General features: G+C 38.9%; 3 protein-coding genes across 4 annotated transcripts; 2 read left to right on the top strand and 1 right to left on the bottom strand.

Moving 5' to 3' along the window:
• The first annotated feature begins 3161 nt into the window (after positions 1–3161).
• Positions 3162–20843, top strand: LOC132092245 (tubulinyl-Tyr carboxypeptidase 2-like). The gene is made up of 7 exons (XM_059498408.1): positions 3162–3827; positions 8798–8886; positions 9689–9745; positions 10040–10114; positions 14868–15249; positions 16682–16806; positions 19948–20843. Exons 1-7 carry the CDS (start codon positions 3507–3509, stop codon positions 20015–20017), a joined length of 1119 nt encoding a protein of 372 aa, XP_059354391.1. The 5' UTR covers positions 3162–3506; the 3' UTR covers positions 20018–20843.
• Positions 20844–22963: 2120 nt separating this feature from the next.
• Positions 22964–31856, bottom strand: LOC132092865 (protein angel homolog 2-like). Its single transcript, XM_059499289.1, has 10 exons — positions 31844–31856; positions 31068–31137; positions 30104–30588; positions 29778–30007; positions 29578–29647; positions 28764–29185; positions 28566–28674; positions 24629–24668; positions 24126–24292; positions 22964–23613 (listed from the first exon to the last, which is right to left on the bottom strand). The coding sequence occupies exons 1-10, from the start codon at positions 31854–31856 to the stop codon at positions 23432–23434; spliced, it is 1788 nt and encodes a 595-aa protein (XP_059355272.1). The 3' UTR covers positions 22964–23431.
• A 41649-nt stretch (positions 31857–73505) lies between these two features.
• On the top strand, positions 73506–138199 carry LOC132092244 (polypeptide N-acetylgalactosaminyltransferase 14-like). Of its 2 annotated transcripts, XM_059498406.1 has the most exons (16): positions 73509–73979; positions 87062–87231; positions 103454–103552; positions 111410–111477; positions 111605–111670; positions 114090–114211; positions 121114–121201; positions 121451–121535; positions 125780–125883; positions 128827–128953; positions 129668–129760; positions 129867–129950; positions 130591–130735; positions 134564–134683; positions 135041–135356; positions 137966–138199. In XM_059498406.1, the coding sequence occupies exons 1-15, from the start codon at positions 73845–73847 to the stop codon at positions 135197–135199; spliced, it is 1665 nt and encodes a 554-aa protein (XP_059354389.1). In that variant the 5' UTR covers positions 73509–73844; the 3' UTR covers positions 135200–135356; positions 137966–138199. The 2 variants fall into 2 exon arrangements, with proteins under 2 accessions (XP_059354390.1, XP_059354389.1); XM_059498407.1 differs by lacking the exon at positions 137966–138199 and having other exon boundaries at positions 73506–73979; positions 134564–134930; positions 135041–135151.
• Positions 138200–144179: the final 5980 nt, after the last annotated feature.

Below are 144179 nucleotides of genomic sequence, written 5' to 3'. Positions count from 1 at the left end.
ACATGCAATTCCCTTATCAGCCACTTGGGGTAAAATCAAAGGATGTGAAAATATCAACTCTCTCCTTCTATTGATTGACACTGGTTTCATGTGGCTGTCTTCCTGCTGTAGAAAGTTATTACAAAAAGAAGTTTAATTTTGGACATGCAATTCCTTTTCCTAGCACTAGGGGTAAAAAGAAAGGTTGTGAAAAATGTCCACTCTCTCCCTCTATTGATTGAAACTGGTTTCATGTCTCTGTCTCACTGTTGCAGAAAGTTATTACAAAAAGAAGGTTAATTTTGGACATGCAATTCCCTAATCAGCCACTTGGGGTAAAATGATAGGATGTGAAAAATATCCACTCTTTCCTTCTATTGATTGACACTGGTTTAATGTGTCTATCTTCCTGCTGTAGAAAGTTATTGCAAAAAGGGTGTTAATTTTGGACATGCAATTCCCTTTCCTAGCAGTAGGGATAAAAAGAAAGGTTGTGAAAAATGTCCACTGTCCCCCTCTATAGATTGACACTGGTTTCATGTCTCTGTCTCCCTGCTGTAGAAAGTTATTACAAAAAGGAGGATAATTTTGGACATGCAATTCCCTTATCAGCCACCTGGGGTAAAATGAAAGGTTGTGAAAAATGTCAACTCTCCCCCTCTACTGATTGACACTTGTTTCATGTCTCTGTCTCCCTGCTGTAGAAAGTTATTACAAAAAGGATATTTTTAACATGCAATTCCCTAATCAGCTACTAGGGGTAAAATGAAAGGTTGTGAAAAATGTCCACTCTTTCCCTCTATTGATTGACACTGGTTTCATGTCTCTGTGTCCCTGCTGTAGAAAGTTATTACAAAAAGAAGGTTAATTTAGGACATGCATTTCCCTTTTCTACCAGTAGGGGTAAAATAAAGGTTGTGAAAAACGTCCACTGTCCCACTCTATTGATTGACACTGGTTTCAGGTCTCTGTCTCACTTCTTTAGAAAGTTATTACAAAACGAAGCTTAATTTTGGACATGCAATTCCCTAATCAGCCACTTGGGGTAAAATGAAAGGAAGTGAAAAATGTCCACTCTCTCCTTCTATTGATTCACACTGGTTTCATGTCTCTATCTTCCTGCTGTAGAAATTTATTACAAAAAGAATGTTAATTTTGGACATGCAATTCCCTTTTCTACCAGTAGGAGTAAAAAGAAAGGTTGTGAAAAATGTCCACTGTCCCCTTTATTGATTGCCACAGGTCTCATGTCTCTATCTTCCTGCTGAAGAAAGTTACTACAAAAATAAGTTTTTTCTACCAGTAGGGGTAAAAAGAAAGGTTTTGAAAAATATCCCCTCTCTCCCTCTATTGATTTGAACTGGTTTCATGTCTTTGTGTCACTGCTGTAGAAAGTAATTACAAAAAGAAGCTTCATTTTGGACATGCAATTCCCTTTTCTACCAATAGGGGTAAAAAAAAAGGTTGTGAAAAATGTCCACTGTCCCCCACTATTGATTGACGCTGGTTTCATGTATCTGTCTCACTGCCGTAGAAAGTTATTACAAAAAAGGTTAATTTTGGACATGCAATTCCCTAATCAACCACTTGGGGTAAAATAAAAGGATGTGAAAAATATCCACTCTCTCTCTCTATAGATTGACAGTGGTTTCATGTCTCTGTGTCCCTGCTGTAGAAAGTTATTACAAAGAGAAGGTTAATTTTGGACATACAATTCCCTTTTATACCAGTAGGGGTAAAAAGAATGGTTGTGAAAAATGTCCACTGTCCCCCTCTATAGATTGACACTGGTTTCATGTCTCTGTCTCCCTGCTTAAGAATGTTATTACAAAAAGAAGGTTAATTTTGGACATGCAATTCACTAATCAGCCACTTGGGGTAAAATGAAAGGATGTGAAAAATGTCCACTCTCTCCCTCTATTGAGTGATACTGGTTTCATCTCTATATCTTCCTGCCGAAGAAAGTTATTACAAAAATAATGTTATTTTTGGACATGCAATTCCTTATTCAGCCACTTGGGGTAAAGAAAGAAAATTGTGAAAAATGTCCACTCTCTCCCTCTATTGATTGACACTGGTTTCATGTTTCTGTGTCCCTGCTGTAGAAAGTTATTACAAAGAGAAGGTTAATTTTGGACATGCAATTCCCTAATCAGCCACTTGGGGTAAAATGAAAGTATGTGAAAAATATGCACTCTCTCCCTCTATTGATTGACACTGGTTTCATGTCTCTATCTTCCTGCTGTAGAAAGTTATTACAAAAAGAAGGTTAATTTTGGACATGCAATTCCCTTTTCTACCAGTAGTGGTAAAAAGAAAGGTTGTTAAAAATGTCCACTGTCCCCCACTATTGATTGACACTGGTTTCATGTCTTAATGCCCTTTAACTAAAAAGCTATTACAAAAACACATACTGAGCTATAGCAAAAAACGAAGAAAGTTTGCACTTTCCCCACGGTCCCTAACTGAAGACTCTGCTGAGAGCGTTTTCTCCCGGCTTTCTGCACATTGCGACGGCTTGTACGGGGCCGTGCTTATTATATCGAGGGAAAATATAGTAAAAGAAGGATGTGAAACATGATCAACTTTGCCCTTTTGGCGGTCACACTGCTCAGATTTTTTTTAGGGCAATTCGTTTTGGAGTTATTGGCGTTTACCGCTGAATGTGTTACGAATATCGAAAACAAAACCAACTTGACCCCGCTTCATTTTTAACGGAAAGAATGAAAAGGTGCAGTACATTTTTGTATTTATTAGAAAAAAACGTAGTGACAGCTAAATGGTTAATGCCCTCAACGTACTTTTTAAAAAAAAATATTGTATATATATAAAATATATTTTTATGGTTTGAAACTATGGTTAAAAACATGCTGGATACCCAACGAAGGTTCACGCCCATTTCCGCCACTTTGGCCAATCACGTGCGGATCTATTGCCCTTATATGTAATTGTACCTGCCTCACTTTATTGCTTCATCCAATGAAAAGCCAGTATAACGTGGTTGGCTGTAGTTTATGGTGATATAACAACAGTATCAAAAAACGCTAGAGTGACCATTTGTTGAGACCGTCAGTGAAAGCAGTTACACGTCTACTCAGGAAATCAGATAATTCATTAATACTCTACAGTCAGATGTCCACCGTGGATTATTTAGCCCGTGATCCCTCCGTGGGAGTCGGACGCCTCATCAGTGTTTTTAGCGAAATGAAGTCGTTTGTGTGGCACCCTGAGATCCGGAGCTGATGGCCAACTACAGTATGCGGTTTACTGGGAGCATATATGATCATTTCTGATCTGAAGCACACTCAGCCATAGTTTGCTCCAGATATGGTATCGCTGACCATTTTTTCTGCCTCTGGATCTTTGTCAAACCTCCTGAATTTTTACACTTGAGCAGGACCGAGTGGGTTTTGGCACATTAGTATGCGTGCTCGAGGCGCAACATGTCTTTGTGCATGAGTGCTGGGCAGTTATAACTGATCTGGGGAAAAATAAGGGGAAACTCCCCCTCTGAAGACTTCTGAACAATGACCGGACCAAGCGCCAGCAGCAGCGGCTCAACGTCCAAGATCAGCAGACACGGTCGGTCCAAGAGCACCAGTACTCACTGTCACAATAACGTTACCGGTCCGGCTGCTGAATCCTCCTCATCCACTGCCGCGAACAACACCGGTAGATCCTCCGGTGAGGAAGACGAGAAAGACGGCGGTGTCCCGTTTTTCGTGAACAGGACGGGCTTTCCCATAGACACCGTCACCTGGGAGAGAATGTGGTCACACGTCACTAGAGTTCATCCTGATGGAAAGGACATGGTGGATAGAATAAGAAATTCAACACACATCCCTAAAGTAAGTCGAAAGTAGTGGATTATTTATATCGACAGAGTCTGAGTCTCAAAACCCAATGATCTGCATGCCTAGACAAATTTTTTGGGTGTCATAAAGATGTCAAAAATGCTGTCTAGATAAATATGATAATGTTATCTTGTTAGGAAGCTCATATAAATAAAAAAAATACAGCTTATTTATATTTAATAAGTACCCCAAAATATCTAAAAATGCTGTCTAGCTATGGCAACTTTTTTATATATAATGTCCAAAAAAGCTGTTATGTTTGTAAAGTTACAAGTTTTTGAGTAACAGCCTCTGTGTGTGTGTTTGTACAGATGTACAGTTAAAAACATGGATGGAATGGATAAAAAAAGTACAATTGTCATACAATCGTTTTACATGTTTCTAGACATCTTTGAAATACAATGGTACATGAATAAAATATATATTTTTTAACTTGGTAACATTTGATACATTCAAAGTAATATTTCATATAGTAACGTCCAAAAGTTTGGGCTCAGTATTAACCTTTTTTTTTTTTTTTGGAAGCAAATTTAATACTTTTATTCAGCAAGGATGCGTATAATCGATTGTAAGTGTCAGTAATGGCATTTGGGATGAAAAAAGTATCACATTTACCACAAAATATTAATAATAAGAAGAAATGTTTCTGAAGGATCATCTGACGCTGAAGACTGAAGTAATGGCTGCTTAATATTTACCTTTGCCATCACAGGAATAAATGACATTTTAAAATATTCTGAAATAGAAAATTGATGTTTTAAATTGTTATAATATTTCAAAACATTACTGTATTTTCAAATAAATGCAGCTGTGTTGAAATGTGTCACTGTGTTTAAATAAATGCAGCATTGGTGGGCATAAGATATTGCTTTCAAAACCGTTTAAGCTCAAAACTGGCCTATATATGAAACCTTGGAATCATTTACCAGAACAGTGTTATTATATATAAATAGCATCTCACAAACTGCCATTTGTGTGACCCAGTTTCCACCAAGAGGAAGTGCAGACTATGTGACATGTGAGTGGATTTACTCATGCCTGTGTTGTCCAACACTGTGCCACATTGTCTCTTCTCATAATTACATTACAAACCAGGCAAATGAGAAATCTGATCCAACCAACGACATCTATTCAGAAGGATGCCTCTATTAATGTACATCAAATGAGGAATGATGCCATGTGACATAGGACTTTTACTAGGATTAAGGTTGCTGCCATGTCCCTTTGTCACAGTGTTGTTTTAACCCAAACATAAACCGATCGGACCTGATCAGGATTCATAGAGCATGCATATCAAGGACCTCGGAGGGGATAAAGTGAGTCTTAATCACAGACTAAGTAATGCTCATTGCTCAGACGAACAGCATTTACAGGGTCAAGCAGTGTTTTTATTCTAGCCCTTTTGTTTTAACTAACATTATTGTGCGTTCTTGCATGCCCTTATATGCTGATGTGTGCAGAGCAAAGGCATCTAATTGGTCAAAAGTGTTGAGTCAGATCCCTTGATGTTAATGTGATTTATTAAGGGACATTCCCCACCAGCAAGTGTTGAACAGGTGTGTGGAGTGAATCCATCAGATCAGCCAGATTAGGAGTCACTCGAACGGCTGTGACACTAGCCAGACATGTTCGAGCCATTTCACAGAGAGTGACAGTCCTTGGGAAAGAGGGAAAGAACTCACATGAACCTGTGAATGATCACACTGATGGAGAATCAGAGTCTCCAGGACCTTGGATCCAAGGACACTGCAGTTATTATGTAAACAAAACACATACTGGTACAGCGGTGTCCATGCTGGTGCAGTTTAACAATATTCAAAAGCTACATAGAGTATTAATTATTATTTATAGCACAGATGCATTCCTAAAATCATCTTTTGGGTTTGGTTTTTTATACAATCCATTTGCTAGAGTGGCATTACAGAAAATCCACACAATTTCTGTTGTTTTGTCTTGGTAAATATGTATCACATCTTTCACAGAATTATAAAACATGCGGCACAGCTGTTTTCAACATTGATATTAATAAGAAATGTTTCTTGAGCACCAAATCAGCAAATGAGAATAATTTATAATGGACTGTGTGACACTGAATGCTGGAGTAATTGCTGCTGTAAATCAAGCTTTGCTATCACATGAATATATTTAATTATAAAAGATATTAAAACTGTTATTTTACATTGTAATAATATTTCACAGTATTACAGTTCTTGATTGCATTCCTGGTGGGCATACGCAACTTCTTTCAAAAACATAAATCATTTTGGCTACCAAGACCTACCTATGATCCTATTTAAATGGTAGTGTATGCATGTCGAAATGTAGCCAGTCCTTTGGCTTTGGTTTTTGGATGCAATCCATTTGCTAGAGTGTTATTAGGGATAATCTGCATAATTCCTGTTGTTTTGTCTAGCAGTTGGGTCTTTATCACATTGTTTTTGGGTCCCCAGCTAAAAAATAGTTCTGTATAGTGAAAGAAATACATAAATGAAGAATAAAGCCAAAATATTAATACTTACTAATCCACTATTTCTAAGGCCCTATAGGATTCTGTCAAAAAGCATGTGTGGGTCACTTTGCATACAGCTGGTACATCTGTTAAAGAGAAATGTCTGAAGATCAAATAATGTTGAAACTAGAAAAATATCTTGTTTCCCTTTATCAACAAACCCCAAAATATTATTTTTCCAAAGTTTGCATGACTGTAACTCAGAATGAACCATTTGTTTTTCTGAAATGACTCCGTTACAGTAGCGACTGAAAATTGTGTTCTGAAATCTGTTCTCTTTTTTTGATGGGCGGCTTGTGTTGTCACCTACAGTATGTGAGTCTCAAGTTTCGCTACAGTCCCACGGGTGGGCAGAGGTCAGCTAACAGCCCTGTGAGTGTAAATTGTGGCCTATTTATTGCTGACCTCCTTTCAGGGTAGGGGAGACCCAGTTGAGCCGTTGGAGTAGAGCCTAGATGTAAACGAAACCTCTCTTGGAGAATTAAGACTGCCAGAATCAATATTCAGAGTGTCATTTGTATGCAGATACACTTTTTTGGAAATCTACTGAACTGAAAGCCTGAATATAAATTGAAATGATGACTGTGCTGTGATCATCTCAAGCAGTGGTTCTCAACTGCGGGGTTTATGTTCTACACGGACCAGGATGATAAATGTAAACTACCTGAGAAAGGTTTATTCGAAAGAAGTCTCTTATGTTCACCAAGGCTGCATTTATTTGATCAGAAATACAGTAAAAACAGTATATTGCTGACTTTTTTGTTTAGTATTGTTGGTACTATGTTCAATTGCCTTTTCAGTCTTGAAGCAAAACCTGTTGATGCACCGGGTTCAAAAACACCATTTTAATTAGGCTATAAGTTCTTGCGATGTTTGTTGCACCTCAGGTTTCTACAAACCTCTATTTAAGTGCTGAGAAAGTAGGTGTGTATTCGCACCTCTGCCTTTCAAAAGTTATTCTACTCAGAACAACAGCATTGTTATTCTGCCATCATAACATTGGCACAAAATTTTAGACCAAATGCTCAATGTATTTCTGTGCTTCTGTATAATGCATTCAACGGCTTGAGAAGTCAGCACAGACAGACAAGACTGTATTACACTGCCTTTCTACAGTCTCTCATTCTCTTGCACTGGGCAGAGAGAGATAAAGAGGAAACAGGAGATGATACCCTTTCTCATTTCCTCCTGTGACCCACTAGCTCTTGCACGCCTCCAACACACATGGTGCCCTTATTGAAAGTAAAAACCAATGGTTAATCCTGACTGCATTCATGTGACAAACTTTGGTCTAATGCTGTTAATGTGTTGTAATAAATAGATTGTTTCAGATAGAGCACAGCCTTTTTTCTATCTTTCATTAATTGCTTCTTTTCTTCTAATGAATGGAGGCTTGTGTGCGAGAGGATGCCCTTTGTTCATTGCTAATTCTCTTCACAGTTAAACGTGTCATTGCAGGGGTTGCAAATGATCAATGAAGCACTGTTTCTATAGATGTTAAGGACTTTTCATGCCATTGAGACATCAGAATCTAATTGATGGATCTCCTTGTGGTTACAAAAGTTACCTTGTGACTAGTTGCCAACTTCAGGATAAAAACAAGTGACAGCCTCCCTTTCTTAATGCTACATTTTCATTTAAGATTTAAAAGGATAGTTCAACCTAAAATATCATAATTTACTTGCTCTCAAATAGCTTCAGAAATCTTTGACTGCCTTTTTACTAGAGAATATGAAGGAATATAACTGTTCTTGTTCATATACAAGGAAAGTCACTGGTGTCCGAAACAACACGACTTCATTGACTTTCATTATACGGACAAAAACACTGAGACATGAACAGAAATAAAATGCTGCACGATCACAGTATATACCTGCAGCTGTGTACTTTGAATCTGTACCATCTTGTAATGTCATACTGAAGTATGAAGCATTATTACACAAATTAATTTAACTTTTGCCTAGGTGGATTTTAACACTGGAGAATTATAATTCAAAATTACACTTGTTCAATTTGATGTTTTTAATAAAGCAACAAATCCGGTGAAAATCTGAACCACTGAAACCCAGCAAATAAAAGTTAGCTAAAAGTATCTAACATCAATGACTTGACACTAGAATAAAGATATGCACTCAGAGATATTGAGCAAACCTGAATTTACTTCAGTCTTTAGTGTCACATGATCTTTCATAAGTCATTCTAATATACTGATTTGGTGATCTAGAAACATTTCTTATTATTATCAATGTCAAAAACAGTTGTGCTGATTAATATTTTTGTAGAAACCACGATACATTTATGCAGGATTCTTTGAAGATTAGAATGTTCAAAAGAGCAGTATTTATTTGAGATATACATCCTTTGTAAGATAATAAATGTCTGTCACTTTTGATCAATTTAATGTTGAATAAAAGTTTAAGGATATAGTTTTCTAATTCTCTCTCTGTTTTCACAGCATTCCGTGCCATCGGTTCCAAACTTTAAGCCATCAATGTCTGTGCCTGATTGGCTCCATGCCGTCCAGAACTACATGAGAAACTTGCAGTATCCTTTACCCTCCACAAACCGTTTGCTCTGGAAAAGTTTAACTTATATATTCTAAACCTCTGCTTTTTCTGGATGCATTATGGATTCATGGGCAATCGTTTCTTTGGAGTGTCAGTTAGGCTTTTTTCGCTCAGTGTAATTTATTCAGTCAACTTGAGTTACTCAAAGTGTCTTTTTGGTTGGAGTGTGTCACTTAAATGTAGAGACATTAGCATGGGTCTGCATTCTTCTGGTACTCTGATGTTTACAGTTTTCTGCCTCATGCTTTAAAGGCTGCCAGTGACAATGTGTGGCTTTGAGATAGACTGAAGGTATAGTTCACCCAAAATAAAAATTTGATAAAGGTTAACTCACCCTCAGGCTGTCCAATGTGTAGATGAGTTTGTTTCTTCATGTAAACATGAATCTTCAGCTGTTTGGACTCTCAGTCTGATGGCACCCATTCACTACAGAGCATCCACTGATGAGCAAGTGCTGAATTTTTCCAAATCTGTTTAATGAAAAACAGGGTGAGTAAATTTTCAGCAAATTTTCATCTTTGGCTGAACTATTCCTTAACGTTTGCTATTGCATTGTCTATGCTACTAGATGGTTATATGACTTATTTATCATTGTGTGCAGTTAATATATCAGCATCTGAATTTTCTTCCACAAATACAGCAATATCTGTAAGGGGAATGAGTATGTAGGGTTTAATAGCTGTGCATTTTGACACGCATGAGTCACAATGAAAATACAGGAAAACAAGGCTTCCTAAATGAGCCGTACAGACTTCACGTAGCTCCTTAACTGCTGACAGATACAACCATACGGGAACGCAGTTCTTTGAGGTTAAGAAAACCAGACCTCTGAGTGGGTAAGTGATACCACTACTGAGGCATTTCATCATCCTGTCTGTCTACCCCCTCTTTCCTGTTTTTAGTCTTTTTTCCCCTCCGTTCCTTCTTATTTTACACTTATTTTACACTCTTGGTGGAAAATCCTTTTTTAAAAAGATGTTTTGGAGGTGTGATATTAATTTAAAAAAGTGCCGAAATGCCCTTTTACAAAATACATGTCTTATAACTAGACATAAAAACAAGTTTTAGTTTCATTTTAGATTGAAAAGAAGCCACTGACCCTGTATTGCATCAATCTAATCTCTTTCCAGGTTGATGGAGACTGCCAGAGAGATGATACGAGAATCACTTCCCATCAAATGCCTTGAAGCAGTTATCCTTGGAATGTATCCTTTAGCTTTACAGACAACAGTGTTGATATTGTTAACAAAAACTATTTAAAATTGTTTTTATTAATTGATAAAAATAAAATAAAATGAAACATAAATATTATATGAGAAACTTTTTGAGATAAGTACGAAAATGAATGATGTGGGTTGCACTCACACTTTCTTCTGAAAATGTAGAAATCTAGTGTTTTTGTATTTTATTTTTTAGTCTGAACACACCTCAGTCCCTAACATATAAATCAGTTTTAATAAAACTAATTATCACCACTGGGAACATAGAGCACGGTTAATTTGTCTTGGGAAAGCCCAATTTCTCCCTTACTCTTATATTTAATGTTGATTTCTCAATTGCTGAAATTGGGATGGAGGACTAGGCAGAGATCTCAATCAAAGGCAATGTGCTTCAAATCACTGTCTTCCCTCATGATCCCCCACCCCTCAAACCAAGCCCGTAGCTTTTAGGCTCAGCTGTTGCTAGGAAAATGTCGTAGTAGATTCTCCTGAAGGGAGGCACAGCTTCCTGGCCATGCAGTCGATGCAGCTGTGCCATTCAGTGCCACTGGGAGGGTGAGTTCTTTCAGGAACTATCAGTGTCAGTTAGCTCATCAGATCCAGGCCAAGGGTAACACAAGGTGACAATCATTTCCATCCGTGCAAATGCCAAGTGCAGCAGAGAAATGTTGCGGCGATCTTCTTTGCAGATTACGGTATTCACAAGAGCCGCAGTGTGACTTTGAGTCAAACACCTCATGGGTCATTAGTTGCAAATAGATACTTTCGCTGCATGCAGATTTGACGTGGGGAGCGGGAGAATGAAGGGTTCCAGTTTACGTCACTTTTTGTATCTGAGATTTGTATCTTCGTATACAAAACCCGTCTTTTAATCTATAGACTCTCAAGGGTTTTTCCTACAGTCCCTTAGGACTCAAATATCAAAACAATGAGTATCAGAGAACACTGAATAACATTGTTGTTTTAAAGTTAAAGTTGCTGTAAGCCTTTATTTTTTAAATACTGCACTTAAAATGTTCGTACTGGACAAATATATAAATGAAAAAACAATCATTTTCAACCCTCATTCGGACTCCGTTTGAAATGATCAGTTTTTAGTCATATGCATATGTATTTATTTTCACTTGTAACATCACAAATCCCACAATATATGAATGAGCCATTTCTAGAGCTTGATATGTCGATGTCATGACCCCTTTTTAAAATATTTTTAAATTTAAAAGAATAGCAGAATACACACCACAATTATAACGAAAATGTAGCTGAAGAACAATATTGTTGGAATCACTTCCAAATAATTTTTCTTTTCAGCTTAGGAATGATAAAACCATTGGCAGCCAATCAGAATCCATTCTGCTAGAGAGTTTTTTGAGCATTTAAAGTGGCAGATGACAGAAATACAGCACGTGATTATAATAAACAATAATGCCCCCCCCCCCCCCCCCCAATTACTGTAGCTCACTAGGACAAACAAACAGAGTTGCTCACTGTCTCACAATGACAGCTGCCATTGAAAACCTTCTTCCGAGGTGTTTCTGATAATTTCTTTGGACTCATATAGACCTTTGTTTATGTGTTTTTGACTTTCACTGCATGGTACTGATACTCGACTAGTATTGGCTCATCTGTGTTTCGAGGAGAGTGGCTTACCGATAGGTCAATTGTGTGAGCTTGGGGGCAGGGCTATATCTAGTACAACTTTAATAACTTTTCAGTTGGGTCTGAACATCAAAAAGAAGAAATCCTAAAAAAATAGTTTTCTCAAATGTGTACATGATGGATTTACAACAAAAAATTGGATATAAAAATAGTTTAGCCCATATTCTTTTCACTTTTTGAAAATGCAAGGTCAGAATTTTTTTAGCTGTTATATCAAAACGACAACCAAAGGAGAAGTGTTTGGTCTTCACTTATGTTTCAGACAAAATTTTTAAATTGAAGTCTTCAAAAGACTGCCTTTATATTTAAATAATGACAAAATGAACAAATGAAAACACTGTGTGCTTGGAACCTATAGCAGAATCAATCCCCGCAAGTTTGGATATGCATTCATTGCAGATAAGAATATAGAAAGTCTCGGCACTGCTGCTGAGAGGATCATATGGCCCTGCTGATGGGTAATGTGATCCTCTGGTGTCTTCTCATTACAACACTTGGGGGGGAAAGGTTGTGGGTGTGTGTATTTGTGTACACACAGAGAGAAGGAAACTCAAAAGAGCTGCACACAATCAAAACTTACTGAATAAGCCTGTATTTACTTCGAATAACAACAGAGTTTTGTCTTCAAAATGCTACAAAAGAATAACAACTCCTGTTATTTAAAAAAAGAAAATCTAAATGAAACTTTGCTTTCTCACTGTCTTTTGTCGTATTGTGATAATTCGCTAGTATAAAAAATTTCTTAAGTAAAAAGTGTTTGCTTTACTTTTTAGATTTGATTCTCACTAATTTGTAACAACCTTGCTTCTGATGATACCAAGGCCTCAGTTAATATTATCCAATTTGCAGCCCACCCTATATATATATATATATATATATATATATAAATGCTGCATAAGCAGTTTTTAATCTAAATTAGATTGTATAATTTAGAAATTTTAAGCAAAACTTCTGGCTTTAGGTTTGTGAATCTATACTACATAAAACATCTCCACAAAACAGAAACAGCAGACAGGCTGAATGAGAACGCAGATTCACTCTCTGACAGCAGGTGGCGCTTATGGAACAGCAGCAATACAATGTTTCCTTGGTTACTGCTGTAAACAATGCAGCGATGCGCTTATGAACACTAATGTGTATTGTACACATATGTGGCGATTTGTTACAACAAATCACATATTTATGATGTCACATATTTGTGACAACTGGCAAGGGTACATCGTTACATCCCTACTGAGGAACAGCCTATCTGTTTGTGGACCAATGGAGTTTTTGATTTATAGATGACAGTGCTTGTGTTATGGAATACCAGCATATTGTGTTAGTGATTTTCTTTGAAAGGCAGATGGCAAAGCAGTGAAGCCATTCCAGGACTGCGTTGCGTTGTGTTGTTGGACACACATGGCTCAACAGATCTGTTTTATGTGATCTTGGCTGACTTGGCAGCTTGAGCAGTACCCAACAACAAAAAGGCACAGGCCCGCTGGTTACTGACAAGTGGAATGATAATGATTCATTTAAACGGTGGTTGCAAAGAATAAAGCATTACTTCCTCATTTTAGCAACCTCAAGGCAACATGAATTAAAATTTAACATCAGTAAGGAGAACACCAGTCATGATAATCTCGTTTTGTTTGGTTTGTACTGTACTTCTTAAATTACATCATGGGTACCCTAATAGAAGTTTACTGATTTGCAGATGGGTCCTGGTGTGAACCCTGCTGATACACTCACAGCTTGGTGACTCCTCAGCTCAGGCAGCAACTGCTGCATCATGTGTTGCCATGCCTCAGTGAGCACAGATTACTTACATAAGACTACAGAAGAGATCAGGCAGAGACAAGGACAAGCCCAAGGGGATGGCCAGTCTAGCCGAGTGTCTGTTGACCAACTTCAGATTCAGAATCAGAAAGAGCTTTAATGCCGGGTAAATACGAGGTACATATTTTGGTGACAGAAGCTTCCAAAGTACAAACAGATTGTAGTGACAATACACAGTGAAATATTGGGTGGTGTGTACAGCCGAATGTTCAGCAATTCATCCCTGGTGAAACTGACTGTGGGAAAATAGCTAAAAATGGGACAAACTAACCAAGTGAGGAGGGGTGGGACTAATACCGACCAACTGTCAATCCCTGATTGTACTACGACTGAACTGAACAACAATGGACAAGTTCATATTGCTTGTCTCCGAGTATTTATGTCTTTACCAAATGGAATTACCAGACTACCATATTATTATTATTATTATTATTATTATGAAAAATAAGGCTTGGAGAAACATTTCATTCACAATGTGTCTACCATATTACTTCAGCGGATGTTCCATTTCACAGCAACCACAGCGTCTCAACTGAAAGAAACGCTGCGCTCTCAAGCACTCACAGCTGGGTGTTTTCAGTAGAGCTCCTGGCATTTTCAGCTGGCTAAAAATGTTTTGGTGGACACGCTGCCCTAAAAGACTTTTTATGTGTGTGTCATGTGGTTGTTAGGGAGTTCTGGTAGCTTGTTAGGTTAATGCTTGTTTTTGTTTTTTTTGTGATGTTCCATGCAAGATTCTTAGTCCCTTTGATATTCTGGTCTCAAGTTCTTCTTTAGAAATCTTTGGAATTGTTTCTTATATTTCACCTAATTGCTTAGAGAGGAAAACCAAATACGTAAAGTGAGTGGTCATTTATTTAATTCATGTAGCACAAATTGTTACATGCTGATTTTTCAAAGTTGAGTAAGGAAGAACCGCTTAGTGTAGATTCTTTTTATTTTAAGAGAATAAAATTAAACAATTTAGCTTTCATTCAAAGTGTCAGTTCTGAGAATATACTCACATTATTTACTGTCATATATCTTAATAGAGTCGGAATTGAAAAGTGGTTGTTAAGGGCAGCTTCTTATTGACCTAATTATAAGTCATTAGCTGGAAGTAAGCAAAACTAAACTTACTGAAAACTGATTGGATTTGGAAAAATCAGTAGTACACACCTAGCTGCTTTCTTTTTTTTTTGACTGATTTCACCAAACCTGTCGTGTTTAAACCAATCACATATGAACATTAGCAAAATCCTTGACCCTGTGTTGCCAGCTACCTAACCAACGGTCTGACCTCCGTGGAACGGTTCCCCATCAGTTTTAAGACCCAGTTCTCTGGCCACCACTTCCATCACGTGGTGCTGGGCGTTTACTGTAATGGCCGATATGGCACCCTGGGTATGAGTCGACGTGCTGACCTCATGGACCGATCTCTGAGCTTCCGTACTCTCAGCGAGTTGGTGTTCGACTTTGAGGACTCATACCGCCGCTACCAGCACACCATGAAGAAGATCAAAATTGGCCTGTACGTGCCCCACAATCCGCACGTTTTCCAGCCTATTGAGTGGAACTATCTGGTGATCAATGCCTGCAAGCAGGGCTGTGAAGACATGCGCAAAGAGCTGGAGAAGCATGGCCGTGACATGAGGATGAAGGTGAGTCCATAGCCTTCTAAGAGACAGTCTTATAGTAAGTATCATTGAGATAATGTTTTTTTTGTCAATATTAAAAAAAAATATTTAGTAATTTTAGTACTGTGTGTGTGTGTGTGTGTGTGTGTTTGTGTATGTATGTGTATATATATATGTGTGTATATATATATAATTATTTCAGTTAATGTATATTTTACTTCCGGCAATAAGAATTGTTTTGTGGTTAACATCTGTTTTCTTAATACGTTATTGCATTTGCATTATTTATCGTATTGTGAGCAAACCTATTTTTATTAAATAAATTTTGGATTAAATAAAATTTTAATCAATATCATTACTATGTTAGTGATATCTTTTATTAATATATTATTGGTAAATTATAAATATTTTATTGATATTTTATATTTATATTTTTGTTGCCTTATAATATTACTAAAATTACAAATAAATTTGGAACAGATCTAATGTCCCTCTCAAAAACTAAGCTAGGTCAGTATGAACTAGATAAGGTCCTGTGGGCGGCGGAGCCACATTACAAGGATCACACTTTTTATACTCTGTGCTTTTTAAAGTAAACACTTATGTTTTTCCCTGGTTAAATTGTGAGGGGGAATCTTTATTTGTCCTTGGCCGTTTATGAAGAGCTAGACCAGCATACTAGCTTGACATCATCTGTATGACAGTAACATGTGACATGTTTATCATCTAGACTGTAAAAAGTAGGTTATGTGCTCCCAGTTTCTCAGATGCAGCCTTGACTTGTATGGATGACCGCAGTCAGCTGTGACATAGTTTCCATGAACTACATGAGCAGACAGTGGAAACTGTGCTCTGGATGTTTAAAAGTAATGTAGGCGTCTTTTTATGGATATTGAGGAATTTGGGACTCACTCTTCAAAACATTGCATTTGTAATCTTATTGTGAACGATTCATCCTTTACATGCTTTATTTTTATTATTTTATTTTTATTTTTTACTTTGTAATCAAAATGCCATAAATATATTGTTTTTATAAATATGAATATTTATTTAAATAAAGAGAATGTAATTCCAGAGAGTGAAAATTGCACTCTAGATATTTGAGTGGAATGTAGGAGTCTTTTTATGGATGCTGAGGAATTTGGGACTCGCTTTTCAAAACCTAAATGTTTTTGCAACTTGTCTTTTATGTTTTGGCTATATGAACATTTCAGAGCATGTGACTGGAACAAAGCCTTTTTGACTAACCAGTCATCTTTGAGTCAAGGACATTATATGAGTAATGAGTTTGCAGAAATAAAATCTAAATTTATTATTACAATCGACCTTGAAGAGGTTTCAGTCCACCCAGCATCTATATATATATGAAATAATAATCTATGAAATATATTATAAAAAAAAATCATAAAATATATGAAACGTATGAATGTTTTAAAACAACAGATTTTTATTGCAGATCCTCAAGTCATCCAGTGCTCAGTCTCCAATCAAAGAACGAACCCGAGGCAAGTCTCTATCACCGCGCCGCCGAGCAGGCAGCAGTCCCCAAAGACGCCAACATGTCCACAGAAGAGACAAATCGTAAGTATGGACACTTTGATGTTGGGGAAACTCAGTTCTGAGAAATAAGCACTTGTGTGCAAGTCACTTGGTAGAAAGGTTTCTGTCAAGAAAATAAGTATAAATGCAGCCTGAAGCTGTCAGTGGTTTATTGGCGGCTGTGATTCATCTTGTAGCAGGCCATGGAAGCTTAAAAAGTAATTACTAGGGGTACATTAATTTAATGTTGACATGTTTTAGTGATCTTCATATTTTGGGTGATTATGCTCTTGGAATGTAATTAAACAGCTTTTATTAATAATCCTCTGAAAATGAGCCATTCAAGAGTGTTTACAATGACAGCTTTTAAATCTGAGGTCACCAAGATGCTGTACTGCTACATTTAAATTTATATATATATATAGCATATGTATATATATATATATGTATATGTATATGTATATATATATATATGTATATGTATATGTATATATATATATATGTGTATATGTGTGTATATATATATATATATGTGTGTGTATATATATATATATATATATATATATATGTGTGTGTATGTATATATATATATGTATATTTGTATGTGTATATATATATGTGTTGTTCTGTAGCTTAGTATTTTGTGAATTTTTTGGTAATATTATAAATGAAAGTCTTTTCCATCACTTTTGATCAATTTAATGCATCCTTTCTGAATAAAATAATTACTGTTAAAAATAAAGCTTTTGAGTGGTAGTGTTTACATGTATTTATTTATAAATTAAGTTCTATTTTACTATACAATACACTACTGTTCAAAAGTATTTTCTTTGACAAAAAAATTGACAAATGCATTTTTAAAATAGAATCTAATTTAAAATATAAAAAAAATTTATATAAATTCTAAAAATTATAAATGATAACATACTGCTTATGAGGCAGAATATATATATATATAATTTTTTCTATATTTTAGGATTAACTCATTTGACTTTTCCCTTTTAGCGAATTGGTTCATCCTAATTATTCAATGGTTTTATGTAGTTTTCGAAAGGCCAGTTGATTCAAGTGAATCGATTTATTCAGATGGTTCATGTAAATGAACAGAAAAAGATTATTCACTAATTCAGATCCCTGTACTGTGTTTTTTGTTGTGTTTGGTATAAACTTCCCTTTACAGGTTTTATACTTTTACTCTAATTAAAATTGTCAATTAAATCAAAAACCCACATTTGACTTAAGTGCTTTTTAAGTAAGTCTTGGAAGTCTTGATATAACAATTCCCCATCACAACCGTCATACACACTCATCTAGAGTATGTTTGTGTCAAGCAAGTTAAAAATACCACAGCAATTGTGTGTTCAAGCTTGAGCCGTTGAGTTTCGTTTAATTACATGTTGTTATTTAGTGCTTCTTTTGACACATAAAAAAAATAAATAAACTCTTGATCGTTGTGTCTCACAATGCTGTAATTATTTAGTCAAACTAATGTACCTTTAAGATGATGAACCGCACAAGGCATGAAATGATACTAAAGTTTAGAATTCAAAGCTGTGGACCTCCTGCTTCCCAATCAGAGCTATTTTTTGCTGTATTCCATAGCACCTTCCTGTCACATGATCTGAGATGTTACTTACTGAGCAGCAGCTGAAACACACCACCCATTTAACATCAGCATCACTCTCAGTTACCCTGAAGAAATGCACAGCAAATGAATCTCTTGGCAGATGAGTTTGTTAATTCACTTAGAGTGGAAAGAATTATGAAGTTACAAAATGAAGTCACGCTAAATCTGCTCTCCAACTCCCCCACAGTTCTACAGCTGAAGGGGGAGTAACTATGACTACTTTTAAGTTTCCAAATATCTGAGTTACTTTGTTTTTCTAATTTATTCACTGACAGCTCTCCAGTCCCTGTGGCGAGAGAAATAAATATCACTTCTGGGTTTTTTGTTGTTAAAGATAAATATGCGAGCCCAGCTCAGGTGACAAAAAGTACTCCAAAAGTAACATAATGGATTACTTTCCATAAAAAGTAACTAGTTTGCTTGATATGAAAGTAATTTAATAAGAACTATAACTCATGTTTACAAAATAGATGAAAATGTTCACTTGAAGATCTGCAGTCCCATTCCCCGCTGTTTTTCTCACCACAATTTTCTGTCAATCGTTAAAGACCAGAAACACTCAGAAGATGCATCTGATTCTCTCCATTCTTTATGGATCAAAACTGATGCGTGAACAGGGGCAGAGAAAATGACATTTAGCTGTGGTACAACAAATCTGCTCCTGCCCTTTTCCCGAATCTCCTCCCTGTCAAAGTGCATTATCTCCACTGGGCTATTTCTAACACACAGGATGTTTGCTTGTCTACAGGCTCAAATTAGTGATAGACTAAAACAGCAGTTAGGTCTTTTCTACAGACTGTGTTTATCTAACAGCACTTGAAATTTTTAATGTTTGTATCAATCCACTTTTCTGTGTTAACTAAAAGTAAAAGAAATTAGCTTGCCATATTGTGTCTAAAATGTAATTTGCTCAAACTAGGTAGGTTTATCTGCCAGGGACTATATTGTCTAGTGGAAGGATGAATTTGCTTAAAATCATTTTAATGTAAGATTGTGTTCTTAATAATTTTATTTTTGTGTGTTTTTACACTACTGTTCAAAAGTTTTGGGCTCAGTGAGACCCTTTTTTTACTTTTATTTAGCAAGGATGCATTAAATTGATCAAAGGTTCTTAATTTATTTTTCAAATAAATGCTGCTTTTTTTTAACTTTATATTCATCAAAGAATCCTGAAAAAAAAGTCTTCCACAAAAATATTAAGCAGCTCAACTGTTTTAAACATCAATAATAATAAGACATGTTTCTCAGCATTTTGAGAAGAATTTCAGATTTTCTGAATTCCGCATTGCATCACAGGAATAAATTACATTTTAAATATATATCAAAATAGAAACCGCTATTTTAAACTATAATAATAATGTTAGTTTTTACTGTATTTTTGATCAAATTAAATCCAGCATTGGTGAAACTTTTTTTGGTCTTTTTATACTCCTACTGATGTGGTTAATTCTGCTCTAAATCATTTAATCTATGAATGACCCAAAAGGTTCAGCATATTTGTCGTTGTGCAACAGTAATCTCTAAAATGAATCTAACATAAACATGTGTCTTTGCAGGCCAGCAGCACTGGACAGAAAGCCAGCAGAGCTCAGCACCCTCAGTGATGGCTACCAGATCCGCATCTAAGACAGCTTTATCCTTCACACGTCCTCCCTCAGTCAGATCCACACAAGATGTTTTTAAACACTATTTAATGCACATTGTAAAATGTACAGCATATTGAACATATTTATAGTTGTACTTTCATGTCACTTCTTAAAATCAAAAGCAAAAGTTAAAAGTGATTTTTAAAAAAAAATGTTTTTAACAGAATATGATGTTCCTTTTCCAGCCATAACATTTTTTTTAATAGTGGAACTTTTAAGAGTGAAGGATATCAACTTTGCTTTAAAATAGTTTTTACTCTAGTAATTGTCAAGCATTTTAGAAGCCAAAAAAAGTTGTGAACTGACTGGAATATTCAGGCAGATATGGAAAATGCGGGGAAAAGGCTCTATTTTTGGACAGAATCTCTTCAAGCAGTGAGAGCTGGAGTGTGAATGGATTGTGCTTGGCAGAGAGATGTTAACCTCAGTGCCTCGTGCTGTGCTGCTGGTAGTTTTAGAGGCTGACTGGCCTGAAGGAGAGAAAACGTACACTTTTTCGCCAGAGGTGCAAGGACACAAGGGACCTAAGCTTCAGAGAGCTACTCATTCTGCCCACAAGAACTGTATTCAATCCACTTTACTTCTTTTTTTGTTACCTGCATACATATCCTGTGAAAGGCAAGGAATGGACATGATTTATTGATTAAGGTTTGACGTCAACTTACATTGAAGGCTTTGTACTGTTTTTATTGGAGATTGAGCATCTCTGTCCTAAAAGGACATGGTGATGGGAGGGGGGCGACCTTGAATTCTCCTGAGAAACTAAAGTTTTGCGAGGGAATGCAATAGCAAATATCATTTTTTTCTTTAAAACTGTTGCAGTGACGTTGTTACCAATTCTTAATGGGTTGTAAGTCCGGTTCCTCTCTGAATGATGTTTATTGGGTGCTATCGACTAAACTACCACATTATAGCTAGCTCATTCTGCCTTGTAATTGGTACCAGCTTTCTATCAAAAGCTACTGAACCACACAAGTGCCAGAACATTGAATATGTCCAAATCATCCATAGGACTGAAGGTTTCATCCCAGTCACATGAAGATGAAAGCTCATGAGTTTCAGTGACATATCTAATGTACCGTGTTGAATTGCTCAGACCCTTTCTGGGAGAGAAGGCGTCTGCTGCTGAGGAACACCACATTGTTACTGATTTCTATCATTTATAACTTGGTTTGTTTAACTATTCAGATGTGTGAAATTGTGTGAAACTTATTGGCAGACAAAAAAGTTTTAGTTTGAAAATGGCTTTCTGGTTTAAGGTAATGCAGTGATCTCCCCTCAAAGGTGCTAAGATGAGACATTTTACCCATCATTATAAAATTAAATTATTTTAGCACTGACTGTTTTTTTTATGATTAAAGAGCACATTAAATTTATTTTTCTGTAGCACAATGATTAGAAACTGAGTTTATCTCAGTTACAAGATACTTTTAATGGTATGCATTACCAAAAAGCAATTCATAAGTGAAATTAATATTCATGAGATTATAGATGGAAATTAGGTTTCCATGTCTTAAATGGGGTCTTGCCTGAAAATACAATCAGTTTTGATAAATGACAAATAATCACAATTTTAAAGGAAATGTTGTAAGAATGTTAATGATGTGACTTTCTCAATATGAAGATCTCATCTTGTCCTCGGTTTTCTGTTCATATTTTTCGTATTATAAATGTATTCGCCTAAATAAGGACTTTACAAAATTCATTTAACCCTCAACTGTCTTGCACTTTTACACATTTTTCGTAAGCCTTACCACTACTTGTCATCAGTCCTCTTTTCTGTCAAAAAAATGTAATTTGTTTTTGGGTCACCTCAGTTCCCCTATGATGAAGCATTAATGCAATTTGTTCATTCCTCTGTAGCATGTTTTAATAAAAACTATTGTTTTTCTGTAAGTCTCTGGAATACTTGATTCTGATCTGGACAATCCGCTGTAAGGCAACCGATGCCATTTTGCGTCTATTTTAATGAAACTTGTTTGCAGACTTAAGAGTATAAGTATTAATACTTTTCATAGCGAAAATGTATGTTTACGTATTAATTTATTTGCCATTTAATAAACTCGCTTATGTTGCTGACTGTATTTTACCTCATAACGTTACCTTAGCGGTGAAGACTGGTTTTAAAACTCAACAAAAGCACTCCTCTCTGTGGGCCAAAGAGCTGCTCTTGCAAAAGAGAAGCTCTGAGATTTAACCAGGTAAATCTCACAGCCACAGTTACAGAATGCAGCCTGAGTGAAGTCTCTCTGAGGGAATATCCCCGCATTATAATCTTTTTACAAAGACAGCGTCACACACACGAACACAGCCCCGGCGGATTTAACAAAAAAATCCTTCATTTTTCATCTCTACTCCCAAGATAAAAGGCCTCTTAGAACATCCACTATTGTCTCGCGCCTAGAGAAAATATCCCGGGTCGGTCAAAGAACACCCTATAATTTCAGCGTCTTATCTGGATTTTAATAATCCAGAAATACCGCTGAATTCTTTAAAAATACTTAGGAAACAACCTCAGAAAGTAACTGTCGACGTCAGCAAGTTTTCCCTTCACTTTCAGATTATATTCGAGCTGCAATGTACATGTCAGTTGCAAAGTCTAGTTGTGGGAAAAGGCTAGAAACTAAATGAATTAATGAATTCAATTTATTTCAACTAGCTGTCAAAATTTCAAATTTTTCTTGGTTGAACTTGATGTAGTACAATAACTAAAACGGAAATAAATATTCATAAAAACATCAATAAAAATGACAAAAAAAAACGAAATTACTAAAGCTTTAAAATAAAAAATGAAAACAGATAAAATAAAAATTACTTTAAAATGATAAAAAGATAAAATCAGATACTAAAATAACACTGCATTACCATTAGTAAAATGCTCCTATCTTACTTTTCAAACTTGCATAAGAATTTGGAAAGACATGAATTTCAGAATTTCGCTGTATTCAGCATGTTGCCCTTTTGCTTTAATGACCTCACTGTACATTTTTTGCTAAATAAAGAGCAATACAATAAAATACTACACAAATAACTGCTTGAAGATAAAATAATTTATTTTTTTCACCTTACTAAAATAATCTTTAAAATGATAAAAAATAAAAAAAAAAATAAAAAAAAAGCCTGGAAGGAAAATTAACATCTTCAAATTACATGCCATTTTTCTTAATAAAACACCCCTAATTTATTGATTACAGTTTGCATGTCTGGTACATAAGTTATAACTTTTGGACAAGTTATTCCACTTCTGCTTCAAGTGTGTTATAGACTGTCTCAAAAGAATCTGTGAGTCATGTCATTTTTTGCTGGTGTGAAACAAACATGAGAATTTTTTTTTTTTTTTTTATGAGTTTGTTAGAAAAATATTCCATCTCTGGCTACAAACATATAAAAGGTTTTATGATACTCGCAAATGCTTTTGTTCTGTTTGAGGGTGCAGACGGAAACGTGTCAAAAGTGGCAGGTGGTCAGAAGAGTTGTGCTGGTTGGGAAGACCATTAACCTTATGAAGTTCATCTTCCCCTACCAACGATAACCTGCCCAGGAGCTGCAGACCTTTCTCTGGTGGCACACTGCATTCTGGGTAAACGAAGGAAAAAACAGTGCCATGGTAACCAGCAGCAGCAGCAGTAATTTTGGTGTTGAATGTACTGCACTGCAGCAAACTGCAGAATCACAAGTCACATTTTTACAGGAGCAGTGATGTAACATACATTGATAGTCTAGTGGCATCGACTTCTACTTTGAAGGTACTTAAAGGAATAGTTCACCCAAAAAATTAAATCTGCAGAAAATGTACTCACCCTCAGACCATCAAAGATGTAGAGGAGTTTACCATATCTGAACAAATGAAGTAATGCTACATTTCTGATGATGAAACAAACTCATATACATCTTGGATGGGCTGCAGGTGAAGTACTTTTTCATAAAATTTCCATTTTTATGGAACTGTTTCTTTTACGCAAATACGTGTTTATGTGTTGACAGCAACCACAATAGCTTTTATCTGAAATGAAATGCTACATTACACAACAACTCTTTCAGAGTATTTTCAAGGAATTTAAAAGAGACTAGTAATGTAATGGTCGAACCTGCTCGAACCATCACATCCCCCAGAGCTGCGGAGTAGAAGATGTAATCGACTGTGATGGCTGTCCGCGAGTGACATGTGGTGATCTCAGGTTGACCGCTCTCTTTCAGGTAGTGGGAGTATGCAGAGGTCAGCTTCAAACAGTGCTCAATGCTGGCCTTGGTAAAACTACAAACAGATCACATGAGAGACGAATAACACTGTTAGAATTTAAAGGAAACCTGGGGTATTAAGATTTGTATGGCTCAATATAATGTCAGTGAATGAGTGTGTGAAGTGAGTGACCTGTGGCCAAGTATGGTAACCCACATTGAATTTGTTCTCTGCTTTGAACCCATCCCAGTGCACACACATACACCGTGAACACACACACACTTTTAAATAATGTAAAAACAAGGAACACAAAAGATCTACAGAAACTTTACTTAATACTTTTATCAATGTGGCGTTGTTATACAAAAATGAAGACACTATAGAGACATGGATTATTTATTATATATTTACCCATCTGGTTTTGCCTGCTCCAAATCCCTCAAATCAGAATCTGTGGAAAGATTTCAAATCAAATGTTAGTAGTTGCATATAATTTACAAATTTGTTCCAGAATTACATTAAAACTGGGACTGTCCCTGTTGAAATTAATATTACTGTTAACTACATTATAAGATGAAATTTCGTAAAATGACTAAATACAAAAAAAATTGAGAAAAGGACTTTATTTTCAGATGCCACTTGGTTTGATATTTTAAATCTAATGGCATTCATAAATTTCTAAGTTGCTGTAACTGTTTATAGCAGAGGAGCAAAAAAAAAAAAAAAAAATTCCATAATGGTTAACATACACAACTATTCAAAAGTTTGAGCCACTAAGATTTTTTTTTTTTATTCAGCAAGGATGCATTAAATTGATCAAAAGTGAGCATTAATAAACATTTATAAAATGACATAATGTTACATTCATTTGAATCAAAATACTGAGCAGCACAACGGTTTACAACATATATAATAATAAGAAATGTTTCTTGAGCACCAAATCAGCTTAAGCATATTAGAATGATTTCTGAAGGATCATGTGACACTGAAGACTGGAATAATGGTTGCTGAAAATTCAGCTTTACCATTACAGAAATAAATTACACTTTTAAATTACAAGACAGAAAACAATTATTTTAAATATTAATAATTTTACACAGTATTACTGCTTTGTCTGTATTTTTGATCAAATAAATTCAGCCTTGGTAAGAATAAGAGACTTCTTTCAAAAACATTCAAAATTCTTACAGACCCCAAAAATTTGAACAGTTCATATAGTGATCATTAGAAATAATATTTCAACATAGTTAAAGGGTTAGTTCAACCAGATAGCAAAATTATGTAATTAATAACTTACCCTCATGTTGTCCCAAACCTGTAAGACCTCCGTTTATCTTCGGAACACAGTTTAAGATATTTTAGATTTAGTCTGAGAGCTCTCAGTCCCTCCATTGAAGCTGTGTGTACGGTGTACGGTCCATGTCCAGAAATGTAAGAAAAACATCATCAAAGTAGTCCATGTGACATCAGATGGTCAGTTAGAATTTTTTTGAAGTATCGAAAATACATTTTGGTCCAAAAATAGCAAAAACAACGACTTTATTCAGCATTGTCTTCTCTTCCGTGTCTGTTGTGAGAGAGAGTTCAAAAAGCAGCTGGATATCCGGTTCGCGAACGAATCATTCAATTTACCAAATCGAACTGAATCGTTTTAAACGGTTCGCATCTCTAATACGCATTAATCCACAAATGACTTAAGCTGTTAACTTTTTTAATGTGACTGACACTCCCTCTGAGTTCAAACAAACCAATATCCCGGAGTAATGCATTTACTCAAAACAGTACACTGACTGAACTGCTGTGAAGAGAGAACTGAAGATGAACACCGAGCCGAGCAAGATAACGAACAAAAGACTGACTCGTTCACGAGTGAAGAACCGGTTGCATCGGTTTTCGGATCACCAGTAGTTCTTTCGGACAGTTCAATTCAATAAACCGGTTGAAGAAAACGGTTCACCGGTTCTTTTGCGCTCGACGTAATGGCGTCATTTGCGATGATTGCCCTTGACTCAAGCCTTCGGTTTACGCTCATAACACTAGCACAGAATCAGTTCAGAATCAATCACCAAAAGAATCAGTTCGGTTCATGCACTCTGTGTGTCAGTCTGCTTCACGCTGAATCACACATGCAGTATCATCAGCTCCTCGATTCTTCTTATCTGGCTCGGCTCTGTGTTCATCTTCAGTTCTCTCTTCACAGCAGTTCAGTCAGTGTACTGTTTGAGTGCATGCATTACTCCGGGATATTGGTTTGTTTGAACTCAGAGGGAGTGTCAGCCACATTAAAAAAGTTAACAGCTCAAGTCATTTGTGGATTAATGCGTATTAGAGATGCGAACCGTTTAAAACGATTCAGTTCGATTTGGTGAACTGAATGATTCGTTCGCGAACCGGATATCCAGCGGCTTTGTTTTGAACTCTCTCACACAACAGACACGGAAGAGAAGACAATGCTGAATAAAGTCGTAGTTTTCGCTATTTTTGGACCAAAATGTATTTTTGATGCTTCAAAAAATTCTAACTGACCCTCTGATGTCACATGGACTACTTTGATGATGTTTTTCTTACCTTTCTGGACATGGACAGTAGACCGTACACACAGCTTCAATGGAGGGACTGAGAGCTCTCGGACTAAATTACATAATTTTGCTATCTGGATGAATGAACCCTTTAAAGTTTATAGATGTTCTTGTCAATTTATTATCCAATTAATATCTGTTACATTACACAGTGGTTATAGAAAATACCCCCCCACTAAAATAAACACATTTTGTTTCCTTGCTGCCTGAAATGAAGATGGACAAAGTTTTTGTTTTATCCAGCTGTATTTACTCTGCGGAATTTAAAACATTTAGGTGAAAGATATAACACCAACATATAAGAGAGAAAAAAAACTGAAAGACAGAGTTGGAAAAAGGACCACCTTTTATTCTAATTGTAGCCTTTAGTCTGTTGGGATTTGTCTCTACTAACTTTGCACCTCTAGACTTTGCAATATTTGCCCACTCTTCTTTGCAGAACTGCTCAAGTTCATTTACATTTGATGGTGATCATTTGTGGACTGCAGTCTTCAAGTCATTCCACAGATTTTCAGTGGGGTTTAAGTCTGGGCTATGACTATAGGACATGCAATAACATGTAACAATAACTTTTTCTCCTTTAACCACTGTGTGGTCAGTTTTGCTGTTTGCTTTGGGTCATTGCAATGTTGGAAGGTAAACCTTCTTCCCACTGAAAACTTTCTGGCAGCAGATTTTCCTCAAATATTTGACAGTATTTTGCCATCCATTTTTCCTTATATCCTGACTAGTGCTCCAGTCACTGCTGCAGAGAAACATCCCATAACAGGTTATTACTACCTCCATGCTTTACTGTAGGAATACTGCTATTTGGATGGTGAGCTGTACTGAATTTCCGTCAGACATATCATTTGGTGTTGAGGCCAAATAATTAAATTTTAGTTTTATCTGCCTCAGAATCTTCAAAGTGGGTTTTGGCAAAGCTCAGTCATGACTGCATGTGGCCTTTCTTGAGGAGTGGCTTTTTACTTTGCAACCCTCCCATACAAGCCACATTTGAGGAGAATTTGTGATATTGTTTTCACATGCACACAATGACCACTCATTGTTGCGAATTTCTGCAACTACTTCAGAGTTACTATAGGCGCTTTCATCAAGTTTGGAGTGACGTCCTGATCCAGGGAGGGTCTGTGTTGTTCCCAGTACTTTCCACTTCTTAATAATGAAAGTGAAAAGTGAAAGTTGTGATATTTGCCAAGTATGGTAACTGGGGGTTCAGTGCCTTGCTCAAGGGCACTTCAGCCATGGGTATTGAGGGTGGAATAATAGACTTCACTGTGCTTCTAGGCATTGATAAAGTGTTTGAGGTTTTTTTTTTTTTTTAAATCCAAATCCTGACTTGTGCCTTTTCACTAATTTGTCCTGGAGATCATTTGATGGGGCGACCCATAACGGATTGTTTGCTTCAGTTGCACTACCAAGGACTGAAATGTTCCAGGAAAGCTTTTTTCATACTGAGATAATCAAAATCACCAAAGCCATTTAAGTCAAATGGCTTTGTGTGCTGCTAAGAAGGTGATTTGCTACACCTGATTGAGTTCACAAATAATTTTTAGGAGGGGGTGATCCTTTTGCCAACTTACTTCTAACATGATGGTGTTATATCTTTTATAGACTGTTTTATATGACTGTTGTAAGCACTGATTAAAACAGCTGGATAAAACAAAAACGGTCTTCATTTCAGGCTGCAGAGCAACAACATGTGATTATTTTAAATGAGGGTGATTCTTTTCTATACCCACTGTATGTAATTAGGGCTGAAAAGTGACCTGTTGTTTGACTTTCATACTGGCACTGCTGTGAGATGCCCAGACTTCTGGGCCAAACTGGCACACTTAGAATGCGCTGCCCCCTTGGGTTCTCCTCTTGTCCTGACACCTGCAAAGTCAACAAGCCGGACAATTTAAAAAAGGCCAAAACTGTGTCAGAAAAAAAATTGAGTGAGGAAATGTTGCAAAATTCTCTACCTTCCCAATAGTTAAGCCATCATATTCCAGTCTGCTGTCCCTAATAAACTGATACAGGGGTGACCAAGGAACAGAGTTAAAATCCCCACAGAGCAGAACAGGACAAACTTTGCTGTCAGGTAACTGGGCCACCCGGCTAATCTCTGCCAGCAGCATAGCTAGCTGGGCCAGTTTAATGTCCCCTCGTCTAGGGTTGTACAGTAAATGTGTGTTGGCCACACAGATGTTGGTGAGGAAGCTATGGGGGTCAATGGGTTGCAGCAGCACAATCAGGCCCACATTATCACGGTCCAGTAGAGGGATGCCACGCTGGAAATACTCTACAGGGTGACAGGAGACTAAAGAAAAGCGCTCACGTCTGAAGACCACAGCACATCCATCAGGCTTCAGTCCCGTTCTCCGTTTGTATTCACAATGGTAGCCTGTTTTAAGGGCAAAAGATCACCGCATTAAAAATTAAGTGCTATTTATTGTTTCATAAATACAGTATGTTTTAAATGTCCAACAGTGAAAATGCTTTTATATAGAATTTTATTTTACAATCTAATGATTTTTTTCCCATTACAATAATGTCATATTTATTTTTTAATTGATAAATTATTTTATTCAGCAAGGAAGCATTACATTTCTAAAAAAATCTGCTTCACCATCATTGGCATAAATTACATTTTAAATTTCAGTTTTACTGTTTTTTTTATCAAATAAAAAAAACTTTTGTACAGTAGTGTATATTTAAAAAAATATATTCTGAATAATATATATAACATCTGACAAAACTTAAGACACCTAAAGAGACATCAAGGAAGTAAAGTACCTAAAGATTCTAGTGAGGGTTTGATTTGTTGTTTATAGTGGTCCTCTTGTACCTCCTGCAGGCACATTATCTATAGACAAAATGATACTGCAGATATTTAAGGAAATCATCCATTCCTGTCCACTGAACATAACCTATAAATAACAAACCTAAAATGAATGCTGTTATGCAATTCATTCACAAATGGTTCATTCACTTACATCAGCACTGTGCTGTTCCAGCTCTCTGAGGATGTTTGGATACCTATGGCGCCAATCCAGAATTGGAGGATGACAATGTCTGTAAAGGTATGTGTTATCACAGAGCAGATCTTGTGATAGGATATTGTAGGACATCACGGAAAAATCAAATGGCCATTTTTGTCTCCCTCCATTCACAGATGGTGCAGCAGTACAAAGGTGAGAAAGATCCTCCCAATGTCTCTTTAACTCTGTGGAAGTAAAAGATTTGGCTTTTTATGGAGAACTACATTAGCAACAATAACAATACATCAAAATAAATTCAAATTAGAGTTTAATTCATTCACCTGGCGTAGATGGATACTCCTTTGGGCTCGATGGAAATTTTCCTGGAGGAACTGGAGTGCAGGTTTCATTGTGTAGCCATTGAGGACTTCCTTTTGGAATCCTGCTGCCTTTTGGAGGTGAACGCTCGGGTGAGTACTGATATTCTTCCCCTGCCTGCCTCCTGTCTGAGCTCCTCTTTCTTTTTTTTGGTGGCTCGCTATTAGAGTGGTCCATCCGACCTGCAGAATGTTGAAGGCCTCGTCTGGGTTGAGTGTGTGCCAGTATTCCAGTTTGCCTCCAAAAGCTCCAGCTGTATGGATCCGGAGGTCGCGGGGTCCTACTGGAGAGATGTCTGACAGTGCTGAAGGAGGACAAGCGATGCTGCAGGTGTGATGGTTGTGGCCACCTTAAATGACCAGGCTGATAACAGTGTCTCCAGTTGTAGTAAACGGTCTGAGCTGGCGGAAAGCCCACTGTGCTCAGGTAACGGCCGAACATGGGATGACTGAAAGAGGAAGAATAAATCTCAGTTATTACACCACAGAACAAAATCTCAGTCATTACACCACAGAGCAAAATCTCAGTAATCACGAACTATAGTGAACTGAAATACTGTACAATCATTGGAAATATCCATTTAGACTTTTTAATGTTTAAATCGCAGTTAGGGTTTATAAATGTATATGCAACTATTTTTCCCCAATATGCCACCGTTATTTAGAAACTGCGCGTGGAAATGATGAGTAATTAATGCGTTTATCAGTGGTTACTATAGTAATATTATTAAATGTAAAAAAAAAATATAGAAATGATTAAATACATCAGAACGTTTCAATAAAATAAGTACATTTTTTTGTATTAAAATCCTCCTTAATTGTGTTGCAGGATAATATACAAATATTAAAACAGATAATATTATCACGTTGTTTTCTTTTAATACAGTCAGCAGCACAAGCAAATATCACAATTCAAAGGTGAACTTACTTTGGAGAAACTCCTGATCTGACATTGTTACCATTCGTGTGTCGAGTCTGTCGACACTTTCTAGCACCATCTCAGCTGAGTGAAACGCAAAACTATTGTGAAAACACGTCTACTCTTAGCTGTTACTGTTAAATGCTAGCAAAACAGACTCATATGTGAGGGCGTTTGAATATGACGTCACTAGACGTGCCCGATTCCAATTCTTCTTCTTGTACGATTTAATGACGGTTGACAAGCCAATTTATGGTGTAGTACCGCCACCAACTGGACTGGAGTGTGAAGCAGAATTTTGAACGAAACGTTACATAGTGGTTTTAGTCACGCACGTTTGACCAATTCAAAAATATATTTATTCATTAAATTTTTTATTCATAAAGTATGTCAAATAAAATATTATTTTATCATATATAGACAAAATATAACTATTAAAGGGACAAATGTCAATTGTTATGTATCGTGTAAACATATGATGTAACCACTAGAGGTCACTCTTGTATTGTGGATTTTCTTTACTCAATATACACAGGGCCTGTTCACAAGTTTATTCTTTAATCTACAGGATCTTGGGTTATCATGTTTGGTTTGTGTCTTGTCGCACTGTTCATATTTAACTCGTGATCATGTTATCCACTAGATGTTACATGATATTGTTGTCTATGTGAACTTCTGAATTTGCCATAAACAGTGGTCCAGTTGCACAAATCCAAACTTTTTGTTATTTTTGATAAGGCGGCTGATCAGCGCTGTCTAGCCCTCTGTCTGCCAGCTTGACCCACCGACACGGTCCATTAGCTCATAATGCTGTGCATTTGCTGCATAAATACCAGTTTTAGAGAACATTTTTGTAATCATTATTTGGAGAGGCTGTGAAACCGATAATTAAATAAACATATAAATATGCTGAAATGTCCTCATTTACTAAATATAATTTGGTTGGATGATGGGTGTAATTTGGTGTAAAAATTGTTTAGATCAGGTTGAGAGTGACACAGCAAGGGACATTAGAAGAGGAGATGTCATGCTATAATTGGAGGTAACACTGAGAGAAAGACTATAATTAGGAGACAGTGAACTGCAATATTTTGTTATTTTGTTATTTTTTTAATTATGTTTTTATGAAAAAGACATCTCATAAAGGATTCATTATTTGTAGTTCTGCTTTACAATTTCCATGCAGACCCCTTCAAAAATTATCATGCATAAAACACAGGGATGAACCATTAACCACTTCTTTTATAACACTTGTTCACCTCAGCAGTTCTGTGTCACGATCGGTGTTACAAAGAACCACGGGAGAGATCCAAGTGCAGGTATGTGACTTTATTAAAGGGCAAATCCAAAGGGTAAACAGTCCAGGCAGGGTCAAAACCAGAGAATCCAAACATAAACCAATACAGATAAGAACACACAGCAAGGGCAAGACAACGGGTTAACATGAACATTAAACAAGGACTCCGTCACACAGACTCAGACAGACCGGGTATAAATACACAAAAGGATAAATGGGGAAACAGGAGACAGGTGGGGAACAATCAATTAACTCAAACAAGGAGGAAGGTGACCAAATAAGGGAACAGGAAGTGGTAAGGTGACAGACACCGTGGAAAAGGAGGACACCTAGTGGAAACCCAGGGAACACAACCCAGACACTGTGACAGTACCCCCCCTCTACGGAGCGGCTCCCAGACGCTCCAAGACAGAAACAAAACAGAGACCAGGAGGGAGGCGGACAGGTGGAGGCTCATGGGGGGGGGTGGTGGGTGCAGAAAAGAAAAACATGGGGAACAGGCACCAGAATGTAAACACAAAACAGGAAGACCAGGAGGGAGGAGGACCGGAGGAGGTTCAGGGGGAGGGACGGAGGGCCAGACTAACAGAAAGGAACAGGGACAGAAATTAACACAAAAACCACAGGAAAAGAAAACATGAAGCCCCCCAGGGCGGAGCAGAAGACCACCACACCCTTGTGGTCAACGCCAGAGTCCTCCAGGGCGGAGCGGAAGACCACCACAACCGGGTAGTCATAGCAAGCGCCCCCCAGGGTGGAGCAGAAGACCTCCACGTCCTCGTGGTCGACGCCAGAGTCCCCCAGGGCGGAGCAGAAGACCACCATGTCCGCGTGGTCAGAGCAGAAGCCCCCCAGGGCGGAGCAGAGGACCACCACGTCCTCGTGGTCGATGCCAGAGTCCCCCAGGGCGGAGCAGATGACCACCACGCCCCTGTGGTCGATGCCGGAGTCCAACAGGGCGGAGCAGAAGGCCACCCAGTGACTTGACCTGACTCAGAAAGGTCCATGATGACTAGCCTTGTCTCTGGAAAGTCCATGGTACCTAGCCCTGGCTCTGGAAGGTCATCGGTGACTAGCCCTGACTCCGGAGGATCAGCGGTGACTAGCCCTGACCCTGGAGGATCAGCGGTGACTAGCCCTGACTCTGGAGAGGTCACTGGCACCTGACTCGACTCTGGAGAGTTCACTGGCACCTGACTCGCCTCTGGAGGGTCAACTGGAACCTGACTTGATTCAAGAGGAACAACTGGAACATGACTCGACTCTGGATGATCAACAGGAGCTAGCCCTAACTCTAGAGGGTCAACGGTAACTAACCCTGACTCTGGAGGGTCCACAAACATCTGACTCGACTCTGGAGGGTCAACTGGAACCTGACTCGACTCTGGACTGCCTGTGGAGACGTGAGACACCTCGGCTTCGGGCACCGCCTCTGGAACGGACTCGGGCACTGCCTCGGTCACGGCCTCGGGAGCGGTCTCGGGCACCGCATCGGGAGCGGCCTCGGGCACCGCATCGGGAACGGCCTCGGGCACCGCCTCGGCCTCCAGAACAGCAACGGACACCGCCTCGGCATCGGGCACCGCCTCGGCCTCCGGAACAGCATCGGGTACCGCCTCGGCATCGGGCACCGCCTCGGCCTCCGGAGGCCGAGCATCGGGCACCGCCTCGGCCTCCGGAAGAGCATCGGGCACCGCCTCGGCCTCCGGAAGAGCATCGAGCACCGCCTCGGCCTCCAGGAAGAGCATCGGGCACCGCCTCGGCCTCCGGAACAGCATCGGGCACCGCCTCGGCATCGGTCACCGCCTCGGCCTCCGGAACAGCATCGGTCACCGCCTCGGCCTCCGGAACGGCATCGGTCACCGCCTCGGCATCGGGCACCGCCTCGGCCTCCGGAACAGCCTCGGGCACCGCCTCGGCATCGGGCACCGCCTCGGCCTCCGGAACAGCATCGGGCACCGCCTCGGCCTCCGGAACAGCCTCGGGCACCGCCTCGGGAATGTCCTCCTGGACGGCAGCGGTCCGCTCGGGAACATTCTCCGGGCTTTGAGGAACGGTAGATGCCTGTCTCCTCCTCCGCCCTCTATGATGGCGAGTCGGTGGCACCTTGTCTGGAGACTCAGGCGTTGAGTCGGCCATCTTGTGCTGTGGCGCTGGGCTGGCGGCCATCTTGTGCTGTGGCTCTAAGCTGGCGGCCATCCTGTGCTGTGGCGCTGGGCTGGCGGCCATCTTGGGCCAAGAATCTGGATCGGTGACAGACTTGGGCATTGACGCTGGGATAGCGGCCATCTTGGCGGAAGAGACAGGAGTGGCTGGGGCATCCCACGGAAGCCTATGCTGCAAGAAGTACACGAATTCCCAGAATTCCAGTGTCTCTAAATGCCCCATCTCCTCCTGAGAAACTGGATCATCCAGCCCATCAGATTATGTTGAAATAATCCTTCAGGGCCGCATCGTTGTATCCCATACCCTCGGCCAGGGACCAGAACACCTGTGCCAGGGCACCCACCTCATTGCCCTCTTGGCGGAGGGCGATCAGCCGGAGATACTTAGCTCTCCGCTCCGCCATTTTGGCTGGGGAACGGGAAAAAGACATACCGCTGGATCTCAGTGTGACGGAGTCCTTCTGTCATGATCGGTGTTACAAAGAACCACGGGAGAGATCCAAGTGCAGGTATGTGACTTTATTAAAGGGCAAATCCAAAGGGTAAACAGTCCAGGCAGGGTCAAAACCAGAGAATCCAAACATAAACCATTACAGATAAGAACACACAGCTAAGGATGGCTGAAGCGAAACAGTCGTTCCGAAGCTTTGCGAGATCCCGAAGCGCATATGTGTCGAAACACTGATCCGAAGCGTGATTCGAAACACCCATGTCACGTGACTATGACCAAACGAAGCCTCAAAGTGTTTCACTAATTGTTTCATCAGGTGTGGTCCGCCGAACCAGCGTTTGATTGGAACGTTCGGGAACAGACCACACAATCGCACATCTGTATAAAAGTGAAATAAACGCATTTTGACCTTGTGGGTTTTTGTGAGAGGAGTTTGACTTTGAGATAGCGGATTTTTGGTGATATAGTGACATTTGCGATTTGATTAGTTATAGGCAATTTAGACTTACATTTAAATTTACACAACACATTGACTGAGAGGCTAGAGACAGACAGAGTATACATATAGTGACATTAATAGATACATAGATATAAATATATATAGACAGCTAGATTAATAGATAGAAACATATATAGATAGATTACAGATACATATATAAATACATATATTATAGATAGATACATATATAGATACATAGATTATAGATACATATCTAGATACATAGATCGATTCATATATAGATAGATAGATTTGGATAGATAGATAAAATGGAAGCTCCCCAGAAGAGATGCCGTACATCTGTGGTGTGGGAGCATTTCCATTTAGAAACCCCAAATAAAGTGAGATGTGTGTATTGTGATCGGCAGCTAGCCTACTGCAACAATACATCATCCATGATGCGCCATTTGAGGAGCACTCATCCTGCCATTTTGCAGGGTGCAGAGGATGGCATTCCCCCTGTACCTAGGCCTGCTACTGACACTGCTGGGTCATCTAAGCAAGGTATGCATTGTTTGGGATATAATTATAATTGAAATATAATTACAACCTTTTGGGACACTGTTTATAAAGTTTATAAGTTATATAAAGCACTGATTATAAACACTGGAAGGTTTCCAAATAATGAACCAGTAGGCTATACTTTTAATAGATGTGCACTAATTGAAGCTGTATTTTTCCAATGTATTTGTCTGAAAGTATGTTTTGTCTTCTCTTTTAAAAGTCAGACAGAGGGAATTGGATGAGGCTCTTATAAACATGGTGGTGAAGGATCTGCAGCCCTTCACCATCGTGTACGATGAGGGATTCAGGGCATTTGTGAACAAGCTTGATCCAAGCTATGTCCTCCCATCCCGGAAGGTGCTTAAAATAATGGTCAGCGAAAAGTACAACAAAGCCAAGGAGAAGACAATGGAGGACCTACAAAAGGCCGAATTTGTTAGCCTTACAGCTGACATGTGGTCCTCCATTAATATGGATGGATATCTTGGTGTGACTTGCCATTACATAACACCAGAGGCAAAAATGGCAACTGTTGTACTGGGTGTAAGGAGGTTTTACCAAACCCACACAGCCCAGCATCTCATGGAGGCTAAAGCCTTGCTAATGGCTGAGTGGGGAATAACCTCCAAAGTTCAGTGCATGGTGACTGACAATGCATCTAACATGATCCTAAGTGACCAGCTACTCCACCTTCGCCATGTCCCATGTTTTGCTCATACTTTAAATTTGATTGTGAAAAAGGCACTAGATCAAACCCCAGTCATCAATGAAATACGCCAGAAAGCCAGAAAGATAGTGGGGTTGTTCAGATTCAGCTGCAAAGCAAAGGACAAGCTTGTGGAGATGCAGAGCTTGATGGGAAGACCAACTCTGAAACTGATACAGGAGGTTGACACGAGATGGAACAGCACATTTGACATGCTACAGCGCTTGTATGACCAACGTGAACCAGTGGCTGCTGCACTTTCCAACTTAAACAATGATACTGCTCCCCTGACAAGTATTGATTATGACATTATTGAACAATCATTGTCAATACTGCAACCATTCAAACTCGCAACAACAGAGATGTCAGAGGAAAAGAGAGTGTCTGCTTCAAAGCTTATACCACTGTACAGGATGTTGCAGCACAAGCTTGCACAGAAAAAAGGAAATGCAACGCAGGAATCAACTGTTCAATTAGGTAGGCCACAATGACCATACTACCCATGTGATTGGCCATAACTGTCATATTATTGTCATTATTATAAATATGTGTTTCTCCTGTTTTGGCTCATAGGCTCACATCTGCAAGAAGGTCTGCACTCCAGATGTGGAGGTTATGAGAGTTTTAGAGCCTTGGCACTGGCTACACTGCTGGACCCAAGGTTCACAAATGTGGCATTTGGAAATGCTGCCAAAGCCCAGGAAGCTGAAAAGCATATCACACTGGAGTGTGCTTCACTGATGCGTTCAAACACAAATCCTGGTGAGCAGTTTCAGTCTGTGTTATGTTATGTAATCTGAATCATGTAATATAATATATCCTTCATATATGCCGTCAGTTTAGGATTTGTTACTAATTGCTGTTTTCATTTTTATTCAGACCCAGAAATGTCAACATCACACCCATCATCATCATCATCACCATCACCATCAACATCAACACCAGTAGAAACACAGGACAGTTTATGGGAACTTTTTGATACTCGCATCCATCAAACCAAGATGATACACAATGCTACAGCTGATGCCACAGTGGAAGTGAAAAATTACATCCACGATGCGTATTTCCCAGAACTCATGATCCACTAACTTACTGGAAAGAGAGAGCAGTAATCTTTCCTCATTTGTATGTCCTTGCAAAAAAATATCTTTGTATGCCAGCAACAAGTGTCCCTTGTGAGAGGATTTTTTCAAAGGCTGGAGAAATTATCTGTAAAAAAAGAAGTAGGCTAAGTCCTTCCACAGCAGATACATTAATATTTTTGAATAAAAATCTCTAAAAAAGTGAGACATTGTGGCTTGATTTCTTTTATTAATATTCATTTTTCATGACCAAAATAACATTATGCACAGTGAGGAGCCTATAGGTTACAAGCTTCACATATTAGAACATTATAATAATAAAAAAACAACACATTTTTTTAATGGCTCGTCAAGGTTGTTTCAGATCAACACCTGCAAGTGACCACTAGGTGTCACCGTTGAGACGGGTGTCGGATTGATTCGAAGCCTCGAAACAATATGGCACATTTGGTTCAACTGTTTCATTGGTTCACGAGGCCTCGATTTTGCCATCACTACACACAGCAAGGGCAAGACAACGGGTTAACATGAACATTAAACAAGGACTCCGTCACACAGACTCAGACAGACCGGGTATAAATACACAAAAGGATAATGGGGAAACAGGAGACAGGTGGGGAACAATCAATTAACTCAAACAAGGAGGAAGGTGACCAAATAAGGGAACAGGAAGTGGTAAGGTGACAGACACCGTGGAAAAGGAGGACACAGTGGAAACCCAGGGAACACAACCCAGACACTGTGACATTCTGAGGTTCACTAGATATTAACATCTAGAGATAACCATGAGGCAGGCCAGGTTAAAAAAGCGTCACGGCAAAAGGGTCAAATTAGACGAAGGTCTTGCATTTAGTTTGATGTGTGAGATGTATTTTTCAATCGTTTCCTTCCCCAAGGACTGTATGAGGAAAAGGTCATTGAGAAATGAGACATTATGAAAAAGTGATTCTCAATACAGATACTGCAGAACTGTTTAGGAACAGTTTTTAATATTTTAAAAACCCATAAACCCAATCATCTAATTTTCAACCAATAAATGCAAAAGTCACAAATGATGTGATTGACAGCCAGTTTATTTAATAGTGCTTACTCATCATTCTCCTTTTTTGATTTATACTCTCATTATAGAGTTGTTATGATGAAATTAATTTCAGCTTGTCATGTGTAAAGTAATAGAAACACTGGTTGGTGTTACTCTCTGTTGTTGTGTGGCGTTGAAGACCCATAGTTTTCTCACAAGTCAGCCTTTACATGAAACATCAGGTGGCAGGCGTAGAAGTAGATTAGTAGTTTAGCGAGCAAAGGCCATTCCCACACTGTAAAACCCGATTAGTAAACTTAACTCAAACCATTTGAGTAAACAGATTGCCTTGATTTAAACCATGTAAGTTTTTAAACTTTGCAATTAATAATTAAGTGATTAACTAATTGCTGATTGAGCATTAGTGATGAACAGCAGCTGTTAACAAACAGAATCACTGAAGAAAAGAGAAACACTACTGTACAACTGACTTCAGACACAGCCTTAGATGAAATCAACTGAAATAAAATACATGAAATCTCTCAAGATCTGATTAAATAACCCCACAAACAGTATCACCAGCTCCACTTATTAATTACAGCAAAGACAGGCCACCAGCGGCTCAGATCTATTGATTTAATAGTGATTCAAGCGTGACTCTTGACGACAATTCAGAGAGAACTCTAAAATGACATAATCTGAGACATAATGAGACTGTTGCCTTTGAAATGTATTTTCCATATATAAGTGTAGTATTTAATTTAGAAAATGCTGTTGATTACATGAACATTAGATACATTAGATACATTAGATACAAATTAGATGCATGAACAGTGCTAATTCCAAGGAAAACAGGCAACTTCAATTTGTAATTTTTTCTTCAAACTGTATTTTTCAGGCCTATTAGCTTTAAGTAATTTTGTAAGTTATTTCTTTCCCTTGATATAAAAATATCTGAAAATTGTAGGATAAATCTATAACAAGAATATATTAAACATCCCCGGGTACCGGATTTCGTAACCATTTGCAAAGGATAGACTTTATTTTTCTTCTGTGGAACCAAAAATGAGTTATTTTAAAGAATGTTGGTGACCGTTAACTTCTATTGTTGAAATCTAATTTTATGTTCCACAGAAGAAAGAAATTCTTACAGTTTTGGAAAGATGAGGGTAAGTAAATAATAAAAAAATGTCCTTTTTGGGTGAATTATCCTTTTAACACCGGGCAAATGTGTTATCTAATTAAAAGTTCTTTCTTTGTGATGTTAGCTGTTTGTTTTGAAGAGATGCTTGTTTGAAGGATGTTGGCAGTCATGCTACAGGAACTTTCTAGGTTGGGAAACAACCTAGATTTGAGGCCATTTATTGCGGTTTTATGTTGGCTCTGGAAACACGCTAGGAAGCAGAGCCCTCTGTGTTGCAGGTTCAGAAAAGTGTGAAGTGTGACCCTTTGTTAACCATCAGTGTGAAAAGACAGTCACTCCAGAGGGCTGTTCTGTTGTATTCTCTGTATGAAATGTTAATGAACTGAGTTTGAGGCAGTGGAAGTTCTACATTATATTTGACTCTGTGACAGCCATGGTGCGTTCACCCGCTGTCTCAATTTCCAGTTGATTAATGTACCAAGACATGGGAATGCATATTTCCCTGTAGGGAGGGAAAACACATGCCAATTTAAAGTGTAGTTTCATGCACTTCTACTGAGGCTTTCAATTGTGTAAAAAAAGACCGTTTTAGCCTTGTATTCCTTGTGGGATCAAGCGGTGGGGTAAATGGATTTGCTTGATCTGATAGCTGTAGGCTGTTGCAAGACTTTTATGAAGGTGTTTTACTAGTGTCTGTGATGCTATAATGCACATTCTCAGCATATATATTTCTGCTTTGGTTTTTATGTGCTGCATCAGACAGGCGTCTTGTTCTCTAAAAATTTTAATTTTGAGCTCCGCAAATACTCTTCTGATACAATGCAATTCAAGGCAAATGCTTTGCAGATGGAACAGTCAATAATGTGAGGTGCATTTAAAATGTTTTAATTTCCTTTTCCCTTTTTATCACATCCCCAACTCAATCAGACTCAAATCTAACAGTCAATCTTCCACCACGCTACTCAGACGTTTTTTTTGTAGTCTTTCTCCTGAGCTGCAACATAGAAAGCAATACAATATGAATGTAAGGCAATTGTGATTTATTATCCCCCCACACAATTCTGTTTATATCTCACCATTTCTATTTCATCTCTCAATTCTGTTTTTTCCCCTCATAATTGGGAGTTATATGCGAAAATTCTAAATGAGAATTATAAACACAGAATTGCAAGATAAAAGCTTAGATTTAAAGTCAGAATTGCAAGATTTTAAAATCGCAAGTGCAAGATATAAATGAAATTCTGATATAAAGTCAGACTGTGAGATAAAAAGTCTCAATTACCTTTGTGATGAGTGGGGCGGGGCCGAGAGCTGTGGGAACAGAGCGAGGCCGGTGGAGTGATTGGGAAATGAGCGACACCTGCTCCACTCACCGGTCTCGAGTCCCACGGAGGAGGTTCCACTCATTTCCCGCCCCACTCGTCACAACCTTATTATTAGGGTAAGTCATGGCATAATGGTTACTAAAGAGTCGGACTAGTAACCCAAAGGTTGTGGGTTCAAGTCTCGATATCGGCAGGGATTGTAGGTGGGTGGAGTGAATGACCAGCGATATCTTCAACCCTCAATTCCACGACTGAGGTGAGACCCCTTGAGCCAGGCACCGAACCTCCAACTTCTCCCTGGGCACTGCAGCAAAAAAAAAAAAAAAAAAAAAGAAGATGCTCCAGGTGTGTGTGTTACTTACTACTGTGTGCATTTTAATAGGTTAATGGCAGAGCAGGAATTCTGTGTATGGGTCACCATACTAAGCCACACATCAATTTCATATTTTTTTATTTATTATAATTATTATTTTTTTATTTTATCCGGTCAAGCCTCCATAAATTTTGTATGTCTGCAAACATTTACAGCAATATATATTGTGCCACAAAATGTCAAAATCTGTGAGTACACATGAAATCAGATGATGCCAAGAGTAGGAAGTTTATTTTATGACTAAGCTTCTCACGTTTAGAATCCTGCTGTTATGCTAGCCCTGACTACACTGTGTGTCAGAGATGTGAGAGGAGGATATCAACACATCCGCTACAATCCAGTCTCTGCATAATTTACAGCTCTGAGAACTTAAACTAGAGCAGAGTGCAATTGCAAGACATGCTCCTGCATAACATTTGTCATACATCCTAAAGAGGCTGTGGATATAATGTATAAAGGAAATATAACATTTAATTAAGCAGGGGCTAGATTATAGCTCCTGCGTTTGCTGCCATTACTTTTCCTAAGATTTTAAAATGATTGCTTTAGATGTTGCTATGGATAAAACGGTCTGCTAAATGAATAAATGTAAGCCTGCATGATTACTTGACTGATAGATTTATTCAAATTAAAGACTAGCAGATTTGTTGCTCATTGAGGATGGAATAGAATTGCAAGTCTGACTCTCTAACCATTAGGCCACAACTGCCCAGGATCAATTGTCAAAAGACAAACAGCCTCGTACAACATCGTAATGCATCTTGATAATTGTGCATTTGCTTTGTATCTTGGTTTACTTGGGGTCGATAAGCAATATGCTTACAGATGGATGTATTTATTTTGGAGACACTGATGGATGAGAGCAGAGGAGATATCAATCTCTCTTTCCTTTCAGGTATTGATCACTTGTTCAGGAGAGTTCCGTGTATTGGGACATGCATTAGAGGCCAGGATGTGAGGAAGTGTAAAGATGTTTAAATCAGTGTTGTTAAACGTCTGGGTTTTATTAGCCATGTGTGGCTTCAGCGGAGAACACATGAATGCACAGATAATAGAGTTAGTAATGTATAAAAAAAGCACAATGTGTGTGACTTTGTTTAAAGCCTTTAAATTTCATTATAAAATGACCTATACATTTTTATTAGGAGTTATTATTTTACAAAGTTAAATATGGAGCCATAGAAATGTAAAAAAAAAAAAAAAAAAAAACTTTAACATTTATTAAACATATTAAGCTTTCAAAAACAACTAATTTATGAAATTAAAAACAATAGTGTAGTCATTCTGAAACAATGTATTTAAAAAAAAAGCAAAAACAAATCATCTGTATTCAATGGTTTTATTTATTGACATTTTCTTGGAAACACACTATAAAACTTTCCCAAGATGTTTAAATCTCTACCCCTATCCCTACTTGGTTTAGCACAGAAGTGGACTCTGCCTCACTAGTATTTTCTCATCAGTGGTCTTGGAGCATTTCTGAGCACTCAATTCTGTTCTAAGAGTTTGAACCTCAAGTAGAAGCCCAGAGGACTGCCAGCATGTAGTGGTGGTTTCAGTCGGTGCACCATAATCATCTTCACAGCCTGTTGTTATCTCCACAAAACAAAATCCAACCTGCTGTTAAAATACTCACCATTGAACAGCTGCTCCTGAGAGCCACAATGGCATTACAGCCAGGCATGTTGCCAGCCTCTGACCAAATCACAGATTTTTAAGAGAGCGCACATGCTTTGGTCTTCTTTTAAATACACTCCAATAGAACCCGCTTGTTATTTCATTGACATGGATGGAGTTGTAATTAATGCTTGGTCCCTGAACTACTATGAATAAATTTTATAGACTCTCTCACTTAGTTTGTATTCTGTTTAGATTTGATCAGTGCTTTTAGCACTCTGACTTTAAAGCCCGCATCCACAACATAGAGAAACAGTTGTATTCTGACATCCTAACCGGTTTCTCCTTGCACAATCCGATCAGCCCTTTATCTACGAGGAATTCATTAAGAAGAGTTGACCTGAAATTCTCTACATAGTAAGCCTTGTAGCCTTCTGCAATGTCTGAATCCCAATTCACACAGCTCCATGACTGCATTTACACTGCAAGTCCGAATGCACGGATCCAGTATTCTGACACGTATTCGATTTTTTTAAAATCTTGTCTGTTTAAGGTTTTTATTGTTTATTTGCCAAAATGAGTATTTGTTCACACGTCAAGCTTTGCTATTGTTAGCTCTCAAAGCATGCATGCACATATAAATGTGAGATTACAGTCTCAGGGATTGGATGCTCCATCATGGCCGTTAAAAATGTGTTGTTTTGGACCCCACTTTCTTTCATTGTTTGGGAAAAAGAGTCTTTAAATTATATTATTTTGTATCCCGCAGAAGAAAGAAAATCATACTGGTTAGGCATGACATTATTTTTTGGGGTGAACTATCCCTTTAAGGAATGTGCATTAGAAAAGGTCATCCAAGGACAACTAGTTATCCAAGTGCCGCTACATTGTCATGGGGATTTATATCCAAATGTTACTTTGACTAACTCACCTTGCTTTGTTTATTCGCTGTCAGCTTATTCTCGGAGTCAGTTCTGAACCACTTTACTCCATCACACAATAGTCTAAAGAAAAGCGATAAGGCCGGATCACAAATGCGCTGCTGCTGCAGCTTCAAATACCTTGAATCTCTTATACCTTTTCACAGAGGTCAGCTTTACTCAGCCAGCTGGAACAGCTGTCCCAGCATTTGTTTCACCAGAGAAACACTGATCGCCTCAGATGTATCTTGCAGGTCCTGTCCGCTCTGTGGTGAATCCCGGTGAGAAACATGCTGAGTGAGTGCATGCACAGGGAGGTTGTTTTACATTCCCAATACTGCACTGCAGCACCTAATATTTATACTTAGCCAATTTCTGCAATATTTTCTTATTGTTGAGGGCTAGTTTTGTTACATGTCTCTAGATTTTGTACGCATCATATATTCATCTCAGATGTTAATTTGTTGTCAGATTGTAGCTGCATTATAATATGTAGCATTATCATATGATGTAGCATTATTATATGTATTTACTGTGTCTTTTGATCAGTTTAATGCATCCTTGCTGAATATAAGTATTAAAATCTTTAAAAAAAAAATAAAAAAAAATATGTGTAAATGACCTTAAAAACAGTATAAGAAAAATTATGAAAACATAAGACAAAAATAAATAAATAAATAAAACAAAGCCTACAGGGACTCATTTTTGGTTCTGCCTGAGAGCATCTATTAACACTTGATAACCTTGAATTATAAGTTTGTGGCATTCTGTTTCTTCACACTGAGCTACTGTACACAGTTTTGCGTAAAACCACTAAAGAAAATTTGTGATGAAATGTTGATTTTAGTATTAGAAATGTTTAGAATTACATGCGAGATCCAAAATTAACAATCACTAAATGGAAAATGCTTGTAAAAATTGTCTTTAGCGACCAAATAATACTGTTTGGTCAGTAACTTTATTAGGAATTGCAATATAATACATGATTAAATTTGAATTGTACAGTTAGACCGATAGTCTGCACTCTGCACTTTACTGTTGACATGACTTTTTAAATCAAGACATAGAATTCACACACTAAATGCTTACACATCTTCTACTTTATGTTTTTTGTTCAGTTCAGAAGGCCAAGAATGACAGATTAGGAATATTGCTAATGTTAAACAACCAAAGTGAAAATATGAGAAATTAAATCATGTTTCTTTAAACGGTGCAGTTTCATAGATTGTAGACTGGCTAAAGTTGTTTATGATGCTGCTAGTGACATAATGATCTGCGATGTCTTCTATAAAATCACATTGACTTAAAATATATATAAATTGCAGGTTATTGTGCCATACAGTTTTTTGGCCCTTAGGGGACATTTATGGCTGGTACATTTTCTCAATTCACCTATTGGCAGGTGTGGCAGAAAGTTAATTTAAGACTCTCAAATTAACATCTTGAATAAACAGCCAGGAATCAAACTGAATGGCCACTATCCTGCTGTCAATGATTGTCAGTGTGAAGGCGTCTGTTGAAAAATGGATACTGACAGCTATTAGAAATCACTTCTGCACATCTGTAAGCTTTAATCAATGTTATATTTGGCTTCCAGTCAGCTCGTATACTCAGACAGATGTCTGTAGGCCAGTATGTTCTGGACGAAAGGAAGTCAATGCAATTCACTCGCTTGCATAAAAAAAAACACTTGAGTGCTGTAATTAATTAACACTGTTACACTAAAGTTAAGGGTCACATTAAAGACGGCACAAGTTCATTAGAATCTAATCAATTGTCTCTAAGGGATCATTAAGAGCCTCTTATTTAATTCTGTAAATCTGTTTTGCAATTTCTTATATATACTGAGCGTCATTGTTATCTGTTCTTTATTCATTATTATTAAATGGCTCTTTGCAGTACTGGATTCTAATTGGTCAATCTACAGGCATTTTCATATTTTAGATGATATACAGAAAAGATAATAAAATAATATCTATTCGACTATGGAATTACATTTTTTTCAATAATAATGAACGAAACTTTATAAAACTGAAACTATCAAAAATATGCCATTACAAAAGAAGAAAAACACTATGAAAATGAAAAAAAAAAAAAAAAAAAAATTAACTCAGTCGCACAAATTTAACATGCTCTTTTTTTCGTTTGGTGTTTTGACACAAACCTCTCGTGGGGGCGGGCTTAACAGTGATCTACTCTGATTGGATAGTGAGCTTTTGATGGACAGGTGCTCTCTGACCGGGAAGTACAGACGCCACCCAGTGGCGCGCATATTGAAAGCTCTCGCGGTGATTAAATCTGGTCTCTACCGCAAAAAATTATTTTTCACAGACAAAGTGAAAGACATTTATTTTAAGCTCATACACAGGTTCTACCCTGTAAAGAAGTTTATACAAAGACTTTGGGATGATATTGGTGTGTAAGATTTTGCCAGGCTTCTCAGTACATATGAAAAACATTATATTTGGGTATTATGACTATGACCCCAAAAACGAAAATAACAGTTTTGTTATTAATTAAAACATTTTCCTGAACAAATTTCACGTTCACAAATGCAATTCTCCAACTGTAAACCTGTCTTCTCTGTTTTCCTAAAATAAATGGAAAACTATTAGAATGTAATCTCAGTGTCTAATAAGAAAGTTATAAGGACTGTTAGATTTGCTCTGCCTTTTATCTCCTTGTTTAATTTTGCTTAGATTTTGGCCCTCTTTTTATTTATTTATTTATTTTTTTTGTGGTGGATATTGTGATGTATGTTTATACCTTTTGTATGTTTTTGTTCTCTGCATTAATAAAAATAGAAAAAGAAAAAAAAGCTCTCGTGGTGATTTGTATGCAATACGTCGTGCCTTGTGTTACTAAATATATAAATAATATTTGACCTTTGATCGTCTCAGTAAAGATGAGCTTTCAGGAGACAGAGACACGGAGCGGCATCATCTTCCTCCTTCGCTTGTCCTTCAAGGCAGCTTGAAGTAAGCTTGTGTTACTGAAGTAACCAATAACATCGATACAAGTTTTTCATGTTACAGTGTGCTACAGTTTGTTGCGGGTTATTATTGTCATTCAGTAACACAAGCTTACTTCAGGCTGCCTTGAAGGACAAGATCGAGCTCATCTTTACAGACTGAGACGATCGAAGGTCAAATATTATTTACATATTTAGTAATACAAATCACAACCACGAGAGCTTTCCAATATGTGCGCCACTGGGTGGCGTCTGTACTTCCCGGTCAGAGAGCACCTGTCCATCAAAAGCTCACTATCCAATCAGAGTAGATCACTGTTAAGCCCGCCCCCATGAGAGGTTTGTGTCAAAACACCAAACAAAAAACTGAGAAACGTAAGCGAAATCTGTGGCAATGAATTCAGAATCCATGATTAGCGAAAACGAATCTTTGAAAAACATTAAGCATATTTGAAAAGCCTGTTAAATTTGTGCTACGGAGTAATTTTTTTTTCGTTTTCATTGTTTTATTCTTCTTTTGTAATGGCATATTTTTGATAGTTTCTGAAAAAGTTACATTCAGTTTTATAAAGTTTCGTTCATTATTATTGAAACAAATGTAATTCCATATTCAACTCAGTATTTCATATTTATTGTTATTTATTTCATGTTTTTTTGGTGTGTAGCCATGTAAAAAGTGGGGTCATTGTACTGGACTATTTTTTTTATCATTATTCATTTATGATAAAACGGGTAACAAAATCTAATCAGTCCTTCATATTTTTTTGTTATACATTTCATGTTTTTTGTTGAGTATAGCCACATAGAAAGTGGGATCATTTACAGTCATTACTGCGAAATAAACCCTGACAGGATGATCTTGTATCACACTGAATTTTTTTATATTTTTTTAACAATAGATATGCAAAACACGATATGTATATACACTCACCTAAAGTATTATTAGGAACACCATACTAATACTGTGTTTGACCCCCTTTCGCCTTCAGAACTGCCTTAATTCTACGTGGCATTGATTTAACAAGGTGCTGAAAGCATTCTTTAGAAATGTTGGCCCATATTTATAGGATAGCATCTTGCAGTTGATGGAGATTTATGGGATGCACATCCAAGGCACGAAGCTCCCGTTCCACCACATCCCAAAGATGCTCTATTGGTTTGAGATCTGGTGACTGTGGGGGCCATTTTAGTACAGTGAACTCATTGTCATGTTCAAGAAACCAATTTGAAATGATTCGAGCTTTGTGACATGGTGTATTATCCTGCTGGAAGTAGACATCAGAGGATGGGTATGGTGGTCATAAAGGGATGGACATGGTCAGAAACAATGCTCAGGTAGGTCGTGGAATTTAAACGATGCCCAACTGGCACTAAGGGGCATAAAGTGTGCCAAGAAAACATCCCCCAAATCATTACACCACCAGCAGCAGCCTGCACAGTGGTAACAAGGCATGATGGATCCATGTTCTCATTCGGTTTACGATAAAATTCTGACTCTCTCTGAATGACTCAACAGAAATCGAGACTCCTCAGACCAGGCAACATTTTTCCATTCTTCAACTGTGCAATTTTGGTGAGCTCGTGCAAATTGTAGCCTCTTTTTCCTATTTGTAGTGGAGATGAGTGGTACCCGGAGGGGTCTTCTGCTGTTGTAGCCCATCCGCCTCAAGGTTGTGCGTGTTGTGGCTTCACAAATGCTTTGCTGGATACCTCGGTTGTAACGAGTGGTTATTTCAGTCAAAGTTGCTCTTCTATCAGCTTGAATCAGTCGGCCCATTCACCTCTGACCTCTAGCATCAATAAGGCATTTTCGCCCAAAGGACTGCCGCATACTGGATGTTTTTCCCTTTTCACACCATTCTTTGTAAACCCTAGAAATGGTTGTGCGTGAAAATCCCAGTAACTGAGCAGATTGTGAAATAGTCAGACCGGCCCGTCTGGCACCAACAACCATGCCACGCTCAAAACTTAAATCACCTTTCTTTACCATTCTGACATTCAGTTTGGAGTTCAGGAGATTGTCTTGACCATAGAGATTTCTTTTATATAAGTGGATTCCACCCAATAGAGCGGACATATCTTTAAAACCAGGATTTTTCTGGATCTTTTGAAATATAAAAGTTTGAGCCATGTAGACATGCTCTGACATTCATAAAGCAAAGCTTTCTCCTAGTCCATGAGACTGTTTATGGAGATTTATGCAGCAAATATGGATATTGATGTCATGAGCAGATTTACATACGACCACCTACGTTTACATATCAGCTCCAATTTGGTATTCAGAAGATTTTGTGGGAGTGTTGCTACTGTTTTCATATCCGAAAAAATTAGCCAATTATGGTTAATTTCTTTCACACTACCATAAGCAAGTTTGAGGTCAGTATATATGTTTTAATATTTGAAATCTCTTATGTTCACCCTGGCTGCATTTATTTGAGAAAAAATACATTATAAACAGTGATACTATGAGATATCATTACAATATAAAATATTTTAAGTTATGGATCTGGCGACCCATAAGTAACCAGTTTCCTTCTACACGTTTCATCAGAGAAGGGTATTAAAACTATATAAAAGTAATTTTAGGCTGACAGACACCCAAGTTACTGAAATGACACAGTGACCCAAACCGTGTTACAGTAATTCATCAGCACACTGAACCCAGCAAATAATGCAAAATGCCAGTAACAGACACTTAGACATATCTGGAGAAACTTAATAACAAGGCTTCACAGGAATAAGCTCTTAGGGCTGTCAGCGTAGGATCACAATAGGCTGATGAAATAGCTTAATCAGCCCCCCTTCTAACCATTCATCTGAGTCCTTCAGTATTACCCCACCTCGGCAGGAATTACGCTACGGATCCATGCAAAAGACAGATACAGAAAGAGAGAGATGATTAGTGTCTTATCCTGCCAGAACACTAGCTTTTACCCAGACTGCCTTGCTCTTCCTGTAGACACGTGTGCTGTAGTCATCCATCCACTTGATGGGAACGTTCAATGGATTCAGCACACTGCCATAACCAATATGACTCTGATCTCTTGTTATAAAACATATGTTTTTTGTTTCACTACAATTCTTGTTTTTATAATCATCCTGCATAACAGAAGAGGTGTTCTAAATGAAGAATCACCCGCATACATACATATACATTCGTATAAATGGATTATGATTGGAACAATTTCGGAAAACTGCAGGCGTACGCAGCCTATAAGCAGTGTGCTTTATCAGCTTGTCAAATGTGTGAAGCACAGGTAATGTTCCCTGCAATATCTTATTATCCTACTCTAAATTGAGGTTTCATTAAAAAAGGCCCAATGGGTACTCACTCCATTGGCCACAGATTTAGAAGCCTGCCCACCTACAACTAGGCATTTTAATCAAAGTAAAATGAAATTTTATCCGTGTACGCCGCCTCAGTTCTCTGTCTCCCCTACCTTAAGATCCCAGGGCATCATTACTTTTTTTCTACACTAAGTCTATTGTTTTATTTGTGCAAGTTTTAATTTAAGATTGTTTCCCCTTTATCCCATAGATCTTTTGATAGTGCCTTCCCACCCATAGTTGATTGTTTGCTTCATTTGCACTACCAAGAACTAAAATGCTCCAGGAAAGCTCTTTTCATACTGAGCTAATCTCAATTGAAAGTCAAATGGCTTTGTGTGCTATTAAAAAGGTGATTAGCTACACCTGATTGAGTTTACAAATCATTTTTAGGAGGAAGGTGGTCCTTTTTAAACTCCGTGATTCTGTTTTTTATTTATTTTTTATATCTTTCACTTGGATCTTTTAAGTTGCACTGAGTAAATACAGCTGGATAAAACAAAAACTGTGTCCATCTTCAGTTCAGGCTGCAAAGCAACAAAATGTGGTCGAGTTTTCATTTTTGGATGAACTATTCTTTTATGGTGCCAATTTAAAGTAAAGGTCTTCAGGGAAAAGGCAAAAAAGTGCCTCAAACAGCTACCTATTAAGATTCCGGATGGGAACACTGTCTACCACTCTCTCCAGAATATTGAAGAATTGTGTTCCCTGCTTTGGGTTTATTCCCTGTTTCTGATGTCTATAAAGCTATAAATAGCAGCATAATGGCCTCAGGCCCACATTAGACCTATCAGATCAAAACCAGAGCAGTATCTCCTTGATTTGAATGATGCTGAGACCAATACATGTGTCTATAAAGGGTTTTACAGTATTTATCAGTAGCTATATTTTGTATTTGTATATTATGTTTTAAAGATATTCAATTAGAAATGAGTATATTTAATATTTTATTAAATTATTACATTTATTATTGTTTATTTATTTATTTTTGTTATTTTGTTTTAAATATAGTGTTATTCATTTCACTCCAAAGTATACTTTATTTCATTCAGAACCTGTAGATTTATAATATGTTTATACATTTTAATATGCTCTATCATGTGTAATTATTTGCATAAATGCCATGTCAGTTGATATGACTGAAAAATTATAGACAGAATAGATATGATCAGTGTTTTTAGCACAGATATTGATATGCTAGCAAAAACTTAGCACTGTAGCCCATCTTCTTGTTAAATACTGTCATGAAAAAGATTAAGACACCACACAGGTAATCATTGTTTCCCGTTTCCAATTCACTAATGCAACAGAGTCAATTCAAACATCGGATTTCTTGACTCGTGTCCCCAGCCTCATCAGAACATCTTTCAAAGCCCTGTTGTCCCCAGAGGCTCTTGGTTATTTTGTGTCTCCTGCTTGCAATCTCAAATTTATAACCTCTTATTTCTCTCTACTCAGGTCTGACTAGGAAGAGGAAGGAAAGGCAAGAAGTCTCCTTTTATTTTCTCTTCCCATATTGCATTCTAAATGCATTTGATTGTTCTTCAGTATGGTCACCCAATACTGCAATAAATCTGCAATAAAGGCAGTGCAGTGGCAGAGAAATAACAGCTGTAGTTTGCATTACAACCTTTGCACCAGAATGATGAAACCTGTTATTGTCAAAACCTCTGCAGTGCAAAAGGTAATGAAAGACAGAATGTTATTTTTAAGCCAGGCATGCCAAGCATTTATGTAGCATAATATATTCAGTGCAGGAATTTAGGGAATTGTGGTTGAGGAAGGGGTGAATGGCTATGATTGAGTAAAGATGTGTGGCGTTTGTTAGATGCTAAGTCAGCATAAGAATAGATGAATTCTTATTTCTGATTCAGAATCAAGTTTTCAGGTGTCTGAGCCACCTGAATAAACCTTCAAGGAATAGTTCACTCAAAAATGAATGTTCTTACCCTCATGTTGCTCTAAACTTTTTATGGATGTCTTTTTTCTGTTGAAAGTGAACAGAGAAATTTTAAAGAAATCTTTTCAATGCGATTGGGACTGGAGTTTTTAATCTTCCAAAAAAAGATTAAAAAGCAGCATATAAGAATCATATAATACAACTCTGTGCCCAATATTCCAAGCCTTCTGAAGCCATAAAATATCTTTCTGTCAGGAAAATACATATTTTAAGATTATTCACAGGGATTAGATAGCAGTTTGAACAAAATCACTGAATCAGTCCAAAATCATGAACAAATTGTTTAGAATGGGTTTCTGAACCAGAACAGCCAAGAAGATTAATTTCAATATGAATGAGGCAGTTAAAATTTCTCTCACTTTTGTGTTCTGCTTTGTAGCTGAATCAAATTTGTCCATAATTGACTAATTTTGTGACAGTGACACTGTCGTTGAATTAAATCAACACTGAACTGACTCAAGTTGTATATCGACACTACTTTCTTCAGTATGGCAGCTTATAGCTGATTTTAATTTAAATGAAAAACTTTACGCTGTTATTGAACTGAACTGAATCAACAAACTGTATAGCTGAATAATGATGCCACTCTCTTTTTAGAGCTCCTAGATATATTTGAAGTTTGTTAGTTTCCTGTTTAATACTGTGAAGCTGCTTTAAACAATCTCTATTTTATAAAGTGCTATAAAAATAAAGGTGAGTTGACTTGACATTGGTTTGGCATTGAAGAAAGAAACTTATAAAGATTCAGATCAACACAATGGTTAGTAAATAATGACCGAATTTTCATTTTTGGGTGAACCGTGTCTCTAAGATGAATAAACACAATATTACTGGCTGACTATTGATTCTTTCATGGTTTATTTTCTTGGTGGTGATGCATTTTCAAAACACATCTCCCACTGAACTTGTAGGAAAAACAGAAAGTAAACTGCTTTACAGGAAAGAAATACAATGTATGCAAACCTTAAAATAAACATTTGAGTATACAAACATGTTGATTTGATTTTAATTAGCGTCCAATAGGAATGCACCAGCAAATGATTGTCTGTCAGTAGAACTGGACAGAAAGACTGATCATAAATTTTTAGACCAGACCATCATATCTCTCAACCACTCAATGGCGTCTGGCTTTGCCCAAATTCTGCTGTGATGCCAAATTCAGTTGCAGCATTCTTCTAAATATCTTGTATTCAGCAGTAGAAAGATATTACAGAGGAATTTGAACAACTTGAGGGTGAGTAAATGATGACAGAATTTTAATTTTTGGGTGAGCTGTCCCTTTAAGGCCAAGAACGGTAACTGCTGTACGATAACAGGGGGTGGTGTTGGTGTGGTAGATAAGACACATGCCTTTGGTGTGAGAGACCCGGGTTCGAATCCACTGGGAGACACCAATGTGTCCCTGAGCAAGACACTTCACCCCTGGTTGCTCCAGAGGTGTGCGACCTCTGACATATATAGCAATTGTAATTCGCTTTGGATAAAAGGGTCAGCTAAATGAATAAATGTAAATAACTATAATTAAACTATATTTGCATCCACACCAAAAAACTATAACATTATTTTTGTTCTAAATGCACACTTTAGTTATGTTCAGTTGCACAGTACGCCTTAAAGTAAGAGTTCTTTTTTAGGATGTCACCGTCTTAGTTCATCAGCTGGAAAAGAAATCACTGCAATTCCAGCAATATTTCTCCTATGTGTTGTGAATGGCTGTAGTCTGGACTCTCCTTTTCTTTCAGATTTACAGTAATTTTTATATTAATAGTTATTATATTTATAATTTTTTGTTTTTGTTGTACTTACAGTTGCAAGTTTTAGGCTATATGTGTTCATTCGAGTCAATAAAGTCATTCTTTTGGGATTTTGATTACATTGGTGGAGCAGTAGTATGTGTTTTGATTCATTAAAAAGAACCAATTCATTAAAGTTATTATTTTGTGAATCAAAGTGAAAGTATATAAGCTTGAAACACTAAAAAGATTCAAACGACTCTTTCATGAATCAGACTATATGCTGGTCTATATGTGTTTGATTCACTTAAAAGGACCAATTCATTAGAATCATTCCTTTAGGAATCATACTACACTGGTTGTGCCATATGCTATTCGTTCACATAAAAGAGCTGACTGATAAGATTAAATCCTTCAGGAGTTGGAGTGCATTGGTTTTGCTGTGGTTGTCTTTGGCTTACATTGTGCACTATAAATGATGTTTCAAATTAGCTTCCATTTCTGTTAAGGTAGCGAGGCAGCTCATTAGGGTTTGGAACATAGCTGATGTCTCTTTAGTATATAAAAAACAGCAACGAACATTCTGTTTTATACAAAAACATCAGCGTTTTCTAGCACAAGTTTCAAGGAAAACTGAAAAACTCCCTTGCTCAGCAGAGAAAAGGTTTCATTTGCTCTCCAAAGTGACAGCGACTATAGATTATCACTATCACACTCACCTTGCAGAGAATTGCATGTTTCCATTTTAGATTTTGATTTAATTCTAAAATCCTTGTTCCAAAATCTGTATTTTGCAAACTCAACAGTGAGGCTGTGAATTTTAATTAAGATCTTCAAGCAGAGCCAGATATGAAGATTGATGATACTATCAGCTATAGCATGTCTGTGAAGAATGAGATGTATTTCGAGTTACTAATACGCACACTACGGTGAATTAAGACTGTGTTTCTGCTCCTTGTGAATTCATAATAAAGCTCCGTCACACATCAGAGTCATCCAGCCTCATTCGATGCAAATTATTTTTGCTGAAATATATTAGCACAAATATCAAAAAAAAAATTTTTTTTTGACTTATTATTTGTGACCAAGCAGAGTAACGTACAGTTCCATTTCCTGTTGTGAGTGTGTTGAGCATCATATTAGATCAATTACACAAAGTCATATGTGAAAGCGGGAGACGAGAAAGACTCAACTGTCTCTGGCTCCACTACACTGTCGTCTGTATAAGGAATACTGTCATATGCCAGGATCAAATGGCATTCTGTCAGCAACCTGACATGCATTACTAGCTTCCCAAAAATGTGTATTCTCCACAGCAAGATTTGTGCAAATGGACCAGAAAGAACAGAAAAAGGCTGTTGCCAGGCTATCAATAAAGTGGAAAGTATCAGTTGTAATGGTGATAATTGCATTTTACACTTTCTATGGTCGGAACAATACATCAATTGTATTTTTTTTCTATTTATATTGTGAGAATTGTCTCTCGCGGAACAGTTATTTACTACAATGTCTTTCTGTGTTTTGTGTGCCAAACTCTGTAAGATCCTGTGATTTTGAACTCCCTCTTAAGAGTGTGAACTTAACGCACTCCCATTTTGCATTGTTTCTTTTATAAAGCACCGCATCACTGAATCTTTTGTTGGAGACGTGAACTGCATCCCTTGTATTAGGCCAAGCAATGCTGTATTTCTGCCTTTCCCTCACACCATTTCATGTTTTTGGCACAGATTGTATCAGAACAATGGTGAAAAATATATATATAACTAAGCCATCTCACAATAGATGAGCGCTAAAAGCAAGATTCATCCACCCACTTGGATTATGTCATGTTGAAACAGAAGGCTGGAGAAGGAAGCTTTGTTCCTAGGGGTTTTTCTGATTTGGGTATTAACGGATCTCAAGCAGCGGATCCCAGAGAGAGCAGGTTTGAGAGTGAAATCAGTTCTCTTTGTGGTGAAATATGGGAGAGGAATGAGTGGAAATACAAAAAAAGATTCGACTTCATTTAACAAATATAAGCTAAAAATCTAGGACTCTCACTTGTAAGTAGCATCTGAAACACAGTATAATAAGATATACATTATGTGTCACGTACGGGGATTCAAGAAACACGGAGAGATCCAAATGCAGGTATGCGGTTTATTTAGGGGCAATCCAAAAAGCATAAACAGTCCAGGCAGGGTCAAAACCAGAATATCCAAACAACATGAAAACAGACAATAACACACGGCAAGGGCAAGACTACGGAAAGCATGAAACATACACAAGGACTCCGTGACACAGACTCAGACAGACCGGGTATAAATACACAAAAGGATGATGGGGAAACAGGAGACAGGTGGGGAACAATCAATTACCTAAACAAGGAGGAAGGTGACCAAATAAGGAGACAGGAAGTGATAAGGTGACAGACACCGTGAGAAAGGAGGACATCTAGTGGAAACCCAGGGACACAACCCAGACACTGTGACAGAACCCCCCCTCTACGGAGCGGCTCCCAGACGCTCCACGACAGACACAAAACAGACCAGGAGGGAGGTGGACAGGTGGAGGCTCAGGGGGAGGGATGGAGGGCCAGAAAAGAAAGACATTGGAAACAGGCACCAGAAAGTAACCACAAAACAGGAAGACCAGGAGGGAGGAGGACTGGAGGAGGTTCAGGGGGAGGGATGGAGGGCCAGACTACAGAGAGGAACAGGGACAGGAGTAAATACAAAAACAACAAACAAAAAACAACATGAAGCCCCCCAGGGCGGGGCAGAAGACCACCACGTCCTTGTGGTCGAGGCCAGAGTCCTCCAGGGCGGGGCAGAAGACCACCACAACCGTGTAGTCAGGGCAAGCGCCCCCCAGGGCGGAGCAGAAGACCACCATGTCCGTGTGGTCAGAGCAGAAGCCCCCCAGGGCGGAGCAGAAGACCACCACGTCCTCGTGGTCAGAGCGGACGCCCCCCAGGGCGGAATGGAAGACCACCACGTCCGTGTGGTCAGAACGGAAGCCCCCCAGGGCGGAGCAGAGGACCACCATGTCCTCGTGGTCGACGCCAGAGTCCCCCAGGGCGGAGCGGATGACCACCACCCCCCTGTGGTCGATGCCGGAGTCCAACAGGCCCGAGCAGCAGCCCACCCAGTGACTTGACTTGACTCTGAACGTCCAACGGTGACCCGCCCTGACTCTGGAAGGTCATCAGTGACTGGCCCTGACTCTGGAGAGTCCACTGGGACCTGACTCGACTCTGGACGGTCAACAGGAACTAGCCCTGACTCTAGACCAGTCTTGGGCACCGAATCGGGAACGGCATCGGGCACCGCCTCGGCCTCCGGAACGGCATCGGGCACCGCCTCGGCCTCCGGAACGGCATCGGGCACCGCCTCGCCCTCCGGAACCGCATCGGGCACCGCCTCGCCCTCCGGAACCGCATCGGGCACCGCCTCGCCCTCCGGAACCGCATCGCCCTCCGGAACAGCATCGGCCTCGGGCACCGCATCGCCCTCCGGAACAGCATCGGCCTCGGGCACCGCCTCGGCCTCCGGAACAGCATCGGCATCGGGGCACCGCCTCGGCCTCCGGAACAGCATCGGCATCGGGGCACCGCCTCGGCCTCCGGAACAGCATCGGCATCGGGGCACCGCCTCGGCCTCCGGAACAGCATCGGCATCGGGGCACCGCCTCGGCCTCCGGAACAGCATCGGCATCGGGGCACCGCCTCGGCCTCCGGAACAGCATCGGCATCGGGGCACCGCCTCGGCCTCCGGAACAGCATCGGCATCGGGGCACCGCCTCGGCCTCCGGAACAGCATCGGCATCGGGGCACCGCCTCGGCCTCCGGAACAGCATCGGCATCGGGGCACCGCCTCGGCCTCCGGAACAGCATCGGCATCGGGCACCGCCTCGGCCTCCGGAACAGCATCGGCATCGGGCACCGCCTCGGCCTCCGGAACAGCCTCGGCATCGGGCACCGCCTCGGCCTCCGGAACAGTATCGGGCACCGCCTCGGCCTCGGGCACCGCCTCGGCATCGGGCACCGCCTCGGCATCGGGAACAGCATCGGGCACCGGAACAGCATCGGGCACCGGAACAGCATCGGGCACCGCCTCGGCCTCCGGAACGGCATCGGGCACCGCCTCGGCATCGGGCACCGCCTCGGCATCGGGCACCGCCTCGGCATCGGGCACCGCCTCGGCCTCCGGAACGGCATCGGGCACCGCCTCGGCCTCCGGAACGGCATCGGGCACCGCCTCGGCCTCCGGAACGGCATCGGGCACCGCCTCGGCATCGGGCACCGCCTCGGCATCGGGCACCGCCTCGGCCTCCGGAACAGCATCGGCCACCGCCTCGGCTTCGGGCACCGCCTCGGCTTCGGGCACCGCCTCGGCCTCCGGAACAGCATCGGGCACCGCCTCGGTCTCCGGAACAGCATCGGGCACCGCCTCAGCATCGGGCACCGCCTCGGCACCGGGCACCGCCTCGGCATCGGGCACCGCCTCGGCATCGGGCACCGCCTTGGCCTCCGGAACAGCATCGGCCTCCGGAACAGCATCGGGCACCGCCTCGGTCTCCGGAACAGCATCGGGCACCGCCTCGGTCTCCGGAACAGCATCGGGCACCGCCTCGGTCTCCGGAACAGCATCGGGCACCGCCTCGGTCTCCGGAACAGCATCGGGCACCGCCTCGGTCTCCGGAACAGCATCGGGCACCGCCTCGGGAACGTCCTCTGGGCCTTGAGGAACGGTAGACGCCTGTCTCCTCCTCCTCCGCCCTCTATGTTGGCGAACCGGTGATACCTTGTCTGGAGACTCAGGCGTTGAGTCGGCCATCTTGTGCTGTGGCGCTGGGCTGGCGGCCATCTTGTGCTGTGGCTCTGGGCTGGCGGCCATCTTGTGCTGTGGCTCTGGGCTGGCGGCCATCTTGTGCTGTGGCTCGGGGCTGGCGGCCATCTTGTGCTGTGGCTCGGGGCTGGCGGCCATTTTGTGCTGTGGTGCTGGCTCAGCAGCCATGACATGAACAGTCTTGGGAATCTCTAGGATCTTAGATAACATCTCGAAGTAATCGAGAAAGGTGTCAGCGGCCATCTTAGGCGTTCGTGTTGAGCTGGCAGCCATCTTGCACTGTGGTGTGAGGCCTTCCATCTGGCCTCGTGGTGCGGGGTTGGTGGCCATGCACCGCAGCGGCGCTGGGTTGGCGGCCATCTTGTGCTGTGGTGCTGGACCAGCGGCCATCATGGGCAGTGTCGCTGGCTTCTTTCTTCTGTCCTGGTGAAACGGCGGCTCTGGTCCCTCCCACGTGAGCCCCGAGTCGAAGGGGGGCCATGGTGGAGAGCGATGCTGAGCTTCCTCTCGCCCACCTCCTCCTCGGCAACCTCCCCTGGTCCCGCGAAACACGACCAGGCGGGTTCCCTCAAACCGATTGCTCCTCTCCCGCTCTGTGGCTGGGGAAGAAGCGTTAATCGACATACCGCTGGATCTCAAGGTGACGGAGTCCTTCTGTCACGTACGGGGATTCAAGAAACACGGAGAGATCCAAATGCAGGTATGCGGTTTATTTAGGGGCAATCCAAAAAGCATAAACAGTTAAAGGTAGTTTTAACTCAACTGTCATCCTAATTCCCACACAGAGTATAGTTCTGCTATGTTGGTTCCATTAACTTTAGCTGAAGATAATCGCTCTACCCAGCTGGCCAGCTCAGATAGAAGAACTCAAGCCTCATTTGAACAGTATGCACCTATTCCATAGACAATGTAAACCAGAGGAGGCTGAATTTGAATCCAGTTATTGAGGATGAAATGGGATTTTTAATTGGCTAGGGTTACAGTGCCATGTAAGGGCTCCAACAGGTTTGGTGTTGTCACAATGACACTGTCCTACAATACAAGGCTGTTGCATTCAGCACAAATGCATGTCTCTTCACATTAAATGGACTGATGGCATTTTGGGATGAAATATTTTGTGGAGCAGAACACAGGCCTTTCTGAAAAGAAACCCCCTCATGACACTGTATTTGCATTTAAGACAGGTTTAGATTACTAGCTCAGCAATATCTCATTTGTTTTTATTAAACACGGGAGACTAGATGTTTTGGAGTTTATTGTGATCTGTCTGTAGAAGGTTTTTTTTAAAGCTCTGCATTGCATTACTTCTGAATTTATGATTAATTCAGGACTCCGGGGCTCACCCATCATGCTCCAAAGCCTGTTGTTCTTGGGAAATCAACATCTGAAAGGTGCAAGGATTTCACCCAGAGCTTTATGCATCGCTGGCTACATGTGTATGTGTGTATTTCTTTTTTTTAATTTTTTTATTTAAGTTTATTTGAATAGGGACAAGTATGTCACATAAACACATGTTACCTACTACAACATTTTAGCCGAAGCTAATTCTCAATGTCCGTCCCTAGTGAGCCTTTACAAAAATTAAACAATACACAGTTAAAATAAACAAAATAATACAATATAAAACAATATCAACAAAGCTGACAATCAGTGGTCACATATTTGACTTCTGATTAAAGTGTCTTTGAGTTTGTGTTTAAAAATAACCCAGTTTGACTCTCCTTTAAGTTCAGTGGTCAAACAATTCCAGACCTTTGTGCCTTGTACAGAGAAAACTGATTGTCCAAACAAAGTATTGCGTCTAGGAATCTGACAGTTCCCGTTCTGAGCTCCTCTAGTCCTTGAACCCCCAACCCTGAGAGCAACTATGCAATCACTCAAGACCTGTGGGGCTTGATGATTTAAACATTTATGCATCAGCTTCAACAAAGAAAATTTGATAAAATTTTTGCAAAAGATAAAATATTTGACTAATACAATGATGTGACCTAATGGGTTTCCTATCTAAGATTTTAACAGCTCTGTTATAAATCATTTGAACTGGCTTAAGTGTAGTAACAGTAGCTTGTGACCATGTACAGATGCAGTAACTTATATGCGAGAAGATCATGGCATGCATGAAAGTGTGAGCAGCATGAAACGGTAGGCAGTCCCTGATTAGTCTGAATGTATAAAGATTTCAGACTCTACATATTTTTTTAATATGACTGTAAAATTTAAGTTGAGAGTCAAGTACAAGGCCCAGGTATTTGACCTCTGAGACCTGCTGGATTTTTTGCCCATTTATCCATAAATTTAGTTCATCTGGTATGGACTTGAATCTTGAGGCAAAGCAAATAGACATAGTCTTTTTAACATTCAATGTCAGACCTGCATTTTGTAACCACACCGCTACATTTTGCAGATGTTTTGTAAGTTCATCAGAAACTGCCTGCACACATCTCCCTCGCACATAAACCACTGCATCATCCGCGTACATTTGAAATCCTGCTGTGGGACATGAGTCTGGCAAATCATTAATATACAATGTAAAAAGCAAGGGCCCAAGAATGGAACCTTGCGGTACTCCTGTGTTCATTTTTAAAAATGTGGACATTTCATTATTAACCACCACACATTGATCTCTCTGTTCCAGATATGATTTGAAATTAAAATTAAAATTGGACAAATTGTGAATAAGAATTTCATGATTTAAGGTGTCAAACGCCTTGTTAAGATAAAAAAAAAAACAGCACCAACGATTTCGCCACTATCTATAGCAGATTTAAGTTGTTCCACAAAAAAGCAGTTTGCCGTTTCGGTGGAGTATTGAGGACGGAAGCCAAATTTTAATGGGTGTAGAATGTTATTTGACTGTATAAAAGTCATAAGTTGCCCATACACAATTTTTTCTAACACCTTTGAAAATATTGGTAAGATGCTTACGGGCCCATAATTGCATACCTGGTCTGGTGTTCCTGACTTAAATAATGGCATGACTTTTGCCTGTTTCCAGGTTGTGGGAAATTGTCCGCTCTGAATAGACAAATTGAACAAGTGTGTTAGAGGCTTTACAAGAGTTTTTATTTCGTTTCAAAAAAGCTGTATTTATATGGAAAAGGTCTTTACTATAGCTATTGTTAACTGAATTTATCGCTTTAAGCACTTTTGCTTCATTAGTCCGCAGAAGTGAGAACAGCGAATATTGGTTTATCGATTGATGTTTAGTGAATTTTAGTTGTTGTTCTACATTCACTTGTTGCTCAAATTCTTCCACAGATGAAACAAAAAACGTATTAAATTCCAGTGCTATTTGTTGACTATCTCTAATCTGCCTGTCTCCATTTCTAAGATCATGAAAAGTCTTTGATTTCCCTGACGGTTTCACAATATTATTTATTTGCTTCCACATTATGAGAAGACTTCCCTTGGTTTCTATTATTGTTCTATTATATATTATTAATATAATACTCTGCTTTTGCTTTTTTATATTTTTAGTAACTCGATTTCTTAAACTTTTAAAAATATTTATATCATTACTTAATTTGGTCTTAACTGATTTTTTCAAAGCCAGATCTCTTTCTTTCATTAATTGTATCAACTCCTCATTGAACCAGGGTAGTATTCTCTTCTTCAAATGCTTTTGCTTTTTAAGAAATTTAGAAATGACCCCATCAACTGTGTTCATTACCTCTTTACAGCAACTATGCACATCGCTGTTTTCCATGATTGTGCTCCAGTCAAGAGCATTTAATTCATTATCGACAGCAGGAAAATCTCGCTTTAAAATGGTCAATATATTTGAATGATTTTTATTTATATTTAGCAGACGTTTTTTTGATAATTTATGAGCAACCAGAATCATGTTATGGTCAGATAAACCAGTTAGAAAATTGTATGATTTCAAAATCCGATCATCCTTGTTTGAAAAAACTAGATCTATTTGTGTCCTAGAAGATTTTGAGATCCTTGTGGCACCCTTAATTAATTGGGTGCAATTCTAAACGTATTGCTTATCGACCAGTGTAAAAGCAGACTTGAATGGAATGCATGGCTGGACTGGCCATTGGGCATACCGGGCATTTGCCCGGTGGGCCGACGTGCTTTTTGGGCCAATATATCTCATACTCATCCTTTTTTTTTTTTTTTAAACGGCCCATAAAATTTGTACATCGGCGGCCCATTCATTTTGTTTTGCTTAATTGGCGGCGCTGGGTTTGTGCCGGTGTAATGCATTGGTCAAAGTCAGTGTTAGTTTTTTTTTTCTGACAGACCAGCCCATGAAACATGTAGATCAGCGGCCCATTGGCTCTTTTCTTGAATGACACTGGGCTGGCCCAATCACAACTTTAAACGAGTGAGCGAGTGGCAGCAGTGTCAGTGTGTATCTGTAAAAAAAGATGGAGAAGAAACGCAAGGAATGTGCAGATAAATAGCGTGAAAAAATAGAACCAGGCCCTTAAAGCAGACACTGTAAACTGTGTCAAAATATATGTTTTCTGACCTTCATCAGCTCCTGTGGCAGATGATGATAGTGAGGACGGAGGATCAGGAGAGAGATGAGAAAGTGTAGAGCCTGCTGTAAGCATAACTACTTTCAAAACACTTAGGCCATGTCATGAGTGTAGATTATTTCCACATCTGCATAGTTGACGATTACCGCAATTCACTAGAAATTTAATAAGAGGCGTTTGTAAACCATGTTTTCCGCCAAAATAAAAGCTTGATGCAGTTTGCGTCAAAATAAAAGATCATGTGCTTATCTCTTTCAAGTATAGAAATTGGTACAACTAATTAAGAAAGTTTCCTTTATTTTTTTGTGCATTTGTTTTACAAAATATGGCTATTACTGTCATTGGATTAATATTATAACTATTATTATGTATAGGTGTAATGTAAATAGACACTGTAACTAAAAGAGGTTTGAATTTTTCTTTGTTTAATTTGCACACTGAATATGGGTTGGAGCTTTTAATTTTGAACTCTCAAAGTGCACCAGATTAATGAATTTAACAAAATTTTCTCACGAAACCCCCCTAGAAGGACCGAGGACACACCACCATAGTTTTAACAAAAATCCTGTAAGAAACACTGGTATTGCTATGCCAGAGCCGCTTATAGCTTGTTTTAGGATTCACCGCTGTGGAGTATAGTTCAACTGTATTAATAAATATAAAATTTTGACTTATTTCATCTGTTAACTCTCACTTGTTCCTATACTCATTACATGGCATTAGTGGTTTTAATGAATAGGAGTTGGTATGCATATAATTAAGGGCGTGCAAAGATGGGTGGTGTTTATGATCATATAGTGGGCCAGTCTGGGCAAAAATGCCCGGGCCGATTTTTTGTCCCAGTCCAGCCCTGATGGAATGCATACTATTTATAATGCATTGCAGAATTTTAACAAGCTGTTCTATTACTAAAAGGATTGAATATGTTGTAAACAGAAGATGGTTTGGAATTAATGGCCTCAAGCTTTTTTTAACAACCATAAATTTGAGAAAGTTATTTATTTGGTATGATTGTAGACAAAGCAGTCATGTTTAAAGGTTTATGTGAAGGTTATTGCCAGCATAAGCATTTGGCAGATGGGATCTAGCCATTAAAGAACCATTTCTGATTATAGCCCTCTCCAGCAGAATTTATCGCTTTAATCACTGACATTCTTTACTCTAAAAATTAATTAAGGCAGAGAGAGGGATTCCTGTCAGCGGGTCTTTAGCAAACTAAATGCTCTCCAGATGTAATTCTGATCGTTGTGTATTAATTTAGATTCCAACTCATATGAAGTATATATTTAGCACAAAGGCCACTTCAGATATGGAATAAGTGATATTTCACTTCATACCGTTTACCTTTTTTGGTTAAATTTGTTGAAAAAGAATAGTCTGCATAGTCATGAAATAGCTGTTGAGTCACTTACAGGTGGATTTTGAGCATAATGACATTATATACCTAATAAATGATTGTAAATATACAATAGACACAATCACAGTATGTTTTGATATATGACATTAAAAACTATATTAAATTATACATAATACATTTGTGAGTATTTTTATAAAATATATAATTTGCTTGTAAATTCAATTTACTGTATATTTGCAAGTTTATATATATTTATTTATCGGAATTTTGGGTTAATAAATAAACATACAATAATAATAAATAAACATACAATATTCAATATACAATAAACATACAATATTCCTTATATATATATATATATATATATATATATATATATGTGTGTGTGTGTATATATACATAAAAATATGTAATACATTTATAATACATTCATCCGGATTTATTTAAATAAAATACATATTATTACATATTTAAAATAATACATATTATCAGTGGAGAGGGAAGTTTATCCACTTGTATTATAAACAAAGATTAATTTACATGTCCAATAATCGTATCCAAAACTCATGTGCATGATTCAGCTGTTATTCACGGTGTTGCAGGTGAACATCAGAACATGTCTGAACACCACATAGGGACCATGTGAACTAGAAAGCAGCTTCTCTCCCTCTCTCTCTCTCGCAGGTTTGACCTGATTCAACTGGAAGCACATGGTTGCTGAGAAATGAGCTGGGAGAAGCGACCCCTTTAACCTCTAAAGTTTCTGAAAGGAAGAAAAAGCAGGAAAGTGGGATCTGGTTGGCATGGGGAGATAGCGTGTGTGTGTGATTGGTGTGGTGGGTGAAACTGGGGAGGTGTTGGTCAGTCAAGTGGGAAAAGGACTCAGTTTTTCATTTCATCAAGTAACAAACCCCCCAAGCCCTTGTGGCCTTTATCTGTGCTGTGATCTAAGCACATTTATAAAGCTGAAACTCAATGTTGAGAAAGCAGCTGAAGGAAGTGATGATTACTACAGAAAGTCCAGGCAAAATAATGAGAAAGTACTGCAGGATAACATCAAAACCAATTAAGTCCATCCAGGTTCAATTCAACCTTGAAAATGTTCAACCTGGTTTCTTCCACTATTTTGAATCCTGTCTAAATGTACTGATAAATCTGCTTTAAAATACAGGGAAGAATTTGCAGAGAATGCAGTGTGCCCGTTGATAGTTTATTTGCATGCTGTGCATTGTTTTAGTGCCCAGTTCACTAAAGGAATTATGCAAATCTAGTGTTACGGTCGGAGACCCAGGGAAACACAGGAGACAAGAGATCCAATCGCAGTATGGGTTCTAATGGGTAATCCAAATCAGAAATCAACAAGCAGGGGTCAAAACCATAAATCCATCCAACAAATAAACAAACAGGGAAGGAACAGGAACGGGAACAGGAACTCGGAAGATGAGGAACTCGGAAGGCGAGGAAACTGGGTGACGGAAAGAAAGGACTCCATGAAGACAAACAGAAAAAGACCGGTTAATATAGGCAAGGTAATGATCAAGTGAAGACACCTGAGTGCAATTAACAGAAGTGCAATTACTGTGATGAAGGGACAAGGCTTTGTGGGAATTGTAGTGCCTACGGTGAGGTGCCTATGGGGAAGTGAGACCACTAGTGGAGACTCAGGGAAACAGAGACCAGACAGCGTGACATCTAGGCAACAAAGCAAACATGCTTCCAAAAATGTGTATTTTTAATTACTGTTGCACAGCTGTGGAAAATGCAGCAGACTATTACAATCTGGCATACTTTACTGAAACTGTAGCACCCTTCCACCACTACAATTTGTGTTTTCAAGACACTTATAGGCATATGCCTGGTTATTGCACTCTTCTCAATCATTTGATCTTTATTTGATGAATTACTGCTGCCATAAAATAAACATATCTTTTTAATAAAATTCTGTTTACCTCCTTCTGTCTGTGGACGGGATTATTGCTGCGTTTTGTAAATAAGCCACAATCTAAAAATAATAAGCCTTATTTACATAAAAAGAGGTGTATTTGTGCTATATAGAATCACAGCGACTTCCACTGATTTTACTGCCAATACTGTCTGGTTAAACTAGATAGCATCTGGTTTGTGAATAAGACGAGGTGATGAAATGAGTGAATTTCGCCCCACTCTTTTTAGTCTCATCTGATTCTGAATGCTATCTTACAAACCCAGGACTTGCGATGTTATGGTGATAACTAATGTGGATTTTGTCTGTTATGTAAGCTGGAGGATGACTCAAAGTGAGCATGTGATAAAGAGATGCTCTGACAAAAGCGTGACACACATGCAGTGGATTCATACCAAGTTAACTCTATTTTCAGTAGATGACACCTTTAATTGATGCAGCGACTGGGGACTCATGTACCGCAAAGTCAGATGAATTTGAAAATACAGAGGGACTGAGAAAGAGGAAGAATTAGTGAAGCTGTTTTCTTTAAGAATGAAAAATGAGACAAAGTCTGTCTCAACCATATCATCCCTCTCCCAAAGTGCTTTGTAGACAGTCATTCATCTTTCTGCATCACGCCCCCTTTATCTGTCACTCCAGTCCCACCTCTACACCTCTCATCCTGCTCCACTATCCTTCTCCAAATGGATATAATTTGCTGAAGCTATACCAAAGCAACTCTGGGCCTGTAACTCATCTTCATCGGCTCAGACCACCTGACAATGTCAAACATCTCCATTGTCTGATTATCACTGTTACCTTCAGCTTCATAATAGCTCTTGCAGACCTTTTACAGATGTAGTGTTTAATTGACAAACGGTAATCTGGAGGAATTTTGCAATGCATTTAATCTGTAGTCTTAAAGCTTTGTCCATGGATGGGGTGGGGAGATGCTTCACAGTTCATCTTTGTATCTTAATGACAGACTTGAAATTCATTACTTTTCATGTCTAAGTTCAATGAATAAATATAAATTATCATTAGAAAGTAGATAAACTATCTTTTTGTAGAATTAAAATGTTAGTTTTAAAAAGTAATTGGTATGATGCTCTATTGTACCTGTAAAGTTGTTTTACCTCTGATAAATGGCAATGAGAAGTATATTGTAAGTGTTATTTATGTAGCTCTATTTATGGGATTCTCTGTGTCCTATTCATCATTTAATCTTTTAGGTTTTTGGTGGCCATTTCCAGATGTTTGTGTGTGATGGTGTACATTATTTGTAAGAAATGGAGGGTATATTGGAAAATATTCCTCTGTTATTCTGCTTCTCCATTCCTCACCACTCTTATCTGAATCTTTGGCAAGCATAAGCTCTGCAAGTGACTTCTGTTCACATCCATCAAGTGTTATTTGGACAACACCCATCCAGGAGAAAATACACAGGACAAACACCTATCACAATATTACATTCAGAGAGATGAAGGTCTCTTCTTTGTTGTTTTATCTACCATGGTTATTTGGTGTGAGAGATGGTGGTCTCAAAGAGGATATTTGATGATAAGCGTGCCAGTGAGAATAGCATGAATTATTCAGGATGACTACCCAAAGACTGATCATTTTACTTCTGAAAGACCCCATGAACTTGTTCTGAGTTTTGTGGCTTTGAGGCTGTGTATTTAATTAGTAAATACTAGTGTGAGTTTTTTTCTTTAATTTAATTGACATTTTTAATGATTAAATTATATATTTATTATTTTGTTTTTCTTACTAAAAATCATCCAACAAACTAGATCTATAATTTTCTCAGAACTGATGGCTCGAGTGTTAGGTTACAATCTAATTTAATTTTTATTATTTTATTTTACTTTCAAAAATCTTACAATAAACTGCATCTGCCACATTTTCAGGACTGACGGCTCAAGTGTTATGTTATATTTAGCTATTGGAATCTCAAATGCTATTTTACTTTATTTTAACATTTTAATTTAATACAATTTTATAGATCATTTTAATTATGTTTAGCAGTTGAAATCTAAAATGTATTTCAGGCTTTTGCTCAAACAATTATTTAATTAAATATAATTGAACATAATTCTGTTTTTGTTCAAGTATATTTGTGAATGAATTCTTTTTTCTTATGTAAATTCATTGAAACTGAACTCTCTTCCAACCTTGCCTGCTTTGCTGTTGATCTTTGCTGACTATGTGGAGAAGGCTGGCTTGAAAGCCTGCCATCTTCCCCACTGACAGCTTCTCCATTACTTACAAAGTGCTTCATCTCTCTCCTCTGAGCCTGGTCTACTGTACTACTTATGATTAATGACTGTGCCATTCCAGTTCAATTTATTACCATACATTTCACCATGCAATTCAATCCAGCACGCTCACCTTGTGCGGGGATTAACATTGTGCCATGATACTTGACACTATAATAGTGAAAATTATAAGAACTTATTATTATTTTTTTTTGGCATTTGAGACAAATCCATTAGGCTGACTTGAATAATAGCTGAGCTGAATCTAAGCCCGGAACCTACTGCCCCTGAGGGGTTTAACACATTTAATAGCAAAAAGAGCATTATATAATAATAAAGTCCTTTGAGGATCAGAAAATATTTGACGGCATTGAATAGAAATGATCAAAATATTTGATACATTATCTGCAAGATACTCTGGGTGTGGATTATAAAGATAAGCGTGAGAGAAAGTGTCAAGAATAGTGAAAGTTTTTCAGCACTTCTTATGCCTCAACAGGCAGACTGTGATTGTGTGAAAGTATATGTCCTTATTAAGCTCTCCACATTCACTGTGTCTGAACAAACATGCTAAGACTTCTCAACAGCAACTATTTATTCAGTTAAAGTCAGCTTTTTTCCCCTGATCTTCACAATTTGCGAGACAAGATTCATCTTGCACTTGTGGAATCTGACTAAGTCTCTGCTCCCACAGTCCTGCCTCTGCTTTGCCTTTCCAACATCCAAACACGGGGTACTGCCTCATCACCTGTCGTTCTGCTTTTACTTTCTGGCTGTGCTGGCGCTTTTGCACATTCACTGCCAAGAACAGCAGCAGTTTTAACTGTTATTTTATTTATTTGTATCTCAGATGTTTCTCTCTTCACGCTCCTGTTGGCCGCTTTTTGGCCATCCGCTGTTATCGACCCATTAGACAAAGCAAAATGGAATTTCTTGCTCTCTGCACCCTTTTAGTCTATTGTTTCCCTTTCAGTCGCGCTAAGGTAATTTGTTTTTCAGGAGCCGTGTTTCACTCCCTTCACTCCTGGCTGATTGCCTTGTAGAACAGACCGGTCCATGTAACAATATCCTTGGTCTATGCTCTTTACCTCTAATTTATGCATCTAGTGGATAACCCAGGATAACCGGGACCTTTGACATATCTAGTCCCTCTGAAATTCTGTTTGGATAGTTTTGTCAGTGGAAGTTTTATAATAAAAAAGTTTTGTTTTTAAATCTGTAAATTAAAACTGTGTGAGCCAGTATCAGTGAACAGTACTTTATGACTGAAGTTGTGAAAACAGCAAGCTTAGACAGCAGTGCAGCATGGAGTTGGAATACCTTTTGCTTTAATCTTAACAGGAACAAAATCATGTTTAAAAGATTACAAACTCATAAGAACACTTGTTCTCTGGATTTGCCAAAGTTTGCCAATTTTTTTTGAAGTTTGTCTGAAGCACTTGGTAATTTAAAAAGGGATTCACAAGCTAAACTATTCAGTTTTGTGTTTAGAGTTATGCAAAATATCCACTTATACTCTTCTGTGTTTTCTGTACAGATAACCGTTCTTCTGGGGACACTGCCTTGCTGTTACTGTATTTGCATTTCTTCTGCTTCTATCTATCACTCTGCCATTGTCTTTTTCAGATAAATCTGCCCCTAAATGGCATGTAAAAACAATGTTTTGCATTGGCCAGATGCAAGGTGGACCAGAATGTGTGCTGTTGACCAAACGTTTAGCCCCACGATGCTGACTGAATGGTAACATCTGGAAGTGAGGCAACATACCATAACTAAAATGCATTATGGAAATTATGGAAGAAAGGCCAGACCAACAATACACACTTATAAATACCTGCTCCTTTTGTCATGATCCTGGCTCTCCCTTCTCTCTATCTCCTTCCTCTGGCCTCACTCTGACACACGCACACACACACATACACATACACATACATATACACACACACACACACACACACACACACACACACACACACACTTGTCCCCAGGTGTTCCCACTCTTTTCTCGTTATCCTCATCATCAGTTCCACACCTGTTATCGCTTTCCCTAAATTATCACTACTACTTCTAGCCCTGTTTTTCCCCTGTCTCTTTGCCAGATTATTACAGAAGCTATGCTTACGTATTCTCAGCAATGTACCCTCTCCTGTCTTGTCTAGTCCTGTCCTGTGCACGTAAGGGGAATTGACCTACCGTTATTTGCTTCTAAGCTTTGCTTGTTACAGAGTACCTGTGACTGCGCCCGTTGCCACCTGTTTACCTGGCGATCTCGAAGTTGGCTGGCTGGCCCCTGCGACTTCCAGAGACGCTCCGCTGCCTTGACGGAGGATTTATGTTTAGTTTCCCGGCAACTGTTTAACCGGAAGATTTTTGTTGTCATTTCTGAGGATTTCTGTTCTTACCTCTGGACTTCAGATTCTGTTAATTAAAGACTGTTTGCTGCATATTGCTCTTGGGTCATCTTTCTCTCCACATCCATTACACCTTTGTCCCTGTTTTATCAAAAATGAAAGACAAGTACAAATTGGATTCTTTCCTGTCTTATGCAGAGTGCTTTTCCAGAGATGCTGGGGATGGCATGGAGAGAATCATAAAATCAATAGATCATAAACACAGTTTCATCAAGAATCACACGTGATGGCCATTGTTTTAGCAAACTTGCTTACTGGCTCCAATGCAACTGCCACTTTTCACTCTTTGGCTCTTTCAGTTTTTTGAATTGGATTATACTTAAAAATAAATAAATCAAAGTATCAAGGCATACACTGTCTCTATCATGTTTCCTTAATTCCCCTCTCTCTCACTCTGCACATTGAGTTTCTATGCAAATAAGCTCTTTCAATAATCTATATTAATTATGCAGCCATCAATTGTATGTTCCAATGATCACAGTCCTACTACTGATGACCTTATAAATCATAAAAACACATATTGTTCTTAGAGTATAGCCAGCATGTTTAGTTTTGCTTATAGCTTAAACTTTACTTGAAGGTTTCCTGCTCTGACTCGAAAGCTGAACTTTCCACCCACTCTTGTTCAAAGCAGGAGCACTAGTGCTACTGTTGCTTCCTTCGTCATCTTCAAAATAAATAAGCATTGTACACTAGGCTACATATTGTAGGCTAGAAATGGAAAATCAATTTCTGGCCAATTTTGGCACTAAAAAAAATACTGTATCCCCATATGTAAAACAGTGTGCCAATAAGATGCTCTTTTAAAACATTTATCATTATATACATTTGTTATATATATATATTTGTTTTATGTTTTTTTATTATTATTATTTTGTTTTTATAGATGATATAAATAGACATAGATGATTTTGTACACCGCAGTAATTTATAGGTCAGAATAACTTTAATTATATTAATCATTGACGTTTTCGTAACTTTACATTTAAGTATGTATTCATTCCCATGGCTTTACAATACTACACATCGCTGCTTATACAATCCTCTGATATTTCCAGATTGCAGTGGGAGACCTGCTTCATGTGAACCCATTTCACAAATAACGGAGAGAAATTCAGAGCGAGTCTACTATGTTAGCGCATCAAGAACATACAGGTCCGTAAAAAAGCTCTGCTCCGCGGTAGGTGGTCCTAAACTCACTGACATTTTGTCAGTAGCCTACCTCGGTGGGTACACAGGATGATTTTAATCGCTCACAGTCTCAGCAAGTCAGCGCGCTGCGCACGAGAGCAACAACCTAATTTCTGGATATATGGCACGAGCGCAGCGCGCGGACACAATTCGCCTTTCCTTGGCTGAAGCGGAATTTATAGGCTAATTTCGCCTGGCCTAGCTCCGCATCGCGAGCCTCCGCTGACTGCACGCGCACCTAACAGACGAGGCTTTTTGTTGCGTCTGCCGTTGTACTATTCTTTGAAACGACACGGGGGCGACGAGGAGTAATTGTCCTCTAAAACCGTCGGGAATCGCCGGTGAGAAGTCATTTGCCTGTACAAGTCTCGTAATAAATGAGTTTGATTAATTGACAATGTAAAAAACTTAAAACAATCTTAAACTATTGCTTTATTTCGCATCAAACGCAAGATAACTTTAAGCAAATACTGTATAATTAGTATCTAAATTCATTCTAATTCTATTTTTTACAAATAAAAATAAAACGTAGGCTACTTCGAATAAGCCTTGAACAAACTATGCAAAAAAAAAAACTATGCATTGTTTTCCGTCAAAAAGCATCTGAAGGAGTTTGAAATTCACATTAAACTACTTATGTTTCACACCCAGACGTTTGTTCTGTTCGAACGTAAGTGCCCTGCGAAGTGGACATCACACGATAACGAATTTATGTGTTTGAACGTACTGCGAGACGTGAATTGAAATTGTATTTATTTACAGAGGTATATGATGTCACACTTGCCCGTGTGTGAAGAGCTTGCGCAGCTCAAATCCGTGAATGAATGTTTCAAAGTGAAGTAAACTTCATCTGATTTCTGAGCAAAGAACACTGTATAGAGACCATGTCAATGGGAACACAATTCATGCACGGAGCTCACTTCTAATGAGCTGATTATCTAAATCAGGTGTGTTAACAAAGAGAGACATACAAGATGTGTAGAGCAGGGTGTCGCAAGGACTGGAATTGAGAACAGCTGATGTACAGAACCCAACCCACTGGATGTTGCGCATGCGCGACTGAACGAATCACTCCACGAGACGACTCGTTCTCGAGTCACGTTAAAGATTCGTTCAAAATGAACGAATCGTTCAAGAACGACCCATCACTAGCGTCGAGTATAAATCAACCTTGAGAGAGAAGCGCGCGAATGGTTTTCAAACTTAAATGAATCGTTAACGTTTGAAAATGAAGAAGCCTTCTCGAAAGCTGATTTTTGCTTTCGCAGCGTTGTTTTGGATAGCCGCTTTACTCTGTTTCATATTGCTGAATAGCCGGAAAATACTACCTGACCAAAAAAACGATCAACCGCAAGTAAAAGAGGTGAGTGATCCATCATGTTATGTTAGAAATAACAAACCTCATGAAAGAAATGGCTTGATTTTTTTGGTTTATTGTTTTTTAAAACTTGTCAGTAACTCTTTAGCGTTAATTTCTTTACGTAAGGTGCACCACTTTTTCAATAACGTGCCTAATCCAATAATAAAGGGCAAATCTGTCCATTATATAGTTTTTTGTTTGTTTGGTTGGTTGTTTGTTTTTATCTTGTCGGGTGTGTTAAACTAGTCAGTTTAGTGAGATTAATTTTTGAACTTCTTCTGAACCAGGAGGAGAAATAGCTTACTTTTCCCTCGGGAGACGAAATCTACTTTGCGATAACCTTTTCACATTTTATTTCATGGCAAATATAGTTCTGTAATATCCAATTTAGTCTCCTTTCCTATTCAAGTGTGAATTCCTATCAGTAGGATGCATTTATAATTATAATTTAATATACACCTCCGTACACGAGGGAGGAGATATTCAATCTAGATTATTGAGTGAAACGTAAATATTTAAATAGTTTGCATGAAAATTGTCGTAATTTACGCTATAAACGAATCTGAGACATTTTTTACCCCTGACATCTGCTTTAGAAAAAAGTGTTCAGCCCCTTTTGATTCCCCACGGGAAAGACCAATCACAAATGAGATCTCTGATTTGTTTCTCACTGACAGCAATGAGTTTTATTAAGGTTTATGTCTTAAGAGAACATCTTCTATTTTCACTCGACAAGTAATAAACTCTCATGTGGTTCACCTGCTGAAGTTTCACAAGAGTCTGTTTACCAAGACACCAGAGTCTGAGATTTCAGCATGAACTCAAAAATCATGCTTTAATAATGATTTCCTTTTAATATTTTCTTAGCTGTCTCATTTGTGTTTATTTTATTTATCTTAAACACATTTAAAGAGAAACATCTGGGATTAAACTTATTCGTAAAGGGTGTATAAAGATGCTTGAGATGAGATGATTGAACTGTCATATATTTTTCTTTTATACATTAAATGAAATGTTCTACATAAAATGGTTTGGTATGTGTTAGATAAAATAGTGAATGAAGGAATGTATAGTTCTCTAGTTCTGATGTGATGGATTTTACCAGGCGGTACCAATCAATAAATAATTATACGATTTTGTTCAATAGCTATCATGACTAAGATAGAAAGTAATGTAAACCGAAGGTCAAGGATATTCACAAACAGAATAAAGCGAGATGATGCACATGTGTTGCATTAGTTAATTGATCTAGCTGCTGTATTATTGCTGTAGGAGGCATAAATCTGCTGCAAAGTCTTATACATCTTGTGAGATTTTCATTCAAACAGCGACTGGTATATGACAATAAAGTATCACTGAGGGTAATGGGGTATGAAAATGAATGGTGTAGTATCTCAACACTGAGCAAAACTAAAGGAACGAAATCTGAAAACAGTTCGCATATGCTCCTTACATCTGTACAGAGACTTTTTATGGTATAATGGACTGATTTATCTCATAAAATGCAGTAAGAATGCTTAGCTGATGAATGCTTGAGTATTGATGGATTTAAATTATTTTATTTTTTTCTAAAAATAGGTGAAACGGTTAATGTGGCCTTGAAAACTGCCAGGTGATTGATTTTGCCGATACTCCTCCACTTTACTGTACTTTAGTATTCTGTGTTGAGCATCATGTTGCTGTTTGGTTTAATATCTATTTTATGCAATAACCCTGACAGGGAAGGCTGAACCTGCAATAGCTGTTATTGGTGAGGAGGAATGTCCAATACAGGGTTGGCACAGCTGCTGTTGAGGTGAATGCGGTGTGTGTCACGGTGGCCAGTGTGTCCAAACCATTCATCAAATGGTGGTGACATCTCACTCCGATTCGATGGGAAGATACTCCCCCATCAGCAGATTGATGCATTATCTTTATAATGGTAAGGGAGGACTGAGATATCACCCATGACATCTGCTGTTACCATGATTCATGGCAGATTTGTCCCACAATACAGATTACTCAAGCAGACAGTGTTGTTGTGGTGTATATTCACAGTGGATTCGTGGCACTGGCGTTGAGGTGTTAGATGGAGATGGAGTTTGATGGATTCATCATTTGCCTTAACATGAATTCTGACAGAACATTGAAATGAATCATTTTAATGCAATTCCGCAGACCAATTTTAGAGTCATGCATGGATTCTGTACCTGCTGAAAGTGTGCTGAGGCCTTTAAAAAAAGGAGCAGGATTTCGATCAGTTCAGATGTGTGGTTTAGTGCATTGGAAGAGTGCAGAGGCTTTAGTGGAATAGAACACTCTATAAAAAGGACCCACACAACCACACATGCAGAGTACAGACGACAGGACAAGGAGGATCCAATTACCACTTCCTCAGTCTGTCCTCCTGCTCTCATTAGAAGGCTGAGCTCTGTGGGAGCCGACACTGAGCCCAATGGTAGCACTGCTCAGATGCCCTGATCAGTGACTGTGGCGCATCAAGGAGCTAATGATTTCAGCATGGAGCGTGGGGTTGGTTGTGCGAATGCATTCTTTTGAAGGCGAATAAAATTAAGCAGATAGGAAATTTGACAATTGAAATTGGTTTCTGTTACTGAGTATTCTTAATAATTAAAAGTTAATTTTGCAGTGAGTCACTGTGCCCTTATCCAAAATGTCGAGATTAACAGTGAGGTTACATTTTTGCTAGCGCTCTCACGTTTTGTCATTTCAACATTAGCTCAGCCTTTAGGATTGACATGTCACTTTAAAGTTGTTAGGCTGTTTTAGACATTCAGAATTGATGAAGTGCCTATGTTGTTGGGATCACTAAGAACTAAATGCTGGACTAATATACTAGGCATAATATACTACACCAATTTTTTTTTTTTTTGCAGTCTGAATGAGTCAATGCTGATTGTTGAAAGTCAGGCTGCAGATTTTGGGCAGTCCAGTTTAATACATTTCACAGATTGTGTAGTGTATAATAGGCACAGACTATTTTTTAGCTTCACATTATAAATCCATCCAGTCGGGGGATATCAAACACATTTCATATTTTAGAACTCAATAGTTGAATCTGAAATTGCATAAGGTCTAGTATGCACTAAGTTTGGTTTGAAACTTACTTTGCTCACTATAAAGTACATTATGAAAATTAACATTCTGTTAATGTTACTTAGCAATGCATGTTTTTGTTTTGAATGACTTGAAAGTCTGGTAGAGTGTAATCGTTTAGTGTCTTTTACTGAAAAATACCCAGCTTTTCTCTGTTACATTTACAAATTCACCAAGTGTAAGATAGGGTTTTCAGATTTTAAAAGTTGTGTGTTAATTGTACTTGGGGAATGATTAAATAGGCCATTGCTGGAGGCGTGTAATGGGTTTATTTATTTATTTACAGCAATACTTTTAAGGGGATGAACTTGTATATGCTTTAAAGGGTTTTAGTTTGTTCATCTAAATTCATCCACTTTGAACAGGGCACAGGGCATGGAACTTAAAGGGATATGCTAGGCCTGTCGTGATAATTAAATAACCGGTTAATTGCAATTTGATTTAAACAACCGCGATTATTGTGCTTTTTATAGGGCACAAGGGAGAGTCATACACCAAAAGAAACTAAAGTGAAAGTGACGTGACATTCAGCCAAGTATGGTGACCCATACTCAGAATTCGTGCTCTGCATTTAACCCATCCAAAGTGCACACACACACACACACACACACACACACACACACACTGTGAACACACACCCAGAGCAGTGGGCAGCCATTTATGCTGCGGCGCCCGGGGAGCATTTGGGGGTTCAGTGCCTTGCTCAAGGGCACCTCAGTCGTGTTATTGCCGGCCCGAGATTCGAACCCACAACCCTAGGGTTAGGAGTCAAACTCCCTAACCACTAGGCCACGACTTCCCCAAAAGAGCACAAGTTTGCCTTTCATGCATTGAATAGCCTATATCATCTGAAGCCATTCCATATCTTAATGTGAGGGACCGAATTGTATTTACATTGTTAAATTTAAGTTTACAGAAACTGATCTTCCTTCTGCTGCTCCTGTTAGTCATTCTCTGCTCACGTTCAAACCACAAGTCACGTTCAGTTATGACAGTCAACACGGTAAAACTCTCCAAGATGATATATTCCCATTTATTATACTTGATGTGTAGATAAAGGTCTGGGGATTTGCATAAAAATTGCTCTGCCATTTATCGTCTCTTTTTTTTTTTTTGTGCCGTGTGCAGCGCGCCGTCACAAGCCTCCCAGTTTTCATTCAGAATGTCTTAAATTTTGTTCCAAAGACGAACAAAGCTTTTACGGGTTTGGAACGTTATGGGGGTAAGTGATTAATGACAACATTTTTATTTTGGAGTTTAGTATCCCTTTGAAATTCAATTCCGTTCAAGTTTATTTGTATAGCGCCTTTTATGATATAAATCATTGCAAAGCAACTTTACAGAAAATTCAGTTTCTACAATATTTAGTAGTAGCTTGTAAGTGGTGACTGTCAGTTTATGTGCATAAGATAGGAATTTTCAGAAAAAATTATACAAGATGTAGATCACACTTGTAGCAATATTTGTTAGTTCTGTATGTTGTTTCAGGGTTAGCATCATCTGAGGTCCTCTGAGGGGTTGTCATCTCTTCTCAGGTGTTCTGGATCCAGAGTGGAGCTTGTTAAAGTGTAACTAAACCCCTGCTCAGAGCCTGACTCCACCCACTGACAATATTTTAAAAATGCTGAAAAGTGGGCAGATCACAGCGGAGATAGAGGGGATGAACCGAGGGCGGGGCAGAGCGAGTGCGGCGTGATCCTGAGACTCGCAGTGACGGATTGATTGACAGCTGCTGTCAGAGACGCTAAAATGGAGAGTGACTGTAATGACGCAAGTAGCTTTGCAACAGAGCGATCATTTGAAGTAGAGGACTTTTCTCCCCCACTTTTACCTGAAGTGGAGGGTGTCGAGGTGTCTGTTCATATCAATTCGAGCCGCTGGCTCAAACTGCGGTCTTAACTCCCGCACCGTGTCGCTTCTCAGCGCGAGCTGTGATTTTGATGGTTTTATACTGCCAAGGGCGTGGTAGCTCGTACCAAGGGGCGTAGTGAGCTGGAAACTGCTTACGTCACCTGCCACCGCTTACGTCACTTGTCACCGCAACATCCAATAGGAAAAATCAACTGCAGTAGCCACCGTTCAACCTGAAGAGGGCAGCACTCACGCGTTTTTACACCATATATTGTATAAATAAAAAAACTTAATACTCAAATGTCAAAAAAGTTACTTGAATCAATGTACAGCACTAATAAAGCCCCATTCTTATAGATCATTAACTAAAAAAAGTTGGTTTAGGGTTTAGTTACTCTTTAAGTAAAACAGAGAAATAAATGGAGACATAATTAGCGTAGCTTCTGTTCCAACCAAGTAAAATTAATTGGTTTAACCCAGTGGTTCTCAATTCCAGTCCTTGCGCCCCTCTGCTCTGCACAGTTTGTACGTTTCTCTTATTGCTTCAGACGTTTGTTCTATTCGAACATAAGTGCCCTACGAAGTGGACATCACAGGATATTCCGCCATGATTCCAGTTCAAAGCAAACGTATATGTTCCATTCAAAGTGCATTGAAGTGTGCGAGACATGAATTTATATCGTAATGATTTACAGAGTATATGATGTCACACTTGTCCGTGTGTTCAGATGGACATTGTGCAACGCAAATCCGTGAAAGAATGTTCCGAAGTGAAGTAAACTTCAACAGATTTCCCCTGCTCAGGGAGTACGGAGAAGTAAACACCATATAGAGACCATGTCAATTGGAACACAGTTCATGCACGGAGCTCACTAACGAGCTGATTATTTGAATCAGGTGTGTTAACAAAGAGAGACATACAAGATGTGCAGAGCAGTGGGGCGCGAGGACTGGAATTGAGAACCGCTGGTTTAACCCAAGCTAAAGAATAATAATGCGCATTTGATCAGATACAACTGCAGTCACAAATTATGAGATTCATTATTGGAATGCTTGGCGAAAGATGTTTTAAATCTATATTTATACAGGGAGAGTGTGTCTGAACCCCAAACATTATCAGCAATATCCTGTGACGCTCACTAAAGTTGATGCTCAAAACTCACTGGCTGAGTTTTCTTCTCTGAAAGGAAAGGTTGCACAACTGACACAATAAGTTACAATATCTAAGATATGAATTGATATTTATATTTTGATATTTAATCTTCTGAGTTCAGAAATATTGTTTAATATAATTGCTGTTCATATTTTTATTAAGTATAAGTATATAAGTTCAGAATCAAGATATAAGTTATACTCTTATGTTTCTTATGATAACTGGGATAATGCTGCTAAATGTATTCTTTTTTATGTCATTGTCATTGCTCTATTTTTTTTTTTTAGATTTTGATATTTCATATTTTGTTAAAATGTTTAACATATATGCTGTTCATTTATTAGTGTGTTATCCCGGTTTTAAAATAAAGCAATGATGTTTGCGAGTGTATTTTCCCCTTTCAGGAAAAGTATATTCTTGATTTGGTATCGAAACAATAATTTTGGTATCGTGCAACACTATTACATATTGTTTGTATTATGAGAATGTGTTCATCTGCATTTCAATATCAGCCTGACTTTTAGACAGACAGATCGATACCACCAATATTATCTGATGCTAATATGACTTGGAAACTGAAATGGCGAGTGGAATTGAAAGCCCAGCCATTGTCTTATTCTAAGCAGTCTAAAGAAATAAACGTGCACTTACCCACCTCTGTTACTTGCTGTAAAGATGCTGTTGTAGCTGTTGTAAAGCAGCAGGCCATGACATCTCAGCCATACATGCAATACTGTGAAAAGGCTTGTGAGCTCACTGGTGAATTCTTGCCTCATTGTGTTTACGGTGCCCTGAAGTCCACTCACTCCAGAAGTTCAATTTAATAGTTCAATATTAATGCTGTTGTTTCATTGCAAAAAAAAAAAAAAGTATCAAGTTTCTTGAAATTATTCCAACTGGGAATTTCTTTTAGGCCAAATTCACACTGCACAGACAGATGAACACAAACCGCAACAAGATGTGCTCGTTGAGTTTTGTCAGATCAGTGTGTTACCTCTGTTGGCATTAGTTGGCACTTGTTCACCAAACGAACACGGTGAATCAGCGTTTGTCAGGTTTTTTGAAATGTCTGAGAAATGACACTGTAATTGTTTGGCTGTGGCCTTTGGTCTGTGTCTGTTGGCGCAGTTTGAATTGGCCTTCAAGAGGTGGTTTGTGCTTTGACATTTTGGCATTTTTATTTTTCAAGATACTTTTCCTTACTTTTTTAAAATGACTGAACAGGGCTGCACAATTAATCGAATTTCTAATCCCGATTATGATTATGGATGCCACGATTACATAATAATTCAAAGCTGCGATTACAAAAATAAACAATTAAAAAAACCCACTTGCATTATTCTGTGTACTTAAGAGGTGTTTGCAGTGCAGGGTTTAAACTCGAACACATTGGATAAATGACATTGTCTAACTGATAGTCGTTGTCACTCTGTTGTGCATTATAGATATGTTAAACAACAAACGTGTCTAAAGCGGAACAAAATAGTGGTACTCATCTGAAGTGCGCGTCACATGGACCTTTTATCCGCTCGCCTCAAAAAAAAACCGCACAGTGCAAGTTTAGAGTTCATGCGTTTTATTACAGTGACCAGTTGCAATCATGCACTAAACGACACCGTGAGATCCAGTAAGAAGCACTTGAGTTCAGTGCAGAGTTCTCCAGTACAAATCATGTCTCTTTAATTTAAAGTAGTTTAAAGCCAAATAAATCAGAGTTGTTATTCTCATCAACACTGCTGAAGAAAGCAGCATAAACAGTGCTACAGCGATCCAGTTAGAAGACATTTCGATCAAGTAACCCACATATAACATAGTTTTACTGTAGTAACTGTAACAATGGTACGGTGGCAGAAAAGTAGGATATTCGTGATGTATGTTAAAGGAGTAATGGAATATGATTACATTTGTTAATTCTATCAGTTGATGTTGATTTTTAATTGAATGTCTTTAGGCTACTGTCTTTCCAATACAAACACCATATAGTTAGGCAAAAAATTTTTACCATGGTAATGAGGTGCTGTACTTTTGGTTATGACCTACAAATGTACGAAAGATGAGGCTGTTGCAGATTATTTTACTTGCCCGACCAGACAAGTAACCTGATCAATATTTTAATAACAAACAATAACTAGAGCAGCATGGAAACTTTGGCACGAATGATTCAAATGTTATTACTTTCAGTGTAAACGGTGACTAATAGTGGATAATGTATTGAAAGTATCAAGGTCGCGTAATTTGAGGCTTATGCAGCCTGTCTGACTCATGGAGAAATCCAAACTATAAGTGCAACAGCACACACAAAGAAACAAACGTGAACAAACATTGCAGTAGAAAAAAAGTTAAATATTCTATATAATACATGTAACATCACATGAGCGAGAGTCATGTTTTCCCGACCTTCAGCATGATTGCAAATGTGATAGACAAAATTTCAAATTACAGTAAATATGTTAAATTTATAATGTTTAATTGTAAATGAAATAAATAGCTTTGGTAAACCATTTTTTTCATACATGTATATTTCGGAACATGCTGCACAACTCAAGCTCAAGCTCAAGTTCTGTTCAGACTGGACTATTGCAATGCTCTCTTGGCAGGTCTTCCAGCCAGTTCTATCAAAGTCCTTAGCCATCTTCAAGAATCTGCTTAACACATCTCTTCCATCTTTATTTGACCCTCTAACTTCAGCACTCACTATTCTAATTCTATTCTTAAAAAAAAAAAAAATCTAACTAGCTTTTCTTATCTTTTTGTATTCTGTCGTTTTTCTTTTCATTTATTATACAATTATATAAAAAAGACCTCTAACACTAGCTTACTATATTCTTTTTCTATCCTATCTGTTTTCTTTTTATTTATATTATTTAAAAGCCCTTGCTACTTGTACTGCATTTAAGCTAATTGAAAGTTGTTATAGCACTTGTATATCATTGCTCTTTTGTTGTTTTTGATAGCTTCCATTGTCCTCATTTGTAACTCGCTTTGGATCAAAGTGTATGCTAAATTACTAAATGTAATGTGAATGTAATGTATAAATATGGCATGCAGTTTCAAACAATGGCATAAATCTGTTCAAAATAAATGTTATTAATAATTGCAATTACAATTTCAAGGGAATAATATACAAATAACGATTTGTCATAATCGTGCAGCCCCATGACGTTACGTTTTTTGATCATACTTTATTTTATTCTTTACATGTCTGTGCATGACTTTCAATAAAGCAAACTTTTTGAAAATTTCTGGGTTTTTTTGTTAAACAAAACAAAAAAAGTTATCTTATTCTTTGTATCCCCTTAATCCTAATTAGCAATACCTCTCAAACGGCACTTATCATAAACATGGGATGTGTTATTGATTATGATGTGTATTTTCATTGTAACAACCCTCCCTATTGTTTTAAGCAGAATCTCTTTACAAATACAAATACAAATGCTAGTGGCAGTTATTTCCATAGAGTGCTGTAGCAGCATTTGAGATCAGTCAGCATCGTCATCAGTCAGCATTCATACAGGCTTCTGGGGAGAAACTAGCAACCTGCTGGCACGGGTTTATCACCAGGCCTAACCATAACCAACAGCCTCCAGCCCCCTTAATGGTCTAACATCAGCAAAAACTCGAAGTAATAAGTGGGAAAACATGGAAACTCTCAAGCAGCTGTAGGTGCAGAATGTGGAGGTTTACAGAGGTGGAAAGAGTACAAAAATATTCTGCTCAAGTAAAAGTACCATTACATTAATGAAATTTTACTTAAGTACAAGTAAAAGTACCAGTCTAAAAAATCCACTCAAGTAAAAGTAAAAAGTAGCTCATTTAAAATTTACTCAGAGTAAAAATTACTTAGTTACATTTTAACCAGTGGGAGGGAGTCAAAAATGGGACAGGCCAAGGGTGTCAAACTCAGTTCCTGGAGGGCCACAGTCCTGCACAGTTTAGATTTAACCCTAATTAAACACACCTGATCCAGCTAATCTAATCATTTAGGTTTATTTGAAAACTACATGATATGTGTGCTGGAGCAGGGTTAGAACTAAACTCTGCAGGGCTACGGCCCTCCAGGAACTGAGTCTGACACCCCTGGGATAGGTCTATTAATCTCAAACTAGTTGTTTTTAATTAAAGGAATCAGTTATTTAGAATAATAAAACATTTGGGCTGTTACCAGGCAAATCAGTATCAACAAACTCATCTTTTCAATACAGAGGAAATGCAGAAGCTTCATCGGACGTGACATTTAGATGTATTACACTGTTTAGTGCAGGACAAGAATGCATTTAACCTGCAGTTACAAATGCATGAATAATGTTTTGATATGCCAGACATAAAATGTTGAATACTCATTTGAAATTATAAAAACTTAATTATAAAAAAAAAAAAAATCAAAAGATACTTTAAATGTGAAATTAAAATGGCCAGTATGTGTCAGCTAGTCACTGTTAATAAGTGAGTCATTGCGATTGAACCAAATCATTTAAACAGTTGATTCATTCAGAAACGAAACACTGTCATGTTGCTCAGAGATGCAAAATTTTGCTTTGGTGGCTGTGTTTGGAATAAATTTTTGTTGTAGAAATAGAGCAAAAACAATGGCAATATGGTGTCTAAAACGCAAGTCTCTTAGTTTACTGTCCTGTTGTAAAAAAAAAAAAAAAAAAAATATATATATATATATCAGTGGCGGCTGCTGGTCTTTCAAAGAGGGGAAGCTCATTTTCGGCCTACATTATAACCCTCTGATGGTCTTCATTTGTAATGACACTCGGGGTCTTTTTGACCCCAGACAATAACATTTCATTTTGTAATAGTAAAATATTTAAATTTTTTACAAATATAATTTTACTCTGTTCATTTATGTTTTTACTAAACTTTGTACAGTTTTTGGAGGATTTAAATCTTTTACATTTCTATAAATAAATAAATATTTATTTAAATAGGCTTTTTTTTTTTACAAAAAAAGAAAAAAGCATTTCAGGTAAAATTCACTTCATAAAAGACCCAGATTTCTAACTTTCATACATGGGGATACCATGGATAATTTTATAAGGTTTAATGTAAGATTTTTGCCCATTTTTGGGGAAATTCAGTTTAAAAATTGTAATAAATCACTTTAACCACTAGATGGCTATAGTGTGTGTGTGTGTGTGTGTGTGTGTGTGTGTGCGCGCGCACATTTTCAATCTGTCTTAGTTACCAATTTAATTTTGTGGTGGTTCTGCATTTTACAAATATCAAGAAATATTGCCGCAGTTTGTCTTTCGAATACACTTGAGAAATCCGCGATCATGGGACTGAGCGTGAAACAGCTTCGCCGACTTCTTATGGTGCAGACCGCTGTCAGTCAAAAGGAGATCGACAGATCCTCCAATCATCACGCGGAAGCCCAGTCTTCATTCACCTCCAGAGACGCTGAGCGTCCGTGGGCGGGACATAATCGCAGCATTTATCCAATGACCGTCTAGCTTCGGAGCACTGAAAAAAACTGTTCAAAGCAGCCCCATTGAAGTCAATGGACGCTCGGCTTCAACAGGGAAATGCACTGTGACGCTACGGGAATGTATGAGAAGAAAATCGAGTCAGCCGACATGTAGCTGATTAACACAATACATAATACACAATAGTACATATTTGACCGTTGGGTTTTTTTTTTTACATTAGAGGGGAAGCTGAGCTTCCCTTGCAGTCTTAAAGAAATCCCCACTGATCTATATATATATATATATATATATATATATATATGTGTGTGTGTGTGTGTGATTATGATTTTTAGAGGAAAAGACAGCATTCTTTGTGTGATTTTGATTCTAAATGATTTTGATTGATTTCATTCTAAATGCATTTCAACAGACTGAATCACACAGTGAAAGAACACTCTAAATGCGCGCGTACATCATTAAAACAACAATTATGATATTATCGCAGACAATATATATCGCACACTCCGCACCAGTCTTTTTGGCTAATTTGTGCAAAACCTCTTGCTAAAATGTCAAAGCATCATTTTAACCACCAATGCAATGACGCAATTATTTAGCTCACCTCTATATGCTTACGTGGGGTTGATGTCTTGTCGAGATTTTATAAACTGCTAGTTTGGTCTCCCTAGGCAAGCACAGCATACACAGCATAATAGAGCATACATATGGCCAGGGGTTCACTTCATTTCCTTGAGTTCAACTTCAGAATATGACGGGGTTTCGTTTTCAGCGGTGTCTGCACCACTAACGCCTGTTTTGTCCGTCTGCATCTTTCTTGTGATTTTAGCGCCAGTTTGCCCTCCTGCCCATTATTTACTGACTTTTTTTTTTACTCAGTAATTGTGTTTTAAAATGTAGCGAAGTACAATACTTCAAACAAAATATACTTAAGTAAAAGTAAAATTACAGATTAAAAAAAATACTTAAAGTAGAAGTACACAAAAAAGCTACTCAATTACAGTAACGCGAGTAAATGTAATTCGTTACTTTCCACCTCTGGAGGTTTATTAAATTATGATTTAAATGGCCTTATGGATTTTAAGACTTGGTGTGTTCAACCCTCAACATTCGTGACTACAGCTTGCTGTGTGCCTCATATTTCGAGGGGGTTTGGTGTGATGGTGCTATTTAGCGCTGAAATATTAATGACTTTATGATAATTGAGAATATTGCCTACAGCAACTTTATTTTCCCCACTTTATTAAATAGTTTACTGAACATGTCTTTCCGCCAAGTGAACATGCTCATATCAGAGTCTTTTGTTTTGCGGTGTAGTATTATTATTATTATTATTATTATTATTATTATTATTATTATTATTATTATTATTATATTTGAAACTATGTAATTTGAAAGATGCTAGGATTTGGTCAGACCTATAGAAATGACTTGTGTAGCCTGAAGCGTCTTTGACTTCCAGTCTTTTTTTGGAACAAACCAACAGACAGTGAAAACTGGATGGAATAACTCCTCTCAAAAAGTCTTGATTCCTGTGTTTTTCATTGTTTTAGATCTCAGATGCTGAGTGGAATGACCTGCTGGAAGAGTTTGAAGATAAAAGCTACCTCAATGCTCACAGATGGAAACCAGGCCAGGATCCCTACAGTCTGTATTCCTTCAATCAAAGAGAGAGCGAGAGAATCCCCAGCAACAGAGCGCTTCGAGACACCCGAAATACCAGGTAAGCTCTGTGTGTGTGTGTGTGTGTGTGAGATCTCTCGCTCTCGCGAATTCATTACTTCAGTCTTTAGTGTCACATGATCCCTCAGAAATCATTCTAATATGCTGATGTGGTGCTCAAGAAAGATCTCTTCTTATCAATGTTGAAAACAATTGTGCTGATAGAATACTATTCATAAATCATAACAGTGTTTCCCACAGAATTAGATTCTATTTGCGATGGTGTGGTGTTTGGGGACCGGGGAAGGGGGGGGGGAATTAAGTTAAATATATCATATATATATATATATATATATACGTACACATTTCCATTGCCAACACTTAGTGTCAGATACCTTAAGAGATAGTTCACCCAAAAATGAAAATTCTATCATCGTTTACTCACCCTCAAGTTGTTCCAAACCTGTATGAGTTTCTTTGTTCTGCTGAACACAAAGGAATCAAACAGATCTCGGTCCCCATTGACTTCTATTGTAGGAAAAAATATATACTATGGTAGTCAATGGGGGCCGAGATCTGTTTGGTTACAAACATTCTTCCAAATATCTTCCTTTGTGTTCAGCAGAACAAAGAAACTCATACAGGTTTGGAACAACTTGAGGGTGAGTAAACGATGATAGAATTTTCATTTTTGGGTGAACTATCCCTTTAAAGACATTGCTATTGCTACATTGCTATGCCATTGCTACACTTTCTATGCTATGGCTGCTCCACAGACTACTTATTGCAAATTTTGCTCACACACACACAAACCTGGACCTGGAGATGGACACACACACACACACACACACACACACACACACACTCAAACTCACAAACTTACTGACACACTCAAACACAGGCTCACAGACTCAAACATTCAAAAAGACTCACACACACAGACTCAGACACACACGGGCTCACACACACACCAAACTGGACCTGGAGGTGGACACACACACACACAAACCTGGAGATTGAGGTGGACAAAAACCAACACACACCAACCTGAACCTGGAGATAATAATAATATAATGTCTAGTCTGGTGGCTGTGATATATATAAACCTACCAACGTCTGTTGCCATATTTGGAATGACTGATCGCGAGAGGAAAAAAATGACGTTTTAGTCGCATAACATCGGTTAATGGAAACGCCGTCATTTTGCAATAGTTGTTTATTGATATTTAGAAAAAAAAAAACGTTTTGCGCGAATCTGTAATGGAAACGCGACAGCGCTTAACTTCTCAGTTATGTTGAGCAACAGTGTTCATTACTAACCATTCAACTCCGGATTGATTCTGGAATCTTCGCTGGGGGAATAAGCATTAAGCACCGTCCTCTAACTAACGCATGCTCATGTTTTGATTCAGATCGTGTTCGAAGAGGAGGGGCTAGTCGTGCGTGCCTCCGTTGTCAGTTTGTGAGAGGGAGGGAGCAAGCAGCGCGCAGCTCTACAATAAAATACAATTGTACCCATATTAAATAGTTTAAAAATCTGAATCAATCCGTGGCGGTCAGCGTTGATATTGTGGCGGGCCGCCACAAATTAATGAATGTATGGGAAACCCTGCATAACATTATAAATAATGTTGATCAATGTTATACATCCATGCTAAATAAAAGTATTGATTTTTAAAAAAAAAAATCTAACTGACCCCAAACTCAGATCATTTTGAGATTGTTCTGTTGTACTATAAGCCTTTAGTTCTAATTCAGCAATTGCACAGACAACCACATTTTTCTCACTCACTGCGATATGCAATGGCCAGCAAATGTATTATATAAACTAAAAAGAGGTGGCAGGCCTCTAGACTAACACTGGTTGCGCTGGTGCGCCTAACCTTTTTTCTTAGGTGGACCAGCACAAAAGTTAGGTGCACCCAAATTTCACCCAAAATGTTTCAGCTATTAAAATGGTTCAGTTTTGTATGTAATAGCAAAGTGAATTTTTTTTTTTTTTTTTTTTTTTAAGTTTTTCTTAAGTGTTCCTGTAGCTCAAGTAGTAGAGCATTGTGTTAGCAAGCACATGGTTGGGAGTTTCGAATCCCAGGGAACACGTTAGAAGAAAATTGTTCACCTGAATGCAATGTAAGTCGCTTTGGATAAAAGCGTCTGCTAAATGCATAAATTTATTTTATTTAAGTTCGTTTAGAAAAACGTTTGGAGTATTTATAAAAAAAAAAAAGAAGCTTATTTTCAAGTAATGACCAAGTGGCCAGCGGCAGACAGTGAGCCTATGTTTGATCAATTTAGCCTTTTCAAATCATCACGACTTGCCCAAAATAAAATCTATAGGTATAAAAGAGATCAAGCATATAACAATGCTTAAGCGTTAGACCCGGATAAATTAGGCTATATCCAATAGTTTGTGCGGAGACACTTCAGGACATTGAACCGCCAGTGTGATCACTTGCATTTTTCTTTTCGTTTTCTTTTTTTTGCACCATTGAGAAATTGGGTCCAAATTGGTCGCACTCTAGAGCCCTGGGTAGATCAGTGTTGTTTCAGAAATTGAGCAGATACCAAAAATTTGATTGTTAACATGTTTTAATTTGCATTGGTAATTTGGCTTCTTTTTGAATGCTTTGTGATATTTGGCTGCTCTCTGTGGAAACATGACCTTGTGATATTTGTAGCTCATGAAATGAGGCCACTCCTAGCCACTGTACAATTTTACTCTGCAGTACTGTGGGAGGTCACTCACTCATTAGTGCATTTCACTTTCTTTAGTCATAGTGGCACATTTCATTTTGCTGCTGTTTCTGGATCCTTTTAATGTTTACCATGTTTACACCCTGGTATTATCATCTATCTCAGTTAATCAGATCACATGGAATCAGTGGTGACAGATTTTCTCATGTTTGCACCTCATGTGACCACTGTCCACATGTGATAAGATGTTAAATCCAGATATAAATAGGGTCAAAGTCTTTGTGTATTTACAACTGATGAATCTTTACTTGCATTCCATGAATAAACAAGAACTTCATAACTTTCTCAACATCCTAGTCTGAGCTCAGAAAACTCTATAGTAGTACAGTACTGCATTTACTCATGCAGTACTGATTTCATGATAAAAAATTCACGATTAGATTTAATAAAAAAAATCTGATTCAAGGCAAATTAAGTTCAAACATGTCCTCTTATTATTGCTTGGACAAAATGTTAAACTTTTTTTGTGTGAAATTGAATTATCTAAAAACAAAACTGAAATTGAAAATTTAAAACAAAACTCCAAATCAAGTAAAAGTTTGTTTGCACGCATTGTTAAAGGTTTTCAGCTACAAAACAAGATGTGTAATGTTCAGGCTTATTGTGTATAAGCTTGTTCAAAATGACGGAAACAATAAATGTGGCTGAAAAATAACGTCAGTCTCATTAAACTTAATTTAAATAAATGAATATTCGAATATAAATTTTTTGTGAGCTCAAATATTCGAATGTGATTGTTTGCGGAAAAAGCCCATCCCTAATTGTAATGTGGTATAAGGCTAGTTAGGTACGCAGGAGCTAAACCATTTAGGGCCTTATAGGTAAGTAATAATTTGTAACTGATACGGAACTTAATAGGTAGCCAGTGCAGAGACTGTAAAATTGGGGTAATATGATCATATTTTCTTGACCTTGTAAGTCTCTAGCCGCTGCATTTTGGACTACCTGTAGCTTGTTTATTGAAGATGCAGGACAGCCACTGGAAGTGCATTACAATAGTCCAGTCTAGAGGTCATGAATGCATGAACTAGCTTTTCTGCATCAGAAACCGATAACATGTTTCGTGGCTTGGCAATGTTTCTAAGATGGAAGAATGAAGTTTTTGTAACAAGGGAAATATGGTTTTCAAAAGACAAGTTTAGGGCTGCAACAACTAATCGATAAAATCGATAATAATTGATTATGAAAATAATTGTCAACGAATGTCATTGTCGATTAGTTGGTCTGCTCATGTCACGGGGAGCGTTACTGATGACGTCACTTTCATGACAACAGTCACACGCGAAATGGCAGAGAGTAATGTTAATCGGAGAGAAATGACAGATCAATCGGCGGCAGAAAAAAGTGTGCGCCCCAAGTCATCTAAGGCATGGGAGCATTTTACATTAAATGCAGCAAATAAGACCGTAATCTGCAAGTTATGCAAAGCTGCGCTTGTGTGGCATGGAAGTACCAAAGTGATGCACAAACACATGAAGAGGAAACACGTTGTCACGGATGAAGGTGAAACATCAGCACGGTAAGCATAAACTGTAGCCTATATTCTCATTATATGAAGATGTGAAAATAGTATAGTCTGGTTTAATTCAATGCTACTGTGTAAACAGCTTTGTTTACCAACTTTGGGACAGTCACACTAGATCTATTTTGTCTCGAGCATCAGGTTGCGCAATCAGTTCGCTCGCAACATAAGTGATGGATTATAATAACGCTGCCGCAGAAATAGGTTAAATTAAATGGTTAAAGGCAAATTAAATATAAAGGCAGTTAATAACAGCAGTAGTAAAAGATTGTTTTTTAGTCACTGTAGTCAGTGGTTTTTAGCGAATGCATAATTTTTCCTGTCCTGAGTTTGATTTAAAAACGATTGTATTGCTTTCACTAAAGAAAATAGTCCGTTCCGTCTCTACGGTTAGAATCCTGCGTCCATAGCAACGCTCTGTTTTTCATGGCAACGATGTGTTATATTTCGCAGCGAGCGGTCTGTTATCAAGAAATAACAGACCGCATTCTACATTGGAATTCAACCAAGCCGTGTAATAAAAAGTTTTAAAAAAGTTTCGATCTACTGCAGCTCTACTACGTTCACACGCTTGTTTTCAGTCTTTCTATATTTAATTGATGAATATATCCTTATAATTCATTTAATTTTAAATAAAAATTGAATTTATTATATATTTTAGATGTTTTGGTTTATATCTTTACATCTGAACATCATGTCTGTGTAAATTTGTTTTACCAAAAATTGTTAAAACATACAACCCGAATTCCCGAAAAGTTGGGACGTTTTTTAAATTTTAATAAAATGAAAACTAAAAGACTTTCAAATCACATGAGCCAATATTTTATTCACAATAGAACATAGATAACATAGCAAATGTTTAAACTGAGAAAGTTTACAATTTTATGCACAAGCTGCTGAAGAGTTCGTGGTCGTCTTTGACGTATTTTTCGTTTAATGATGCGCCAAATGTTCTCTATAGGTGAAAGATCTGGACTGCAGGCAGGCCAGGTTAGCACCCGGACTCTTCTACGACGAAGCCATGCTGTTGTTATAGCTGCAGTATGTGGTTTTGCATTGTCCTGCTGAAATAAACAAGGTCTTCCCTGAAATAGACGTTGTTTGGAGGGAAGCATATGTTGCTCTAAAACCTTTATATACCTTTCAGCATTCACAGAGCCTTCCAAAACATGCAAGCTGCCCATACCGTATGCACTTATGCACCCCCATACCATCAGAGATGCTGGCTTTTGAACTGAACGCTGATAACATGCTGGAAGGTCTCCCTCCTCTTTAGCCCGGAGGACACGGCGTCCGTGATTTCCAACAAGAATGTCAAATTTGGACTCGTCTGACCATAAAACACTATTCCACTTTGAAATAGTCCATTTTAAATGAGCCTTGGCCCACAGGACACGACGGCGCTTCTGGACCATGTTCACATATGGCTTCCTTTTTGCATGATAGAGCTTTAGTTGGCATCTGCTGATGGCACGGCGGATTGTGTTTACCGACAGTGGTTTCTGAAAGTATTCCTGGGCCCATTTAGTAATGTCATTGACACAATCATGCCGATGAGTGATGCAGTGTGGTCTGAGAGCCCGAAGACCACGGGCATCCAATAAAGGTCTCCGGCCTTGTCCCTTACGCATAGAGATTTCTCCAGTTTCTCTGAATCTTTTGATGATGTAATGCACTGTAGATGATGAGATTTGCAAAGCCTTTGCAATTTGACGTTGAGGAACATTGTTTTTAAAGTTTTCCACAATTTTTTTTACGCAGTCTTTCACAGATTGGAGAGCCTCTGCCCATCTTTACTTCTCAGAGACTCTGCTTCTCTAAGACAAAGCTTTTATAGCTAATCATGTTACAGACCTGATATCAATTAACTTAATTAATCACTAGATGTTCTCCCAGCTGAATCTTTTCAAAACTGCTTGCTTTTTTAGCCATTTGTTGCCCCCGTGCCAACTTTTTTGAGACCTGTAGCAGGCATTAAATTTTAAATGAGCTAATTAAGTGGATAAAAGTGTAAAATTTCTCAGTTTAAACATTTGCTACGTTATCTATGTTCTATTGTGAATAAAATATTGGCTCATGTGATTTGAAATTCCTTTAGTTTTCATTTTATTAAAATTTAAAAAAACGTCCCAACTTTTCCGGAATTCGGGTTGTAATATGTTGTATATAATTTTGATTTTTTTTTTCATTAATCATGGTTGTCAACTTGCCAACAGTAATTATCATTAAAAACAATGCAAATATTGATTTACACATAAATTGTCTCTCCTTGCATACTCAAATGCTGTTTTTTATTTCAGAAAGAAACCGCTCACCATGAGTGAATTTGTTCAGAGGAGAAATCCCCCATGCACTCCTCAACAAGCAGCCATTGTAACAGATGCCATACTTAATATGTTGGTAACTGACATGCGGCCAATGTCAATGGTGGAAGATGAAGGATTAAAAAAAATGGTAGGCACACTAAACCCAGGATACATTCTTCCCTCAAGGACCCACTTCACAAAATTAATGGAGAGGAAGTATCCGGAGGCATTCCAAAAAATTAAGAGTGCTATAAACACCACCAACAGTAGAATGGCTTTAACTACTGATATATGGACAAGTGTTGCCACTGAAGCTTACCTTGGCATTACATGCCATTACATTGGGAATGACTGGAAGATGACATCTGTCTGCCTTACCACCATGCCACTCGAAGACAGACATACCTCAACCAACATTGCAGAGTGGTTGGAAGAAGTAGCAGTCAAGTTTGAAATCCCTTCTGAGAAAATTTTTGCCATTGTACATGACAATGGTGCGAACATTGTGGCTGCTGCAAAATTACTGGAGGAGAAACATGGGTGGAGCAGTATACGCTGCACTGGCCACACCTTGCAGTTGGGGATTAATGCTGCATTAAAGAACACAGGCATTCAAAGAGCTGTTGGAGCTGCAAGATGTCTTGTGGAGCATTTCAAAAAAAGTGAGCAAGCCTGCAGCAAGCTGAAAGACAAACAGAAACAAATGGGCACACCTGAGCATAAGCTTGTTCAGGATGTAAGTACTAGATGGAACAGTACATTCTACATTATTAACAGACTGATTGAACAGAGGTGGCCTGTAACTGCAACTCTATCTGACCCATCCCTCACTCACAGAGACAAACGCTATCTTGACTTGAAACTAGACCAGTGGAGTCTGCTTGAAGAGCTTTGCACTGCTCTTAAGCCATTTGAATGTGCCACTGTTTTTATGAGTGGGCAGGAATATATAACAGTCTCTTCATTGCCTCCACTTGTGAAAGGGCTCTTGAAGTCCACTGAAGGTGCTGCCTACGATTCAGCTTCAGTGAAGTCCTTCCAAGTCACAGCAGTTGAGCAGCTTCAAAACAGATGGAAGGAAACACTCTTTGATCAGGTAGATAATCCTGTGGTTCTCTCCTCTGCTCTGGACCCAAGGTTCAGAAGACTGAAATTTCTGTCACCTGAGCAAATTATAACCGTTCAAGCTAAAGTGCAAGCTAAAGCACTTGCAGCAAGAAGGGAGATGGTGCAACAGCAAATTACCACCTCAACCATAAGAACTGCAGCTGAACCTTCAACATCTTTGCTTGACTCACTCCTTGAGTCTGGAGGCAGCAGTGATGAAGAGAGCAGAGAGGAGAAAGCTGAGGAGGACCTCAACACTCAAATAAGAAATGAAGTCCTGGCTTACTTTGGTGAGAGGCCCCTAGCCAAGGAAGAAAATCCTTTGGATTGGTGGAGAGATAATAAAGATAAATATCCCACCTTGGCAAAATTAGCTAAATCCTACTTGTGTATCCCAAGCTCCTCAACACCATCTGAGCGTTTGTTTTCCGCTGCAGGTAACATGGCTTCCAAAAAGAGAGCCAGCCTCAGCCCGGAGCATGTGGACATGCTGACATTTTTGCATTCCATTTCAAAGTTTTGGAAGAGTGAATAAGAAACATGTTCTTATGAACAACACTGAACAGTGACCGTTTTCCTCTTCTTCTGCATTCTACCTCTGTATCAAACAGTAACGTTTGTTTATTATTTATAATTTTGATATTTCAACAAAATACGCTGCTTAATATATTATTACAAACATCTTTGTGTCCTAATTTTATAATGTGAAGTTTATATGAGCAGCACAACTCAATATTTTGTTTTGTTTATATTTTGGATATTTAAAGAAGTTTTATTGTTTAAAAACTGGACAAACTTTTGTGTTTTAAGGTTTAAAATGTAAAAATTAAAGATTATATTAGTAAAACTCAATGTGTGGCTTTTGCTTTTTTTAAAGTACACTTTTAAACATAAATACCCTGATTTAGGGTTTTATTTAGTTATAATAAACAAAAGAATCAAACTGAATAAAAAAAAACTGTATCCGATGAATCGAAAAATAATCGTCCGATTAATCGATTATGAAAATAATCGTTAGTTGCAGCCATAGACAAGTTGCTGTCTAATATAACACCCAGATTTTTGACTGTAGAGGAAGTAACAGTACATCCGTCTAGTTGCAAATTGTAATCTACAAGATTCTGTGTACTGTTTTTTTTTTTTTGGTCCAATAAGTAATATTTCTGTCTTATCCAAATTTAATAGGAGACAATTATTGGTCATCCAAGCTTTTACACTTTTAACACACTCCGTTAGCTTAGATAGCTGTTAGCTCATCTGGTCTCATTGAGATATATAGCGGAGTATCATCAGCACAACATTGGAAACTATTCCTGTATTTTCTAATAATATAATCCAGGGGCAACATGTATATTTAAAATAGATGGGGACCTAGGATGTGTGTGTGTGTGTGTGTGTGTGTGTGTGTGTGTATATATATATATATATATATATATACATACATGCATACAGGGCTGGGGAGTAACAAAATGCATGTAACGGCGTTACGCATTTAAAATACAAAATATGAGTAACTATTTTGTTATAATTACATTTTAAATAAGGGGTAATCAGATTACGGTTACATCTGAAAAGTATTTTGGATTACCAAATTGATTACTCTTAATTTTAATCTCATTTCTTAATTTAATACTCAAGTAAACAGTCTTGAGATTTTAACCAATACGACAACAGATTCTCCATTGAAAGAAAAAAAAAATGCATGCAGCAGCCTGTTCATTTAGCAACTCCCAGTGAGCGTGCATACATGTTCATCATCACGACACAAAAATTATCCTAGAATTCACACTTTGCATTCAGTTAACAGATCCAAACAAATAATGCATTAAATAAGTTTATAAAGTCAAACGATAGCTTTGTGCCTCACAGATGAACTTGAAGTCTTTATTTATTCGAAATGTTCAAGAATAGATCATCATTGGTGCGGTAACGCAAGTTCATGATCCGATTCGTGAACAGATGATTCTTTTGAGTCAATCTTTTAAAATAATCATTTATTTTGTTTAATTAAACCAGTGTGGAAACCAATGGTTCACTAACTGGATAGATCTGTGTTTCCCAAAAGCAAAGTTAGCAAACTGTGGTTGTTTAATATAATGACCTATAATGACATTACAGTGAGAAAAGAGCCCTGTCAATTTTGACCCGGCGATTTTGTTCCTATCGCTTCTCCATAGAGAGGATTATCATCAATTAAAGTTTGGTCCATTCATTAAACAAATTTATTTTATAACTTGGAAAACTGTGACAGTTGTTTTGACTACTTTTATTATGTGTTTGGTCGTAGGCAGCAGAGGGCTTGACTGCCACAGGCCCACCCACTCTGATGACAGGCCCCCCCAGTTTATTATACAAATATAATATATGTTAAATAATTACGGTTTCATCTATTTTAACACAATTAGAGAACTATTATAACATTTTGAATAACTAAAGTAAATCAAATGTGTTTTTGCATAATTCTTGATGAGTTTGACTGACAGCAGTGTTCGCCAATTGTTGTAACAACAGTAGCTAAAATAACCTGGTGTTTAGTAAACATCATATGCAGACTTTTCTGAAAATTGCAGATGTATTTAACAATGTGGGCCCACAGACCCACTCTTTTGTCAATAGAGAAATTTATTTATGAATGTGCCTTGTCAACTAAAACCTAACCATGGGTTATTCTCAATTGCACAGGTCTCCAGGTATGTGTCAGGTTTATGCAAAATCATCTAGAGAGCTTTTGAGGCCTCTATAGCAGTGCAGTGTTATTCTCTATAAAATAATTCATGCAGGGGCTTGGAGACATTAGAGAGAATCTCCAATAAAAGGTGAGGCGGCTCATTATGCAGACCCAGTGCTCTAATGCTATACTATCTCTCTCTCTCTATCTCTCTCTTTCCATGGGGGGTCTATTTTCTGTGTAGCCTTAATTTCTTCCTTCCTCTTACATGACTAAAATGGCTTTGTAATTGCAGTAGGAAGTTGAACACCACACTCATTGTTCATGCTGTTGTTGAACATTTGCACTCAGTTTACAAATTCCTTCAGGTGTCTTCAGGCAAGCTTAGTTCTATCAATGTGGAGAAGGCACAAGAGCTACATTTAATGCTGAACTGGCAGAGGAATCAGTCAAATACAGAATGAGATTTCACTTGTGGCAAGACCCTGGTCCTTTCAGTTAGCCTGGTGGCTGAACCTCATTTTGCTGCAGAGAAAAGAACCACCACCACAGGAAATTAGCATAAACCTCAATTCAGAAGGACTTCCATTCCTCAAGGGCTAATAACTGATAAGCTCAGGCACCAGGAGCTTTGCAAATGTTTTTCATTAAAGCTGCCAATTATTCAGTACAAAAAGAGGCTTCCGAGTCACTGTGATGAAACACCGGGCAGGGGTCGCAATATAACCATATAGTAAAGATTGTCTGTAGATTTAAGACTAAACCATTACAGTCTGAATTGATGAATTCCACTTCAAAGTGAAGATTCTGTAAAGTGCACTTATGTTTCTACAGTCTACTTGGCACCTTCTTTCAGAAAGTAGGAAATTTGTTTGATAATTGTTACGTTTTATACAAAAGTTAGATGGTGTGTTTTTTTTTTTTTTTTTTTTTTTTTTTTTTTTTAAATCCTCAGATGATTGGTCATATAGCTGATATAACATCCCAAAAGCACTGGAACTTGGTGGTGACTCTTTCTGCTTTTTATGAGCGAGTCATTGAATCATTCATTCTGTTGATTTGTTCAAACACTGATTCATTCAGGAACAAAACAGCTTGACTTTATTTATGAGCGAGTAATTGAGTGAGATGGAAACATTTAAATGTGACTGACCACATTTTGTAAACCTGTCACAATTTAATTTGTTTCATTCTAACATTCTGCATTCTAACACTATAAGTGCAGCCCAAGCAAAAAACTGAATAATAAAAAAATATGATATGACCCATTTAAACTTCATATTTGGTCTGAGATAATTTTATGAATTCTTGGATATCCACATTTGGCAGACATTTATTGTTGTAAATATACCTTCACTCCTTAATTTAGCCGGGACTGGCCCCCTTTATGACCATTTATGTGTGAAATGTTACTGTAATTCAGTGAGTGATGGCTGCCGTTTAATGACATTCAAGTAGCCAACAAGTCAATGGTGAAACTGTAAATCAATCCAATGTTCACATCTGCAATGATATGAAGCCATTATGCTGAGCACCCATGGACATTTGTATAATTTCAAGGAGAGTGTCATGAAAAAAAGTAAAAAAATTTATTTTATTTTATATAGGTCTAATGGATATTTTGGTCCATGTACTGTATGTGAGTTTCATTCTCATCATGGCATGCTGTCTCCCGGGCCTTTCAGGCTTGCCAAGGTTGAAGCGGTGTCACTCAGTTCCCTAGAGCTCTTAGACATCCTATTGTGTGTGTATAACAAAAGCAGCATCTGAAGGACGTTCACATCTTCGCAGAGAATCTGAGACATGAATGCATATTTTTAAGATAAGTTTCCCTGTCAGGTCCTGTCATTGTTCTGTGTATAATAAACAATAAAACATATGCAAACCAGAGCAGCTTATTTAATTAACTTTTACTGCCTTTTTCCTACTGTAGTTGTCTTTCTCTCTCTCTCTCTCTCTCTCTCTCGCTCTCTCATGTATTTATTAAGCAATGATAAACACTACAGCAACACCATAGTGCTGTACAAATATATATACAAATAAAAAAAAAAAACATACAAACTTAAGGTTTGAACTAAAGGTAAGAAAATAGGATTTCAAATTAGTTTTAAACTCCTAGACCGATTTTGAGGCTTTTACAGATGAAGGTTATTCCATAGCCTAAGTCCAACTATTGCAAATGTGCGATCACCTCTGGTCTTTAACCGTGATTTAGGCTGAGCCAAGGAGGGGTTTATTGTCGATCTCCGACATCTTATTGGTTTATTTTCTTTTAATAAGTCAGATAGATAAGGGGGTGTCAGGTCATTTAAGGATTTAAAAACAAATACCAATATCTTAAAATCAGTTTTATAATGCACTGGTAACCAATTTAGAATCTTTCTTTGGAGTAATATGATCTCGTTTGCTAGTCCCCATTAGAAACCTGGCGGCAGCAGCATTTTGGACCATCCGGAGTAGTGATATAGAAGACTGGGGTAAATGTCCAAACGTGATAAAACTATGGCATGCATGGCTCTTTCAAGATCTTTAAATGATAGGCAAGACTTAACTCTAAAGAGAAGTTTTAAAGGGATAGTTCACCCAAAAATGTTCTTGAATCGAGAACGAGTCAATCTTTCGTTCGTTGCCTGGCTCGGCTTGCTGTTCATCTTCAGTTCTCTCTTCACAGCAGTTCAGTCAGTGTACTGTTTGAGTAAATGAATTACTCCGGGATATTGGTTTATTTTAACTCCGAGGGAGTGTCAGCCACATTAAAAAAGTTAACAGCTTAAGTCATTTGTGGATTAATGCGTATTGGAGACGCGATCAGTTTAAAACGATTCAGTTTGATTTGGTGAACTGGTTCAAGAAGAACCGTTAAATCGAATGATTCTTTCGTGAACTGGATATCACAACACTGTAGTGTTGTGAACGTGCTCACAACAGACCCGGAAGAGAAGACAATGCTGAATAAAGTCATAATTTTTGGACAAAATGTATTTTCGATGCTTCCACAAATTCTAACTGACCCCTCTGATGTCACATGGACTACTTTGATGATGTTTTTATTACCTTTCTGGACATGGACAGTATACCGTACATAGGTTTTCAATGGAGGGACAGAAAGCTCTCGGACTAAATCTAAAATATCCTAAACTGTGTTCCGAAGATGAATGAAGAGGAGGTTTTACGGGTTTGGAACAACACGAGGGTGAGTCATTAATGACATAATTTTCATTTTTGGGTGAACTAACCCTTTAAATGGAAAAAACTTGACTTAACTACTGTTAATCTGTTGGTCAAATTTTAGGGAGGTATCAAAGAGGACTCCTAAATTTTTCACAGTAGGCTTAATGAAGGAGTTCAAATATCCCAGATTATGGTTTAGATTAGCCTTATTCACCTAAGGCCCAAATACAATAACTTCTGTTTTACTAGAATTTAAGCATAAAATTTTAAAGACATCTAAGTTCTAATGTCCTCTAGGCATGCAAACAGATTTCCCAAACCTTTTGTGTATTGTGGCTTCAGAGGCAGATATATTTGTGTGTCATCTGCATAGAAATTAAATGACACTCGGGGTTCTTAATATTACCTAGTAGAAGCATATACAAAGAAAAAAAGGTTGGGGCAAGAATGGGCCCTTGGGGAACACCACGGGTGTTTCCTATCCCCATTGAGAATGTTCTATCACAAAGGAAGGACTTTAAACCAGCTTAAAGCTTTGTCTTGAATACCAACATATTAAGATGAGAAATAAGAATGGTGTGTATCAAATTTACTCTGGTCCAATAAAACTAGAATAACCGATTCCCCTGAGTCAATCGACAACAAAATGTAATTTAATACTCTTTGTAAGACAGACTCAGTTCTATGATTTATCCTAAAACCAGACTCAAATTTTTGTAGTTGCAAAAGTGCTGATTTCTCTAAAATATGCATATCATACGTCATGTCATATGAAGTACTTCCATTGGTGAAGCCATATGTTGTGATTTTTTTCCAGCAGTAGCAATCTCAAGGAAAGTGAGCTGGATACTGTACATCATAATGAGAAATGCTAAGACGACACTTCCAGTTCCCAGTTTTCTCAGGGAACTTGCATCCATCATTTTGGTGAATTATCAAGTAAACGGCAATATGCTTCCCCTCTCCTAGATGTTGTATTCTGACAGAAACTCTAATGATGGTCTGTGTTTTGCTGTTTAAAGCACAAATAGTGTTTATTACACAAACTACATAGTGAAGTGTAAAGTTTTGCGTCCATTCTCCTCTAAGCTCACAATCAAACTAATAAAAATAACATACAAAACATATACAAATATTGGGGTAAAATGGTAAATTAGTCTTTGCATCAAGGACCTTGTGAATTATGTTTTGGTAATGCTGCCAAGGTAATTCACTTGGTTTTGAAACCGAGCCAGGTAGCAAGACAGCTCACCAGATTGGAACAGCGCCATTAATTAGGCAAGCCATATTGAGCCCAGAATGAAATATACATTCACTTAGGTGATTATGATGCAGGTATGCTTCTACTAATATTTACTATTCAAACTCATTTAAGAAGGTTTGAATAGTGGGTTTACACAAGACCACCTAAAATTTTTTTGGTTTAGTAATGAAAAATGTAGTTTAGTGATGTTCACAGATATATGTGCTTGTTTGTGCAAAGATAATGAATGGTTCTGTTTAATGTCAAAGGAAGCCATAACAATAAAGCACAGCAAAGACCATCCATTTTTTTTTTTCAATTGCCATTGGTTCTGGGCCAATTTTAAATAATATAAAATAATTTTCAAACACATGGTTGAGTATACTTTGAGAGCTGTGCAGACACTGCTTTGTGCGAGATGGAGCGAAAAGTGAAGTATACCTGGGCCTGTAGTGGTCAGCTGCTGGAGAGTGTGCAAAAATAGAAATTGCTGATGAGATGAAGAAAATATCTAGTGGAAGATGAGAACAGATATTGCCCAACCCTAACTGCATTAGCAGAGCATACTTTCGTAAAAAAATGTATATTAACTTGAATGACAATTTTAACAACAATGTCTAAAATAGGTGTATCTATAGATCTGTATCTAGAGATCATCTTGCACCCCATCTTAAAGGTCAGATGTATTTCTCTCCATCTGTGTGAAAATGAAGTCTGTTGGGAGCCCCCCATCCTGTCTGAATCTAGGACACAATCTCCCTACAAAGGCTGTCCTGTCGGTTTTTATTCTCTGTAGGCTATTCTCATATGCCAAGGCCAAATGGCTCAGTGGGTAACCTGTTATTCCCATAACTGCTTTTCAGTAGTCGTTATACAATAGGTTTATTTTTTTAAGTCGGGAAGACTATGTATACTTTATCACATAACACTGAGCCATTTTGATCTTTAGTTTATTCTTGTCCACAGACACTATTTACAACCAAAACCTTGAGTCTCTGGTATTCCTGAGGTGGAGCATTGCAGGGTAATGTCTGGTGTTTACCGCAAGCCAGAATGTTCATCCTCAACACAAAGTGCTTTTTACTGGCCCACTTCTTCTGCTTTTTGGGTGAAGCGAAAATACTATTTATTTTTAATCAGATCCTCCATTATTTATGCTTTCCTCTAAGTTCTGCCTGCTGTCCTTTCCATTCTAACCACATGTTCCCCTTTCCTCCACACAACGGGGTGCTGTTTGCCTGTTAACACAGGCAACATCTCTCTTAACCATGGCCCATGTTTTATGTTGTCTATTCTTAAGTGCTCACTGGATACTTAAGCACCCCAGAAACCCTTGCTTTACACATTTCAGCAGTTGCTTTTGTTCGCCATATGCTAAGGGATGACTTGACCTCCAACACATTTGATTATTAAGTAGGTGTAAAATCAGTAAAGGTTTTGCCACATGTTAAACTTGATGCTTAATTAGTACAACAGAGGCTCATTATTTTGGCTCCCTCCTGTCTCCCCCAGGTGTACAACACTGCACTATGACCCCAACCTGCCATCCACTACCATAGTGATCACGCTTCACAATGAGGCACGATCTACCCTTTTGCGCACAGTTCAGAGGTAAGACTTGGACTCAGTACAATCCATCAGTACAATTCTTATAAGCTGCTGCTATGCTTATTTGTTCCTTTTCATTTTGTGCCACAAAGAAAACATGTAGCTTTTAGCCCCTCTTGAGCTACATAAAACTAAACACTATTATTTCCTTTAGCCTTATTCACTTTCAGACAAAATTTGCAAAAATCGCACCTCACTGGGTAGTACTCTCAAAGGAATGACTTTGTATGTTATTTATCCCTAAAAGTTTCATAGTAGTATCTTAAGGGTACATCTTATTTTTCTAAAGTACTAATATGCATCTTTAGGGGTAAAAAAGGTACAAATTTATGCCTCCAAAACAAGGACAATCTTGAAATCCAAGCTTTCTTGTTTAGCTAAATAACATTCTACGTTTCTTATTTATTTGGTTCTATTATACATGCTTGCTTATTTCCAGTTTTTTATACCTATTTAAACTTTATGTAACTTATTTATTGTTGTTTTTATTGGGCATAGGCTGCCCTATAGCATGGTGTATTTTTATTTATTTTAATAATAAAAGTTTGTGTTTTAAAGCATGCCGCTTTTACAAGCTATTTAAAAGCCAAGGAAAATGACCGTCCCCACAGTGATACCGGTGTTGTCGCACATGGATTAACCTGTGGGAAAGTTTCCTCAATGCCACAACCGTAACAGAAATTTGATGCAGTTTTACTTAACACATAAGGTTCTTATTCATAACCAGGATCTTTTATTGCTCTGTCTTTCAGTATCAAATGATCTGCAAATCCAGCGTTGAACTGGCCCTTGTTAATAAAACATTTGTCATTGAAATGATGGGAAAATACAAACACACGTGCACAACTTTGTTGCTGCCACGAAAAAAAAATGCATCCACTGTTCCCATAATGCTGGGTTCTTTGGAAAAGCTGAACAAGGGTATCTTTCCATCACAACCAAAAATAAACAACTTTGAAGACGTTCTTCTAGAGCTAGTCCTGTGCAGCACTGCTGACGACTTCCATAACCAGAATGAAGAAAGTTGATAGGAGTGCTTTTGCTCTCATTTTGGTTGATGTGTACGCACATCCTTCCAGGAGAAGTGCCCATACAAGGAATTCATACTTAAAAAAAACTTTCAAAAAACTTGTACAAACCTTGAAGGAATGTGATTTGCTTTTACTTTCATTGAGCCGTGAGAAAGGACATGAGTTAACACCATTAACAATTTTTTTTTTTATTGATTCATGCAATTGAAGTTTCAGTGCCGTATTCATGCGTTTTTCTATATTCTAACAATAATATGAAAATTAAATGTAAAGTTAAAAAAAATAACATTTTGAGATGAAATATGACCCAGGTGTGTTTTTATTAGATTCAGCCAAAATCAGCTTTTGGAGCATTAACAGTATCCAGGTGCAGTTTGGCTCCTGAGGCTGTGGTGAAGGGATGTGGTGTGAGGTGTTTTGCCCTGGAGTGTGTGGAATCTAAACTCCACTCACCACACATTATTCACAGCAGCTCCCATACAAAGCAGAAATGACTTCTGCCCTGCATTAACCCTGAACCTTTGTTATAGTTACCAGCCATTTAACAACAGCACCGATAATTAATAATGTCAAAATATCCTGTAGATATGCTCCATGATGGCAAAGCAGTATTAAACCTTAACTTTCTATGACCTTTTTCTCATGTGGGGATTCTCTTATGCACATGAAGGCACACAAACATCTCTTCACATGAACGCTCTCATAGACTAAGTATTTATACAGAGTGGGTTTGAAGTGTAAGCCCCAGGCAGTTTTTGATAGGTGTTGCTGCTGGCAGAGGTAATTACTACAGAGGAGTCTTAAGAGGTGGAAGAGAACTTTCTGAAGCATTTCCTGGTTTTTCTCCAACTCTCCTTTCAGCTACTTATCAGGCAAAAGTGAGCAAGCGAGAGAGATGTGAGAGGAGGTATGGGGAGAGGCTTTTTCTTAACCCCTCAGGCATATGATGTGATTGATGGCAAGCAGCTTTATTATTTGCATCTGAAAGCAGCAGAGAGTTTATGCTAACTTACTATATAAATTGTAAATAAGTTTTATTCATAAAATCATTTAAGGACGAGATCCTTCATATTTTTTTGCCATGTAAAATGTTATTTCAGAAAAAAATAATTTTTACAACTTTTGCGGGACTCATAAGGAAGTTTTGAAAGTTACAGTATACTTTTATCAATAAAATTAGATTTGAAAGAATAAGAAAATGTTGAATCCTCGTATAACTGTTGTCTAATACACTTTGTTTTGTATAAATTACTTTTGTTCCTCTTTTGTAAGTAGCTTTGGATAAAAGTTTTTGATAAACGAAACATTTAAATGTAGAGTAACTGTTTTAAAGTAGATACTAAGTTGTAGTAACTTATTTCAACAAGTAACAATGCAGTAACTATACTTTTTTTTTACCAAATACAGCACAATAAAGAGCCACATTTTCTGTTTTCTGACACGGTTCTATGGTTCAGATGGGCATCAAAGCGTAAGATGGGCATCAAAGCCAGTGTGCTGCCCTGCTCATACAAAGCCACCTACAAAAACCAAAAATCAACAGACTGACATTTACTTTCACAGTCGGTACAGCACTGTAAGGAAACGGCAGCATTGTTAAAAGTGCTTTTTTTTGTAATTAATCTTTGAGCAATTTTAAAACTGAAAGAGGGACAGTATTTCAAAAGAATACTTAAATCAAGACTAATCAGCATGCAGTCACTGTCACTTGAAAGCAAAAATGTCTCCATGAAAAGTATTAAAATCCAAGTAGTGTGTATGTAAAATGTTTGGATTTTTACAAAATTCCCTTTTTAAGCCCTTAAGTGTCACCCCCCTTTTTTGGGGGTAGAGCTGAAAAGGGCGTGTCCAGATTAAAGGTGCCATCTGTCATGTCTGGCAAAAAAATCAAGTCATACTCCACATTCCATACCAGATGGGGGCAGTATGCCTCAATAAAGTGAATTGGTCTACTCTAGAGTAACAAACGAGAAACGGAATAGTCTCTATGCTCCGCCCCTACCTTCACAACAACCCTAGAGCATAGCCGAAGCCTATAAGACAGCGGTTCTCAATTGCAGTCCTCGCGCCCTACTGCTCTGCACATTTTGAACGTTTCTCTTAGCGCTTCAGACATTTGTTCTATTCGAACATAAGTGCCCTGCGAAGTGTACATCACAGGATATTCAGCCATGATTCCAGTTCGAAGCGAACTTAGCTATATGTTCCAATCAAAGTGCATTGAAGTGTGCAAGACGTGAATTTAAATTGTATCGATTTACAGAGGTATATGATGTCACAGTTGTCCATGTTTAAAGACGCTGCACAGCACAAATCAGTGAATGAATGTTTCGATGTGAGGTAAACTTCAACAGATTTCCCCTGCTCAGGGAGTAGGGAGCAATGAACAATTGGAACACAGTTCATGCACGGAGTTCATTTCTAACGAGCTGATTATCTGAATCAGGTGTGTTAACAAAGAGAATCGTGCAAAATTTGCAGAGCAGTGGGGCGCGAGGACTGGAAATGAGAACCGCTGCTATAAGAGGACGTTTTGCCTCCAGAGGAACGTTGGGTGATGTCAAGTGATTTTGAAACATGACATCTTCAAGCTATTCACCGTGAGACACGCAATTGACTCTTTTCACACGCTTTCACGCCACACATCAATTTTCTCACGTACAGAAAAAACACGAAGCAAAGAGGACACGGAGACCAACAGACTAGACAGAGCAGGTTAGTTATGATATAAAAAAATGGGTAAGTTATAGCTAGCTAATTATCAAACGCAGCTATGGTTAGCCATCGCTAACATTAGCACGTTTATCGAACAGCCTTCGATACATTTCTATGTTATAACTTCCCGAAAAAAAATACACAAACATATAAAACAAACTTCTAGCGAAATACTAACAGCATCTAACTTACCAATCCAAAAGAAATGTTGCAAGTTCGGTGTCGAACCTCATTTCTTTCAGGTCCATCAGTTGTCTCCAGCGATTGAAAGCAGTGCCGATGTTTACTCTGGTTCGGCTCTTTTTCTTATCGGATTTGATTTGTGATTCCGAGCGCGGTTGTTTCCCTGTAGCGGGTGGTGGTCTCTTGCCAAGGGCTTCAGTCATCCTTCCGCTCTCTTCGCTGAACTGAAATGAAGTAGTGGGCTGTACTTTCCACACGATTGACATCAGGTTAGATTACGCCCACAAGCCGTGCGAGTTATTCGTGTATTGCAGGTTGGCTGGTGGTTATGTTGCCCACATACCGCCTCCCATGGCCGAATATGGTATTACGACACCTGTCGGGCCGGGGCTAGTAATGCTAATGCTAATTAAGGTTGATATCTCTGCAGCACTATAACTTGACATTTTTTTAATGAAATCATCGACCTTATTTCTTCTCATTCTTTTGATGCGTGTAGGTCATTTTTTGGATATTTTTACCTCAATTTTTGCACATGGCACCTTTAAAAATTAATGTAATTCTGGAACGGTTTGGAATATGAACCTAATTTTGGGCTCGTTTTTAAAAACACACTTGGAAGTTTCTTGTACATGTGAAAGAAGTTGAATAAAATTTAAAACAAAAGTTATAGGTGTTTAAATTTGTTGTAATAAAAAAAGTAATGTAATATTTATTTATATTTTATTAAAAAAAAAATAATAATAAAATGTGTTGATTTTAAATTCATGTCAAATGACAAGCCTTAAGTCTAAAGAAGTTGTGTTCCAAATTTGACATTGATATCACAAAAAATGAGGTTTCTGTGTTATTTTTAGTCGCTATACCAACAATGTCCACTAGGTACTAGTCATGCTCCTTGTATGATTTGTAATGGACGACTGATTTGATTTACAATTTTTTTTTTTTATTCAAACAGCAATAAAACATTCTAGATAGGTTGTAAGTGATTTTTTAATCAAGCATAGCTACTAGATTGTTGTTACAGAAACTTCACAAAAAAGTTTATTTCATGTATGATCATACATGAAATTGACATGCATTACATTTTTTACTGAATACTTGCAACATCTATCATACATATACAAATATACATATTCAATTTATTCTCAAAGTTTTTGATAAAAACTAGAAAAGATGTTTTGTCTGAATTATTGGCAGCCAAAAAAAATAAAAAATATATACTTTCGTGATTGTATGTGTATGTATCAGCTTTTTGTAACAAAAGCCAACAACTTGGTGTTTTTTTTTTTTTGCTAAATTTTCTTGTCACAAATTAATGAATTACTGTCACTACATAATTTTAAATATAAAACAGTGGTCAAATATGAAAAATACAATCTCTAAGGTCTCCAATGATAAGAGAAGTAAGGTAAACCTGAAGAAGGTTGATCGATTAAAATGGCAAAATTGATTTAGTTTATATTAGACTTGTATTAGATTTTCATTCCTGTTCGAGGGAAGAAATATTTTTTTGTGAGGTGAAATATGAGGATTCAAAGTTAATTTGAATTGTTTAGGTGTTTACTTGTGTATATGTGTGCATTTGAATCTGTGCGCATATGCCGTACATAGGAGAACTGTGATGAATGTGTCTCACTGACTCCATACCTGTGAGTGCAATGCAAAAAAAGGCTTTGAGGAGGTGTTTACTCTTCAACTCCACAGCAATGAAGCCCCATTATCTCCCTCCATACCTGTCTACAAAAAAACTACTTATTTATCTCTGGGACTTTGGTAAGCAGAAGAGCTAACACTGGCCCAAAATATTTGCAATTATTTTTGTGGTACTGTTTTACAGCATTATGCATGATGTTCTTTTAATAGTTTGAAGATAATCGACTGAATAGTATAACAAATTAATTATTAATAATTCAGTTTTAATCAATTTTGGTAGCTAGTAATACTGTCTTTCCATAAATGGATCTCATGTGATGATGTTAAAGTGAATGTGAATAGTGACCCATAAACCCATAAAACTGAGTTTAAACAAAGTCCTCACCGAGTTATGGTGCATGTTCTGAAACCACATTTAAAGTGCCCCTATTATTCAATTTCCAGTATTGCCTTTCATGCAGTGTGTAATGTAGTTATATGTGAACGTAAACAATCTGCAAAGTTGTAAAGCCGAAAGTGCACGGTAAATAAAATTGTTTCCCAAAATAAAGAATAAACTCTGTACAGACTAAATGAGACGTTAGTACTACTTCTGTGACGGCTTCACAAGGTAACACATTTGCATAATTCATGCATATGTTCTACGTTGGTCGTCCTCAAACAATTTGACCCACCCTCAAAGACATAATTTTACTGATGACTGCTTCTCTAATCTGGGGGAGTTCAACACGGGATTCACAAAGTGCTTGCTTTTGATGGCTCAGTACCTAGTTTATTTGAACCGGCTTGCTCCACTGAATCACAACCTGTAAGTATGATAAATAATAGATGTTTATATTTTATATTGAGCGTTAAAAATGAGTAATTATGGCAATGGGCATATCGTTTCTGACAAGTGCTGTATGCGGTAGACCAGTCAAAACAGACTGGGCCATCTGACCAATCAGAGCAGAGGCTGACTTAAAACTGCTTCAAACCACTAGCATAGCCAGAATAGAGACTCTGGGTGTACATCAGAATAACTGGTTGTGCCCCATTCATTGTCAGATTAATGTGCAACTGACTGTGCGTATCACTAACGTTAAAGAATAGACTGGGCTGATGTGCTCGACCCAAAACCGTAAAACTATATGAAACTACTATATTTAAACGTATTTATTTATATACCTCTTTATCACATTAGTAGACATCTGCCATTTCAGTGTCTTCTGATTCAGCAGATTTTTTTCTGGCAGCCAGCTGTGCCTCAGAAGTCACACCTGTTGCTGCTGCGCCCGGAGAGGGAGAAAGATCCCTTATCGGGTGTAACGTTAGGCCTTGTGTTTGGCTGTCCATCAAGCTGAGGTTTTTTTCTAAGAAATTAAGCAGGGAGCTCTGCGACACATTGCTAGCCTAGCAAGGTTCAGTCAAAGATTTTCTACTGTTAAGAATGCTTGGCAAAAGTCTCCAAAGATGCTGAGTTCAAACTTCACAGTCAGCGGCTGTTTTTAATTGCATTTTAAATTAACAAACATTGCAAGTAAACAACATTAGCACAAGTTTAGAAAAAAAAGATTTTATGAAGACTATAAAAATTAATTCTGCATCTATTTTCAAGTGTGCCAGCTGCCACTTTGAGTGGCACTGGCCCACCCTGACACTCCCGTGGCTACGCCACTGCTTCAAACAAATCGTTTCAGAATTTTTGGAAAATTAGGTGATATTTAATCTATATTTTGAGAAAATCAAAGTGTTTTTTGACCTACATGCATGTAAACCTTTTGTAAGAGACTCCCAAAACGATATTCAGAACCTTAAAAAATGGCATAACCGGGGCACTTGATAAGTACGTGATCTATTATTTTTTTTCTTTTAAATAGTTATTTGAGAATTTTCAGAATGACAACCTCCTATATGTGAATAAACTGGCCATTATGATTACATTTTCTGTATTTTAAGTAAAAAATGTGTATGAATATGTATGTAGGCATGTGGTATTATTATTTATATACAATTATAGTGTTAATTAATGTTGAGGTTTTTTTATATTTTAAGTTCATTTTAGTTTTTAAAGTTTCAGTAAATTTAGTTTTTTTTATTAGTGTTTTTTAGTGTAAATTGCAGTACTTAAACTAATTTGTGTTAGTTGCCAAAGTAGCATTTCTTATTTTCATTTAAGTATTACGTTTTTAATCTAATTTTTTTTTTAAATATTTTTATATTTTATATATATATTTTTATTTTTTATTTTATTCCTATAAGCATTAATTAAATGTTTAATACTGTTTCTCTTCAGTGTGTTGAATCGGACTCCTTTGCATCTGATTCACGAGATCATACTGGTAGATGATTTCAGCGAAGATCGTGAGTATTGTGCATTACAGCATATTTGAATTTCTATGTTCGAAAAAGTACAAATTCATATTCTAATGTCATAAATGCACATAAATATTTCAAATAAATAAATTTAAATATTTGTTTTCCCTTATAGCAAATGACTGCCTTCTTCTCACCAAGTTGCCCAAAGTAAAGTGTCTTCGCAATAAACGCAGAGAAGGTAGGCCAGTAACAACATCTGTCACTCTCTCCCTCTCCCTATTAATTCAATATTTCATTTTGGGGCTGGCAACACACCTGTTTGTAATACCATCCAGACTCTTAAAGCAGCTGTTCAGCTTTTCACCTGTGTGCTGGTGAGTGTTTTAGCTGCAGGTGGTGTGTTACTGGGAGAGTGATGGTGAACAGACTGTGAGGAAGATTACTGCACTTTGATTGAAACTCTGACCAGTGTTTCACACTTGCTTACATGTACTTGTTGCACAGGTGGAAAACAGAGCAGATACAGGTTCGCTGCCACATTGACTCATACTGTCATCCATATCTTTCCATTCAGATGAACCGATATGTTGAATCTAGATTGAGACACAGTATAGATTAGTTTGCAAAAAGCTTGCATAGACATAGATTTACACTCATGATAAAAAAAAAGCAATTAAAAATCCATTTGTAAGCAGAGCATTTTGATGTGCATCTAACTGAAAACAGTTTGTCTTAAACTGTTTTAGCAAATATTGATTTTGCCACTGCTGTACAGCTTGTGGCAGATTTTATGTCAGCTATTGTTCAGAATGGCTGTCCAAGCCCTTAGAGGTTAAAATGCCCACTTAATATTTGATGCAATCCCATTAGCATGGTTTAACAACATTGTGGATGTTGAAAGGTTAAGTCATCTTTATGGCTGGTTAGCTTTTTAGTAAATTAAACAGGTCGAGCTTTACATAAATTTCCACGTCCAATTTGCATTTAAATTTCTCATTTAGTTTGTTATCACTGTGCTGTTAATGTCACTGGGACGAAATGCATTCAGACGTTAATATCTGGATTTTCATATATTCTGTAGGTAATATGAGTAAGGCTTCCTTGTTCAGAACCCATGGTCGATGTTCAACAATTTAACTCTCCACAGTGTTATGGATGAATGCAGGGTTTTATTTAAATAATATTAAGGCATTTATTAATATTCTGAGTATTTTGAGCTTTTTCATTATTTGTATATTTTTAGTTTAAGCTTTAGTAATTTGTTATAGTTTTGTCTTTTTTTCATATTTCTATGTAGCATTAATTTTATTACTTAACCAAGGCAACATTTTAAATTTTGGTTTTGTAAAATTTAAGTTCAAGTTTTTTCTTTTAACATTTTTACTTTATTCCAGCTTTATTTTAATTACCATGAACTAGGGCTGCACAATAAATCGCATCAGTAAAGCCGGTTCTGTAATCAGCAGTAAATCACCTGCGCGCGTTCACATGGAGCAGCATTTATTACACCGAGCCGTTTTTCACTGACAAGCTCCGCAAAAAACACGATCATATGTTGCTCATGTTTTGAGCAGCTTGTCAGTGAACAGCGGCTCTGTGTAGTAAATGCTGCTCCATGTGAACGCGTGCAGGTGATTCCTTCCTTTAAGCAATTGGACTTTGCCTGGCAGATGATGAAATTAGCAAACAAATCCAACAGACTTAAAGTAATAGCACAGCTCTTCTAAATAAGCTTGCAAATAAGCTAATCAGTAATGTCCCTGGCTAGTTATGTGCACAAGTTTATTATTGGGGCTTAGGGTTTGCTCCCTAAACCAAAGTATGAGCAAGCACCAATAATAATGATAGTATTAATTAAAATAATAATGTAATGTACAGTCATCATTGCCAAGAAAAAAATCTAAGTTCATATTAGTAATGACCAGCCAGTTGCGTTTCGAGGTTCCATTACACACTGTCACACATTGTCGCATAGACTGCATTGATTAATGCATAAAACCCCTGTGCAGCCAACTCTGTACAAGAGAAAATTGTTAAAGGCATTTAAACCCTATTGTCGTCCCGGAGCTACAAACAGGGTGTGCGGTTCTGCTATGTTAACTCTATTAGCTGTAGGTGAATGTAATCTCTGCCATTCACTCACTCTCTCACTCTGTCTTTCATTGTCTGTCTTTTTTACTCTCTCTTCCTTCTTCATCTGCCCAGCGCATACACAGTGGCCACACCAGCCCAATATGCATGCACACACAAACACATCCTGCTCCCAACAACTCTGTAGAGGGTGCGCTCACCCATCTGGAAAATACAGCCTTATTGAGGATGAAATGGGATTTTTAATTGGCTGAAGTTGCTGTGCAGCGTGAAACTTAGCACACGAGTCTTGCACGTTTACAATTATTATGCATCTTCAGTCAGGCTCTACTGATTTAATAGCTTTGCCTTCATGGAAAAGCTTCTTGCTTTGATTTCAATAATAACCATAAGGCTTTAATTGTCCCTTCAACTAATCAGATTTAAATGGCTGTTCTCATATCTTTTTCTGTGAATGGGATTGTTGAGACGAGTGTTTGTCAGTTTAACAGGCTTCTCAACAGATGTAATGCGCAGCTGTGATGGACCGTGAATTCTTCGTTGTCTCTGATCTGTGTGTGTCACAGGACTGATACGGTCCAGGGTTCGAGGGGCTGATGCTGCAGGAGCCGGGATCCTGACTTTTTTGGACAGTCACTGTGAGGTCAACAAAGATTGGCTGCCTCCACTGCTGCAGAGGGTCAAAGAGGTACAGTTTTACAATTATTCATATTGTGTCAAAAGTCTGAGCACTTCTACCTGGATTCTGTGGAATTGTCTCCTTTTTAGGTTTATTATGAATAGGAGAGAGTCAGCAAGCCAAAACAGAGGCGGCACTGAATGCAGCACTGTTTGCCAAGCACATGCATAAATATCCTGATGCTTTGTTTTGTCTGCTAGCAGAACTTATTTGACATTTTAGCAGTAGATTTCAAATAAATAAATAAAAAATCTTTTATTTGGCATATTTTGTGCATATAAAACTGCCAGCAAAACCCATATCGCAAAAAATAAAAAAGATATTTTACACCACAAAAAAATTGTGATTTTATTTACAATCATTGCTGACATTAAAACTAAACTAAAAAACTAAAAATATTCACGATTACATTTTTCAAAATGCATTTCACAGGCAAGTTGAAGTAGTTTGAAAACGTACTCGGTTACTAAACGTAACCTCGGTTCTCTCTAGAAGAGCGAACGAGTACTGCGTCTTAGCTAAGACGCTACGGGAAAAGTCTCTTTTCACGAAATACTGAAGCAAAAAATTATCCTTAATTTTGTATTTTTGTAAAGCGCATTTGCAGCAGTACACAGCCATAGACGAGACGGCTCGTTCGCTCATTGGCTTGTTCTGCGGCAATTCTTCACGCCCTTCTTGCCACTTCCCGCCAAAACGGGTGTGGCCCAACCTATAAAAGGAGCTCGAAAAGGCTGACTCACCTGATTTATTTCATCGCCGAAGCAAACCAGAGTGAATCGTGCGCACGGCAGAGAACGCAGTACTCGTTCGCTCTTCTAGAGAGAACCGAGGTTACGTTTAGTAACCGAGTACGTTCTCTTATGAGAGCTCTCTCGTACTGCGTCTTAGCTAAGACGCTACGGGAACCCAATGTAAAACGCCGTGCGCGCAGGGATCACACACCAATTAACCTGAAGCAACGCCCAGGATTTACAGTGCACAGTCACCAGAGGGACTCACAGAGAGTCCAGGACAGAAAAGGGAAAAAGCCCTCCGTCCTATATCTAGCAGCATCCGTAGATGCGGCAATATGACATCACACAGCCGAGGCAAGGCCTGACCAATGTGGCAATGCGGGTCTTACGCAATACTGCCCATATAACAGTCGGCAGCGCATAGCGCCCGTGAACTCAGAATTCCCCTCAGGGCCCTGATTCGACTATACCGACAACAGCCTTGCTTGCAAGGCGGGGACCTCCAGGTTATAGAACCTGATAAATGTAGACGGCGAGGCCCAACCTGCCGCCATACATATATCCTGCAAGGAGATCCCAGTAGACCACACCCACGACGAGGCGGCGCCTCTTGTGGAGTGTGCTCTGACGCCCAACGGGCACTGAAGGCCCCTGGAAGCGTAAGCTAACGCTATGGCGTCAACTATCCATCTGGATAGAGTCTGTCTCGAAACAGCCATTCCCTTGGAACGTCCACTGAACGAGACAAACAGCTGCTCCGTCTACCGAAAGGCAGCAGAGCGAGACACATAAGCTCTTAAAACCCTGACAGGGCAAAGAAGACTCGAGTCTCCATCCTCCCCTGACACCGGCAGGGCAGACAGGGCAATAACCTGAGCCCGAAACGGTGTGTTGAGGGATTTCGGCACATAACCGTGCCTAGGTTTGAGTATGACCCTTGAGTCATTGGGCCCAAACTCCAAGCACGACTGGCTCACCGCGAGCGCGTGCAAATCACCCACATGCTTCACAGAAGCGAGAGCCAACAAGAATACTGTCTTGAACGACAGATGCTGAAGGCTAACCGATTGGATAGGCTCTAAAGGGGGACCCTTCAAGGCCTCCAAAACCGCCGCGAGGTCCCACATAGGGACTGACGGAGGTCTGGGAGGATTCAGCCTCCTAGCTCCTCTGAGGAACTGGATGACTAAATCGTTCCTTCCTATTGACTGACCGGACGCCGTTTCAGAAAACGCCGCAATGGCCGCCACATAAACTTTGAGCGTGGATGGGGCTCTGCCCTTATCCAACAGCTCCTGTAGGAAGGAGAGGACCTCCGTCACCTCACAACTAAGGGGTGAATAACCTCGAGCTGTGCACCAGCTGGAGAACACCGACCACTTCGAGGCATACAGACGTCGTGTCGACGGAGCTCTATCCTGAGTGATGGTATTTAGCACTCCCACTGCGAGATCAGCGGGTAACCGTTGAGCGCCCACACATGGAGGGACCACAACTCCGGTTGAGGGTGCCAAATCGAGCCCCTGGCCGCATTATTGAACATCTCGTTTCTCTCACCCGTTCTATCACCTGCGGACGGAGGGAGACAGGAGGGAACGCATAAAGCGGGCAGCACGACCATCTCCGTGACAGCGCGCTTTCGTTCTTGGAAAAGAACGCGGGGCAGTGAGCGTTTTCGTGGGACGCAAAGAGGTCCACCTCCGCCATGCCAAATCTCTCCCACAACAGCCGGACTGTTTGCGGGTGTAGAGACCATTCGCCCGTAGGAACATTGCCTCTGGACAGCCTGTCTGGACCCAGATTCTGCAGTCCAGGCACATGCACTGCTCTCAGCGAGCGCACGTTGCGCTGAGCCCAAAACAGGAGGCGTTCCGTCAGCCTGCACAGGTTTCGGGACCCGAGACCGCCCTGGCGATTTATGTAGGACACCACGGACATGTTGTCCGCACGGACTACGACGTGGTGATCCTTGATATGGGGACAAAAGCGCGTCAGCGCGTTCTCCACTGCCAGCATTTCCAGGCAGTTGATATGATGGAGCTTTCCCGTTCTGACCATAGGCCAAAGGAAGGTCTGCCTTCGAGCAACGCTCCCCATCCCGAAGTGAAGGCGTCCGTCGACACCATTTTCACACTCGGGGAAGTCCCCAGGCTTACACCTGATCGGTACCAGCCGTTCGCTGTCCAAGGTGCTAGAGCCGCAACACAGCTCTGATCGACCTTGAAATGCAGCCGGCCAGACGCCCACGCTCTGCGCGGCACCCGAGCCTTCAGCCAGAACTGCAGGGGGCGCATGCGGAGCAGGCCCAGCCGCAGAACCGGAGATGCTGAGGCCATGAGACCCAGCATCTTTTGACAGTGTTTGAGCGACACGGTCGCGCCGCAGCGGAAAGAACTCGCTGCGCATTGAATGCCCATCGCGCGCTGTGGTGACAGCCGCGCCGTCATGGAACACGAGTTCAGAACTATACCCAGAAACAGGATCGTCTGACTGGGGTTCAGCGAACTCTTCGCCCAATTGACACTGAGGCCGAGCTTCTCGAGGTGATCGAGTAAAACGGCCCTGTGGTCCACGAGCTCCGCTCGTGATCGGGCCAGAACCAGCCAGTCGTCCAAATAATTCAGCACTCGTATGCCTCTGAGTCTGAGAGGAGCGATCGCTGCATCCATGCACCTCGTAAACGTACGAGGAGCCACGGAGGACTGTAAACTGGTATGCCTGGCCCTTGAAGGCGAATCTCAAATATCGCCTGTGGTTTGACGCTATCGGTATTTGAAAATACGCGTCCCTCAGATCTATTGACATGAACCAGTCCCCTCTGCGAATCTGCGCGAGGAGTTTCCTGGTCGTAAGCATTTTGAAACTGCGTTTCATCAATGCCTTGTTCAGCTGTCTTAGATCCAGTATGGGCCTGAGACCCCCGTCTCTCTTGGGCACCAGAGAGTATCTGCTGTACAGCCCCCCCCCTCGCTTTGAGCTTGAGACACAGGCTCTACAGCCCCTTTGCTCAACAGTTTTGATATTTCGGCCCGAAGTATGTGTGCTACTTCTGTTTTGACCGTAGTTTCGACGCGCGCTGAAAAGCGCGGAGGGCGTTGAAAAAAACTGTAGCGATTAGCCTCTCTTTATAATGCCTAGCACCCAATCCGATACCCCTGGAAGCGCTGACCATGCATCTGCATGAATGGCTAAGGGCTGGATGCGAATCGCGCTCTGTTGACCGGGCAACGGCGGCGCTCTGGTGTGCTGCGCATTTGAGGCGGGGAGCGCGCTGATCACAGCGGGCAGATCGCTCCTCCTCGACCCCGTCCCGGCGCTTAACCGACTGGGGGAAGGCTGAGCAGGTCCCGTGGGACTCGATATGTCTGCGAGTGACTGTGGGCTGCATATGCCACTTTCAACTCGCTGTCTGCCTGTGCAGAGCGTACGTGCACGGGCCTCGTTTTTACAGAAGCCACGCGCCGTATGTGACATAGTGTATGTGGGCACTGGGGAGTGGGCACGTTTACTATGCGGCGCGCTCGACCGATCTGTGTCGATCTTATGTGCGCGAGCCCTGTGTGCAGGGCTGTGCTTACATGTGGAGATGGGCACTGAGGAGTGGGCATCGTCACTGCATTTATAGCACCATCGGCCGTGGCCGGACGAGTGTGCACTGGTTTTGTTTTTTGTTTTTTACAGAAACCACATGACGCGTGTGACATAGTAATTGTGGGCACTGAGGGGTGGGCACGCTTACTATGCAGTGTGCGCGATCGACTTGAGTCGCTTTTATGGGCGCAGGCCCTGTGTGCAGGGCTGTGCTTACATGTGGAGATGGGCACTGAGGAGTGGGCATTGTCACTACATTTATAGCACCATCGGCCGTGGCCGGACGAACGTGCACGGGTTTCGTTTTTACAGAAACCACATGACGCATGTGATATAGTGATTGTGGGCACTGAGGAGTGGGCATAGTCACTACATTTATAGCACCATCGGCCGTGGCCGGGACACCAGAAATTACACCTTTTTCGGGAAATATCTGGGTAGCCGTGATAACGGTTTTCGTGTGCAGGCAAGCGGGCAACCGTACAGCGTTGCAAAAAACGCTGAAACCGTCACAATCTCTGGAACTGAAACAGCGGCGCGCTTAGGTGAGAGCCCGGCCACAGCGGAACTCGTACACCGGCGCTTCGATGAAGCAGCCATCGTGTGTAGTGCCGACGCAGCGTCATGCAGCATGCGTAGATGGCTTTCCTAGGATGGTTCGGGGCTCCCGGCCTCACCGTAATCCTCTGCAGCGGTCCCCGCGGCGCGGGGCGACGGCCAGTAGAGCGAGAACGGGGGTCTCGAGCTGCGTTGCTGAAGCTGTTGTGATAACGGCTTTTGTGTGCAGGCAAGCGGGCAACTGTGCAGGCTTGCGCATTGCAGAAAACGCTGAGACAGTCACAATTCCTGGAACTGAAACTGTGGCGCGCTTGGGTGAGAGCTCGGCCACAGCGGAACTCGTACACCTGCGCTTCGATGAAGCAGCCATCGTTAGTAGTGTCGACGCAGCGTCACACAGCAGGCTTTAGATGAAAACACCGCTTTTGCCGCCGTCCAGCAGAGGGCGGACAAAGGTGCGTCGCTATCGCCTGTTCCACCGGCGGAAGTGAGTGGTAGTTCCTGTTTTTAGCATCATCAGTGTGGAGAATACTAGTGAGACAGACGAACGAGTTCGCGCTGAATATGGAGCGTTCCAAGCCTTCGCCACCTCTTCGTGAAGCTCAGGAAGAAATGAGGCGGGCTTTGAGAAGTACGCTCATCCGAAAGGGAAATATCATCCAGCCGGGAACGAGGGGGGGGCGCTGGTGCAAACCACTCGCAGCCGAGACTGATCGCGGCCAACACGAGCATTCGCCCCGGCTCCTTCTCGATGTCAGCTCGTCTGCTGGGCTTCTGAGAAGAAGGCGCGAGATCCTCGGAGCTCGCCCAGCCCTCACTGCCCGAAGCTAGCAGAGAGCGCGTGTCCTCTTCCTCCGACACGGCCCTGAGATCGACTTCCTCGGACGACGCGCCGGCAAACAGCGGGCGCTGCCCACCGGGAAGCGATGCAGGGGGGGGCGGTGAAGCAGGGCGAACCGGCGAGCTCGGTTGAGCTGAAGACGGTTCCGGAATCCGCTGGAAGCGATGCTTTTACGGCGCCTCAGCGCAGCGGAGAATGCAGGCTCAGAGAAAAAGGCCAGGCGAGTCCTCAGAGTCACCATGGCAACAGCTCGCAGTGGGGGCATCCGCCGTCAGCGAGCGCGAGCGCTGCATGATCTTCACCCAGGCAGGAGACACAGATGACGTACCGGTCTCCCTCGCTGAGTGGGGCTCTGACGAGCCGCAGGAAGGCATCTTAAAAAAGACGCGAGCTCTTTTACGAGTGTGTGTCGCAGGGCGAACACACACACGCACACACATAAAGAACAGTTTGGATATAACAGAATTGAAAGGATATAGGTGCCGGATAGCGCAGCAGGAACGGCAGTGGGAGGCGGCGATGCCAGCAGCTTCAGAATGGCTCGTCCTGCTGATGTGCTTTATCAGACAGCGCTTGCTTCCTCCGTGATCCAGCGATGCGTGAGCTTCGCTGAAGAGATGAAAAATCAGGTGAGTCAGCCTTTTCGAGCTCCTTTTATAGGTTGGGCCACACCCGTTTCGGCGGGAAGTGGCAAGAAGGGCGCGCTCGATAGGCTGTGCAGTTGCCGCAGAACAAGCCAATGAGCGAACGAGCCGTCTCGCCTATGGCTGTGTACTGCTGCAAATGCGCTTTACAAAAATACAAAATTAAGGATAATTTTTTGCTTCAGTATTTCGTGAAAAGAGACTTTTCCCGTAGCGTCTTAGCTAAGACGCAGTACGAGAGAGCTCTCGTAAGAGAACCTAGTAGTGCTGACACATCTCAAGTATTCTGTCTTTTCAGCAAACTGTATTATGTTGCATGAGAGAGTTGAGCGATGAGGTCAGAGAGTCTGGTGTAATGATGTTGGATGAGAGTGTGTGCACATTCACTCGCTCTAAGTAAGGGATAATCCCAGTGCTCGCTGATTTTCCACCTCCTTTGTTGTGAAATCAAGCTGAACAGACAAAGTCAAGCTGTTCACAATCCTTATTAAATCTCTAGTGCTCTTTTCGTCTCTTTTTTTTTTTTTTTTCATTTTTCAGGACCCGACCTGTGTCGCCAGCCCTGTGATTGACATCATTAGTATGGACACGTTTGCCTATATCGCTGCTTCCTCAGAGTTGCAAGGAGGTAAAAGCTGCAATTATAATTCTTCATTCACTGTCTGTCAAAGTTCAAAATCAGTAGTGTCACACAGAAACAAATCTAACAATTAGCTGTGATGTAAGCCTTGGTCTATCATCAGCAGAACACTTTAATTATACCGCCCCGGCAGTGTATAATTATGACTTATTAAAAATAATGAAAGTTACAAGAAATTAGAGCAAAAAGATCTTCATTGATCTCTCTCTCTCTTTCTTCCCTATATCTCTGCTGCAGGCTTCGACTGGAGTTTACGTTTTAAATGGGAGAAACTATCAGCTGAAAAGCAAGCCAAGAGAGCTGATCTTACAGAGCCTATTAAGTAGGTGAAGAGAAGCAGGAGGACTTTTATAAAACTGATTGTGCTAAATGAGGACGGAGGTTTGGTCCAGCACCTATTGGACTTTGAGCACCAAGTTTAAGAACCAAATTTCAAAATTCTCTGTAGATTTTAGAGTTCTCTTTTCAGCTACGGTGAAAAACATTTGGTATAGAAACAATTTTTACTCAGAAATTCCTAGTTTATTACCTAATTAATTACCAAGAAATGGCAATGACAAGATGAAATTTAGAAAGACTGAAAAGTATTTTCTTGTAAAATATAAACAAATCTTTGTTTTATTTACAAATGTACAAATCATTTTACAGCGTAGGGGGCCACAGGATGACATATTTCAAATGATATATTATTAATAAGTGTTGTCAAATGATTCATCGCAAGAATTGGTGAGAATTGGTGCAGTCTAATACGCTGAGAGTGAGAAAATTGGAGTCTGTTTTACTCTTACATCGTTGGGGTGAGTTTTACAAGGGCAGGAATCATTCGTTTTTTTCCGGAAAATATAAAAATCTGGTTGGTTGATATTGTTTTCCTTCACTATGTGGCCTTGGTAACACAAAAAATAAGTTGTTTCAGGTCCCTAGAAATTTACTACATTTCGATTAAACTATTTTTTCTTATGAATAACATGCACTGATCGATCATTCCCCATTTAGACCTGGGGCATTTATTAAAACATAAATAGTATTTTAATTTGATGTTGTCTTTAAAGAGAGAAAGGGTATTTGAAGCATTGATTTCTACTGAGAAGTTAAGCATTAAGAATTTAAATATTATATCATAATTAAAATATTGAGATTCTATAAAATTCTTTAATCAGTTTAAATTTTTATAAACAAAGCAACTTCAACATTTGAATTCTGGTTGTTTTTCCTCCTCCTCCTCCATTGTCTTTCTCGGTCTCCTCTTGTTATGGTGTAATTCACACTGTTCCTAGTGCTCTCAGAGGCTGTTGTAGGCTGTTAATAGCTCAGATAAGCATGCAGTCAGGCTGAGAGGGGCTCAGATCCCATCTGCTTCTGTGTGTTTTGTCCATCCCATCCACCAACAGATGCAGAATAGATCGGCCATACAGTAACTGAGTCACTGAAAGCTGTGTGTAAAAACGCAGATGGGAAACAGTGGTGTATATTTCAGGATGATATGCGAGCGGGACAGCACAAATATGACCCCTGACTGACAGCCAGTTGTTTCCCTTGCTGGCAGGAGTTTTTGTATATTTGTGCTGTAATTTTGAAATTGGACTTTTGTGAGTATTGAAATACTGAAATCTAGGTTTGGATCATTATTTCAGTGATTAATGTTTTTGGCTTGTTATACGTTTTACTATAATACATTTGACCCTAGCTGATTCAGTGTGTAGCTTTAGATTTCTTAAAAAACCATGCTGGAAGACATACCATTGAAATATTCCAGAATGACAATGACAAGATGCCAAAAAATGTATATATTTCTAGCGTGTTACACAAACTAGCATTCAAAAGTTTGGGGGCTGTAAAATTTTTATTAATGTTTCTGAAAGAAGTATCTTATGCTTACAAAGGCTTTTATTTGATTAAAGCAGTAAAAGCTTGCTGTGGGCAAGGCAAGTTTATTTATATAGCACATTTCGTACACAATGGTAATTGTGGGGTAACTTTTAAAATGATTAAAACATTTACTTAAAATGAATTTAAAGCATTTGCAGTAAAAGCAAAAGTAGTAAAACAGTAATAGTAGTACAACCCGAATTCCGGAAAAGTTGGGACGTTTTTTAAATTTTAATAAAATGAAAACTAAAAGACTTTCAAATCACATGAGCCAATATTTTATTCACAATAGAACACAGATAACATAGCAAATGTTTAAACTGAGAAAGTTTAAATTTTATGCACAAAATGAGCTCATTTCAATTTTGATTTCTGCTACAGGTCTCAAAATAGTTGGGACGGGGCATGTTTACCATGGTGTAGCATCTCCTTTTCTTTTCAAAACAGTTTGAAGACGTCTGGGCATTGAGGCTATGAGTTGCTGGAGTTTTGCTGTTGGAATTTGGTCCCATTCTTGCCTTATATAGATTTCCAGCTGCTGAAGAGTTCGTGGTCGTCTTTGACGTATTTTTCGTTTAATGATGCGCCAAATGTTCTCTATAGGTGAAAGATCTGGACTGCAGGCAGGCCAGGTTAGCACCCGGACTCTTCTACGACGAAGCCATGCTGTTGTTATAGCTGCAGTATGTGGTTTTGCATTGTCCTGCTGAAATAAACAAGGCCTTCCCTGAAATAGACGTTGTTTGGAGGGAAGCATATGTTGCTCTAAAACCTTTATATACCTTTCAGCATTCACAGAGCCTTCCAAAACATGCAAGCTGCCCATACCGTATGCACTTATGCACCCCCATACCATCAGAGATGCTGGCTTTTGAACTGAACGCTGATAACATGCTGGAAGGTCTCCCTCCTCTTTAGCCCGGAGGACACGGCGTACGTGATTTCCAACAAGAATGTCAAATTTGGACTCGTCTGACCATAAAACACTATTCCACTTTGAAATAGTCCATTTTAAATGAGCCTTGGCCCACAGGACACGACGGCACTTCTGGACCATGTTCACATATGGCTTCCTTTTTGCATGATAGAGCTTTAGTTGGCATCTGCTGATGGCACGGCGGATTGTGTTTACCGACAGTGGTTTCTGAAAGTATTCCTGGGCCCATTTAGTAATGTCATTGACACAATCATGCCGATGAGTGATGCAGTGTCGTCTGAGAGCCCGAAGACCACGGGCATCCAATAAAGGTCTCCGGCCTTGTCCCTTACGCACAGAGATTTCTCCAGTTTCTCTGAATCTTTTGATGATGTTATGCACTGTAGATGATGAGATTTGCAAAGCCTTTGCAATTTGACTTTGAGGAACATTGTTTTTAAAGTTTTCCACAATTTTTTTACGCAGTTTTTGAAAGATTGGAGAGCCTCTGCCCATCTTTACTTCTGAGAGACTCTGCTTCTCTAAGACAAAGCTTTTATAGCTAATCATGTTACAGACCTGATATCAATTAACTTAATTAATCACTAGATGTTCTCCCAGCTGAATCTTTTCAAAACTGCTTGCTTTTTTAGCCATTTGTTGCCCCCGTGCCAACTTTTTTGAGACCTGTAGCAGGCATTAAATTTTAAATGAGCTAATTAAGTGGATAAAAGTGTAAAATTTCTCAGTTTAAACATTTGCTACGTTATCTATGTTCTGTTGTGAATAAAATATTGGCTCATGTGATTTGAAATTCCTTTAGTTTTCATTTTATTAAAATTTAAAAAACGTCCCAACTTTTCCGGAATTCGGGTTGTAAAAAAAAAACCTTCAAACTTTTGAATGCTGGTATGTATGTAGAGTAAATGCATCAAGGGAGTGCAGTTAAAATCCATAGTGGGTTAGGTGATCCTAAAAGTAGTCCCTATATTAGCCCTCCGATAAGATAGTTATTATAGTGGTTTTTGAAAAAGCAATTATGATTTATCTATTAATATTGCTTATACTTGGAATTAATATCTGTTCAAACTCATAACCATTCCCACATGTTTGTGTTACGGACACCTCCAGTCATGCCACTTGTGCACGTGCACTTTTACTTTTCTAAGCAGTCTGATTATGATACCTACATACAGTACTTTCAAACCTGGCACTAATATATAAATCCGATACATATATATATATATATATATATATATATATATATATATATATATATATATATATATATACCTTTTTCCTGGAAATTAATTTTATTGCATTATTTATTGTTTCTGCCTTCTAAAATGAGATGAGAGCAGATGTGTGAGAATTAAATGAATCTGAAATGAAATTACGTGAGTGGCCCTGAGGAGTGGCAGATGATACAATGTGTCCTGCCTCTTCACAATGAGCTTGCGATAATATCAGAGCCATTTCTTCCAGTGTCCTTAGCATTTGAAGCAGCTCTCTGGGTACAGTGATTTTTGAAGGGCTAGCTGAGCTTCATCAGGAGAATGAGAACTGAGCTGTACTTTTTCCACACACCCTCACAGTGACCTTTTATCCAAGACTTCATCGAAACCACATTTAAGAGGAAATGTTTTCATACATCAATCCTGAGTGACATCAGTATTTTAAGCAGTCACTTGGATTGAAGTGTTTAGTGTAAAGACTTGATGTTCACTTGTTTTTTTTTGGTTTTGTTTTTTTATTGGTTTTTTCACTCTTTCTACCTTCAGAACGCCCATCATTGCGGGAGGACTTTTTGTGATAGACAGATCCTGGTTCAATCACTTGGGAAAATATGACACAGCCATGGACATCTGGGGAGGGGAAAACTTTGGTGAGTTATTACTATGCATGAGGGCACCTGTGACCGCACGTAAACCTCAATCACTTTCCTTCCCCGATCAAGCTCTGACAGAGGAAACTTAGGGTTGTTGTCTCTTCAAAGAGAGGAAATGGCTATCAATGACATTTGAACTTAACTTAGTAATAGGTGTGGAATCGATTTTCTCAAAACGTGTTTTGGTGCCTTTATTTATTTAACTTAATTTAAAAAAAAAAATTTCTTGGCTCTGTGTGCTGGGTTAAACCATCATTAACCATGAATATGTGACCGAATTAGACATAGCTGTTGCGGGGCTGGTTTATTCAGGCTGCTGTGCTCATAATTGCATATGAGCATTGGACAGTGGTATATTTAGACAGGAGATTTCAACCGTATGATCTAATTCTTGCAGTGAATGTTGTATCCTGGAGGGCTACTGCAAATTACATGTACATGTCAAGTTATTTTACTCTCCATGACATAATATTGACATGCATTTAATACATTTCTGTAATATACATTTTGGGGTCAGTAAGTGTTTTTTTTTTTTGTTTTTTTTAAGAATTTAATATTTTTATTCAGCAATGACGCATTAAATTGATCAAAAGTGACAAGATATTTATAATGTTACAAAAGATCTCCATTTCAAATTAATCCTGAAATGTATCACAGTTTCCACAAAAATATTAAGTGATACTACTGTTTTCAACATTGATATGCATAAGAAATATTTCTTTGTCATCATAAAAATACATTTTAAATTTACATTACATTTACATTTAATCATTTAGCAGACGCTTTTATCCAAAGCGACTTACAAATGAGAACAATAGAAGCAGTCAGGTCAACAAGAGAACAACAACAGTATACAAGTGCCATGACAAGTCTCAGTTAGTCTAGTATAGAACGCATAGGTTTTTTTTTTTTTTTTTTTTTTAAATTAAAAGACAAGAAAAGTGCTAGTGTTAGTTGGTTAAGTGCAGGCGAAAAAGATGAGTCTTTAGCTGTTTCTTGAAAATGAGTAAAGACTCAGCTGTACGAATTGAGATTGGGAGGTCATTCCACCAGCTGGGCACAGTCCAGGAAAAGGTCCTTGAGAGTGATTTTGAACTTCTTTGGGATGGTACCACAAGGCGTCGATCACTTGCAGAGCGCAAACTTCTGGAGGGCACATAAGATTTAACCAATGAGTTTAGGTAAGTTGGTGCCGTGCCAGTGGTCGTCTTGTAGGCTAGCATCAGTACCTTGAATTTGATGCGAGCAGCTACTGGTAGCCAGTGTAACCTGATGTCTGGAATCACCAGGAGTTCTGTCTTCGTAAGGTTAAGCTGAAGGTGATGGTCATTCATCCAGCTAGAGATGTCACTCAGACAGGCTGAAATGCGAGCAGCTACCGTCGGGTCATCTGGTTGGAATGAGAGGTAGAGTTGGGTGTCATCAGCGTAGCAGTGATAAGAAAAGCCATGCTTCTGAATGACAGATCCTAATGATGTCATGTAGATTGAGAAGAGAAGTGGTCCAAGTACTGAGCCTTGAGGAACCCCAGTAGCAAGGTGGTGTGACTTTGAAACATCACCCCTCCAAGACACACTGAAGGATCTGTCAGAGAGGTAGGACTTAACCCACAGGAGTGCTGTTCCAGAGATGCCCATCTTTCTGAGGGTGGACAGGAGAATCTGGTGATTAACAGTGTCAAAAGCAGCAGAAAGGTCCAGTAAGATGAGTACCGAGGATTTTGAAGCTGCTCTTGCTAGTCGCAGGGCTTCAGTAACCGAGAGCAGAGCAGTCTCAGTTGAGTGGCCACTTTTGAAGCCAGATTGGTTGCTGTCCAGGAGGTTGTTCTGTACAAGGAACATAGAAAACTGGGTGAACACCGCTCGCTCAAGTGTCTTTGCAATGAATGGAAGAAGGGATCTGTAGTCTGTAGTTTTCAAGAAGCGCTGGATTTAGAGATGGTTTCTTGAGCAGTGGGCTTACCCGAGCCTGCTTGAATGCTGAGGGAAATGTTCCAGAGTGAAGAGAGCAGTTGATAACGTGAGTAAGCGAAGGTATGACTGAAGAAGAGATCGCTTGAAGGAGGTGAGTGGGGATCGGATCAAGTGGACAAGTAGTAGGATGATTGGACAGGAGAAGTTCGGAGACGTCCATCTCTGAGAGTGGGGAGAAGGAGGAGAAAGAGTGTGCATCGGTCATTGTGAAGTTGTCCTCAGTCTGCGGTGTGGAGAATTGGCCGCTGATGGATCTCGTCTTATTTGTGAAGAAAACTGCAAAGTCGTCCGCTGTAAGAGTCGATGGAGGAGGTGGTGGCGGCGGATTAAGAAGAGAAGAGAAAGTCTTGAAGAGTGTCCGAGCGTCACAACAGCTGTTAATTTTGTTTTGGTAGTAGGATGTTTTAGCCGTGAAGACATTTGCAGAGAAGGAAGAGAGGAGAGACTGATACACACTGAGGTCTGTAGAGTTTCTTGATTTCTGCCATTTCCTCTCTGCAGCCCTGAGTTTAGAGCGATGTTCACGGAGAACCTCAAACAGCCAGGGGGGAGATTGGGGCAGTGCGTGCTGGTCTAGACAACAGTGGGCAAAAGTTGTCCAAGCAAGATGTTAAAGTGGAGCAAAGAGTGTCCGTAGCGCTGTTCGTGTCCAGAGCAGAGAACTGAGAGAGTGCAGGAAGCGAGGATGAAACCACAGAAGATAGGAGAGATGGAGAGAGTGAGCGTAGGTTCCGTCGAAAGGTGACCTGCGTTGGAGTGTGAGGCACTTCAGGAGTAAGTGCTAGGTTAGCAGTAATGAGGAAGTGGTCTGGGGTGTGCAGTGGAGCAACTGAAGAGTTGTCCACAGAGCAACAGCGCGTGTAGATGAGGTCCAGTTGGTTGCCTAAATGATATACTCGAAGGCCATAATGTTATTAAAATACTGTATAGCACACTGTGATTGGTGTTTATTGTGTTATGTTTGTAGAGATTTCTTTTAGAGTATGGATGTGTGGAGGAAGCCTAGAAATCATTCCATGTAGCAGGGTTGGCCATGTATTCCGCAAGAAACATCCTTACATCTTCCCAGAGGGCAATGCCATCACCTACATAAAGTAAGTGTCCTGAGAAGTGCATATACTTTATAATATGAATTCATATAGAGCATATTCAGATTTTTATTATGGTTGAATGTTTTCTGTGTTATTTGTCAGATTTTTCATGACACAGATAATACTCCAACTTCTGCTTGGAATAAAATCTGCTGTGTACAATTTGTTTGCTTTTATCATGTTTTGCCTCCGGGGAAAAACCTCAGCATGAAACCATATGAAATATTAAGGGCGTAGCACAACATTCTTTTTGATTTTGTATTGCTATGCAGTGTGTTCAGTCAACAAAATCTGTTTCCTCATAGTTCAGAGGCACTAATAAATAAATGTTAAAGGCATTGTATAAAATAAATCTCACTTGCGTGGAGAGACATGAACCATATGTAAAATCTTTTGACTTTAGCCAGTATGAACCAACCGGAACATCCATGCAACTGCATAGCAGTGTGTTTTTTGTTATTTTTACCACATAACAATGCACTGATAAACACTAACAACACCACAGCATGTGGCAGTGAGTTTTCCACTCAGAATGTCTTCAGAATGACAGTTGCAGGTCTGTTTAGTACCTGCCTATACAAGCAATATTTTGAGTAGCTGTACTGATGAATTGGCAGGTCATCCTAATGATCCTCTTGAGGATGAAGTGAAGGTGTGCTTTATTAAGCAATTCACTCAAATATATACAGTGTTCACATTCAATTCTTTCTGTTTCAGAAACACCAGAAGGACTGCTGAGGTTTGGATGGATGAGTTCAAACTGTTCTACTACTCTGCTCGACCGGCTGCTAGGGGAAAATCCTACGGAGAGTGAGTGACTGATAGCATGTGTGTATTATGGGTGTATCTATAATGGGGAGGCATTAGGGAAAAGATTAATCTCTTATTCCACTTTTTTCTCATCCTCTCTTATCAGCATTCACGGTAGGCAGGAGCTTCGCAAGAGTCTCAAGTGCAAATCCTTCAAGTGGTATCTGGACAATGTCTATCCAGAGCTCAAGTGAGTGGAGTTGTCAGTGTGGTGTGTGTGTGTGTATCTGAGTCACTGTGGGTGGTGACTGATGATTGTAAAGTCATGTTATTAAATGCTATTATTATTTAGCATGTTAGTATATGGCCCCTCTTATTTCTAAAGCTGTTTTGTTGTACACCTAGTTGCTCTCATCTGTCTTGAGGGAAGAATTTTACACCCAATGGCAGATTTCACATACTTTCAGTATTTTAATTCTAAATAAATCAAACAGTCTAACAGTGTCACAATATGTGACACTGTTAGACTAAACTTTAATTATAAAAAAAAAGTTTAAACATTTTGCTCTTGTAATTTAGGAGATAAAAGTGAGTTCTCAATTATGTTTTATTCTGGCCTTATTTTGATCAGTTAGAGTAAAATTGAGTATAGAGAAATAAAGTGAACATGGATCACATACCATTTAAATTGTTTTTTGGAAGCATTTAATGAGAAATATTGTCCCAAACTGTGTTCAGATTTGCCAAAGTATACAATTAAAAGTCAGGTGACTTTATTTATAATTTGCTAGTCCTTGCTTCCTAGAAGAAACAAATTATATATTTAAGGAACTAATTTGTATTTTTTAATATTTATCATAACACTTTGGCTCTTCATTCATCGAATCCAGAGTTCCTGATGATTCAGATGCTAAGTCTGGTGTGATCCGACAGAGACAGAACTGTCTAGAGTCTCGTATAGTTGAGGGTCAGGATCTCCCAGTGCTTACACTTGCACCCTGCAGCATCACCAAAGACGTACCAGCAGCCAACCAGGTAAAATCTCTCCAGCATAATATCAGAAAAGCCATGCTTGAAGTGTTAATTGATCAGCTTTGTTTTTCCATATCATCTAATGTATTTAAGGATAATGGCTGCATTATCCATGCCTATTTGGCATTCACAAAACTTACACCTTAGATGACGAATTATAACTTTGAGCATATCTTGCTCTAATAACAGTTTGGTGAAGATCAGAGGAGGAGCAAAGGTAGAGTGTGTATTTTACTCACACCAGGAATCAGTGACATCTCGCATGGATAGGCTAATATTCTGAGATGCTACATTACATTAAATGCTATGCAACCAGGGGCATGTTGAAAGGGCAGCTTTTACAGCGGGGTAATGGGATTTAATTCAGGTCACATTTGTGCACTGCTGTGTAATTATATTAAGCAAAGAGGTGCCCTCTGGTTTCTGAGCAGCTAATCTGCCCTACTGTCCCCCTTCATGGCTCCCTCACCTGCGCATGAGCCTGGAAGAAAAACACAATTGTTCATCATTCAGAATAGGATCAAGAATGGCTATTAAAGTACATTGAAATCGCTGGATTTTAATTGAGCTTACAAACAGGATACAGAATTAACATTTGAATTCAAAGAAATTGTAAAACTGTTCAGTAGAAATACAATTCAATACAAAACTATTCAATTTTGCACCTAGGAATTATCAATAAACAATGTATGGGGGGTGTTTTAAAAGGAAGTATAAATTCAAAAAATTGTAATCAATGTTTGATGTTTAAATATATTTTAAATTTTAATATTTATTTAATTCAGTTTGTATTATTATTTTAATTTTCATTTTATCGACCATGACTGGAAAAACGCCAGAAACTCCAGCTCAAAAATTCAAATGGATCCAGTTCTTAAATTGAAAATATGGTTCATCCAAATCCACCAACTACTAGTTATAAAGCCTCAGACTTTCATTCTACTCAGAAACTGTTTCACGAGTTTGCACTTAGATATAATCAGATTGAGCAAATAGTAAGAATATTTGGCGTGCTGTCCGATGGGAGGGCTACGAGCTCGGAATTCAGCCCAAACCAAGAGAAGTCTCCATATCCCCAAGCTAGGAAAAGAATAGTTAGGAGTGGAGAGTTTGGGTGGAGGAGAGATGCCAGAATTTTTTTTGTGCTAATGCTAATTAAGTTGATTATCTGAACATGTTCCTCCCGAACTTTAATCATTTAACTCCGTCTCTTGTTTCTCTGTGAACTGTAAAAAGTAGCATTTTACAGATGTTTATTCTCTAAATTATGAACCTCAGAGATGATGGTAGACATTAGATTTGGGGCCATAACAGAACAAAAGTGATTTCACAGCATTTAAGTGTGTTCATAACACCCACAAGAGCATATTTCCCTGCTGCGCATGACCTTGTTAAGCGTCTGTAAGACTCACCAGATGGCAAGCAGTTCATCAGCATGGCTCACAAAAATACATGCCCTCGTGCGTCATTTTCTCCCTTTACTTGTCTCAGAACAGCAAAAGAAACAACCTTCTTGAAGGAAAGCAAAAAGTGACTAATTTCTTGTAACATCTCTTACTCTATTTACCATTTAAGTAGAGCTGACATATTAGAATAGACATCTCTAAATGAACAAGTCTGTTAATGCTCTAGCTTGTTTCATAATCTAGTTTTCTAATAAATGTGACCCTGTATACTATGGATATTGTCGGCTCTGTGATGAAATGCTTATGTTCCTCTATTGTAAATAGCTTTGGTTAAGCATCTGCTAAATACATAATGCAAACCTATGGAAGATTAATTTTTTTTAAAGGTAATTTCAGATTAATGAACAAATGACTTTAAAACTAGAAGACATTTATTTAACAGAAGATAAATAAAGCACCAGACCTAGACAGTGTTACACGAGCCTGTCTAAAAACCTATGCTGACCAGCTGGAACCATCTTCACACATAACTTTAACCGATCACTGGAGCTGTGCAAAGTCCCTTCCTGCTTCAAATGCGTCACCATCATCCCCATCCCGAAGAAACCCAAAATTATAGGACTTTAATATCTGTGGTCATGAAGTAAGTTGAAAGACTGGCGCTGGCCCATCTGAAGGACATCCCTGGATCATTACTGGACCCCCTATGCAGTTTGCTCATTGAGCAAACCTGTCTGTGGATGATGCAGTCAACATGGGATTGCATTATATTCTACAACATCTGGACAAACCATGGATATATGTGAGGATTCTGTTTGTGGGCTTCATCTTGGCCTTCAACACCATTATACATGGTTCTTCTTGTCCAAATTAACCCAGCTCTCTGTGCCCACCCCCATCTGTCAGTGGATCACCAGCTTACTGACAGACAGGCTAGTGAGGCTGGGAAAATTCTCATCCAGCACCTGCACAATCAGCACTGGCGTTCCCCAGGGTTGTGTACTCTCCCCACTGCTCTTCTCTCTGTACACCAATGACTGCACCTCAAAAAGACCCCTCTGTCAAGCTCCTGAAGTTCATGACCTGAAGTGGGAGTTTCACATAGACTCCATTGTCAAGAAGGCCCAGCAGAGGCTGTAATTCCTTTACCAGCTGAGAAAGTTCAACCGACCACAGGAGCTACTGATACGGTTATACTCTGCAGTCATTGATCCGTCCTCTGCACTTCTATAACTGTCTGGTTCAGCTCAGCTACCAAATCAGACCTTAGAAGATTGCAGCGGATAGTCTGGACTGCTGAGCGAATCACTGGTACACCCCTCCCCACTCACCAAAAACTGCACTCATCCAGAGTGAGTAAAAGAGCTGGCAAAATCATTCTGGACCCTTCACACCAAGGCCACTTCCTCTTTAAACTGTTGCCGTCTGGTCAGCGCTACAGAGCACTGAGCACCAGAACAGCCAGCTATAAGAACAGTTTCTTCCCTCAGGCAATCCATCTCATGAACGGGTAACTTGGCAATAAAAGTGTAATACACAACACTATTTATACATTAATTTAACACACACCTTCTTGTACATTTCCTTGCATTTGTACATATCACCTGTACACACCAATAACATCTATTGTCTACATTGTGTGTGTGTGTGTGTATGTGTGTATATATATATATATATATATATATATATATATATATGTGTATATGTGTGTGTGTGTATATATTATATGTGTATATGTATATTGTTATTTCCTATTTACTTAAACTATTTTATAAATCGTGTTATCTGTCAGGTCTTGTCACTGTCATTGTGTTTGTGCTGTGGAAGCTTCCGTCACCAAAACAAATTCCTTGTATGTGTAAACAGACCTGGCAATAAAGCTCTTTCTGATTTAATTTTCCATTTATAAAGGTTTATTTGATATTTTAGTCCATTGTATCACATAATATTTAAAGGAATCATTCACCCAAAAATGGCAATTTGCTCACCCTCAGCCACCCGAGATCTAGAAGTTTTTCTTCATCGGAACAGATTTGGAGATTTTACCATCATATCACTTCCTCACCAGTGAATCCTCTGCAGTGAATGGGTGCCGTCAGAATGTGAGTCCAAACTGTTGGTAAAAACATCATAAATATCCACATGACCCCAGTCCATCAATTAGCATTTTGTGAAGCATAAAGCGGCATGTAAGAAACAAATCCATCACTACGCCATTTTAATTCATCTACGTATTGGATGTCTTGAGATTAAGCAAATTATTTTGGGGTGAACTATTCCTTTAAATCATCTGTAAGATCTTTGTATTTACAGCAAAGACATGCAATATAATCTTTAATTCTCTAGAAAGGGAATTGCTATCGGTTTTTAATTTCATTATACGTTTGCATCAGCATCAGAAAAGCCTGCGTTCTTTCTCACACAGGAGTGGATCTACACCCATGGACAGCAAATCCACAATCAGCAACACTGTCTGTCAGTTTCCACCACCTTCCCTGCCTCCCAGATACTGCTCGTGCCATGCAACATCACAGACAGCAAGCAGGTACCCCCACTGCAGTCACTCCCAACGAGAAGGCAGGAGACATCTGTGACAGACCATAAATCAGCTCCCGCAGGAACCCACTGACATCAGCTCTATGAGTATCAGTCTCAGTGTTAGACAGCCCCTCAGGAGAGGCTTTACTCTCAGGCCTATGTCAGCATTTCCACATGTCACATTTGTCATGTCAGCAGCAGGGACATGCGGCATACTGTAGCATCAGAGAACATTCATTTTATTTGTTGTGAAGGTAGGCGTACATTTAAGTAGATATATGGGAAGTATGAATGTGTACTATACATTATATGCAAGATATTTTATGATCTTATGCATGTGTTCATGTCCCCTGTGTTACTGCAGCATTGGCAGAAATCTGGCACTCACCTGGAGCACCTAGCATCTCGTTTCTGCATAGACAGCGAGATGGCTCTGGATGGCATCGAGAGCAGTAAAATGCTGGTGATCAGCCCATGTGAACAGTCAGCACACACTCAGAGATGGGAGGTGCCTTTCTCGTGATCCTTCCTCCTTGGCCTCTCCTCACCTTTCAGAGCTCAGCTGGAGTCAAAGATGGATAGAGAGGCAGAGAGAGTGAGTGTGTACCTCCAGGAGGGGCTACATCTGTAACCTGCTGTTCTGCTATGTCCACTCCCTTTGTCTCTTTGGCACACCCCAGGTATGCTGGGTTTGCTGGACATTTTGACTCAATGACCTCTTTACTGCCTCTATATTAATGCTACCTTCTACATTGAGTTTGTCTGATAAAAAAAAAATTCTGTCAAGTCTTGAAGGTAACAAAGGTAAGCAAAACAAATTTTCTAACAGTACAATATTTTTTCCTATCCCAGTTTTTTATGCTATAAGTCAACTAAGTAAGCTGCTTGTTGGCTGATTACCCTGAAGACACTGTGACTTTCGTAATATTAGTCTTCAGAAAGCAGTAGCACCAAATCATCTGTATGATCAGTTAGGCTCACAGTGCTTCTGGGCAGTTTTCTTATTTTTAACAAAAAATAAAACCATTAAACATGGTTTTCCTTAATTGACATAAAGCAGAAAATAAATATAAATATTAAATGAAAAATATCAAACTTTAAAAATAAAGTTAACCAAAATAATAATCACACTTAACAAAATTACAAAAATTTAGACCGAATTAACACTGCTTCTGGGAAATGCAACCCAGCCTGAAAGTGGTGATTTTTTTTTTTTCTGTGTGTCCTTCTGACAGTCTTGCAGTGTAGACGGCTCCATTGATAATTGGGGTGTCCTAGTTTTGTGATTTGCATAATGCCATCCGCTTGCCGTGTAAACGCTTTGTTGCACACAATGGGCAGGCCTGGACTGCGTTATGGATAAGGCAGAGTAGCTCAGGTATTATGGTATATTATGCATGTAAAAAAATATCACATAACCTTGCTTATTACACCCAAAATGTGTAACATGTATGATTTGCAATGCATACTTTTTTGTACAAATACAATCTTTAATTGGAAAAAAAAGTCATAAATTATTTATCAAATGTACAGTCGTGGCCAAAAGTTTTGAGAATTACATATATATTAGTTTTCAAAAAGTTTGCTGCTAAACTTCTTTTAGATCTTTCAGTTGTTTCAGTGATGTACTGAAATGTAATTGTCGATAAAAGCCTTTGAAACGTATGAAGTGCTTGTAATTATATGACATTTATGCAAAGAGTCAGTATTTGCAGTGTTGGCCCTTCTTTTTCAGGACCTCTGCAATTCAACTGGGCATGCTCTCAATCAACTTCTGGGCCAAATCCTGACTGATAGCAACCCATTCTTTCATAATCATTTCTTGGAGTTTGTCAGAATTAGTGGGTTTTTGTTTGTCCACCCGCCTCTTGAGGATTGACCACAAGTTCTCAATGGGATTAAGATCTGGGGAGTTTCCAGGCCATGGACCCAAAATTTCAACATTCTGGTCCCCGAGCCACTTAGTTATCACTTTTGCCTTATGGCACGATGCTCCATCGTGCTGGAAAATGCATTGTTCTTCACCAAACTGTTGTTGGATTGTTGGAAGAAGTTGCTGTTGGAGGGTGTTTTGGTACCATTCTTTATTCATGGCTGTGTTTTTGGGCAGAATTGTGAGTGAGCCCACTCCCTTGGATGAGAAGCAACCCCACACATGAATGGTGTCAGGATGCTTCACTGTTGGCATGACACAAGACTGATGGTAGCGCTCACCTTTTCTTCTCCGGACAAGCCTTTTTCCAGATGCCCCAAGCAATCGGAAAGGGGCTTCATCGGAGAATATGACTTTGCCCCAGTCCTCAGCAGTCCATTCACTATACTTTCTGCAGAAGATCAATCTGTCCCTGATGTTTTTTTTGGAGAGAAGTGGCTTCTTTGCTGCCCTTCTTGACACCAGGCCATCTTCCAAAAGTCTTGGCCTCACTGTGCGTGCAGATGCGCTCACACCTGCATGCTGCCATTCCTGAGCAAGCTCTGCACTGGTGGCACTCCGATCCCGCAGCTGAATCCTCTTTAGGAGACGATCCTGGCGCTTGCTGGACTTCCTTGGATGCCCTGAAGCCTTCTTTACAAGAATTGAACCTCTTTCCTGGAAGTTCTGGATGATCCTATAAATTGTTGATTTAGGTGCAGTCTTAGTAGCCACAATATCCTTGCCTGTGAAGCCATTTTTATGCAACGCAATGATGGCTGCATGTGTTTTTTGCAGGTCACCATGGTTAACAATGGAAGAACAATGATTTCAAGCATCACCCTCCTTTTAACATGTCAAGTCTGCCATTCTAACCCAATCAGCCTGACATAATGAATTCCAGCCTTGTGCTCGTCAACATTCTCACCTGAGTTAACAAGACGATTACTGAAATGATCTCAGCAGCTCCTTTAATGACGGCAATGAAATGCAGTGGAAAGGTTTTTTTGGGATTAAGTTAATTTTCATGGCAAAGAAGGACTATGCAATTCATCTGATCACTCTTCATAACATTCTGGAGTATATGCAAATTGCTATTATAAAAACTTAAGCAGCAACTTTTCCAATTTCCAATATTTATGTAAATCTCAAAACTTTTGGCCACGACTGTATAGCTTATAAATTAAAATGTAATATTTCAAAAAGGCATCTCAGTAGACGATGTTATGAAAACCTAATCAGACACACCCTCTACGTTATATTTCAGAATTTGATGACTTATATTAAAGTGTTACATACATCCAGAATAACCAGTCTGACCTACCCAGTCTGCCTGTATGTGCTTTGGCTGATCTTCTCTTCGGTCTTCCTCCCTAGGTTCCCCAGAGTGTCAATCGTACTGATGTTTTCCAGAACGGAGTTTGGCAGCTGGATGCACACAAACTTGTGGGACACACACCAAGTGTGATGCACACTCACACTGGAGAACAGAACACAACCTTTTTATTGGTTTTTGTTTGAGTTTACCAGAATATGAAGCACTTGTGAGATACATCTGCTAGCACATCAACATAAAATAAATACCTTATTTTTTTCTTAATGGCCTGCTGCTTGCGATTATTCCATGTCGTCTGGTTGTGTAAGTAAACAGTGATTAAAAGTATATTTAAGGTAGTTGTTTACATGATCATCAAAGGTAGACAAATCCCAAACTAATTGTGCAGACAGCCTGCTTTAATTAGCATGTCAGCACAGACTCATTACTCCATAATATAATGGCATAGCTGCTGCATGCAGTTGTAGAGAGTAAACTTATGTTCTGCAAACAAATGAGCTCAAGATGGGCAGGAATGCTTTGTTCTCACGAGCTCTTCGGTCGCTGCTGGCAAGTGGAGAACTGAGATTGTTTGCCTAGAGGATTTAAATAAAGCACAGCCACATCGCCACACATGCCCAAATGACAGAACAAGGAGAATCCAATTACCACTTCCTCAGTCTGTCCTCCTCTTTTCATTAGAAAGTTGAGCTCTGCAGGAGCTGGGAGAATACTGAGACTCAGACGTGGTGCAGCTCAGATGCTGTAGTTTGTCTGCCTGCACCCGGCAATCACATCCAATTAGGTTCTGGTGTTTTCTTACATGGCCCTTCCTGATGCTGCAGTGACTTCACCACTGTTTTTTCTTCTTAAACTCCCTGGTTTCAGTTTTTCAGAGTTTTGGACCTAATAGCTTTGAAGAACAAACCATTGAGTTCTTTGATTCCTGACATTCTAAAAGTGTGTGCTCTGAATAGTCTGCACTAGTCTGGGTGGGTGGTGTTGGCGCAGTGGATAAGACACATGCCTTTGGTGTGAGAGACCTGGGTTCGAATCCACTGTGAGACACCAATGTGTCCCTGAGCAAGACACTTCACCCCTAGTTGCTCCAGAGGCGTGCGACCTCTGACATATATAGCAATTGTAAGTTGCTTTGGATTAAAAAGCGTCAGCTAAATGTAAATGTCTCCACATGCCAACTTTATTTCAGTGAGAATGAGTCATTATGGGGGAAGATCAAGATGAGAAGGGTGAGAGCAGAAAGATTAGTCTCAGACGTGTTATTTAATGATATGTGTAGGAGAGCTGCACTAGTCAATACAATGCAGAGGAGTCTATCAAACTGTTTGTCGTTGGCTCACAATCATCCCAGTACAGCAACACTGGCTAAACAAACAGCTGTGTTCCAGGAGTAAAAGTCCCATTCATTTTGATTGATACTTAAAGATAACTTTTAAACCATTAAAGACCGACCTGTTGCGTGCTACAGGGTTGTTTATCAACAGTATATTCTTTTTTGGTCGCCGTCTGTCTGCATTATTTCACTTTATTTTTTAACAGCAGAAGTCCTGGTGTAAAAATTACAAATGCTTCTGTAAAGAATCAAAGAGGATGGAGAAGCAGAGATCACCTATCAGACATCTGAATACAAGCCATCTATCATCAAAAGGAATCCATCATTTTTATTTTATGTAAAAGATTTTAAGCACACAGTTTTGTACCTGTTGTTTTGTCCAGTTTTTAAATACTCTTTTGTAATGTTGTGATTCACCTTGGCTGGTTTGGTTCTTAGCTTGTAACTCTTTAACAAAGAATTTTTAAAAACCCCTATTGGAAAATTTTTTCAAGGCCTCTGTTAGACTCTAAGGGTGTGGGTTGGGGGTGGGTCAATCTGTTTTTCAACTAATGAGAGACAGAAGGAGTGTTTGGGAAATGGTTTATGGCATGCTTGATTCCACATGAACCCATTCATCATCAGGCGAAATCCAAGATTCCCGTTGAAATCACTGGATTTCAACTGCAAGATTTTGCTGAAAATAAATGTGATTGCACCTTAATATATGGCATTACTTTGTCATTTATATCACACTGTATTTATAACTTCCACTGTATTGAAGGAACGGGTCTGGAGTCCAGATAGAGAAACATATTAACCAGCTTTATTGTGTCTCAGTGGACAACAATTACTCCAGCCTAGGCATCGCATGAAAATGAAACGTAATCACTGAAAAGCAGCAGCAGGTGTCTCATTCGTCTTGTAAGTTCACATTAATCGACAGAAAGGCTTTGTCTCAGTGTGCATCCCTCTGTCTCAGGGAGATTTTCCTGTCTTCAAGGCTCATGGTCCAGCTTTAAGAATGGCTATCAAGGGGTAAATAACGCAAACCTAACACATACTACACAACTGCGTGCTTCACTTCATACAATACTAAGAACATCAAGATTTTTAATGCAATCCTGTTCTGGGTTTGTGAAAAGATATTCATTTTAGTTTAGTCCGTTTTGGTTTTCCTTATCTTAGTTATTGCTGCAATGCACAATGCAGGCTATAAAAAAATGGCTTGTAATGGCTGCATAATATAGTTAGTGCTTCTTAAAGTTCCTGGGTCAACACAAGACAATATCTTGAGCATTTGTATGTGTAACATTTCATAAACGCGTAGGAAACTAGCTTCACCTCTGAAACAACCTGTTTTTTTGGCTGCCATTACTAAATCATCTTAACCTGTATTGCTACTGTATAATGCCCAATTTTAATTACCCAATCAGTTTGTGATGGATAAAATTAAGTCCTTTCATATATATTGATTTATTTTGCATTGAACATCCAGTTATACTTAAAGTTAAACGGGTTGGGAATCACCTCTAATTTGGCAAAACTCCAGATGTGTCTTTTACAAGCCTAATACTGAAACACTTTGAAAAACACATTTAGAGGTCACTTTCAGATCATGCTTGCTTTTCAAGATGTCTACATTCAAAATCAAAACAGACTCAAAGAAATGAAGGTATGCCATATGTAGCTGTTCTGAGGCAGTTAGATGCTTGATAGAGGTAAACACTAAGATGATCCCTTTTTGTTGTCAAATTGTCAGTCTCAAATGGAAGCAGGACCAAGATCCTTACAGTCTTTTTGCCTTCCGTTAGCCATAGAGAGAAAAAAGAGAGTGAAAGGAACACCAGCATAAGAGCACTTAAACACTCCACTGAAGGGTACAGCCTCTGGCCATATTGCCATTTTAAATCCCACTAAAGTAATTATTGGCTATTTGCAGAATCATCACAACTGTGCTCCTTAAGTAAAACCAGTTTGAAAATCATTTACATGAATTGAAATAGTTTATTTGTATGCATATGTAAGAGGCAATGTGTAGTCATACATGAAATACTGATTTGAGAGATTTTATAATTTTACCTTTATATGTGCCTCCAATAATATGAAACCTTTGCTATGGATGACAGCGAATATTAGGACATATCAGAAAATTGGATGTCACAACTGACCAATCAGAATAAAATATTTCAAAGCACAGTCTAATAAATCATTTCTCTCTAGAAGATTGTTCTGATATCTACAGTATTCCCATGAGCGACAGTAATAAATATCAGTCCGCTGAACGATCGTTACTGTATTTACAGCAGATCAGTGAAATGTTCTAATATTTGTAGTTTCAAATGAAAGCCATTTATTGAATATCAGAGCAAAGCTGTAAAGCCTGACATGAAATAACTAGTTTGTATAACTAGCATATGTTTTTGTTGCGATCACATTTCATACATCAGGCTTTTATGGCTCATATAGGATGATATAGGAGTATATTGAGCTCATACTTGAGGGGGGAAAAACTCCTAAATTTTATTCAGAGACCCATGTGCAATTTGATGCAGTTGCTGATATTTATATGGCCAAAAAGTAAGATGGATTTCTGATAGCATGTAAAGTAATTTAAAAAGATCTTAATAGGAGACTACTTACTTAAAATATATATATACATATATATATATATTAGTTGTCATTCTAGATCTCCCAATAATATGTCATAAGAGGATACTTAAATGTTTAGTTTTATGATCAAAGGTCATATTGTATCATATATCATATTGTAGTTTTTTTTATTGTGGTGGGCAAAACATATAAAGTACGGAGCCCCACACATGGCATGCAGGAAAAAAAATGGGAGGGCTAAATAATGTGCATGATTTACCATTTCGTAATTTTTTTTTCCTTGCATGTCATGTGCAGGGCTTCATTATAAAGCAATACAGTTCAATGAATAAAATGATACAGTATGTTTTGTAGGGTTAAAAGCTTGATTTGTTCCTCCAAAATCCTCAGCAGGATCACAGAGTTCTCTGTTTTAGCCAGTAACAGTTTCTATTATGAAGCCTCCCCTGCCATCTCCGTCAGTGAGGGTTTTGTGCACTTGAGGGGGAGGACACAAAAGATTCTCTACTGGATTTGAGTGTTAGTGTAACCCTACTGACTCCACCATGCTATAGTCACTCAGGAGGTCAACAATGGAAGATCCACGGTTCCACTTTTGCTTCTGCACTGTTCAGCTCTGCCAGCATCCACATCTTTTAAAAGATCAGGACCAGTGGGGCCATTATTGATTTTCTCTGAGTTCATGTCTAGGGAGTTTGGCAGTGCTTGTTATGTGATGGCCCCTTTGTCAACTGCATAACCCCGCTGATATTTCTTTCTGATATTCGAGGCAGAACAATAAAAATAGCTCTGCCAGAGACAAAGGTCAAGAAAATTACAGCTAGAAGAAAATGTAAGATCCTGCCAAAAAGACTACGATGAGCGGGGATGAATTGCTGTCAGGAGATGAAGAATTGAGGATTTTGCAGTAATTTCTCAGCCTTTGTTCTTCACCCCTTCTTGCTGATCACGCCACTCGTGTTCAAGCGCGTACCATTTTCCCCTCATTAATTTCGCCTCAAACTGTCAGTCGCTCTGGAGAGGTTGACAATTATCTTCTTTAAAGAGACCAAAGAAAACCAAAAAAACTTTTTCTCATGCAGATCCAAAAATAATTATTTTTGAAGAATTTTATATATATATATATATATATATTTTTTTTTTACACATTATTATGCAGAACTTGTACATAAATGTTGCTCAGTTCTCAAGTTCATCTATCACACATACACACACACATACACACATATGTGTATAAATGTGTGTGTGTGTGTATATATATATATATATATATATATATTAGACAGATTAGAGAACAATATTTTAAGAGAAATAGGCCTTTTGTGTACATAGAAAAAGTCTTAGATCTTTGAGTTCAGCTCTTGAAAAATAAGGGGAAAAACAAAAGTGTTCCATTTATAATTTTGTTCAGTTAATGGCCAATCGCCAATCACATGGAAGCAACTCAATACATTTAGGCATATAGACATAGACATTTACCATTTCGTAATTTTTTTTTCCTTGCATGTCATGTGCAGGGCTTCATTATAAAGCAATGCAGTTCAATGAATAAAATGCTAATATAGACATAGTAAATATGATCTACTGAAGTTCAAACCGAGAAGCAGAAGACCATACTGGGTGTCACTCTCATCAGCAAAGAACGGGACTCTAAAGCTGCAATAAGCACGGGCTCACCCAAATTGGACAATAGAGGATTTGGAAAAGGTCACCTGGTATGATGAGTTTTAATTTCTGCTGCAACATTCAGATGGAATTTGGCATAAATAATATGAAAGCGTGGATCCGTCCTGTCTTGTATCAGTGGTTTGGGGCCGCTGGTGGTTATTTAATGGTGTTCGGGACATTTTTGAGAATGTTTTTCTATTTTGATATATTTTATGTGATTGATTTCTTTTGATAGAAAAGCTGAATTTTCAGCAGCAATTACTCTAGTCTTCAGTCTCACATGATCCTTCAGAAATCATCCTGATTTGGTGTTCAGCTTTGGAAACAATTCCTTTAAATTCTCTGTAATAGAAGGTAGCCTTGATACATAGTGATCTCTGCTGAGAATGCTGCTTAATGCTTTTAACAAAATTAGAGATGATAAAGGGTGTTAAGCAATGACAAATTTGGTCCCATTTAGTTAAGTACATTTTACTGATTTGCACCAGATTCTTTTCCTATAGCTTCCTAAATGAAATTAGTTAACTGCCAAACTCTGGAGAGATAAAAAAAAAAATCCCTCCTCATTCCCCATCAGTGCTCCTTCTAGACTGAAATGAATGCTGTCTTGATTCACCCTTGCATTACCTATCTCTCTTTTTCTCTCCTTTGTAGCTCTAACC

The sequence above is a fragment of the Carassius carassius genome, chromosome 18, assembly GCF_963082965.1.
Source record: "Carassius carassius chromosome 18, fCarCar2.1, whole genome shotgun sequence".
Lineage (NCBI taxonomy): Eukaryota > Metazoa > Chordata > Actinopteri > Cypriniformes > Cyprinidae > Carassius > Carassius carassius.
This window is presented reverse-complemented; position numbering and strand designations above follow the sequence as displayed.

Bases quoted from the DNA above. Each gene is read 5' to 3' on its own strand.
- LOC132092245 (XM_059498408.1), top strand. From the start codon at position 3,507: ATGACCGGACCAAGCGCCAGCAGCAGCGGCTCAACGTCCAAGATCAGC. The intron at 3,828-8,797 runs GTAAGTCGAAAG...CTGTTTTCACAG, and splicing joins ATTCAACACACATCCCTAAA to CATTCCGTGCCATCGGTTCC. The intron at 15,250-16,681 runs GTGAGTCCATAG...TTTTTATTGCAG, and splicing joins GCCGTGACATGAGGATGAAG to ATCCTCAAGTCATCCAGTGC.
- LOC132092244 (XM_059498406.1), top strand. From the start codon at position 73,845: ATGAAGAAGCCTTCTCGAAAGCTGATTTTTGCTTTCGCAGCGTTGTTT. The intron at 87,232-103,453 runs GTAAGCTCTGTG...TGTCTCCCCCAG, and splicing joins CGAGACACCCGAAATACCAG to GTGTACAACACTGCACTATG. The intron at 114,212-121,113 runs GTACAGTTTTAC...TTCATTTTTCAG, and splicing joins TGCTGCAGAGGGTCAAAGAG to GACCCGACCTGTGTCGCCAG.
- LOC132092865 (XM_059499289.1), bottom strand. The intron at 30,589-31,067 runs GTAAGTTCACCT...TTCCTCTTTCAG, and splicing joins AGATCAGGAGTTTCTCCAAA to TCATCCCATGTTCGGCCGTT. The intron at 24,293-24,628 runs GTAAATATATAA...ATCTGTTTGTAG, and splicing joins GAGCAGGCAAAACCAGATGG to TTTTACCAAGGCCAGCATTG.